We start from the raw sequence: 144,179 nt of genomic DNA, 5'->3' as shown, positions 1-144,179 counted from the left end.
CATGAACAAGAATTCACTGAGTCTGGACACCTGTTTATTTAGAGGACTGAAAGACAGAAACTTGGACTACAGTACCAAATGTACTATTAACATCCCATGACAGTTTTAATCTGTGTGCCTCCATTTCACCTAGAAGATATATTTTGGCAATATTTTTCCATGCTTATGACATGTCTTGACATAACTAAACTGTGGCATCCAAGTGTCTCTTATTATCCCTTCCATATTTCACAGATAAACAGAGTGTATACAGGCAAGCAGATTTGCTTTCCAAAAAATGTGAAGCAGCAATGAGGGGGGAAAAAAACCCAGCTTCTTATCATGTAATCTTCCAAAAATTATTATGTGTCTTGGTGTTGTAGTCACTTAATGTAGTATCACTTTCAGATGATGCTTCCATCTGTAGTCACTTGTAGTTCCTATGTCTCCCCAGAATACCCTTGGGGTTACCAATCTCTTGTATTTAGCTCAACTTTTTACTATAGTCCAAGATTTTTTAAAATAGCAGCACTGGGGACCTCTAATAAAAGAGAAGCTATTTTACATTTATTTCTTGCCATCCATTCTTACTGGCAATTTGATGACATTCTGAAAACATTTGGCATTAGGCAAGCAATGTGATTGGGCTAATTAACAATGATGTTCTTAAACACTGCACATTACTGAAAAAATCCTCTAATAACAGACAACAACTCTTCATGACAGGAAAGCCATAGAACTCTGTAGACATTAAAGCTATGTTTTCCCAAGCATTTCAGGTTCAGCTTATTGTAATAGGATATGTGTTGAAGCTGCATTCCCAGGTTTAGACTGTCTTTATAAATAGTATAATGCACTACAATAGGAAGGTATCAAATTTATCATGAATGCATATCATGGAAAGGTGTTCCCTCTTCACTAACCGCCAAAAGAAACAGAGAAATAGTTCAAAATCTGGTGGGGTAGAGTGAGTTTTGTTTTGTCCTTCCTCCCCCACCCCCACCCCTGCTTTTAGTTTGGCTGTTTTATTATATGTTCTGTCCTGTGGAAGGGCATTTTACATTCTTCTTCCCTGGTCTCCAATTTGTCCATCTCACATGAAAGATAACAAGAACAGGCCAGGTAGCAAAGGCAGGTCTTGCTATGGTTAAGACAGCAGAAGAATTAGCGGGAAGCGTGGGAGCAGAGCCATGCCTCTCCTCCATAGTGCTGCAGCCTGCACAACTTTGCTCCCCTTTTAGAGGGGCAGGTTATGTCCAGGAGGAGGGGCAGCCCCCAAGAGATACACTTTCGCACTCCAGTCAATTTGCAGACATCAAACAGCTCCATGGGGTTGTTGTACTAACACACTATCCCATTTGTTGTCATGTTAGGCTCTGGAGAAAACTTTTGAGTAACACTGAGTTTACTTAGCTGCAAGAAGTTTGGTGAACTTCAGTTCATTCCGAGGCCTGTTAACAGCAGGAAAAGTCCAGCCTACAGCTACAGAGGATTCACTGCTTGATGACATTAATAAGATCCAGATCCAAGAGGTAGAGACAGCTGTGATCTTCCATATCCTCTGCCCTGCAGGGTGAGTATGCTAAAGCTTTTCATACCCTTTACAATGCTCCCTCTCCCCACCCAAGTGCTGAGGGTGAGGGGAAAACAGGAGAAATTAGTGCCCTAATTTTGCATTAGTAAGAATTTGTAAACCTCCACTAAGCAGATAAAGCTTAGACAGACTGCTGTAAAGATACTCCAGCCCCACCAACTTTTTAAACAGATATGCTCATTAAGACTGGAGAAACAGAAGCCTTTTACAAATAGCAAAACCAGAAGAAGATAAACATACACATAAGGAGGCTGAGACAGGGGTTTCTTTGATAAAGTCAAGATTCTGGAAATACAAACCGCAGCAAAAAAAAGCTGAGGATGCATTAAGCTCTGAACACACTTCATAAAAATGACTTCTATGTCTACATTGCGTATTACACTAAAAATGTATTTTTCATGAACAAACACAGATATTACCAAAATGTTTAATGAAATGCCTTTGTATTTTTACATAATATCAGTATCACAGCTGAAAAATATAACAAAAGTATCTGAGGGAGAAAAAGCAATGTGCCTCTAACTTTTTTAGCTTTGTCTTTTCAAAAAATTCTTCCATTTCTAAAGTGAGCAATTACATTAAGGGAAACAGTTTGCTTAGTGTCAAGTATCATTTACATATGAGTTATATATGAAGTGACTGCATGCCACAAGCTATTCAGACTAAACAATTTACATTCTCTATTCAGAAAACAGAGAGGGCCCTATTCTGAAAATCATGGCTTGTGGGTAGCCAGTGATCACTGGTGGTATTTCTTTGAGCAGAGGTTAGCAGGATTAAGTCCTAATCTGTGCACCTGACATCAAACCATCAAGGAAAATCCACACAGACAACAGATGTTTATCCTAAAGTTTAACAGCGGCACACACAAACCACATCAGAGAAAACACAAGAGCCCTTTTGAACTGTATTTATTACTGTCAGGAAATATATACCTTTCATCTCATGTAATGGAATATTTTAATTTATTGAATAACTTGAACAGGTGAAACAGTAAGAAACAGTTCAGTTAAAAGCTTATCTTTTAAATTCAGATGATACTGCTATAGTTAAATGGAATATCAACAGCAGGCACAAAAGATAAAGTGGACAAAGTTGCAAGAGACTGAAAGATATATTTGTTACTGCTTTAGACCAGCAGCTTCCAGCAAAATGTTTCTTTGGTTATTGATGGATAAAAAACTATTATCACTGGCACCTTTCTAGTCATGGGTTGTTTTACTGTCCTTATAATTATGATTAATTATCTGGTTTCAAAAGAACTCACATGGAATACACAGATTTTACCGTATAAAATTTAAGTTCAGAAGCAACCATTATCTCTAAATCAGTATATTGTCTGTGTGATTTTTGTCTCCCTTCTACAGTACTTGCTTTTCCAAAATGCGCACGACCTACAAGGAATTTCAGCAGTTTTCTAATTCAAAGTTGCAATCCATGCTTGGCCTTGACTTTAATTATCTGAGTTGTGTGCCCATATCATGCCATAGAGTTGCGATCTTATTTAGGTGCTGCATTGTTAACATTGATTAAAAAAACATTACTTTCAGAATAAAAGCAAAAGAATAAATAAGAATTTGTACATGCAGAATGCTCAAATGTTGCAGATGGTTCCTATCAAAAGACTGATATCTGGATATAGCTTTATTGGAAAGCTAAATATTTATAAAATAATTTGGGCTTGTTTTTAATGGTCATATAATTAAACAAATAAGCAACATTAAATTAGTCACAAATGTTCTTAAAATATTGTTTTGTGTCATTTACAATTAGCCAGTAGAATGTTGACTCATACTTCTCACATCTGACAAAGTGTTACTTTTGATTTTTAAAGCAATAAAAGGTTTTAAGCTGTATCAGGCTACTAATATTTAAAGGGGAATTGAGAATTGGCTTTGAGTCATATTTGGCATGATGTCCTACTTTTCCTCCCAGTGGTAAAAATTATTGCTGAATTTCCTATTAACTTTCACAGCAATGTTCTTTGGACACAACTGGAAAAATTCTACCCAGATTCGCACTCTGGAATCCCAAGCAGAGCCAATAGAGATGCAAACTACAGCCCAGCAGCTATCTGCCAAAAGGTGACATGCTGTGATGTGTCTGTTTGCCATCAGGATACTGCTGTGGTAAAAACTAATATTACAGTTATCCCAAACACCTTTTCAAAGCCACTGCTCTTACTTTGAACATTTAGGCAGTGTTTACTTCAGAGAAACACTAATCTGAATGTCTGGAGAGTTAATCTGATACCTGCAATTTAGCACCTTTGTGGTACAGCATTTGTAAAGGAACAGATAACTAAGTGGTTTCAGAGGAAGGATATTAATGAGACAGGGGTACGTCTTTTTATTTTTTTTCTTAAAGGATGGCACTAGTTGTATCTAATCATTGCAGTACCCACTACTCTTCTGTTGGTGTTGACAAAGGCTATTTCAGCTTTATTTAATACCTTCTTGATTTTTGCTACAGAAAGGGCGATTACATACACTCCTGCACTGAAATGTTTGCCCATTTGCCAAATGATGTGAAATTAATTAACAAATATATACCAGCAAAAGGGTTCCCCTAACTATAAAAAGCCAACAAGCTATAAGAAGTTCTTAGCCCAATACAGCAATATTTTACAAAGCCCTAGTAGCATGGCCCTGGCAGGATTATACACACAAGTTTTAATTGCTGTAGAATTATTTTCACTTCAAAACAGTTTATGCCCAGAGTACATTCAGTTTTAGTTTGCAATGCTCAAATCTACGATCTAAACCAGGTTCTGTTTTGATCTAAACTGGCTTCAGTTTGGAGGTCATTTTGTTAGCATAAAACAGAGTCAATGAATTCTCAGTTGTACTTGATTCCTCTTTTCCATTCTGGGCATAGCTTTGCTCCTGAAAAAATTAAATTGACAAAGAAATACAACATATGTCCACATCTTTTTCTGTAGCATATGCCAAATAGTAATATATGGGTTCCAGTTCCCGCTTCAGTGATAGTCTGCAGCAAAATTCCTATGCGTACAAAACCACATTGCATCGTATCCTCTTGACACAATATGTAACAATATCCAGCAAGCTTAATAGTCTACATAATATATTTCAACATCAGAGCCACAATTATTTTTCGACATCTAATTCTCCAAGCCTTTCTGTGTTATTGTAAGGAACTTTGGCCATCACATTTGCCCTCCGCCCCACCCCCACAAAGTAAGCCAGAATTATATCTGTCAAGAGCTCAGAACTCACTACAGAGCAGACTGGGAGATTGCCATCAACCCTAAAAGTCTGCACAGTTCCTCCCACTAGTGACACACAGAAAGAGGCTGAGATTTTCAGTCTGATAAAAATTTAATAGCCTTAAAGTATTTGTAAAGGTGAATTTGAATGCCATTGTAATTCACCTATTCAATACAAATTTAAATCCATGTGAGACAGCAAAATATGCCTGCCTATTAAGGTCGTGTCCTCCTTTCAAGGATTTCAGTCCTTCTGTAATTAAATGAAATTGCAAAATTCCTGCTTATTTCACTAGGAGAAGAATCAGATCCTTTCAGATCTTTACCAGGGACTACACCCTGATATACATGTTTTTACATGAGAATATTATCCAAAAGTATTTTTGCAAAGGGAATTAACATGAAAAATGAGGCTCATAACACAGAATCCAGAGTAGACAGTCAGTACTATTTTCTCAACCCCTAGCATCTGGCCATCTTATTTAGTCCCAACAGGCTAGTTATAATCCATTTCATAGGCTTCAGGATGTAGGAAAGGTCCAACAGTCAACAACATTTAGCTGAAAAAATAACAAATGTGCAAGTGGAGCAGGGCGTCCCGCTTGCTTCATTAACAAGCCCTGACCATGCATGTGCTCAGCTGAGTGTGACGCTCAATCACAATGTAGGATATCATGGCAACCAAAGCAGTTCTCACTGCAGTTGCTTTGTGTCCTTATGAGACTGTGTTGTCCCTTCTTCCCAGTAAAAATAGTCAAACTCTCTGTTTGGGCACACCTTACAAAACACTAAAGTTTTGGTATACAACCATTTCTAACACTTCCATAATTAGCTCGAGCTCTGGCTTGGAGGGGGTTGGGGAAGGAGCAAGAGGAGAGAAAAAGCTGTGTGTTAAATATTGTAAGACTTCCGCTGTTTTATATGTAACATCAGAAAGAAAGAACTTCTGCATAAGGTCATTCTCATGGTTTTCATTATCGCATATAGTTAATCAAAAACACTTCAACCCCAGGCAACCAACACACTGCAAAGAGAATATTAAGAGGGTATAAAAGCATCCTACTCACTTGGAAACTAATTAACTTGGTTAAAAATGAAACAGTTTTTTAAAAAGTACTGTAGTGTCAGGAAGGGCTTGTTGATACCTCAGATTTACTATGTGTGCACACAAACGAAAGCCAATTTTGCTTCTGTAGAAGGTAATGGCAAAAGTCCATCTCCAGTGCAGGCAGATCAGGCCTTTAGCATTAGACTTAAATCTTGACATAAATAGGATTGCTATATAGTGGCTCAGGTTTTAAGAAAATAGGCTTTAGGTGCCTCATGCTAGTTTAAGAACAATTTACGCACTTAGTTCCAAAATAATAGCCCTGAAAATCCTTCTTCAACAACTTCCTAAAGTTTGCAGTGCCTCTATTATTGTGAATATCTACTTCCAGTTTGGTACAGACTAAACAGTTTCTTTCTTAAGTGTTATACTGTTCCCTACTTAACTTACCACTTACCCATGGCCAGATGTAGACCCACCGCTCTGGGGCCAAGACCCTTCCATCGAAGTGCAGGGGTCTACAATGTTGGTGCCCCATTCTGACATCATCAGCAAGAATCTTTCTATGGTCAAGAGAGATCAATTCACTGTAGTTAATGGAGTTTGGGACACAACTCACCTTCTCCCAAGATTTGCTCAGAAATTACGGTATAGATTCCACTCACTCTATTGTCAACAGGACAAGTACATCAGACATTGACATTTAGAGGTAGGTAAGAAGAGCTCTGCATTTGGGGTCACTCTTCCTATTTGCCTTATCAAGCACTCATTCTCTGACCACATTTACCAGCTGAAGCAGGATCTGCATAAAATGCAGTAGCAATTCCTTTTATTTATAAGATGCCTGGAAGAACTGCCTTCCCTTTTATATCAAGAGATCAGAGCACACATTCAGATCATGCAAGAATAATTTTCTCTCTGAGGACATTTGAATTCATGTCCCCAGATGTGTCAAAGCCCTGCAGGTATTGGCTAGTCTGATGACTATGTCAGATAAGGCATTGATGGTTTCAGACCCTCTTGATGAAGCTGTTCTACCAAACAAACAAATGAAAAAATAAAAAAGTATCAAGGTGGAAGAGAACATGCAAATGCATCCTTTCTCTCCTGCAGGAAACCTACCTTTCAGCACGAGCCCACATTTCCAACTCTTGTGAGATGGCCATGCTCGAGTGTCCCACCCACTTGGCACCCCACGAGGTTTCCAAATTGAGATCCCTCCCTGAAATCCTGAATAAAATACATAAAACATCCAAGAGCAGAACAAAACCCACTTTTGTTCACTGCACTTCACCCAGACTAGCTTGGGTGATTCTAATCAGCTGGTTTGGATTCCATCTTGAGGTTTTTCTGTGTATGGAATTTATATTAATTCTGGGTTATTTTCCAGGCACCAGTTTGATAAAGAAGAATCCAGCTTCCTTAAGATGTGCTCAGCCTCTTCCAATTTCAGTCCTGACCTTGCACTGAAAGCTTCCTGGCTAGACCCTATATCTTTATGGAAAGCCAATGAAATTCTCAGCAAGTGCCTTAATATGTTATGGGAGTTTCTGAAGAATGGAGGCCCTGATTTGAAATTCTCCCTTGCTGACATGAATTAAAATTAGAATAGGCAAAATGAAGAAATATTTCTATTAAAAATAATCACATGAAGTCCTACATAAGAGTATCTTTAGACATAGCATCACAATGATTTAAACAAGGATCTCAAAAACTTTGTACAGAACAGGTCACAAGTCTTTAAAATTGTTACTGATGCCTATTGCATACTGGGATATTTTAAGAGTGAGCAGAGTGGCTTTGTTTACTCCACTTTCTCTCACATGAAACTAAACCACACATACATTATTGATAAATAGTGCACACCTCTCCAGTTCACAGCATCTAAATTATGCAGAATTTGGAACAGCTGACAAACTAATACACGTAACTGTTTATCCTAGTAGGTATCATTGTATTTGTTGCCAGCATAGATGGTTAACTGCAGTTTTGAGTAAAACCTGCAGTTTTATATATAGATGGAGTTTTTCCATAGATGCTACAATATTTGGCATTCAGATTGATACCACTCTCATTACTCTTTTGTTCAGATAAAATATATTAGAATTAACCTAAATATATACAGAAGCATCCCTTGAAGGCAATAATGCAGCCTTATAAAAATAAAAAGTTTCACAGTATACTAACTTGCAAATGTTTCAGTACTGCTTTGCACTATAGTTGCTCCATCAACAATAAATAACATTCTACCAATGCTCACTCCTGCCTTGTTTTTACAAAGCAGTGCTTATTTTCATCTAGGAACTAAACACAACATTGTCAAGCAATGTCTCTCAACAGTCATGAAGTATTTAGCACAATATTCACCTGAGAGCATCACTTACCACAGATTTTCAAAGCAATAATCTTAGGTTACATTTGCATTGGGTTTCCAAGAGGAAGTATGAGTTTTCCTATGCACATACACAAGGCCAAATTCACCTCATCAGTTCACTTAATTCACGTCTGGAATGAATTTGGGCTATTCTCTATTCAACTGTGTTGAATTAGACTTTGCATCTTCAGCTTTATTTAGATGGAAGTAATTACGTGAGAAAAGCCCTACAGAATATTCTTTGTTTAATATTACAGTATTACAGAGAAATATGCAAAATTTTGCATGAAGTTCATTATATGCTGTATGTTCTGCCAGTCATGACTGGACAGCTTAGGTGAACAATTCATAGGGCCAGTGACATACATTGTGAGGTTTGGGCTTTTTTGATCACTGGGGCAATACAAGTGTGAGACGAAAGCTTAAAACCCTAAAAGCAAGCCATTCTTCAAATACTGAAATCTAAATCCCATTTTATTATGCTGTCAATGAACTGCTGAGATTCTCCTTTGCTTGTTAACATGATAGCAGACAGATGAGAAGAAATAAAAAGTACTGGCCTGTGAAAGGCAAATCAAAAGGGGAGATTGAAGGGATTTCTCGAGTTACTCAGGTGAGTCTTTACGCCCCAGCCAGTGACCCAGCTAGTGGTCAGAACGGTGCAGGTTCCGTTTGGTTGCTCCAAACGCTTAGACACGGTATCCAACTGTCTGCCCAAAAGGCTGAGAATTTGCAGTTTCTTTGTAAGCTTACTGCACAATAAACAAAAGAAGGGAATTTGATACTAACTAAACAGAGAATGAATAGTCAATAACATTGTATAAACTTTTTCAAGTCACAAATCTTTATGCAGCAGGAGCGACTTTGCATGTTACTGGAGTCTTTTACTGCTAAGATTGCTTTTTTTGTTCCCTCCCCTCATTTTTTAGGTGCAAAATGTATTTTTCTAAAATGAAGCCCCCACCTGTTGGCAGATAACAGCATCAAATCCCTAACTTCTATAAAAGAAAGGTAAACCATAGATTAAATAGAAGTTAAAGTGAGTGAAGAAAATTGAGAGCACTATGCCTACAGAGACACTTAAATATTCTGCAGAACTGCAAAATAATTATTTTATTACTTTCAACATGGGTGACATAATGTTTATTAAATAAATTATTCCAGTAAAAAAAAAAAAAGTATATTTTTTCCATTGTTGGATCTCTAATTCTTAAATTTAAAAAAGCATTTAAAGTACCATGACCAACATTTTGAATAAAAAAATTAAAATATGTAACAAGTTCCATGCTATCATAACTCAACAACTATGAAATGAGGTGGCATATGAAGAAGAAACACAGAGGACAAAATACAAATGCAAGGATATTTGTACAACAATTTTGAGTGCAGTTAACTAGAGTTTATAGACCTAAACCTGAATACTAATAGAGTGGAAACACTATTGTATGCATCATAGTGTATATTTCTCAGAATGCATTAGCTGTCCAGTTTAAGTAATACCTCACATGCCCTTTTCGTAATTTGCAGAATTAGCTTTATGAAACACAGCTGTTCAAAATAAAGCCTGGACTAGCAGTGCCATCTAGCATCTTTAAAAAAAAAAAACCAACAACAACAACATCTCTGTGCACTTACAGAATTGGTGGGTTAGCATTTATTAAGACTATCAATCTTTGTAATAGATCTATGCATCAAGTTATAACCCTCAAGTGAGCAACAAGACGTTTTGATAATCAGTGTATTACCAAATATAACATCTGTACACGTCACAAACCATCTGGACAATAAAAGTGTCAGACAAAACTCTTTAGCCTTTGAAAGAGCTGGACTGAGACTGGGAAGAAGAGGGCATTTACTCATGCAATGTTGGGTTATAATACATGCATAATGTGAAGCTGTGATAAAGATGGGAAGAAGGAACAGCAAGAGGTTTTCTTCCTTAAGCAATGTAAAATGTGTAGAATGCTTTAGATGACCAAAGAAAATACTTGCTTATGCCAGTAAAGAGAAACGTCTGTTTTACATGGCTTAATAAATGAATTCCCCATTCTGAAATTTAATAGACTTCTGCTTTGCACAGGCATATATTGACATGTAACAATGCATATGAAATATATTCATTTGCTCCTCCTCTACACAGAGTTAAAAGGCTTAAGATTTGCAAAAGTATAACAGTGAGCGAAATTTCACGCACTTTTATTGTTTGTTGAACAGAATGAATTGCTTGGCATTGCATAAGACAGAACATGAAAACAAATACTGCCTCTCGGAGCCTACAGTATAGAAGACAGGCTCTGAAATGACAGGATGTACTGGGAAGCCTTGAAACACAGTCATTAATTATCATCATTGTTAGGAGCAAGCCTTTAGAAAGAACTTGAGTGCAAACAAGGATGGGAAGACACTGTAGCATAAGGAGCTTAGAGAAAGAGAAGTGAGATGAGTTGTTATTACAAGTTCAGCCACAGCAGCCCCTAGGCACAACACAGTGTATAGATACAGATATAGGCACACACCTTTGCCCCATAGCTAATAATCATTTCTACATTGCATAAAACAGAGGAATTAATTATATCACAGACATGATAATTAGATTATGAATCTTTCAGTTGAAAGCTCCTGCAGAACCATTACATTGTGAAAAATTATTAATGCCTTGGTGACTTTCAAACAGACTTCTTGTGCCAGTGTTTTCCCTTGTTCCTGTGCATTTTTGTGTGGATGTTCCCTGAGAAAAGCTTAATTGATCTACAACTGTAAATTTAGATATAGCTCGCAATACCCTAGATTATGCTGTTCATGAAGCAAAATTCTTCCCCCACCCCAGCTTAGTTTTCTTGGGATAGAAACAAAAATAGAGTGCAAAGTTTTAAACAAATACCTCTGGAGCAAAACTAACCCCACTGAGTCTAGATGCCTAGTCACCCAGCTCAGATAACCAACGTGTCCTGTCTATGACACACCACCAGCAAACTTTGTTTCCACAGAAACATGTACAAAACAAACCAATCAAGAGATAGTTTAATATAACATTCTGCATCTGGCTTACATGTTAAAAATAAACTAAGTTGTGTCAATGTAACTCTTTGGCAACAACTTTAAAGTCATCTGTAACTATCTCAAAATCATTGCTCTGTTAGCAGCCCCAATAGAAAAGTGTTATATCTAGATATTTATTTAGGTGACTTTCTTTCAGGGAACAAGTGCTTTTTACCAGTCAAAAGCCTCGCTTTATTATTACCTACGTATTACAGCTGGTATTACATTAGGTTTTGTGAGCTTCAACTATGGCACAGCATTCAGCTGAGTTTGATACAAACACAAAACTGATTAGCTGCCTAAGGCCACTGAGAGCATAGGCACAGGATGTTTTCTTAAGGGGAGGAGGGGCTAGGTTGACCTTTTAATTTATAAAGGGAAACCACAGACCCAGGTGTTGCAGCTCTGCTCACTAGGAGCAATCAGGACGTAATCTGGGTTGTTTATTTTGTTGGGTTCAGAGGTCCATGCTGAAAGATCAAAAAAGACTTATAGTCACTCAGTAAGCTTCATGCATGTAATGTTTTTCAACTGGCTTTTTTTTTTTTGGTACTGTCTAGTTATTTGTTTGTTTGAATGCTTGGGCTACAACAAGGCAAATTGCCCCTTCGTGTTAAAGCTGGATTTTAAAAGAAAAGAAACTTGAAAGGAAACCTGTGCCTGTTGTCCTAGTTTCAGCTAGGATACAGTTAATTTTCTTCCCAGTAGCTGGTATAGTGCTGTGTTTTGGATTTAGGATGAGAATGTTGGTAACACACTGATGTTTTAGTTTTTGCTAAAGAGTATTTATACTAGTCAAGGACTTTTTGGCTTCCCATGGTCTGCCAGGTGCACAAGAAGCTGGGAGGGGCACAGCCAGGACAGTTGACCCAAACTGCCCAAAAGGGTATTCCATACCATATGACGTCATGCTCAGTATATAAACTGGGGGGAGCTGGCTGAGGGGCAGTGATCACTGCTTGGGGATGGGCTGGGTGTTAGGTGGTGAGCAATTGCATTGTGCATCACTTGTTTTGTATATTCTTTTATCATTATTATTATTACTACTTTCTCTTCCTCTGCTGTCCTATTAAACTGCCTTTATCTCAACCCATGGTTTTACTTTTTTTCTGATTCTCTCCCCCATCCCACCAGGGGTGGGGAGGGCAGAGGGGGAGTGAGTGAGCAAGTGGCTGTGTGGTGCTTAGTTGCCAACTGGGGTTAAACCATGACACCTGTACAGTGAGCAGCAGCCATTCAGTTAAAGGTGTATTCTTAAAAGTGATACAGCCAATCCTTTCTAGATGAATCCATTTTTATTGAATACTTTTTGACTTAAGGTATATTGTTATAAACAAACTTAGTGAAGAGATTGATTTAGTATATTTTAAACCAGTAACACACTTCAGAGGCTAAAACAATTCTGCTTGTTATCTATAGAAACTTATAAAAGAAAACATATAGCCATCGATTACAACAGGTGCTTTAAGGGACTCTTCTGGGCAACTGTGACACCAATGTCACAGCCAAAGTTGCACAATCACCTCTGCAACCTTCCTAGAATGAAAAAATCAAGCTTGTATGGCTTTTCTGACCCAAACTGTGCCAGCATGGCAAAGAAAGTCAGGCAGTATTTCAAAGCAGCAATAAAAAAATGTTTCTCAGGCTGTCAGCACAGAACCAATAGTGAGAGAAAAAGAATATGCTGTGGTGTTCCCAACCTCTGGCATTTTGAATCTCTACAAAGATTTATAGGTGCTGTCCTAAAAGTGCTGCCCATTAGTCAAGTCTCGTGTTTCTTTAAAACAGTCCTGCATCAAAGATGTCCACAGTAGACCCTTTGGCCATGATATTGGTTCAAGAATAAATCTGACTGTAAGAGTTTAAGTCTTTTTTTTTTTTTTTTTAATGGAAGTGGAATATAGTACTTAAATAACAATTGCTTGTGCCACCCACCCAGGAAATGTAGGTCCCCCTATGGGACAAGACCTATCATTTATTATATGGATATGCAACTTTTAGCATATTAGAATGTCTTGGACAATCTTCAAGCAAGAAAGAGATTCTTCCCCTCTACTGAAGTGCTTGGTAAATGAACTGTCATCAACTACCCACAAGAGAGGACGAGGGTAAAAATAGCCATTCTTCACAACAAATCCCTTTCCAAATCTTTCAGATTCCCTGTCAATGCCTTTTCCGTGGCTACTGTTCTTGCAGCTACAGGGGACCTTGGCCAACAGGATGGCAGGCAAGCCATACAGTGGAAACTCTCTGAAATCTTGAGACTGGCACAGAAAGATGTCAAAACTCACCAACAGAGTTACATTACTGCAGTGACTAACAACAGGCTGGGGTACCGCAATCTCATTGCTACTTTTGCAAAGACTTGTACACAACCTCAAATTAACATACTGCTAGCCTGATCCAGAAAACACTGATATTAACAGAGACCTTTTTTCAGCTGATGTGACAGACCTTTGGCTCAGGAATTATAAACACCTTTCTTTGTGTGAGTAGGGTTTCTTTCAGTGTGTGAACATAAATCATGAAGGTTTGACAGCAGCACCTACCTGGGACATGTTGGGATATGGCAGTCAAAAGCATTAGAAAGGACTTAATACAAGGTGCTTGCTTTCTTGAAATATTCTGTTTATTTCTAATGTTTGCTGACATTTAATCTTACATCAACAAGAAACTTTAAATGAAGTCAAACTGGCTGTTTGGTCCTGTCTTCACTATTTAGAAATTTCCTAAGGTTTTCATGGAATGAAAATTAAAAAAAAAAAAAAAGCCTAACATCTCAAACTTCCAGAACAACCCATAAGCCTAAACATGTCCACTTCTTTTCTTTCTTTTTTTTCCCCATGAAAATGAAGCAAGTATGTTTTTCTAAAGGAAATGGCATATGAAAAATTTGGCACTGTAAGACCTGATTCACTGCAACATCTTCTTCTTCCATTCCATTCTGACTAACACAAAGACCAGTGATGTAGAAATGTCAGCCCTCATTTTATATGACATTAATATTTTCCACAGCTTTGATACTCTAAGACAAAAATTACAACAGAATCAGTTCTGCTATCTTTAGCTTCAATGAATAAAAACTACAGCATTCTACAAGATTCACAAAATTAATTTTTCTTTCATCAGTGCTAAAAGCTAATTTGCCATGGCACAAACAGGAAAGAGAGAGCAAATCTGTTTCTGAATGCATCTGTTGGTTATGAACACAAATTAAGCTGAATTTTTGTTCTTTTAACTGATGGGAAAGTTTAAAATCTCAAGAATACAGTAAGAGCAGAAAATAAAATATAGAAGTTTCAACATTTCATCCAAAAATAAATGTTCTGAACTTAGACACCAATTGCTTCACTGTTATATAACTGGAACATGTTTTTATTGTTTCATCTTTGATTTTTGGGGGGTAAGGCTATTGTACAGATTTGTGAATTTCTAGTCCATAAGGATGTCATACTCAGAGCTTGTTCCTCCTCATAGTGTTGACTAGAATTCACTGTTGGAGGCTTCTGGAAAGTTACTTTTAACCACAAGTTATTGTACTAGCTGCAGGAATTGTGTGGAAGATAGATATGGGAAAGACGACCTTTTCTGTAGCATACATTAGAACGTAAGACAGATCTGATAACTATAATAGTTATTCCTGGTTCTAGTGTTTATGAAAAAAATAGAATCTTTATCAATAATGGATATGAATTTTATTCCATATTTTAAAGAAAGCTTACTATGTACAAAGCTACAAAGCTACAAAGCTGGTAGTAATTTAGAAAGAAAGGCAAGATGTAATTGAGAAATACAGAGGCAAATTCAATGGTTTATTTCTTAAAATTTTAAACTACATCAGATGAGCAAAATAGCAAATGAACAAATAAGCAGATGAGAAAAATCCTATTTTGTCAGCTATTTTACAATCCAAAGTAAGTGGACACTACATGAGATGAAAGAATTTGCTGCATAGATGGAGTAGCAGATGGGAATTCTGGAGATTTGGCTCTTCCCTCTGCTACTGGCCTTCCAGGTTGCCTTCAGCAAGTCAATTCCAGAGCTTGTACCTCAGTTTCATAGTATGTAATGTGGATTTCCTTTGAAATGCATTTTGAGATCTCTTGGTAATACTGTCATGGTTAAATTGTATTGTTTTCATATTTTACTGTGATCTTATCCTTTCTGAAGGCAAAATATAGTTTGGGCATGTGGGATATAATTTATCACACAGCACTACCCTTGAGCAAATAATGTTAACCCAGGGTTATTTGCAGTATCCAAAATGTGATTTAAGGCAGACTTACGCATCTACTCAACTGAACTTTTGAACATCTTTGCCCAGAGATTGTTTAAAGTTCACAGAGGCCTCAGGCTTAAACAAAGGTGCATTGGCACCTACAGGTCAACTTCTAGCATAAAAAAGCATCTAAGGTCCTAAAACTAGACAGGACCAAGCAACTCTGCACACTAGTGCATACCTTAGATCATGGCGTAAGCACATGTCCTGCTGGAATCCTGAAACTAAATCTGCTTATTTCCATGAGGGATTCAATCCAGTGGGTGTTAACAATCATACCTGTGAGAAGAGAGATTTGAATTTCAGTGCCTGCTTGAACTGCTGCTTATTTATTTTGCATTAGGCAGTCATAAAATGCATAAACATACTGTGGAGCAATGACTGGAACCTAGATCTTTAGTTTAAGAGGAAAGCTTTAACCCTAGGCCATAGTTGGTGTTTTTCTGGACACGAGTGCGTGCGAAGTGGATAAAAGACATTAGAATTGAGTAAGAAGAAGAGGAGAGATTATTTCACCTAACATGACTCAAGCACTTTGTTGGACTGGAGATGTGGACCTAAATCCTCTTCAGGCAGAGGGATTTGAACGGAAAAGTCCCATCACAATATTAAGAACCTGTGGATGAAAAGCGATAGCGCCTCATGCTTTCACCTCTGTTTCAAAGTACTGATTTCTACTTCATTGGAACACAGAAGATTTACCTGAAGTGTCTATAAATTCAAAAGAGAAGAAGGCATCTTCCTCTAGTATGGAAACAGCACCTAGGTCTCCAACAGAGTGCTAACCAGGTTAGAATGTTTTCTCTTAGGTATACAGACAATAATCTAGATGGAATAGGCTGTAGCTTCTTCTAGAAGAGCCAAGCATCTGATACTTAGGGACTGTGATGATGAACATCACAGGGCCAAAATCCTTCACTATGAACAGATTCTCGTGGTAGTTATATTGCACAGAAACAGGAGCTCACTTGGAGACATGATGATGTCTCCAGACACCCAGCAATTTTTGGCCGTTCTTACAGTGTTTCAGTTCAGATTCCAACTTTGTAACTCATATGTTTTCTCATAAAAATATGTAGGAAGAATGTTTTAGGTATCTTGCACTTACCAGTAAGAAATTACATTCTGACAGTCACTTAAATGCATAATCAGTAACTAATCTGACATGAGCCAAACAACGTCCCTGTCTAGTTCAGGTCCTTAGTACCTTAACCCGCTGTCATATTCATTACAGCTAATTTCAAGAACATTGCAAAAAGCTGTCAGTGGAAGGGGTGGGGAGTGAGGGTGTGTGTATGCACACACTCTTCTGAAGAGGTTGATTCAGTTAGGATTTGTGGCAGTATACATTACAAATTCCTCAGTTTTTATTTAACTATTTGTTTGAATGCCAACTATCTGAGGATATGATTCTTGGTATAGTTCCCTCTTTTTCACATCTTTTATCTATACAGAAAATGCCACAAAATCTGGCTCAATAAAAGACAAATACAAGACTACCTTTAACTGATGGAGTACTTACACAGTTAAATTTTTGACGCAATTAACATTGTTAAGTTTTTGACACAATTTAAAACCAGCAGGAGCTCTACAAGTAAACAGGCTGCCAAATTGGTCTAGGACCATTTACAGGACATGGATTGTTAACGTAGCCTTGAGTAAGAGTGACAAATAAACAGCATCATGAAAGAAGAAGCCCCTCCAAGTCAGATAGCTTCTCGTGACTTTTTTCCCCCTTTCCATGAAGGTTGATAACACGGTTGATAATATCACCAGCAAAAGACTCCTTCCTCTAGCTCAGCACCAGAGGAGTAAAAGGAACTCATTCTACCTATTCTCTGCTACCACCACCCCCAGCTAAATACCTTGGTGCACCAAGCACATCTACACATGGTTCCTACTTACCGCTGCCATAGCAGACCAATGTCAAAGACAGTGGAAGAAGGGTAGCTGAAGAGGTCCTCTTTTTCTCAGCTGTAAGGATGCATTCTTCAGACTAATTGGTTACAAATGTTCACTTAACAAGCAAAGTTATTCATATGTTACAGTAATGCAATAGTGAGTCTTGAAGACTTTAAATGTTGTTCACTTGTCTTTCTAAATCAAAATCACCCAGCAATTATTATGGAAAAAAAACCAAACCAGTACTTAAAGCAAATGTCCTTTTTAATCTAGGGGAAATTTGTATCCCAGAATTTAATGGTTTGTTAGCATTCTTTTCTTTTTTCTTTTTCTTTTTCTTTTTTTTTTTTTTTACCAGAAAGCAAACCCTCAATGCATAGCGTAGCTAAAAAAAACCCCAAGGATCAGGAAAAAAAAGTAGAAGCCTTTTGCTGCTATGCTATTGATTTTTTCACACAGATGTGATCAAATAGTCATACTGTCTGACAGGTATTCAGTGCACTGTGTAAAACAAATTGCTAAATCAAACTCCTAGCAGATATGCACATATGACACAAATACACTACAGTGGAAAAAATATAGGAAAAAATCAGCATACGATGAATGAGCATTAATTACTCTCTTCCTTAGTCTACACTGGGAATTTCCAGGGAATTTCTAGAATTGCCATGCCCTGATGTATTTTCTGCAGTTTGGTCAGCGCAGGAAAACCACACAGAATCTGTTGAAGTCAGCTGCCCAGAATCAACTGAAATTTGAGTCCTGTTTATTCTCTAAGTTTTGCAGAATTAGAGTTTTAGAGAGAGAGGATCCTCATAAAAAGAAATGGAAAATAAATTATTGTGAAAGGATGAGAGAGCTTGCTCTGTTCTTGCTTATGCTGTAGTTTCACAGGAGATGTCACTGAGCAATGCAAGAATTTTGTTAAGCTTTTAATTGAGATCTATTTGTTTTCTTCAAAATCATGAAAACTATGGAAAAAGAATCCAGCAATCATCTAAACTGATCCCCACACAAGATCAGGTCCACCTAGAACAACCCAACAAATTTCTTTCTAATTTACTTTTGAAACTTCACATGAAAAAGATCATACAACCTACTGGCTTCCTTGTAAAGCTCTTCAAAAGCACCGAACATTGTGTCCATAATAATGACCTTCTCCTGAGAGAATACATAACAGCTACTTTGGTACCATTCTTTCCAGTTATGGAAATGTTAGTATCTTTCAGACTTGAAAAAGTGCCATGCAAAAATAGTATTTATTCTCACATATTGGGTAGTTTTTAATCCCTTTAAAATCTTGATAATCTCACTCCTGATACCCAGATTTCTACATGAAGAATTCCATACCTTTTTATAAGCCAGCTGAAAGTCTGAGTAGGAAAAGCTGAATAAACCTGCCCTAAGAGTACTTAAACACACACATAGCTTTGAATATATGTGCTGTCATGCTGAAATTTATTGGAATATGCAGGTGCTTAAGCACAGCCATAAGAAATTGTGCAGATGGCTGGCAAAAGGCTCAAAGTTCTGTAGGGCCAAGCCCAGTTTTGCTTCAAGAATTCTAATAGAGGGCTTATTTACGGATAGTGTTTTCTATATCATCATTTGGTGAGTGGGCTTGCGTTTATTCCTCTGACATAAACCTCAGTAATTATCTCTTCATAGATATGAGTTGCACATTTGCCCCTGTTGTGGAGGACAATACTTTTTATGCATTAGCTGATGTTGATTGATTTGGTTTTGTCAGAAATCCAGGCTAGACACAGTCATTCTTGGTGCCAGGCAGCTCCCTACTCCCAGTTCTATTCAGTGATCAGCAAGGAGATCTACACATGTCAGCAATCAGTCAAAAAACTGGGGAGATGACATCCCAGCCATCACTTCTCTGCCAATGTGTCATGTCAAGAATAGGATAGGCTGTTTTCAAGGTCCACAATACTGTGCATTTCTGAACAGATCTTCAAGGACAAGTTTCTGTTTCGAAGGATGTATGGCTTCTCCCTAGCTCCCATTTGAGGATACTAAGCAATTGCAAGAGAATGGAAGGATATCTCTTCTGAATGCCACCAAGGAGCCACTGGTCCAGTGGAGCTGTGCATAGGCTCCCAGTCTTAGACGTCTGGAGGAGCACCCTTTACTGCAAACTGTAGAGAAAAAAGAGCTTTACTTCCCTCACTCCCCTCTCCTCAGAGAGCTGACTTGTGGTGGCTTATCTGATTATGTGATTTGTTGACAAATTTGAATGCATGTCCATACAGAACCAGGACCAGAAAGACTGTTTGGTAACTAATTGGTATGCTCTGAGTTAATACATTAATTGTAAATGCTTTTTAAAGTTTTTCTGACTAATCGCCATTCAGTAACTATGAATCTAACTAGCTGTCTCTCCTGCCTAGAGTTTTTTGTAGGGAGCATTTACCTGGTACTTTACTAACTAACTAGCTAACTAACTAACTAAATAATATAATAGTTAATTAATTTAACAGTTTTGCTGCCTTTTTGTGTATGCCTGACACAAGCACCAACAAGCGAAGCTGACCTGGGGCAGGCTGAAGCAAGGGTCACCACTGTTTTGTTAAATCATTTGCACAACAGACTCACACAAGTTCAGAAGACATTAAAAGCACTAGAGTTCAATGCCTCAGAAATTAAGGAAATATTTTTATCCCTGCATCATCTGTGGATATTGTAGGTCGGCCTATCTCCTCAGCCCTTCTATATGCTCTCCTCCGCTTAGACAGCATTTTCTATTAAAACAATCATAGAACCATAGAATCGTTTAGGTTGGAAAAGACCTTTAGGATCATCCAGTCCAACCATTAACATAACATTACCAAGTCCACACTAAACCAGTTAAGGGTAGATTAGACTAAACTATGCCCCAGAGTGCCACGTCTACCCGTTTTTTGAACACTTCCAGGGATGGTGACTCCACCACGTCTCTGGGCAGCCTGTTCCAATGCTTGACCACTCCTTCCGTGAAGAAATTTTTCCTAATATCCAATCTAAACCTCCCCTGACACAGCTTGAGCCCATTTCCTCTCATCCTATTGCTAACTACTTGGGAGAAGAGACCAACACCCACCTCACTACAACCTCCTTTCAGATAGCTGTAGAGAGCGATAAGGTCTCCCCTCAGCCTCCTCTTCTCCAGGCTAAACAATCCCAGTTCCCTCAGCCACTCCTCATAAGACCTGTGCTCCAGACCCTTCACCAGCTTCGTTGCCATTCTTTGGCCATGCTCCAGCACCTCAGTGTCTTTCTTGTAGTGAGGGGCCCAAAACTGGACACAGTATTCCAGGTGCAGCCTCACCAGTGCCGAGTACAAAGGGACAATCACCTCCCTGCTCCTGCTGGACACACTGTTCTTGATCCAAGCCAGGACACTATTGGCTTTCTTGGCCACCTGGGCACACTGCTGGCTCATGTTCAGCTGGCTGTCAACCAGCACCCCCAGGTCCTTTTCGGCCAGGCAGCTTTCCAGCCACTCTTTCCCAAGCCTGTAGCATTGCATGGGGTTGTTCTGACCCAAGCACAGGACCTGGCACTTGGCCTTGTTAAACCTCATACAGCTGGCCTCGGCCCATCGATCCAGCCTGTCCAGGTGCCTCTGCAGGGCCATCATACCCTCAAGCAGATCGACACTCCCACCCAGTTTGGTGTCATCTGCAAATTTACTGAGGGCGCACTCAACCCCCTCATCCAGATCATTGATAGATATTAAACAAGACTGACCCCAAAACAGAGCCCTGGGGAACACTGCTCATGACCGGCTGCCAACTGGACTTAACTCCATTTACAACTACTCTCTGGGCTCGGCCACCCAACCAGTTTTTTACCCAGTGAAGACTATGCCTGTCCAAGCCATGAGCTGCCAGCTTCCCAAGGAGAATATTGTGGGAGACGGTGTCAAAAGTTTTGCTAAAGTCCAGGTAGATGACATCCACAGCCTTTCCTTCATCCACCAGGCGGGTCACCAGGTCATAGAAGGAGATCAGGTTGGTCAAGCAGGACCTGCTTTTCATGAACCCATGCTGGCTGCGCCTGATCCCCCGGTTGATCTGCACTTGCCTGTTGAGTCCACTCAAGATGAACTGCTCCATAATCTTCCCCGGCACCGAGGTCAGGCTGACAGGCCTGTAGTTCCCCGGGTCCTCCTTCCGGCCGTTCTTGTAGATGGGCGTCACATTGGCAAGCCTCCAGTCATCAGGGACCTCCCCTGTTAACCAGGACTGCTGATAGATGATGGAAAGTGGCTTGGCGAGCTCCTCCGCCAGCTCCCTCAGTACTCTTGGGTGGATCCCATCCGGCCCCATAGACTTGTGAGCGTCCAGGTGGCGTAGCAGGTCATTAACTGCTTCCTCCTGGATTATGGGGGCTCCATTCTGCTCCCCATCCCTGTCTTCCAGCCCAGGGGTTGGAGTACCCTGGGGATGACTGGTCTGGCTGTTAAACACAGAGGCAAAGAAGGCATTAAGTATCTCAGCATTTTCCTTGTCCTCGGTGAAAATGTTCCCCCCAACATCCAGCAAAGGATGGAGATTCTCCTTGGCTCTCCTTTTATTGCTGATGTACTTATAAAAACACTTTTTATTATCTTTTACAACAGTGGCCAGATTGAGTTCTAGCTGGGCTTTTGTTTTTCTAATTTCCTCCCTGCATAACCTAACAAGTTCCCTGTACTCTTCCTGAGTTGCCCACCCCTTCTTCCAATGGCAGTAGACTCTCCTTTTTTCCCTGAGTCCCAGCAAAAGCTCCCTCTTCAGCCAGGCCGGTCGTCTTCTCCACCAGTTGGTCCTACAGCACATGAGGACAGCCTGCTCCTGTGCCCTTAAGACTTCCTTCTTGAAGAGAGCCCAGCCTTCCTGGACCCTTTTGCCCTTCAGGACTGCCTCCCAAGGGACCTTCACAACCAGCGTCCTGCACAGGCCAAAGTCTGCCCTCTGGAGGTCAATGGTAACAGTTTTGCTGCCCCTCCTCTTTACATCACCAAGAATCAAGAACTTTATCATATCATGGTCGCTAAGCCCAAGACGGCCTCCGACCACCACATCTCCCACAAGCCCTTCTCTGTTTCTAAACAGCAGGTCAAGTGAGGCACCTCCGCTGGTAGGCTCACTTACCAGCTGCATCAGGAAGTTATCCTCCACACACTCTAGGAACTTCCTAGACTGTTGCCTCTCTGCTGTGTTGTATTTCCAGCACATGTCCAGCAAGTTGAAGTCCCACATGAGAACAAGTGCTAGTGATTGCAAGACTTCTGCCAGCCGCTTGCAGAATGCTTCATCTATCTCTACATCCTGGTTGGGTGGTCTATAGCAGACTCCCAACAGGACATCCGCCTTGCTGGCCTTCCCCCTCATCCTTACCCATAAGCACTCGACCTTGTCATCACCACTGTCAAGCTCTATACAATCAAAACACTCCCTAACATACAGAACCACCCCACCACCTCTCCTTCCCTGCCTATCCCTTCTGAAGAGCTTATAGCCATCCAGTGCAGCACTCCAGTCATGAGAGTTGTCCCACCATGTTTCTGTGATGGCAACTACGTCATAGCTATCCTGCTGCACAAGGGCTTCCAGCTCCTCCTGTTTGTGCCCATGCTACATGGATTGGTGTAGATGCACTTGAGCCGGGCTATCGATTTCTCCCCCAACGTTGCCATGCTGCCCCTGGGCTCCCCACTAGCAAGCCCGTTTATATCCTCTTCCCCCTTCAAACCTAGTTTAAAGCCCTCTCGATGAGTCCTGCCAACTCATGGGCAAGGATCCTTTCCCCCTTTGGAGACAGCTGATCTCCATCAGCCGCCAGCAGGCCCAGGGCCGAGTAAACCTCCCCATGATCAAAAAAAACAAAATTCCACCAATGGCACCAGCCTCTGAGCCACCTGTTAATCAGGTGAGTTTTCCCATTCCTTTCAGCATTCTTTGCTGCCATTGACGGGATTGAGGAAAACACTACCTGCACTCCCGATCCTGCAACCTATCACCCCAGTAGCGCTTTTCCACAGACCACAGTCAACATTTGCCACAACTAAGTAACTTGTTCTTCGTTGTTTATATTTCTATCAGTCAGATACACAAAAAGGGCTCCGAGATGATATTCTTTCCCCAGTAATCATGTGCATGTGATAACTTGGTGATTCAGGGCTGGAAGGAATACCAGAGGCAAGGCAGAATCACAAGCAGAGTAGAAGAGAAAGAAATCGGCCTAGGCAGGTGTACTCTTCACTAAGTAAAAAACTGGCTGGGTGGCCAGACCCAAAGAGCTGTGATGAATGGAGTTAAATCCAGTTGGCGACTGGTCACAAGTGGTGTTCCCCAGGGTTCAGTTTCAAGGCCAGTCTTGTTTAATATCTTTATCAACATTCTGGATGAGGGGATTGAGTGTGCCCTCAGTAAGTTTGCAGATGACACCAAGCTGGGTGGGAGTGTCGATCTGCTTGAGGGTAGGATGGCCCTGCAGAGGGATCTGGACAGGCTGGACCGCTGCCAACTGTATGAGATTCAACAAGGCCAAGTGCCAGGTCCTGTGCTTGGGTCAGAACAACCCCATGCAATGCTACAGGCTTGGGGAAGAGTGGCTGGAAAGCTGCCTGGCCAAAAAGGACCTGGGGGTGTTGTTTGACAGCCAGCTGAACATGAGCCAGCAGTGTGCCCAGGTGGCCAAGAAAGCCAATAGTGTCCTGGCTTGGATCAAGAACAGCGTGTCCAGCAGGAGCAGGGAGGTGATTGTCCCTTTGTACTCGGCACTGGTGAGGCTGCACCTGGAATACTGTGTCCTGTTTTGGGCCCCTCACTACAAGAAAGACATTGAGGTGCTGGAGCGTGTCCAGAGAAGGGCAACGAAGCTGGTGAAGGGTCTGGAGCACAGGTCTTATGAGGAGCCGCTGAGGGAACTGGGGTTGTTTAGCCTGGAGAAGAGGAGGCTGAGGGGAGACCTTATCACTCTCTCCAACTCCCTGAAAGGAGGTTGGAGTGAGGTGGGTGTTGGTCTCTTCTCCCAAGTAGTTAGCAATAGGATGAGAGGAAATGGGCTCAAGTTGCATCAGGGGAGGTTTAGATCGGATATTAGGAAAAATTTCTTCACGGAAGGAGTGGTCAAGCATTGGAACAGGCTGCCCAGAGACGTGGTGGAGTCACCATCTCTGGAGGTGTTCAAAAAATGTGTAGACGTGGCATTTTGGGACATGGTTCAGTGGGCATGGTGGTGTTGGGTTGATGGTTGGACTGATGACCATAGAGATCCTTTCCAACCTTAATGATTTCTAGTTTTACTTTCATTAAAAAATAATCCAGCCACCAAGCCAGGAAACATGAAGTTAATTACTCCTCTACCCTGAACTGATTTAGTGGTGGAGTTGGTAGTGTTAGGTTAATGGTTGGAGTGGATGATCTTAAAGGTCTTTTCCAACCTAAACAATTCTATGACTCTATGATTCTATAAATAGAGGTGTCCCTCCTTCTTTGTCTTTCACCGTCTGGTCTTTCGGTGCAAGAAGCTCTTGTATTCTTTTGAAAACTGCTCAGAATGAGCTTATACCATATACACAGGCTTCTACTGCTTGTTATGATCAGTAATGTCTCTTGGTTTTGCAAATTCCAGTCTGGTTTAGGGGCTACATATCCTTGAACTGCACTGAAAAAACTGCAGCAGTTTTTTTTAGTATTTAGAAATATGCAAGGAAGGTATTTTACCAATTATTGGCATGCAAAAAAAATTTGTGTGTCATTTTCAAAGTTCTTTGCTTTTAACTGCATGTAGGATACATGAAACATCATGTCAAGTGTACTGAATCTGGCATTTAGGAGCTAATCATTATCATCAGTAACTGGCAACATGGTTAAAATCTGCAACAATTTGGATCTGTGTGGCCAGTTGTTACCCATATGCTGTAAAGAAAAATAGTCTCTTTAAGCCTCACAGAATGGATGACTGCTCTTCTGAGAGTTGCTTAAATCTCTAACATGCTGTAAACATTTTAAATAATACTGGAAAAGAGGATAGCATATTGTTATCGTTTGTCTCTGTGTTTTGACCTTAATAAAAAGCTAAACAATCTGCTAATAAATATAGAATTAATTAAGCTGTATTTCCAAAAACCATAATCAGCAGCTGGAGAGTACTCTATAACAGAAGAAAATAATCTTTAAAAAGATCACAACTCAGCAATAAGCTGATCTTGAGGGACTCGTTCTTTGATACAGAACCTAGCACAGCAGTAGAGCCTGACTGTTCTTTCTGAAATCCAGGACTAAATAATAAGAAGGGTGTATCTATCTGGACAATTATATCTGAGTCATGGTGTTCTTACTAATAACATTAAGGGTACTAGTATGCCCTAAGCTATGAAGTGCTTAGGAAAAAATCCCGTATATTTGAGCTGACTCCACTTTTGTGTTTTGTCTTCATGGTATCTTTGATGAGACACGTTCATCACATGTATTTGAGAAGGTATGGTCTTAGGAAAGGTGGTGTGCAACTGTGCACAGCACTTCTGTGGAAACACAGGTGGAATGTACCTTACAGGAGATACTGTGCTACGTATCTCCAGGACGATGCCATGCTTAGGAAGGCTGACAGGTGCCCAGCCTGGCTTGCAGCAGCTCCAGCACTGCCCGCTCAGCAGGAGACATGGGGAGCTGTCCCTGGCTTCCCAGTCTTGCCCCACACTTCTCTGCTAGCAAAGGGCTCGCTTCCATCACCCTTCCTCACGCTGAGAGGTGCTTACTCACAGAAGTAATTCCAGTGACTGCTACAAATTAACTGACAAAGAAGCAGCAATGTGCAAGCTCCCCCTGCAATGTGTGAGCTATTAACTAGCTCAGAGGGAGCCCAGCTGGCTACCCTGGTTGCCTGTGGTGAGGCAAGCATGTTCAGCTGCTGGGCTGATGTTCCTAGCTGTCAGCTCTGTTTCAAACAGTTCCACAAGCAATGCCTAGAAGTGACTTCTTTGCTCCCTTCCAGTTGCACTCAAGAAGGATGGAGCCTAGCAGAGCTGTGGAGTTTTGGTTTGGCTTTGTTGCCTTTCTAAAAGGGATCTTGGTTGGATCCAGGAAGAGTACTGATAGTTAGCACCTTTCAGGGTACACAACCCTGTTCATAAAAAAGCTTGTATAATTTTTTTGGGTTTTGTCTCAGTTACATGCCACACAAAGACCTCTTCCAGTAAATTAATAGATACATTTCAAAGATACAAAGATGACATTTAAGTACCAAATTATCTCTATTCCTGGAATGTTTCCTCCAGGGAATGGGAGCTTCAATATCACAAATAAGCCAACACCTTGTTTCAGCTGAAGGTTTGGATCCTAGGAATGATTAGTGAAAATGTTTATAGTGTATCTTCAGGAGAAGTTGTATAAACAGTTAGAATAACCAGTTGTGGGGCGGGGATCATTGCCATCAGCATTCCCTGTTACAAGGAAAACTGATGGGTGTATAGGTTTATGTGGAGGAAGGATATATCAGAATGCATGATGTATTTCCTCAGAGTCCTGGTAGGTTTCCCCATGGAAAATGTAGGCTTAGATCAGATTGGGGAAAAAAAATAAAGAATCTGCAAAGACCTGACTGACATTTGCCTCTTCCTGGCAGTTTCTGAGAGTTTTGTTCTCAATCACTCATATTCTAGGAGTATTTAAGTGGCCTGCATTCATGGTAGTTCTGTATGAAATGAGAAAGAAAAACAAATCCTCTAAGATTAAAGTAACTCCTTGAAAATACTGCCTTTTTAATTATGTTTGTGCCGCAGAGTATGCAAAACTGGCTGCCAGTAGACCATTACTAAACACGGTCAGTGTCCAACCCACGCACATAGCTATTTATGGCACTGCAGCTCAATGTCTGCGGGTCTCTAGTCTCCTCTAGCTGACCTCCATAGAATGCATTTTTTTACTTATTTCTTCTTCTTTTTTTAATAGCTGTATTTATCAAACAAAAATCATCCAGATATTTTCAAATGTCATACATCTCTTTGTAATTTCTTTGTCAGACATAGCATAACTGTAAACATATTCTAAGAGAATAGCCATAATTAGCATTTTAAGAAGAATAAACAATTTTCTTAACTGTCTGCTTGAAGCACAGCATTCAGACAGTTTCGCCAGTACATCCACGAGACAGAAACACATACTACTAGTTTAAGTAATGAGGTAAAACCCGCCTGGTCCCACAATTTATATGTCTGTTCACAAGGAGGTGACCTGTGCAGTCCTAAGAGCTGCCATATTTTGATTCTCTTTCTTAAAAGAAAAACATAAAACAGGGTATCTTCCAGCTAATCATTACTTATCACCAGTGGCAGCGCTAACCCAGCCAACTCTTCATTCTTCCACCAGATCTCACAGTGAGTACTAGAGTACTATCTTACTGCCCCTGAGGACTAGCCTCAGCCTGAGCAGGGCACTTGGCCATTCTCACCAGTGACTCTGTAGGCTGGGCGGAACCAGGTCTGGCTGAACTACATTTCAGTTATCTCAGTCTCATTTTGCATGTGTCTCTTGTTATGTCTGACCTAGAAATGCAAGTCATTTTAAAATAAAAAAGAAATGCTGAAATAAGCATTTTGTTAACCTCTGCTAAACTCTGCTTGAGTTCTCCAGTTTTGGATGCTTAGTTGGAAAGGAGTGTGCACAGAGGAGCCAAGGAGTATGCTCCCCACTACCAAATCCCACTACAGGCAGCTAAAACAGTATTCTGATTTTATGTGTCTTATTCCAGCTTCGTACACACAGATGAGTTACACCACCGTCAGTCTTGATCTTTGACAACTTAAGGGCTTATTTTATACCTTGTTCTTTACATAAAATTAGAATAATATTAGTATTTTGACATTTTTTAAATGACATGGAGGTACTTGAAATGGTGAAAAATAGAGATAAATACAACGATGGTGATTTTGCAGATTTCTCAGAAGGAAACAACTGTAATGATGATTTTTTTTCTTAAGCTTTAAGACACACTTTATTTAGAAAAATGTAATGGCCTTCAGTCCCTGTTGTTGGTGGGCATGAACTCCACAATGTAAAGATTTAAGCAAGTAGCCCTGCATCTCAAATCAAACAGCCTGTCTCATTGCTGGTTGGTGACTGTGGACACTATGTGCCACTGCCTTTTCTTTACAAGACCTCCCAAGGTCCCTTCCAACCCAAAGCATTCTATGATTCTATGATTCTACAACCAAGATTAGTGTTTAACAACACTGCCAAGTTCTGCAGTTCAGAACTGACATATAGATGGAGACATCTGAGCTGTCACTAGCAGTTGGCATTCCTCGCCTCGTTTCTGGCAGAGTTGTCTCTCTGGCAGTGACATTCCTGGCCCAGATCTCTCTCAATGAAATCACTGGCAAATTTCCCAACACCTTCAATAAGAACAGAATTGGGTCCCATGACCAGAAGATGTATGTGCATCTCTCATCATACTGTAAGCAGCAAATGGCCGATTGCCATCTAGCAATCCAAATTGAGGGGCTGGGGACATCTGAGAGTGAGTTGATTACATTAACACTCAAAGGCATAGACAGAACTTATTTACAACACCAGAAAAGATAAGAACTTGCCTAAGGGAAATCATACAAGGCAAAATCTATTCCAAGTACCTTAAAATATTCCTTCTCTGATTCAAGGCATCTAAGTAACAAGGGGCGGGGGGGGGGAACACAAACAAAAAAAACCTCAAAGCATCCTTCCTTGCTGATCAAAAGACAAAAACATGACGTAAGCTATAGCTACAAGTATCAAAAAAATATTTTTTAGACTATTTTTCATTAAAATTCACCTGTGCAATTAATTTCCCTGAACATTCTTTGGAAAGAAAACAACTCAAAAAAAAAAAAATTCTTAAAATATATTTTCCAAGTTTTGCACATTTTTTAGAAAGGGTTTTCTTTCATTCATTCTGGATGGGTAAATGTAATCCAGCATTTATAAAACTTCAGCACAGAATAATTTGCACAGAATTTTAGAGCTTTAAAAGGCAAAACAGAAACACTGCTTCAGAAGCAGCGGGTACCATTTCTAGTCTAAGACCTGTACTGAAGGTAGCTGCTTTTCAAGCCTAGCTTTGGAACAATTAATAAAGGAACCCAGTAAGGTCTGATTGTTGCTGCTAAAAAGGAAGGTTGAATTTCAGTCCTTTGAAGTAACTGAGAATGATTCAGGCCTCATTACAGAGATATAATCTACATTCATACATTTATGTTAGTGATTCAAATCTATTGGGACAGATTGAATTCCGTTAAATAGTGCATCTTTCCTGTGGAACTTTTCTCAGGCTTTCTCAGGCTAACCTAAGAGGTGACCTGACAATACAAAGTAGTGGGGTATTTATGGATTCGACTGTGCTATAAAAGAAAGGCTATACAGAAAGTAGAAAAAAGAATGAGATATAATCTAAAAAGTTATGTCAGCTTTTCATTTGACTCTGTTTTGTAAATGCCCTCCCTGTCATCACATGGGACAGAAAAGGACTCTATGCTCTGTAGCAGTTTTGAGTACTACACTGAATATTGCACCTGCCAGAAGCAGATTTAATATGAAGTTCCAGATATGTGGATTTTGTCTTAACCACAAGGTCTTACAACCAACATACAGCCAATCACAAGCTAGAAACAGGTCTAAGCAGAACTCTTCTTGAGTAAGTTCAAGACAGTATTTATTTTTTTAATGAGTAGGGGTTAATTATATCTGTTTGACCCCCAAACTACTATTTTCTCCTGCCACCAGAGATCCTAAAAGGCCAAGTCATTGTATTTTCCAGCATTTGACAGGAAAAGGGGAAAAACCGAAAGGTTTCTTCAAATGCATAATTTTAAGACATTATAGTAATTATTTATGATTTAAGCTTCTGGAATCAAAAGAACTTCCATTTTAGAAATAATGTGTTGTACCCTTCATGACCTAGACAGCAAGCAAAAAGTGACATCAGCTTTGTAGCCATACATGTAAGCTGTCAGGCATTCACTGAAAAGTAGGCTTTAGCTTTTCATTTTGGTTTTATTTCTTTTTTTTAATTAGTTGCCACAAAAGGAAAGTCTAAATCAGAGTCACAAAAAAGTATCTGAAATGCTTTGCACTCAGTGCAAATACAAGCAGAATAAATACTCTGAAGTACCATAAACAACATCATAAAACATATTGATTCTAACATTAAATGGTTTCATTTTTAAGGCTGTTTAAATGTCACCCCCAGAAGCCGAACACATAAATTTAGGAGCCAACTCTTTCCAGAATAAACACTATAATTGGAGAAAATAATTTCTAATATCTGTTGTGAAGTTAACAATATATTTAACATCCTAATCTAATGAATCAGTCTAATTTTAGAACTATTTGTTCTTTTCTGCATTTTCTGTTGTTTAAATTGAGATTTACTCCAAATGCCAAATGTAATTGCATAGGTGGTTTTCCATTGCATTCCACTGATCTCTGTTATTAAACTATGTCTATTTCAAAAAGGTTCTGGATTTACATATTGAGCTACTCACTGTGTTTCTGTACTGCTTCACTTCTCTGCTACTCCATTCTCTTAGTGAATGTTCTACCTACTTGCATTCCAAAACAGTTATTTTGCAATACTAAATACTGCACCAAAATTTAATGTCTTGCACGCTGCCTGACAGTCCTGTCAGTCCCTGATCCCTTATTCGGGTGTTAAAAGATAGTACATCATATGGAAGATGCCTGTTAATTACTGGAAAAGTTGACAGTTCAGTGATGGGCTAGAAATATGAATCTGTCATAACATTCAGCATGTGAAATGACAAATCCATTAGGAGAGATGGAATCAAAGGAAAAACCAACAACATATGCCCTTCCAGGAAAATAATAGCTTGAAAAATTGCTTTAAAATAGCCTTGAAAATGGAAAATTTGTTTCTTTCTGGCAAAGGAAACTGCATTAATTTAAAAAAAAAAGAGCAAAATATTCAGGCAGATTTTATGGGGAAACCTTTGCAATCCCAATAAAGCCCCTTTTGCTTTGAAGTCAGACGCGTGATTCAGTAAATGACTCATGTTAGCAATTAGAAAATGGTCATTTAGGGTCCTGATTTCTTTTGAGACAAGGAGGGTGAGGGTGGGGAAAGAGACACAATAAATCTTGAGAGGCTTAAAAGGAAGAGCAGGCTAAAGTGTGAACTTTTTATTTCAGCAGCGGAAGCGAGAAATCAGTGATTCATTAAACGAGGGAGAAAGACCTCCATGGAAGCTGGCAAAGAAGGAAAAGGAGCTAATTATGTCTCTTCCCTTTTTACTCTCTCTGACCAGTATATAATCTGCTTTTCCAGGGTCTGCCTGTAGTATATACTTCTTTCCAACCTCTCCACCCTACCCCTCCTCCAGCGAGGGGGAGGGGGAGAACTAGCAGGCAACAAGCTCCAGGTGGCTTTCTCAAGCACTTCACTGCCAAAAAAATAAAATTAAATCCTCCGCTAGAAAACAAGTTTCTTTTTTTTTTTTTTTTTTTTTTTTTTTTAAGCAGGGTGGGAGGAAGCCTCCCTAGAGGGACTTGGTTTAGCCTGGAAGACAGGGAAATTAGTAAAGCATAAGTCTCCAAGCCATGCTGGTGGCCGGCGCTCCGAGGAGAGGAACGCTTTAGGAGCAATTAGCAGCGAGCCGAAGGCGGCGGCTGCTGCTGCTGCTGCTGCCGCTGCCGCCCGGGAGGAAGCGGGGGCAGCTCCCGGGGCTCCCTCCGCAGCAGGCACCGCTCGCTGCGACTGCGAAAGGGTTTCAGATGTCCCACCGCTGCTTGACCCCCTGCAAATAAGGGTTGACCACCAGAGGCACATCCCACCTCTGACTTGTAATCGCTGACATTTAGGCTACAGCTTCCAACCTGTTTACAACCAAAGAGGGAGGGAAAGGAAGGAAAGGGGGGGGAGACAAGTTGGGATTTTTTCCTCTCTCTCTCTCTCTCGATTTTTTTTTTTTTTTTAATACTGTTCTGGAGAATTCAAAGCAAAACAAAGAAACTGCCTCCTCTGGGGTTGTCAGTGAGAAAGGACGAGTTGTGCAACTGGTTTGGGATTTGCAAAAAGGCGAGGGGGTGGGGATCAGAAGAAGGTGCAAAGCCACAAAGCGTGAGTGCGCGCGTGTGTGTGTGTGAAGGGGTATGTGTGAAAAATCCCTTCCAGCACCCTTTCCGCTGGTTATTATTTATTTTTGTTGTTGTTGTTGTTCACTTTGCTGTCATCTATTTTTCAGACCTTTCTGCATCTAAGATGGTGAAGAAAGGAGTGAGGAAGAGAACAAAATAACTACTGGGAAGTCTCAAACCAGGTTGGGGAGTGTGTGTGTTTGGGGGGGGGGAGGTGGGGTGGGGAAGAGAAAAAGGAAAGAGGATTAACCACAGCAACCCCCCCAAAACACCAACAGCTCTTTTTTCTGAGGGAGGACTCGAAGGATTAAAAGGCAGCAACTTCTGAGGCGATTTGTCCCCTGAGTTATGGATGTTGGTGCACTTACTTCAGGCCAGATCAGAGCTCAGAGGGATCTAACCAGAAGCAGCAACCACCGGCTCTCCACTTGCCTTTTACCAGGTTTTACCCTTCCAGTATGTTTCATTTGATAAGACATTTTCCAGCGCCCAGAGTTTCAGTACAATGTGCAAATGGATACTGACAAATGGTGCCTCAGCCTTTTCCCACCTGCCTTGCTGCTGCTTGCTGCTGCTCTTCTTGGTGTCTTCTGCGCCTGTCACCTGCCATGACCTCGGCCAGGACATGCTGTCCCCGGAGGCCACCAACTCTTCTTCTTCATCATCCTCCTCCTTCCCCTCGTCCTTCTCCTCTCCTTCCAGTGCGGGGAGACACGTGCGGAGCTACAATCACCTCCAAGGAGACGTGCGCAAGAGGAAGCTCTACTCTTACAACAAATACTTTCTCAAGATCGAGAAGAACGGCAAGGTCAGCGGCACCAAGAAGGAGAATTGCCCCTTCAGTAAGTACCGCTCGGCCGCCGCGCCGCCGGCCAGCACCCGCCGGCCCCCCCAGCGCCCGCCGGCCCCGGCCCCGGCCCCGGCCCCGGCTCCGCAGCGCCCGAGCCCCCTCGCCGGGGAGGGACGGGGAAGGTGGCGCCTCGGCGGGGAGGGGGCGCGGGGCTGGGGTGGGGTGGGGTGGGGTGGGGTGGGCTCCTCCGGGACGCCGCTCCCCGCCAGCCCGCGTCTGCCAACCTCTCCGGTTACATTTGCTTTGCAAATGGCTTCGCCGAGCACAGCTTGTTTCTTTGCCTGGCAGAGGAGCAAATTAGAAAGACTTGTAAGGATGTGGCGCGGAGCAGGGGGGGAGCATTGTCTGCCGAATCTGAAAATCATTATGCCCTGTCATTAAAGTGCCTTGACGGGAACGCTGTATTGAAACAATGCGTCCAAGTCCCCCGCGCACAGACGCGCTCTCCTCCCCGAGCCGCACGGGAGCTGTCTGCTCCGCGCTCCCGCCTCCCCGAGCACGGAGCGGGGGCTTTTTCCCAGCCTCGGGGCTGGGACTTTGCCTGGCTTTGCTCTCTGCCGCCGGGGTGCCCGGCGGGGCTGGAAGCCGGCGAGGCGATGCTGGTGCCGGCTGCGCCCCGCCGCTGCACCGCTACTCGCTCCATTGTAAACATCTGGGGCTGGGTTCGCACAGACCTCACACGCATTTCATTGTCATTTTTTTTTTTTTTAAAAAGATATTATTTCAAAGTAAAAGTCATGTGGCTGTTTCCATGGCTGAAGTTTCGAGCTTTCCTGTAGTACTAATTAGGCTTTTAATAATAGCATGCCTCTGGTAACGTATTTTCGGCTCTCAGTGCTGGAAATGTAACCTTTATTCGGTTTTCCTGCCTGTGCAATCTCAAATTGAAGTAACTGTAGTAAATCACAATGTATTGCATTGTAACTCTTAAGTGACTGCGTCCCACTATAGTAGCGTGCTGAGAAACTAAGTTCTCTTATACAAGTGTTGTGGGAAACTCTTTGACTTGCTTCTGTGGTGGAGAACCACGTTTTGGTTCTTGGGTTGTTTTACATAAATCCAAATAAATCTGGGGATAAATCTTCTGTTAAATTAAAACAACTTAAAGTGTCTTAAGTAGATCCCTCCTTAGCTAATGTGTAAAGTATGGAGTAGTTCAGCAGGTTGCCGTGCTGTATGAGAGACATTACTGTTAATTCAGTTGTATTTCTATTAAATACCCATAATATAGGCTTACAAACGGGGGGGAGAGGGCTGCTGTATCGTATGTCACTACTTCACTTGCTCCACCTTGCAACTTCATACTTTGTCATGCGCTTAATGCTTGGAAAAGCTTTAGATGTCAAAGCAGTTGAATCTTGCCACCTCCCCTTCTACATTTCATAGAAAGCCAGATTCTTGAAAAACAGAGCTATGATGAAGGCTTCACTTTGATGAATTTGTGTGGAATGAGCTCCTAGCACTGTATTTCTTAGATTACTTTTGCTTGTGGAGGAAGACAGTATCATTCCCCCAAAATGGGATTCTGAAAGCTTTGTGTGCATCTCTCAGAACACCAGCCATTCTCTGTAGAACATTGCTGTCGGAAGGGCTGCAAGGGGTCCAGTCTGACAACATCATACTCAGGGAAGTAACTACCCATCTGAACAGTCCACATAGCCAGCAGAACTGTTCAGTGAGTAAAGTTGCACACATGCATGAGCTTCTGCAAGATTATGCCAAGAAGAGGTAGAATACACTGAAATACACATAGCATCTTTCCGCTCTTTCAGTCTACATGCAAGAACAACCCCCTGCACCTATAGGGTGTGATTCTTCTTTCCTAGTTCTCCAGTCAGTTGCATCAGAAAGAGAATTGGCATTCTTGGTGATGTCATGGTTATTGTCACATCTGCAGAGTATCTACTGAAAGAGAGGAGAATGTAATTTGGTTCATATAAAAGCAAACTAATGCCTTTATTCTACAGAGTTGTATCCTGTCCCTCAAGTTTATGGGCAGTGAAGAAAGGACTTCCGTCATCTTAAAACTTGCAACTTGCTAACTGCACTTACATCACACAGTCAGACCTAGCGTACAGCGTCTTTGAAAAAAAAACAATTAGGATCTTGTTAGCAGAAGAGAAGTCAAACAGTTGTGTGTTCTTCTTTACTAGTCATTATGATTTGCAGTGTGAAATTATTTTCTGTAAAAGTACATAGTCTGAGATCATTTAAGAACATATTTACTGTGCCTGTATTTCAAGAGTGTCAGTAGCAAAATGTTGCAAGTGATTCACAAAATCTGTGCTTTTCATAACCTCATGTGTAGCTGTGCCATCATAATGCTGCCATAATCCACAGCTGGACTGATTCCATACAAATACATGGTATCTTCAAGATAGTCTAAAATATATAATTACATGTGAATAGATTTCTGCCATGCATAAAGGGTTAGCCAGTCAGCCCACTGAATTGTAGCCTGTTTAACATTAAAGGCTATTTAATCTCTAATATAAGTTGCTCTTTTGAAACCATACATTCCTAAACAAACAATAGTGACTATTCGCACACAAGACTTTGAAATAGTCTAATTTGGTGGCTAATTTTCTTTTTCTCATATGCTAATGTTTAAAATCCATTTATGCTGCAGTAAAACCTTATCTGTAGGGCTGTAAGATCGTGGTATGTTGTGTAATTAGACAACAGCTTTCATGGCTGGCTGCCAATTAAGCACTGTCAAGTAAGAAGAACAGTTGGAGAAAGTCAGAATAAACATTCAGAAAACAGAATCTAGTCTCCAGCCTTTAAATGGCTCAAGCAGCATTCATAGATTTGCTCTATAAATACTGTGTAGAGTATGCTAAATTAAAGTTTACTCTGGCAGATGTTTTCCAACTTGATTGCTTGGAACTATTCCATCAGCCTTTCTCTACCTATAGGGTAATGGGAACAGAGGTGGCTTCTGACTGCTCTGTCAGGAGGCTGTGAGAACGCACAGCATTTGGCATAGCCGGAGGGTGTCTGTCACTAGATAGAAGTAGGACACTTTTTATGTTTTGTTTTATTGTTCCTTACAACTGGAAGTTTGTCCTCAAAATACAACTACTAGTTCATCCCACAGCACACAGCTGTGAAGTCCCTTGCCCCTGTTCTTGATAAGAGCCGTTTGCACGCATGAGTAAGGAGAGCTATACTGCTTTCTGGTGACTTAAGTACTTGTTGAGGGAAAAACAAAACCAACAAGCCTCCAAAGAGCAATTACAAAAGCTTTTGCTGTAACTTGAGATCTGGGATGACCAAGGGAAGTTTAAGCCATATATTAAAATGGAGAGAGAACTGCATGTGTGCAGATTCTGACTTCCCTTGCACCCAGAAAGCTTTCCTGAAGATAGTGAAACTCTTTGGGTTTAACGGATGGCATGCATTGGGCTATATGATACATGATAAGCTGGTTCAGAAAAACTTGAACATATTCAAGTGTTATACTATTTTCAATTGACTTTTAAGTCAACTGTTAATAGTGCTATGAAGCTCACAGACTTTAAATTTACAGGACAGGTCTTAGTAGCTGAAGAACAGTAACACAGTATGTGACACCTAATTAGCAGCGGCTAACCTGCAGTCTGTGGAGGCAGTTCTGCCTGAGCAAGGATTGCAGGATCAGGGCATTAGTTAGGTACGTGTTTAGGGAGTGGAGACTGTGTCATTGAGCCTGGGTGTTAGTGGGAAGACTTGCTGGAGCGATTCCTGCGGGCTTTGGACCAAGCAGTGCTATGCAAAACCTACGGTAGATGGCGGCACAGCCACTGCCTGCTGCCACCTCTGCTCAAAGTAGGTGGACAAGAAGGGACTGGATCCTCAGCTCTATGAGCTAACTTAGCTCAAGCAAAGCTAAAAGGGCTTACACCAGCTGAGATTCTATTAATTGGCCTTCTGAGCATCCAAAGTGGATTAATCCAAACAGTGCAAAGGCACTGCAATTGCAGACCAAGAGCGTTCACTGGGGAAGCTAGCATGTAACAATTAGCTCCTTCTCACTTCTAACCTATTCCAGGCTTTTCCCTTCAGTATGCAATTATCTTTTATACATAGCTTTAGGATCTGCTGAAGTCCCTGATAGTCTTTGGTTTCGCTTTAGTTAGTGTGGGATCGTACTAGCAACATGGTGACTAATAGCAAAAAGTTTTTGAGCCTCATTTCTGTAGCCCAAAAGATTGTAAACAACCACTCTAATTACTAGAAATACTGGACATTACTACTAAAGGTTTTAAGTGTGTGTATATATACATGACATATAAATACAGATTTATACTATATATCAGGTTATATACATAGAAATAGCATTAAAAGTGTTTTGATTAAGTATATGCAATTTGATACCCAGTTTTTTATTATACCTCGGCTGTAATAAAATCATAAGGCTTGCTAGGTACCTTAACCTCAGTGGTAAAGCTTAAATCAGATTAGAATACTTGGTAAAATGTGTTCTTTTGCTACTGAACATTTCTTAAGCTAGCTTTTTTGGGCTTATTGACGCCTCATGAGCTGGCATTTGTAAATTAATGTGAGAATTTTTCCCTGTTTTTCTGAAAACTGATTAGTAGGCCTGTGTGTTTTGTTGTTTTACTCTTCATAGAGATCTGGTTTATTTTTTTACCAATCAAAAAGATTTAATATAGGAAATATTATTGGTTTAGTGAAGTAATTTGGATCTTAGGTTCTTTAATATGAAATTTGTAAGTTCTTATGGAGATGGTTTCTCACTTTAAGGTTTGGGTTTTTTTTTTCTCCCCCCCCTGCAGAACTCAGTTACGTAATTTATAACCAGCAATATACAACTTCAGGTGCTTAGGATTTATGAATGTGGAAAGAATTGTACTATTTAACATCTACATGACACTCTCCTGTTACCCTTACTGCATTCCTGCTTTGTGGACCCTCCATGCTGATACTGTAGCCCTGACATAAATCTGTTCAAAATATACAGTTGTAAGAAGTCTTTTTGTCTTCATAAATCTAACTTATAGCCACTTGCAAAAAAAGAAAAAAAAAAAAAAAAGAGTTAGGGGCAACTGGAAGTTTATTTTTCTTAAAACCTCAGAAGAAAGAAATCAAGGGGCATGCAGGTTTATAGATGCTGTGCTGCTGTTTTAATGGGAGGGTTGTCAGGTAGTGGCTCGGTCAAAGCTTCCCTTGAAGATGGCGTCAGCTGAGTGAGCACTATAGAATGTGCTTACACTTCTGAAACATCTTGGATGTATTCACTCATAGGATAAGATCCTCTGTTTTGAAATAAGGCATTTTAAGATGACTTTCAGATGTCTTTGAGCTGCAAATGTGAATAGGGGCCTTTTCACTTCAAATGGGAGTCAGATCAGATCCTGCAATAGGGGAGTTTTCATTTACGCCATAGAGCCTTTCATTTTGGAAAAGTAAAAACCCTTCTATGAGCAAATCTTGTTAACCTGCATGTCTTAAGTTAAAAATAGCAGATACCTGTATGAATATAGGGCAACATCTCCTGTCATGGTGGATTCCTGACTTTTCCTCTGAGCAAGTAATATAATCACACAAGGAAGGTTCTAAATAGGAAAAAAAAAAAAAAAAAAAAAAAAACCCAAAACAAAACAACAAAAAAACCCCACCTTTGTAAACAATATTGTATTCTTAAGCTTAATATTTGGGATGATAGAAATAGTGTTAGCAAAGCAGAGAAATTATTTGGTCAGCTTAGGATTTGTTATAATGCTCTCTTCATGGCCTGTTTTTGCTTGTTTGTTTTTCTCAGTTTTCTGAAGAGCTTTCTGAATCAAGTTCTTACAGTTTGTTCTTCTGCAAAATAACACTGAGTTGAAATTTCAGTTGAACACTTGCTACCATTGCTTGCAGTCACCAAAAGACACTGAACTATCTTATCCTAATATTCTGGGGTTTATCATCTAATGACCTCTTTGCCACTTTGAACAGCACAAAAAGTTTGAATGTTTATCAGTGTTAGCAACCACCACCAGCTTGATGAGACTGCATGGAAAAGTAACCTTTGCTTGCTTTGGGCTATGAAAACCAAATCATCAGATCAGAAATGGAGGATGCATTTAGTTAACATTGGCATGCCTATGTTTCTTGGACAGTAGGTATACTAGTAGTGCTAGTCTAACTACATATACTTATGAAACAAATTCTCCTTCTTTTGCTTTGACAACTCATTTTGATGCAATATTTTAATATCTTGCAGGCTTTCATTGCTCAGATGCTGTGAGCACAAAAAAAGTAGTCTATGGTACTTGCAACCATTAGTTCTGTTAACTAGAAAGATCTTTTCCTAGCTGTATTAATTGCTTCTGTTTCTAGTGCCAATTTGTTGTAAAACATCTCTGTTAGTTACAACATAGTAAAAAGGAGACAGGAAACACTGTTATGTTAAGTTTTGAAAAGTCAGCCTGGGAAAACTCTCTGTGTTTATGAAGAAAATTAAAATCTTCAAGGGCAGGATTGAGGAGGAAGTAGCTTAATCTTTAATCACTGAATGGATATTAAAACTGAATTAATTAGCTGAGTGGATTATTAAAACTGATTATGCTGCTTCATGAGTACAGCACAACAAATGGAAGTTGCAGGGGAAAGAAATGGTTACAAGTGAGCCAGGTCAAACATTAAATAATGGCTTTAAAGGCGCTCTTTGCTTTTAAATTAGGTCACTTGTGTTCTTTCTTTGAACATTTAGTTCTAATTGCAACAGTAAATCAAAGAATACACTCAAAGTAGATTCCCATGTAAGGTGGACAACTGGACAGTGCCTTTTTACTGCTACTAACACGTGCATCCAATTACTGGGTTGATATACTCACAGTGTCAACTGTAAAGCATTCCCCTATTTTATAGTTAGTCTAAAGAATTATTAGCCTGTCCTCTTTCACATTTACTTCTAAATAATCTGTCAGTAGTGTATATCTTCTACAGCTGAAGAGGAATTTTCACACGCATTGAAACTGACTTTCAGAAAAAGGAAATGTTGAAACTACACCAAAAAGTTTCATTCCTTTTCTTCCTCTCCCCTTCCGTAATTTCTGGTGTTGTGCAAGAGAAGAAAAGGCTACAGATACTAGAAACATGAATGGTCATGAATTTTATATAAAACCAAAGATCAGATCTTTCATAAACCTTGATTTAGTAAAGCAATATGATGCCTGCTCCTTTTGTGGTGGAAAACATATGTGAAGGACAATAAACTTAGTTGCTTTTTGCAGTTCCTGACTCCTCTTCCTACATGGGGAGTAGAGGTGAAAATGGGAGGGCTGAGGGGTCTAGTTGCTCTTCCTTCTGCTGCCACTGATATTAGAGGTTCAAACATTGCACAGAAATAAAGGAAATATAGGTTTTCTTTCAGGTTCCTGATGCACATCTGTGCAGCTGTAGTCAGTGTGTGTGGGAGTTGGGGGGGAAACGCTGAAGCATTTTTGGAAGCATTCAGGATGTTGTTTAATTGGAATTAAGGCACGGTGCTAAGTGGAGGCTGGATATAAATCAATGATATCATGCCCGCATTAGAGGAAGAGGATGGGAAGTGTGACGAGTGCCAGAGCAACACTAGAAAGGATGGATGACAAGAAAGAAATAGAGGCAGCATGTGTCATGTGTGGGAGAGAAGTAGGGAGAGGGGGAGCGTAGCTTACCCATTTTGGCATCTGTGAACTGTCAGTGATGTTGAATTGTCCTGTCCCATCTCACTCCATCATCAGCTTGCTCACAGACTGAACCTATGAAGCCACTAAGGTTCTTGTTGAATTTGTCTAAAAGTGTGTAATCGATGTTGGGATACAAACTCTTCCCACTCCCAATTTCATTGTGTCTTCTCTGATCCTGTTCTAGAGATACTAGATACTATTTGGTACATGCTCTGGGATTCTCTTCTTCATATTATCCTCTTCAAGAGGATTAATAACCTGCTTTATTCCTAATATCAAAGACAGTACAGACTACTTGCAAGCAGAAAGGTGGGAAAACTTGCCCTTGGAAGTAATAAGCTATTTAAAGCAGCCACAAGCAAATCTGTGTTAAAGAAAAAAGCTGAGGTTTTGTTTGGTTGGTTTTTCTTCAATTTGTCACTGTGCTAGTATTATCCACTATGTTTGTTATGAGAAACATACACCTGAAGGACATCAAGATATCCTAAACTTCTAAGTGTTTTAATCTTTTGAGGGTGGAATAGGGTATTTTTATGACTGATACATTTAGTGTTATCAAATATGTCATGTTTTGTAAGCTTATCTTTAAGATTTGAAGTAGTTACAAGTTCATATACTCAGTAACTGTTAACTGCAGTGAGCAAGGGAATGTATGCTCACTGGGATATGGGATGGACTGTATTTAATATCAAGTGCGTTTAAGACTGCAGTTTTAGTGCTACCTTCTCATACAGTTTTATGACATTTTGGGAGATGCTAAAGTTCCTGATGTTCACTGAAACAGTCTTTTGACTTCAACAGAACAAAGTTTGTTCTCTGTGTATGTCCCAGATACTTATTTTTTTCCCTATAGTTTTCCTGGAGGTAAATATTAAAAATGTAAAGCATGTTGATCTGGAAGTACCTCTTTCATCCACATGAAGTATCTTAGTACCTGTGGCACCTGTCCCTTGGAGGCAAGGAAGCTAATGAAAACCTTCCTCTGAACTATAACCTCAGCTGACTTCACTGTGTCCTTCTCCCCTGTCTCAGGGGAAGCAGAATGGGGCATGTGGCCCATGTTCTCATGACAGGACACCTTTCCTTTGTCAAAACAATAGTGCTAATAACTGCAATACAGAAATTGTATGCTCACTGAACATCTGTAACTGCAAAACTAATGGTAACATGAAAAGAAGCAGCAGAAAGAGTCTAGAGCTAACCTTGTGAGCTGAGCTGCGGTCACTTTTTGTTAGTCTGCTTCAGGGTCTAGGCCTGGTTTCTCAACTGGTTCTTCAGATGCTGAAAAGATAACCTACTCCCATAAAAGGTACGTGTGTGGTTTTGGTGTTACCCTTACTGGGTAGCTGGGTCAGCAGTAGGTAATTTGGCCAAAGGCCTGGGCTAAGACACCTCTGTGTGCAAACTGGAGCAGAAAATTAGTGCAAGCTGAGTTTCACCAGGTGTTCTGAGGTACAACCAGACATCCAAACAATTGCAAGCTCTTTGAATTATCACTTTACCTGGTCCTGACAGAAGTAGCTTGGAAAGTGAGTAGCATGTAAGAAATAGAAGGAAATTATGATTGTTTCAGCTTCTTACAGGTGAAAATGCTGGGTGAAGGCACATGTTGTGCAAGTACGCCGATTATTATGAACAGTAACATTTACTCTTATGTCTGTTAGCTTTTATTCACAGACTAGCATCACCTCTGCTTCCAAACACCCATGAGCACACGCAAGCAATGACTCACTTTGTATGGCAATGCATAGTTTAAACCACTTAAGCAGCTAAACCAAAATTACTAAGGTTAGCACTGGGAGGTGCAAATTATGCCCTTTCTGAGTCTCAGAAGTGGATTCAGTTCAAACAGTTTTGCTGCTTCCCTTGGGTTTTGCTTTGTGGGCAGCCCTACTCCTTGGCCAAAGAGGATGGAGGTGGGTGCTGAGGTTATGTAGACTGGCAAGTCTATCCATCCTGACAATGATGATGTTTCCTATTGCCAACATATGGTAGCAGATAATGCAGGACAGGGGGAGGGGGATGATACTAACAAAAATCTCTGTTCAAAGTCTACGTAGTGAAGTGGACCATTTCTCTCTCAGTTTCACATGCCTGAATAACCTGAGGAGTGGTATTTGGAACCCAGTCTGTACATCCCATGGCATTTAGACTATGTAACAGGTCTATATTACGTAGTTATTCCTTGGTACTTCCTTTTCTCATATGGCATAAACTGGTCAAGGACAGCGACTGCCAATTGCTTCAAAACTGATGATAATTGTGTACTAAGGAGCTACAAGACTGAACCCACTGACGTTGCTAAAAACATTTGAAGAGCACTGTATGGAAGACATAGAAGATTATTATTAGTAAATGCAGTGTTTAAAATACCTTGCTATAGGGCTTTGGATGAGAAAATGCTTATCAGCTGAATGGTATACCTCACAGAACAGACATTCCGTCAAGGTCACAACTAAACTGGATGGGAAAGAAAAGGTCCAACACCAGCTTTCTTTGTAGAAGAGTTTGTGGGGTTTTTTGAACTTTAGAAAGATTCTTAATGACCACGATATTTTTTTTTTTTTTTTTACCAAAACAAGACTGAAACTCATAAAGGCTGGAATAATGATGTGGGATTGTGGGAAAACTAAAGGCTTATGTTTTTCACCATGTGCTGTGAAGATACCCTGGGCATAAAGGGAGCCGGGGGACTCTTCTGAGTTCCCTGAGCTCCTCCTCCTGATGGTCAAGCAACATAGAGGAGGAATCTGCTTAAAGGGAGAGGGAAGAAAAGCAAACAATTTGGGACGAGGATAGTCTGCAGGAACTAAACTTTGGGTATAGAGAGTTCCATAAAGTGTTAGGTATTATGAAATATCAGGTCATATATATGTTTGTTACCCACTGTACCCCAAAACTGATAAATGTATTTGACTCTAATCTCTCCTTGGTTCTTTGCTGCCTATAAAATGAGGATAGTAATACTTTATACATGAGCAAGGGTGTCACAAAAACAAATTATTTATGAAACACACAGTAACACTGTGCTGAGTGCCAGGGGGGAAAAAAAAAACCCACACAAACACCTAGACGGTAATCATTCTCTTTTTACAGAAAGGTTTGGATATAAGGAATAGCAAGGGCAGTTTTGTTCTCTTATAGAACAGGAAAGAGTAGGCTACTTCTTAACTCTAGCAGACTTAGGTGTTTGTATTTTGACCAGAAAAAAATTAAGATTCCCCAGAAAAAGAAAATACGTATTCTGTAGCCTCTCTTGCAAGCGCTCTGTCAAGATTACTCAACAAATTTGTTGCATAGCATAATACAAAAGTTAATGGCAAAATAGCTCCTAACCAAACAGCATGGGCGTAGGCGCAAATTGGATCTGTCTTTCTGTCAAGCTGAGCTCTAAATCTGGTTGTGCTGCATGAACATTAAAGTCACAAGCAATGTCAAAATTATTTCGCTTTAAAGGTATGAACATTAGGATGTTTCATCTCAAGGATCTATGTAAATTCCATGATTAAACATTTAAAATATATTTGTGATTTTACGCTCTTTACTGTCAGGCCTGTCAGTCAAAGAAATTTGAGCATGATCTCCACCTAGTATTTATTATATTTGGCCCTATTATATATTTTTGGGACTGCCTTATTTCCCTGAAATACTGTATGTGTGTTGGAGTTAAGCTACTGGGATTATTTGGTTGGTTTTTATTTCTTTTTCCTACCATTTTTTTATTATTGATACTTCCACTTTAGTGTCACAGACATTATTCTTTCAGTTTAATTTATTACAGTTACTTCTACATGTCACAACTTCTTTTTGAAATGACAGCCATCCAAGTTAAACTCTTTTCAACTTTAGTGAAAACACATATAATGAGGCTGACACTTGGCTCATGTGGTATTAATCTGGTCTCTTGGTCATTTCTTCTGTGTCTCCTGCTGCAGTCTGCTCTCAAGAAGACATATCTGCAGCTGGGGAGTACATAAGATTAACTTCCGCCTCTCTGTGGCTTCTTGCCTCAGACCACACACCAAATAATTCCTCAAAGCATTATCCAGATTTGCTCAAAAATCACCAGGCTTGCTTTATTCCTTCAGTTCTGCCACACATGCATTTGTGGACTCTGCTTGCAGCTGATTCTGCTTATGAAACAGGAAACATTTTGCAAAGATGAAGATTTGGGGACAAACACTATTGTAAAATATCTGTAATAATTTTTCTGTGGAACTCTTCCCTTTTCAGTTTTGCTGATTTTATAAATGTACATGGTAGACCATAAAGGTCAGCAAGATGTAACCTTTTTGTTTTCAACTGTACCCAGGGCATAACTAAGACTGATGTAGCTTTTCAGTACAGACTGAATTATAGTAACTCCTGTGTCCAAAATGAAATAATAAAAAAAGCAAACCACAGTGCTCATATTCAGGAAGATCTTTAGTGCTGTCTGAACTATTAAATTCAATACTGCTACAAAAAAAATTGCCAGTGTGTGGATGGAGGAAGTGTTAGTCACCTCTCTTATACAGGGACCTCCAAACCTTAATCACAGTTTGAAATCCTTAAAAAGGGAGCTACAGATGTGAGGAGTACAAGTACCTGTGCTCACACACTAATGCAGATTCAGGACGTATGAGTAATGATGAGCAGGAAAACCACTAAAAAACAGCTAACCACTTTGTTACCTTGTGCTTAATATACAAAGTTATAGCTGAGGTTACCAGACACTTCTCGTTAAGTCCATAATGGGGATGGGAACATAATTTTGGTGTACCAGTAAACTTCATTCTGGCATTTTCTAGTATTTGTATTGTTGGGGTTTTGACTGAATATTTTTTTCATGGTAGTTTCAGAATCTTTCTGCTTTTCACAGTAGCTAGTCATAAATATATATATAAAAGCTCTTCATTTATAGATGTGTTTGTGTGCCAAGCTATGAAAGTTCTATGTGCAACACTGTTACACGCTCACAGACATACTGATAATGCAAGAGTAGATTGCATGATGATACAACTAATGTACCACATAAGTTTCCAAAGAATCTCTAAGGGCCCTAAGTGAAAAGCACACTTACATTTTCAGGTGTAATCCTTGTGCAGCTATTGCTGTGAGCACCTCTGAGAGCTCCCTCTATCGAGTTTATGATGTAAAAGCTCTCATGATGTGAAACATCTTGAGACGAAGTAGAAATCTGTGTTGTCATTGCAGTATTTGGACACATTAGATTAATGTCTTCAGGAGGACCATAGTGTATGCCTTACCTAGCAAAGGATGACAAATATTAGAGTCTTCTAGTTATCTAATAATAATTTCAGAGTTTAGTCAGTTAAAGAACTTATTCTCCTGTTCCAATAAATACCTTGCTAATGAATCCTAGTTAACATGATCCTGTAGCAGACTTTTTTGCTGTTGGTATTTTTTCCCCCTTGAATTCCTTATCCAAATGGTAGATTTGTTTTCTGATTTTGAAGGAGAGCTGATACTCACAAGTCATATGTCACAAGCCACTAAAAGTGTCAAAATCTTACAGCAGGCCCTTGGTGGCTTATTAATCTCCCCTTTCTTTCCCCCTCCTTTTTTTAAAGGAAACAGACTAATTCACTTAAATATAATGAGAGCCATGCTTGCTATAGCCTACTTTTTAAACAGTGTCAGCCCAAGTAAGATCTGTCTTATTTCTTCACCTCCTTTTCTTGGCTCCAACAATTAAACACAAAGCTGAAAAATACACGTTTTTATGGAAGAGTTATTTCATATGTCAAATGAGAAATAGAGGCTGCCTTTTCATAGCAGAAAAATATACAAGTGTTAGGTCAGGGAAGTTTTCCTTTCCTTTGTGCTCCTCCTTCTAAATTATCATCAACAACATGCAAAAGATAAACCTCCATGTTAAATAGGGAGACCAGTTGTATGTTTAACCTCTTGCCCTCATTTTTCTAATCGGCTTCCATTAGGAACAAAAAGTTAAAATATCTCTAAACAAAAATAACTGATATGGTAAGGTGAACTTTTCAACTGGATAAGAGCTCTTTAGAAAAAGACAGTATTACAGAGTGCTGTGTTAGGTCAACAGACTGTTTTACTGTAGTGATACATCTATACTCAGAACAATAACTCCATGTTTACTTTTGATAAGCAGTGGCAGAAATTTTGTTGAGTTGCAGCAAAAATGAAAGTAACAAGTAGTTAAAATTCTCATGTGTTAAAGAAAATCTAGAAATATCATGCTACGGGTCTTAGGTTTGCTATTCAGTGTTCATTTCATATAGCAGAGTATGTCTCCAACATAGATGGACATGTATGACAGAGTAAATGACAACTTCAACACTAGTTAAAGATACAGAAAGTAGAAGAAAAGTCTACAGAAGTGATTGAAAAGAGACAATAGGAAATTCTTTCTAAAGACAGAGTTATTGGAAAGTGTATTCTCTCGGTAAAAATGCCTGTCAGCCAGTGGAGTCGAGAAAATTGGCAATGTTTGAAAATGAGTTTAATGAACAAAGCTAGGAGCTGCTGGTAACCCATAAGCTATCGTTTAGAAGAGTTTGGGAACTGAGTTTGGTTTATCATGAAAGATAAATGTTCTAAGTGGTGTTAATATATTCACTACAGATACCAGCTGGAGGGATTCTGTCCTTTTGGAAGTACACAGTCTGAAAACCAGCAGATTTTGCATATGGATTTTCAGTTCATAATTTTAGTTGCTGCTTTCTCATATTGTTAAGCTTTTATGGATAAGTTAGTGTTTAGGAGAGATTTGACTGAAGAAAAGGTATTCACGCAGGAACAAAAGAGAATTTCCTACAGAAAGGCAGGAGAAATAGGTCTGATATTGAAAAAATGAAGAGAGTGTCGCAATCAGGGAGTCACTACCAGAAGTGAGTGAGGAGAGGACAACCTCTCCAGCAACCTGTTCAAACTCTGCCGGAGGTTGCTAAACCTCACCAACTCCTGGTAGCATTCCATAATTTCCCCCATGCAAAACCACACATCTTAGTTTTACTGGCTTAAATACAGGATTTCAGCCATCCTGGCTGATATTAGCTAAAGCAAGTGTACACTGGAGTGTGAAAACAGCTAAGCACCATCTGGGGAAATCACATAAAGACTGGCTGGTATAGATTTTTTTTTTTTCCTTTAGTCATCATAACCGGGATGGGGGATGTTTCAGAAGGAAAAAAAGTAAAGGGAGTGTGAAAAGGAGTGACATGTGATATAAAATCACCAAAACCATTTAGACTTTGAACAGAGTGGATGAAGTTTTGACCCTGTATCTAAGTGTAGCAGTCCAGGATCTCAGTTACGCATTCTCTGTATTTCTCTGAAATTGGCAATGTAAAGTAGCCAATTTATTCACAGTGTTATTTCAATTTCTATCAAGAGTATCATTTCAGCACCTTATAAAAGTAATAATACCACCTTAGAACCTAGTCCAGGAGAAAATATCAGTTGATTTTATAGGTTGTGCCAATCCTGGAAAAAGTTGCAGACGTCAGCCTTAGAGAAGGCTGAAATAGCCAAAGGAAAAGGTCAGCTGTGGGATAAAGAGGAAAAGGAAATTTTAAAAGAATTCTTTGTTCTGCAAGCTGCAGTGGGGAAGCAGGAGCACTCTGAATTCACACAATAAGGTCCTCATCTCTTGTGCCCTGCAACTACCTTAGAAACTCTGGCTTCTCCTTATCTGCATAAATTTCAAAGGTAAAATGCTAATATTGGAACCATTCCTACTGGACAGCTTCAGCAGACAGTTTCTGTGGAACAGCGGTCTATGCATGGTATCAATGGCATCTTTATTACTTTTCCAGAACACTCCCTCATCCACAAGACAGGCACTTCCACATGGCCTCTCCCACCTACAGACACCTCTGTGGCAGTTTGAGAGCTGTAGGTAGGTGGGGAGTGGTTTGTGGCCTCTTGACCTAGAACAGGGAAGTTCTGCAAAGCCATGTAATATCAAACCAGTGAACTTATGGTACCAAAAAAAAAAACCCTCTACATATTTTTCTCTGACTGCTTCTTTTAGCATCAACTTTTGGTGGATCACTTCAAAGTGGTCAGGCAAGCCTTGTGTCCCAGGATCAGGAAGCAGCCAGCATTGCTGTGTGGCTTATGACAACTTGGGAGCTCTCCAGTGTGTGCAGCCTCGTCATGGACATTTGTTACACTTGTGTGTCTGTTAATTAAAAATGTGTCAAGTCACAGGAAAGCAGGACCAAAAAAACCACCCCAAACTCCTGAGAACCCTAATATAGCCCCTGTTATCACCAGTGCTTGTCATATAAATTTGTTCAGAACTTTATCAAGTTCAATTAACACCAAGTAGGTTTGCTCACCATAGTCCTTAGCTGAAGACCGTTCCACAATCTCAATCCTCTAAAGGCTACAAATGATTCTTATTTTCAGTCAAAATACCTACATAATCAGTGCTACTCTTCTCACTCCTCTGCCCCAGTAGCATCCCTCACTGCCCCACAGCTTTTCTTCTTTTGAGTTCACCACCATAATGTACACGTAGGAGGCAGTTCTATTCTTTTTTTTTTTTCCCCTCTTCTAAACTTAATATGCCAAATTCATTACTAAACAGAGAACAGTGTGCCGAGACATAGCCCACCATCTTCCTGATGGTTCTGGACATGAAGCAACATAACTACATCCACATAGGCGAATAAGCTATGCGTCTTGGTGGAGCATATTAATTCCTGTGTGGCACTGTGGAAACGTAGCTGTCTTGGTTTCCAAATCCAAGTTTAATAGCTTTTCTGGGGCATTTTAATTTGAAGTATTTCTTGTGGTTCTTGTGGTTAGTTCTAAGTATACATGTCCTTTTCTTGTAAGATAATGGTTTCATTCTCCTACCTTTCTAGAACTGCTTCTAGGTGTCTGGTCTTAAACCAGAACTGTGCACCATGTCGCAGACCTAAAAGAATTTCAAGATTGCCAAAACTGACAAATACGCCAAACAAACCTCACGTGCCACTTGGCAAAGGCTGCTCTCTGCCCAATTAGTAAAAGAAACGTGGACTATAGAAATGGGCCTGGTTTACAAGTGTGTTTGACAGGGCAAAGTGTTGGAAAGGTTGAAGTACTCTGTTAAGAGTGATGGTCAGAATACAGCTGATGTAGACAAAGTTGAATTGAAACAATTTATCACATAGGGTTTTACTCTCGTTGATTTGCATATAAAACTTCTCTTGAAATCTGAAAGGAGAATATTCGTTTACGGGTGTTTGGGGGAAGGAACTTATTTTCCCCACTTTCTTAAAGATGTTGAAATGTCAAAGCATTTACCAATTAGAGTGAATATGAAATATTGAAACAGACTTTCCTACAAAATTGAAGTCCAAAATAATGTCAGTTTAGATGAAGCATGACATTTCGTGGAAATTAGTTAGAAATATGTCATGAAAACTGTCCAAATTGATTTTTTTTTTTTTTTTACTATAGTAAGCTTAACACGATGTTTCTCTATTTCTCTTAAAAGTATAAAAAATTAATTGTATCATAATTTTTAGAAAGTTGAATTGAAAATTTGCTTGGAGCCCATTATTTCTATGAGAAAATTAAATTAATTTAGTGATATTTTCAAACGAAGTAATGTTTGGTCAGAAAAGTTCCATATATAGCTTAGTAATTTCAAAATAGGAAAAGAATTGGAACGTGAGCAAGTAAATGCTCAGAAGAGAGTTGTAGTATGCTTTGCCAAAATAATCAGGCTCTTCACTGACATGATGCTAAACACAGAGAATGACTATGTTGTATTTCGCACCAGCCTCTGTCCAAGTTCTTGGTAGAGGCAAGCAGTTTGACCGTCTGTAAAATGTTTAAATTAATACTTGAGGCTCAAGGCACTGGTGTCTGTATGACTGAAGGAATAGACAGTTCCAGCTAGTCCTTAGGTAGCTTTAGTCCCTAAGAGTTATTTAATTATTTAATTAGAAATACTAGACAATTGGGGCGCATACCTGTAATGGCTTAACAATGTGCACAGAACTGCTTTCCATGCAGAAACCTGCCCATGGGTCATTATCTCTCTGTCCCACATGTAGATGGGAATAGACAGAGCTCTACTTTAACTTCTTGGCTTCATTCGCCAGTGTCATCAATGGGTTTAGGGTAAACATTAGGAAATATGCTTGTTTTCTGCTCCCCAACCAAAGCATTGCTTCCCCTGACTTTTTTCAGGAGTAGCAAGACAACTGCTATTTTTTCTGGATACAGTGCAAGCTAAGCAACCAGGACTTTTTTTCATGAAGTTGTATCTTTTTTATGCTAAACACACATTTATATTTAGAAAAGCACTTTAGGAAACTGTTTTATGTGGCTGTGTATTTGCATTTGATATAATCCACACAGGTCTCTTACTTGTGTGTTGAGAAGGGGTGAAAAGAGTGTGTTGACAATTTTTTTTTTTCGTATTGTGACAGATCTTTTCAATATAGTATTTCCTGAAGCCTTTAGGTATCATTTCACTTGTTCCTGCCATTCTAAGATAGATATATCAACCAAAGCTATTCTTAGTGCTCCCCTGATGCATCAAGATGTCATGGAAGAAGTGTGGACCATTGTAGCTGATATATGGAGATAATGGGCACCACATGACATTTTTTTTTTTTCTGTTTTCCTTTTTTTTTTACTGTCTGTATGTCTGGCTTTAATCAGTGACTTCTCTGTGAAATGTTGCAGTTGGGTCTGAACAAACTCTTTGCTCCTCTCTGATATGGACCTGTGGATTATAGGTGAAACTGCATTAAAAGGCTACAGAGGTTAATTATGCCTGAAAGTTTCCAGTACTATCCACATCAGTTGACACTCTCAGCACACTACATAAACAATCTGGGAGAAGCTATCATTAGCAAAGTAGGAGAGCTGCGCTTGCCCAGTCCATGCACTATCTGTTTGCATTTCAAAACCTTCACACATGGTTGTGCATTTTGCGTGAGTCATTTATGCATTCAAATAAGTTTGTTGGTCTGCTGTATATCCTCTGTGTGGTATTTCTTTCATATATACAAGGAAAAATATTCCTACTTATCCTCCCAAAATTTAACACCTAAATAACACCTAAAAGCTTTCTTTTTGTTTAGAGTACTTAATCTTTCTTTTTTTATAATAGCTTGAAATAATTTTGGTAGAACACCTGCACTTATTGTACTTGTCAAGAACTTTTGAGGTTCTGTGATCACATTTTTCTAGTTTAAACAGCATTTTTTCTCTGTTGTCCCATGAAAATTCCACATTGAGCCAGAAGCTAATTTTCATTGGGAAAACAGTAAAACAGATTAAACAGAAGCATTGTCAAGAGTGCAGCATAAGCATACTGATAAATCATTGCTCTCTATTTTTTAATAGAATCCTTGTAGCTGCTAGGTTAAAAACCAGAAAGTATAAGGTTTTCAAACAAAAAGCAGTCGTCAGGACAATCATGTCTCATTTGAGACTATTTTATTTCAAACCAAACTCCAGTGAAATTGGAGTTTGCAAAACAAAGAAATGAAAGTACAAGTACCTGCTTCCATCTATCTCTTGTTACGATGTTTTCTTACATTCCAACACCATTTTCTTTACTCTTTTTGAAGAGAAGAGGCAGCTTTATGCTTTGGCATGTGCAGGAACAAGTTGAGGAAGGGTTGGAAGGTCAGCCAGTGAGCTTAAAGTGTGGCAGTTCACTTCTGTCTCACCTCATTCCTGCTTCTTCAGAGCAGCAGCACAATAATCTTTTAAATCTGTTTGATATGGCTCATATGCTTGAAGCAACTTGGACACTGCTTGCATAGGAGCTGTCTTGAATTTGCCTATATGAGATCACAGCAAAAAAAAATCATAGGACACTCAAGGAATTCTCCAGGTTGCTAGATTTAATTACCAGAATTTCTAAGGAATTCTTTTGTACCAAAAATAATTGGATCATCATTTTTTTAAGTGGATTAGATACAAAAATATAATGTAAAACAGCCATTACATTGAGATATGATGTGGGACATTTTTAGCTGTCAAAATGTACTTAGAAATGTATAACAAATGCCAGCATGATACTGTGAATTGTGAAAAGGAAAAGGCACAAGTTCTGCTGTTTGCTGTTGCCAGTAAATGTCTACTTTTGTTTAGACATTATTACTACAAAGCCAAGATAAGATTGTGATTTGCCAAATTTGCATTGTGCTGTCCAACTCTGGTTTTGAATTAAAACACACATATGCCAAAAATTATGTTTATATCATTTAGTATGTTGTGTAATAAAAGAGTGTTAGGTAGTCCAGTTAATGAAATTATTACATTTTGGCACAGCGGTGTTAAATTGAGTTTATATTTAATATTGGTTTTGGGGAGAATGGGTGGAAGGAGAGTTGAACTCTACTTCACATTAATTGAAACAGACTAAGCTGTTATTATAATAATGCTTGTAAAAAGCAATTAACTGCTATGTGATGGTAGGTTTTTTCTAAGCAGACAACTTGGAAAGAGTTTGCTTTAGAACAGAATAGTCTAAAGTGCAGTTTTTATTCCTGTAAGCAAGAGTTTGTGTAGCCAACTTCCCTTTTGGACAGGTGAGATGTGCTGGTCCCAGGAGAAAGAACCATGTACTGGGGAAAAGGTCTTTCAACTCATAGTGCAAGTCAAAAAATGAGAGCTAAATATTCAGTGGCAGAAGCTGGCCCATGGGAATTAGCACACCTTATTATCTTCTGTCAAATGAGATCTTGGTTCTCAAAATGAGCACAGCCTTTTCCATTTTTTGTAAATTAAGAGTACATGTACAATTTAAAGGATCTCATTCTTTATGTCAAAACCCTATTGTAGTCACTTGGATAATTTTCTTGAGGTTAAATATCACTTGGATGGAGGAGTTTGCAGGATCAGCTTTCATCCGCTTACAAGTTGCCCAGGCACTTTCAGTTGGACAAAATCTGCACACCCCAGCTTTTGTGAGTTATGTTTGTTGTTTATTTTTCCATTATCAAGATGACCAGTTATATGTTTCATAAGTAGTTTTTTGAGTAAGAGTGTGGCAAACAAGCTCCATTCGTCCCTTGTTTGGTTTGACACCCTTCCTGGACACTAACACTTAATTAGTCATTGTCTGATCTGAGGAATTTGAGTAGCTTGTTGTTTTTGTTTGTTTATTCCATCCCATCAGTAAGTAGCATAGTGTAAGACCTATCTTGAAACAGAACATGATGTGAAATGTCGATGTTGAGAAATTGCTCATTATGGGTAACAGAAGTTAAACCATTGCACCATTTTAAATTCATGTTGATTGTGCAATGAGAGATGACATTCTTCTAAATTACGTATCAGAAAAAGAGAGGGATGGATTGAAATTGTAGCTAGGAATATCTCTGAAGTTTGAAGGTGAAATTGAACACTTTTCTAGGAAAATGAAGTCAGTCAAAATTTGAAAATACAATGTATTTAAGCCAGTTTGAAATAAAGGTATCTGAAGATCAACAATGGCAGTTGTAAAGGGCTTGTGCTGTCAGTCTAGATGTGTACTATTCTTTCTTCAGAGCATTAGCTTTCTAGTATGGGTTTCACTGAATAAAAATGTTAAAAGAAAATTCAAGTTCCGGAAAGATTTCCATGTAGACAAAAATACCAACCTTGTTTCTTTTTTAATTATTTGTATAAACACTTGCAACAATTCAATCCCAAAATGTTCATTAAAGTCAATGTCTACTAAGCTTCACAACTTCTGGCTTTACTGTGAATATTTCCAGTTGTTGCAAACTAGGTAATAGGGGTTTTTTTCCCTTTTACTTAGCATATTTTGCTATAGCAATAAGCAAAGAGGCAGGTAAAGATGTTTTAAAGTATTATTTTGTCTGGATCAACTCCAGCCAAACTTTGACAGCTTGTATTTGTATTAAATCTTTCCCTTCGTATTTATTTTAAATTAAAAGAACTTTCAAATCTTTGATGCTGGAAGATAAGCCTTTGGGTATCCACTGACAGTGTCCAAATGTGCATACTTTTTTGCACATTCAAGCATTTATAGCTGCTGTCCAGAAAAATATGCCAAATAATTTCACTCTGCTCACATATATTGGAACAAATTAGTTAACAGTAGGTAAGAAAGGCAAGACAAGGCCCAGAACAGTAAGTTAAAAGATGAGAGGGCTGGTTATTTAAAATTAAAACAAAAATGTCATCATTGACACACATCTCTTGAGCATTTTCTTAGCAGAAATATTTATATAAGATGACCAGGTCTGACTATCCAGCTGTAGGAAAGTATTAGGTGTCTTGTAGTGTCATGGGTGTAGAGAAACTATAAGAATTGAAAAGGGGGGATGGGGGTGGGGGGATATGTACAAAGAATAGATTAAATAACAGATGTTATCTTACTCAAGGTGGTTTACTGCAAAATAGCTTTTTTGTTGGGGTGTTTTTTTTTTAAATTAATTATTTGGCTTGTTACCTAGTTATCTGGTTTTGTTCTCATGGCTGCAGTTGTTTTGCCTAGATACACACATGCATGAACATGTATTGCAGGGGATTTGGAGGAAGGATTTACAGTAATTTACAGAAGTTAGCCCCTTGAAATAAAAGCAAGGGTATTCCTGTTAGAAACCTGGCTTTAGCTAGTGTCTGTCTAACCACTGTTGAGTCTAATGAATAGCAATGGAGCCTGGTATTACAAAGTGCAGGGAATCATCAAAGGTAATAAAATTGAGATCAGACCAAAGCAGCATCTGGGAGAGAAGTTTTAAGTAGCAAACAGGAATGTGTACTAATTATTGCATTGTTAATATGTTGCATGTGTTGGTTGAGTAGAGTTGGTGTGACTAAGGGCAGGCAGTAGCACTGGCAGTAGCCCTGGATTTTATCCATCACAGATTCTGTATTAAATCTCCAGCTGCTTTATAACTTTCCTAATACAACATATTCCCATGCAAAACCTGTGTGTCCAACTCAGCACACCACTTCTTTCAGATGTCACCAAATTTATGTAACAGCCTAGGACCATTTGGCTTCCTGCTAAACTGGATTGAAAGCTTAGAAGAGACAGCTGGACAATGTTTCACTGCTACTAAAATATTTGCATTGTATACATCAGACAACTCAAGTTCATCATCGTGCTTTGATGGCTTCTTTCCTGTATGTACAGGAGGGACATTTAGTTGAAATGATGTTGCAGCATTGCCTTCAATCACAGCACTCCAAGGTGTCTTTTATTCTTAGAGAAGACTGTTCTTCAGTCTGTTCTTCCTTTTTATGGATCAGGAGGCTTTGGAGAAAGTATTGTTTTCTTTTCTGTACAAGGTGTGCCAAAGAAATACAAAGCAAGCACACTTCACCATCCAAAAAAAACCCTCTTCACCCTGAATTTTGCATGTTTATTATGTGTTATTTGAAGTATCAAAGCTGTGAAATTAAATGTAATACTAATCAACCTGTTGAACAGAATAATATTTAGCATTTGTACTTCAAATTTTCAAAGCTATAGCAACATAAGCTAATTAATATTCTGGAAGCACAGGAAGCAATAAAAGTCCTGTAGTGCTTTGAATGTGATGTAGCAGGGTAACATAATCAGCTCACATGTCTGCATGAGGAATAGTCTTGAATATTAGCTGGAGTAATAGTGTGGTAAGTGAAGCCATCATTTTTGTCTATGAAGGCTTTCAAATTTCAGGCTTTTGCTATCAGTATATGTTTAAAATGCAGAAAATTCACCTGTTATCATCACTGCTGTTTGCATCATTGTCAGTTTATGTCCTGTTCCGCTCCCAGACTTCCTTGGGCTATCTGATATCAATGAAAAATCGTAGGATTATTATGACAGGTATCAAGAGAATTTGCCTCTCACACCTGGTAGCGTTGTGAAGCTCTTACAGAAAACTTTTATTTCTCATATCAGTCTGAATGTTGTCTTCATGTTAGGGAAATATTTTAATTTTTTATAAATAATACAAAATGGACTTTGTCTATCAAGGGCATTTGTAGAATGTGGTATCAAATACTTCATAGGCAGTCTGCTGATGTCTATCCATGATAAAAACTTTTGGTTAGAGTTAGTGAAAAGTAGAGAGGCACTGAAGGACCTCACATCACCATCCCTTTGATCTGGGAATGGAATTGCATTTATGATTTGATCAAGAGCATACGTCAGGAACGGTGACATTTTGTTGTGGCCCTTGTCATAGGGCCATCAAGAAAGAAGGCAGCAGGGTACAGGCCACCAGCTTGATTATGGTGCTCTGGATCTGCCCTACGATATTCAGGATTTTCTCACTCCGGTCTTAAACTAGCCAGTGACCCGATGCTATCACACTAAAGAATTTGCATTTGACAAGAGAAAGAGGGAGTGTGCTGTAGCTCTTCTGGGCTTTGTTCATTCTCCTGTACATTATTTTTGCCAGGCTACCAGGACTCCGATCAGGTTTTTCTGATTCTAATTTTGCTTTCAGACTCTGGTTGTCAAAAAGTCTGATTTTTTTTTTTTCCAACTGTGTAGATTTTGAAACCTATCTTGTCAGTGTCTGTTTTGCTTTGCAACATATTTTACTTTGGGCACAAATACCCACCTATCTGATTCCACTGGTAGCAGTGGCTTGGTCAGCCTCCTTAGTGCAGAATGGGAACAGTTTTGAAATCTTGAAATGTTTCCTGGGCTAGAGAGATGGTTTGCCACCCAGCTCTTGCTAGCAGTCACATATTTATCCATGGAATCCCCATATGGCTTTGTGGGTGGTAATGTGTAGAGGGCAGCTTTCCCACCACAGCAGTTTTCCTCAATACAGATTTATTTCTCTTTTACTCTGCAGAGTTTTCAATCTTAATCACTGCTTAACTTAGGCCTGGTGTTTGTAGGCCAATATTAACTGTATGAGGAAATAGCCTATATTGAACCTTACAGCTCCTTGGATACCCATTTGTTACTTTTTGTCTTTAAAATTGGATAATTATTTTGAAAGTTTCCTCATCCTGACTAGAGGCAGAATAGAATGTACAAAATCCTGGCACCAAGACTTTCATTACAAACTCCAGCCTGGAGGCAAATTGGTGACTCTCTGAGGGTTGAAAACCTCAGCCATGCAGAAAGCAGAGAAGAACCAACAAAAGCAGAGTCCTCTGGCTGACTCCTGTAGATGAGAGTGCTGCAGTGGTCTGTGTACATAGCAGGGGGCAGACAGCAGTCAACTTCTGGCATCTTTGTTGGCTCTGAAGTCAGCACTCCTCAGAAATTCATGGCACAAAAGTATGAGAGCAACAGGGTCACCCTGAAATTGATAAATAGCAGTTTGAAAATGTCTTCCATTATATAAAGATTGGCTGGGACCAGACTGAGTGTCACATATCTAGCCCTCTTAACTTGTGAGCTGAATCCAAGAATTTGAGATGTGTACCTGTCTTCTGTTATTAATATGCTCCAAGGGGCTGAGAAGTCTTTTGGTTCCAGTCCAGTAGATACAGATCTTAGCTCAGAAGATGCCTTTCTGGCAAAAATCACTTATTCTCTTACTTTGAGGAAATACTATTCTGGGGGAAAAGGGAAAGAATAAGGCATGGTTCATATATCGTGTCCTCACTTGAGACCAAGGATGCAAGAGGCATTTAATGCACACTGTGGGCTTCCATTGCAGCCTGGTCCAAAGGGAAACATGATGAGAGACAGCAGGCAACTGCCTCTCATTCTTTTCTAAGGTGCATGGAGTACCACTATCCCACTGCCATCATATTCATGGGGCCGAAGTAGACTGTAGACATCACTGTGTTAAGAGTTTTTCTTCATTTAATGGAGCTCATTGGAGGTTTCATTCCCACAGGCCAAAACTCTTTTTAAAATAGTAGTTTTTAACAATCTTATATGATGATCTCATATAAAATGTAAAAGCTGTTAGAGGTGTGGGTGTCTGTGTAGAAACCTCACAATGGGCACGCCAGTGTATATCATCTGGCTCAAGTCTGAATTTTTGTTTTTAATTTTAAGATTGCTTTCAACATATTCTTCTCCTTTAACTGCTTCAAATTACATGATCATCATCATCTCACCATGTCTGTTATTTCCTAAGTGCTACTGCCTAGCATAATAAAAGTACAAACAAAATAGAAGGAAAGATTGGTTGAGTCTAAACTCTGTATGGAAGTGCTAAACACTGCCATTCAGATGTTGCCATTCAGCTGTCTTTAATGGATACTGTTTAAGCAAAAAAAAAAAGGTAGTAAACAGGACCAGTTAATAAAGTACACAAAAGCAAATCAGTCAGTTGCAATTCATAATTCATTTCATTTTGGTTCATGTCAGTAAGTTCTCCCTGTATTTCCAAGCATTAGAAAACTGAAGTTGTGAATTAAAACTAAGTGCAGTGTATATGTAAGTAAGCACCTAGTGAATGCAACTTCCTTCTTCCTAATAAAACAGCCAGTAAAGAACTTGATTTTCTGCTGCTGCAATTGAAAGAGAGATTGCCCTAAATTGTATATGTTGTTCACAAGCTAAAGACATGAAACAGGTTCTCCTCTATAGTTGTGTTATCCTGATTTAGTCTTATCATAAAAAGAATTACTGAATATTTTTGAAAGTACACTTAAAAGATGTCAGGTTGTTCTTTCATTGTTTCTAGTTGTTTGGTGGTGTGTAGGGAATTTTCTTTATATGAAGAAGCTGGATTTTGGCACCACAAGGGCTGCTTTGTGAGGTGCTGTGCGAGCACTTAAGAAAGCATAGTCTTAGCACAAGTGAAGACTTTCACTTGTGTCTTTGCAAGTGACAAGGAGAAGAGGAGCAGGAAGAGGACATGTCAGGAACTGTCGTCAGACTGGGGATTTCAGGATTTGTTTTAATAATTGTAGGACCTTAACCTTACAAAATGAGGCATTTGCTCCTGGTTTAAGAACAAAAGTTTTCCTTCTGTAGTTATAAGCTTAGTGTAAGAGAAGATTGAGTAGAACAAGTGCAACATGCTCTGGAGTAAGCTGTGCCCCAGGCACATTTGCCGAATTGGGTGAAAGGGATAAAGAAGAGACTGGTTCGTGGTGCAAACTCAGAGAATTATACTGAACTGAGGGAACTGAGCGCTGAAAGGCACTAGAAAGGGCCCTTGCCCCTCTGTTTGCTTCAGTAACTTAGTGGCAGTATATTACAAACCACAACTTTGACTACAAGGGAAACAAAGTTCAGCAGTTAATGCATGTTACTGTCTCTTCTTTAGAAGGAAAACTCTCCAAATAAACCAAATAATTTATTTTTTTTTTACTTCTAGCAGTTTGCATAGTTCTGATTTACCCTCTTGTTTCTTTGGTGGAAAGCACTAAAGAACTCTTGCTTAAATCCAAGGCAAATGTTTTCTTTATAATGCAAATCAAAGTTATCTTCCCATGTCACTGTGGTGCAATCTCTTATCAGTGATAGATATAGAGTAACAAAACATTCTGCTTTCATTTTCTTTTCTAAGTTGGCAAAAGTTAGTTTTCTGACAGAGACAAAGTCAGTATCACGTCCTCAGTGATTTTTATGCATTGTTTGTTGTATTACACTGTGGTAAGAAAGTAGCAGCTGGAATTGGAGGACCTGATGTTGTTCTCCTTCAAACCAGTAGTAATTTTGCCATTGACTTCATTGAGAGTAGGGCCAGTTTACGTTTCACTAGAGTGTAAACTACTGATTTCTGAAGAGTGGCACTTCTAAAGCAACCCTTGAACTACCTTTCACAATCTTCAAGTTTTAAGAGTGTCATGTAGATTTTATCTCATATGAAATAATCCATTGAAAAAATACTGCCCTAGGTAGAATTCACTGACAGGCATTCACAAGGGTGGTCTTGGAGCATAGCAGATCTTAGCAGAGAAACTACTTCATTAACAGCAAGAAAAACCTTCATTTTTTTGTTTTACAGTGGCATTTTATTTTATGCAGTTATAGCAATAGCATAGCAGTGTGCAAACTGACAATTTGAGACAGATTCTTGGGTGCCTTAGCTCCAGGCTTATTTATTTCTGTTGAAATTACTGAGGTCTTTTTTGTGTTTTAAGTAGCCTCTTAATTTAGTGTCACAGATAGAAATAAAGAAGAAAAACATTTTCTGGGCATTAGTTCTTTGTGGACTACTAGCAATATTCAGCAGGTGACAAAAGCTCTGGGCTTCCCAATTTGAAAGTCACTAAGTCACTGAAATTCCAGAAACCAAAAACTCCATTAGACAGTTATGTACCACCAGTGCCTTTACATGTCATCCTACTCACAATGTCCAACCAACCTCATCTCCAAGAAACTAATTAAAAGTTTCTTTATACTACCCAAATAATATTAATAAACAGAGTAGCACCTCATTGTGGTGTAAAAGAGGATACTGTATTGATTCCGGGTTTTGGATATCCAGCTTTGATATCAATTAGATGAGGGTTTGATCCTTTTATTTTACTGAGTTACACAAGTTTTTGTTTGTCTTTGTGAGTGGGAAAGGCTTGATAGTATTTTTGCTATTTTGTTTTTGGTATTCAAATATTTCTCTTTAAGAGGTCAGATAGGAAATGCCCCTTTGCATATGTTTGCTGAGAGTTGTTGATAGAGTGATTATAATTACTGTTTTTTGAAGAAAAATATGTTCTTCATTGTAGATTGATAAAAAACAACTGTTGACTGTATCTGGCACAGACACAGCTGATCATCAACATACATTAATACATAATTTTGGTATGTTTTATGTTACAGACATTTTCTGTGTTGTGTGTATATTTTCAGATTGTGATAAAGTAATATTTATTCTGATTGAGAGTTGAGTTTGAGTTGCAAGGAAATGGACTTCACTGAGATATGTGCCATTAAAGGGTCCAGACTGAAGTTCATGGAAGTGTTGCCACCAACTCCAGTGAACTTTAAATCTGGTCCCTAATTAATGTCAAATTAAAGATGCCTTATTTTCTTAGATTACTTGAACATACTGTCCTGCACTTTCAGTTCACAACTGGAGAATAACAACAATTAGTTTCAACACAAGAATTTCAGTTCTCCCATGTAAATCATTATTTTATATGAGAGAGGTTGGTCCCTACATTGTTAAAATGTGGTGTTAAAAAGCAGGTATTTCTTTGTGAGATGAGGAGAAGAAAAATCTTTCAAACACACCGTTGACTTTTCTTTTCTTTTTTTTTTTTTTTTCATTTTTAAGCCTCTTGTCTTCAAGAACTACTCTTTACCTTAACTTTTAAATGGGAGTTTTTAAATTGGGTTTAAATGCAGTTCCAGATAAATCAACTTCTAACATGGCTGTCTTAGCAGAATATTTGTTTTAAGTAGAGCGAAGAATTAAAATGTGGTTTAGCTTAGATAAAAAGGTTGAAAAGCCCAGAGACTGTTATATCACTGTTTTACAGAGCACCCCAGAAGATTCCCATTCTATGTTTCCAGGCTTTAATGATCCATAAAAATTATTGTATGCTTGGGATGGATGACAAAGTATCAAATATCTTGCTTTGCCTTAGAGACAAGCATGCATCCTCCTGAAAAATGATCCTGGATAGCAATTTCAACATGACTTTGAACTCATCCTTGACAGCATCTTGTTCTGAACACGGTTCTGTCTCAAAGGACCCTACTGGACACATGGCTGCCCTCAAAGATTCAGGTCTCTGACATCTGGAGATGATCTCACTGTGATCTCTGTCTCTCATCTCCCACCAATCTTCCCTCAAACAATTTCCAACTCATTTTTCTCACGCAGGCATAATTATGCCCAGAATTCATCTTTGGAGTATTTTTATCTGCACAAAGAAATGGTAACAGTACAAAGCTATGACTCATTGAACAAAGTCTGTCAGTGTGAAATCTGAAAACTGTTACCTTCAGAAAGCTTTGTTTGGCTTCTGCTAGCCATGTTAGTCTTTATTGACCATTTACTCCAGCTTTTGCAAATGCCATTGCTATTTCTCGTCTGTTCCTTCTCACCTTTCTCACACTTTCAAAAAGTTTGTAAAAACCATTATATCATCTTTTCCAGTCTCTGCTTCCAATTCATACATCACAACACATCGAGAAAACTGTTGTTAATTGACCTCGCCACATTGTCACAATGTTAACTTGTGCTCACTTATCCTATTTGTTGCATCTTGTCAATATTTTTTTAGGGTGGAAACTCTTGAGACCAGGGTCATTTCAAGAATGAACGTGAATACAGAAGCCTGCAAAATAGGGCAGTAGATGAGCTCTCCAAGCACCATTGCAGTTAAATAGAAATACTTGTTATGCATAGCCCAAACTTCACATGTTAGGAAAACTCTTTCTTGTCATTGTAAAGAAACAAGTACATGCTTTAGAGGGTTTGTGCAGGACCATGTAGAGATACAGTTATGGGTAAAGATCTGGTGTACTTCAGTCCTATGCACAAAGCCTTGTATAAGTATGTATATTAAGTTCAGCTTAAGCATATTTACAAGATAAGAGGAATCATTTTGTCTTATTTTTCTGTTAGTATATTCATCCCCTATTTGCATGTGTATTCACCCTTTCAGTTGCATGAAGACAGCAAGGTTGTAATTTCACTTCCATCTGTGATTCTTTACAGTGCACTCCTGTTTATGTAGGACCTAAAGATTTTTTTTTTCCCCCACAAGATGGATTCAAACATTTTTCAGAAGAACACTGCTTGGTGAGCTGTTTTTCGAAGGAAATAGGGACTTAAAGGCAAGTTTTAGCAAAAAAGTGTTATCTTGAGACTTTGTCCTGTGGTAACTGATCACACCAGTCCATTACATATTCTTTACTGAGTGGCATCAAAAAAAGAAATGGGATAGAATCATAGAATCGTTTAGGTTGGAAAAGACCTTTAAGATCATCCAGTCCAACCATTAACCTACACTACCAAGTCTACTCTAAGCCAATCAAGGGTAGACTAGACTAAACCATGTCCCGAAAGTGCCACATCTACCCGTTTTTTGAACACTTGCAGGGATGGTGACTCCACCACCTCTCTGGGCAGCCTGTTCCAATTCTTGACCACCCTTTCTGTAAAGAAATTTTTCCTAATTTCCAACCTAAACCTCCCCTGGCGCAGCTTAAGCCCATTTCCTCTCGTCCTATCACTAACTACTTGGGAGAAGAGACCAACACCCACCTCACTACAACCTCCTTTCACGCAGTTGTAGAGAGCGATAAGGTCTCCCCTCAGCCTCCTCTTCTCCAGACTAAACAACCCCAGTTCCCTCAGCTGCTCCTCATAAGACCTGTGCTCCAGACCCTTCACCAGCTTCGTTGCCCTTCTCTGGATACGCTCCAGCACCTCAGTGTCTTTCTTGTACTGAGGGGCCCAAAATGGTTTGCCACTGGCTGTTACCAGGGAAAAAAAAATGAGCAGTGTCAGGATCTGTTGCTGACTCAGGGGAAGGAAAGCTGCTCATAGTGATTCTGACTGCTCTTAGAGTCTTCTGCTCATTCCATTCAATTTTTTCCTTTTTCACTCTTCCACACAACTAAAAATCAGATACTCTAAAAAACATAGGATATAATTATTCTTTTCTTCAACATTCACTTTAAATGCATGGAAATAAATAGAAAATGGGATAAAATTTAACATGGATTTTCCAAAAGGGCATTATGTCAGGGTAATCTGATATCTTTCTTTGATGATTGTTTTTTCTGGACAAGAAAAATAAATGAGATCTCATCTGTCTGGCTGGACTTCAGGAGAGCTGATACATTTTCAATGTTTTCAGTAGTAACTTGGACAACAAAGCAAATTAGATTTGGTGGTGTGAGATTAGGAAATCTCGAAAATATAAAGCAGTAGTAGTATATAGGAAGTATTTGATGAGATTGGTGAGTGGAAAGGTGGGAGGAAATTTGAGTTTAAAGAGCAGGACATACCATTATGGGGTAGTAACAAGAATATATATTATAGGCAACTACTGGTTAATCGGAAAGCAGGATTTCAGCATACAGCTTCATCACAGAATGAATAAAAATTTCTAATGTGATGCAGCCATGAAAAATATAAACACAAGCCTCTAGTATTCTGCATTAGAGAGTTCCTGTAGAGGTGGAGTAATTGTGGTTCCATTCTGGCACTGTTAAGAGCTCATCTGAAATAAAATGCATGAGTCCAGCCAAGAAAAAAATGGAAATGGGAGTTGAGGCAGACACAAATGTGTGGATAGCTCTGCAATGGAGAGGCACAGTTTTACCAGGGAGTCTGAAAAAACTTTACTTGTTTAATCAAGCAAAAGAAAGGCTGAAAGAGGATGTAAAATTTCTCTGCTAATATATCTAAGCAGGAAGATAAAAAGGAGTAACCATACAGATATGGAAAGAGACAAGATGACTGCTTACACTAAAAGCGACTAGTGATACAGAAGAAAATGGGTAAAAACTGACCCTTTCAAATTTTGGTGGAATTTATATTTTTTAACTGTACAATACAGGAGATTTTTGAAATTCACTTTCAAAAAAAACCTAAGCAGGAATTAAGGTTTATCAGTTTATGAAATTACTATATTGTTGTTTCATGTAACAAGTAACTTCACTAAGCTTCACTAGCCCACTTTATAGTACCATGATTTAAAGCATCCAACAGGAATATTTAATTTAAAAATAATGATTTTGCATTTGTTGGTTTTACTCTTTCTGTTGGTTCTCGCTGGGTGGTACAGCTTAACACTCCTCTTTGCTAACGACAAACTATCTGCAGATTTCTATATGCATAGTTATATGGCTTAATGAACAGTTATTCAGATTTGTAATTTTTCCTTTTTGGTTTTGCTAGAAAATGGTGGACAATAAGTTAGTTATTTACAAGATAATCATTTACATATGGCTTTTGTCAAGCCACATTTGGAAAGGAATCAGTATGTAACTGAAAAAATTGAAAAAACCAACAATTTAACATTGTTTTGTTAGTTAAATTACATCAAATGGCATTATGTTGAAAACATAAAGAGTAATTTGTCAAAACATGCTTTGCATTTAGTATGAACTAATTTATTAAGCAAAAGAAGTGTATGCAGTTAGTGTACTAATCTGGCTGTTTCTGGTTACTGTTTCCTTTGGGTTTTTAAAAGTAGTAGAACTGATCTTCTGACATCTTATTTTTAATCAATGATTTCTTTCCTGTTGCAAACTTCACTCTCTCAAAATCCCAATCACTTCTTAACTTTGAACGGATGACTTAGTGACACGAATAAGTTGGATAAATCATAATGAAGAAGTTATTTTCTCTGCTAAAACTCTAATGCAAAGTGTTTCATCCATGTCCTTTATTACTCAAGTGTTTGACACCTAACCTCGTTAGCAAGTGTACTGCTTCATTTAATATCATTACTTTAGTGTCAATCTTAATATGTTGTCATACAGCTGAACTTTCTCATTAAATAATGTTTATTAAATGAAAAATAAACTGGATAAGTAAATATCATGTTGAAAGTAAATAGCATGTTAACATTGATTCTTTTTTAATTAAAACAAATCTAGTGCTACAGATTCATATTTTTCCAATTATACAAAAGACAGACATGGTGGACAGTTTAATAATGGGAAGTGCTGTAACATTGCCTATAATAATTATTTAAGCAACTTCTATGGTTCAAAACTGTCATGGTTTAACCCCAGTAGGCTCCACACAGCTGGTTGACTTACTCCCCCACCCAGTGGTATGGGGGAGAGAATCAGAAGGCTAAAAGTTACAAAACTCATAGTTTGAGATAAAGACAGTTTAATAATTTTTAAAAAAAGAAAAGAAAAAAAAGAAAACAATAAAGAGGAAAAGAAACAAAACCAAGAAAAACAAGCGCTGAGAAAAAAAAACAAAAACCAATTGCTCACCACCAACAAACTGATGCCCAGCCAGTCCCTGACCAATGGCAGCCTCAGCCAAACACCTTCCCCAAACCAGTTTTATTGCTGATCATGACACCATATGGCATGGAATGTCCCTTTGGTCAGTTGGGATCAGCTGTCCCGGCTGTGTCCCTTCCCAACTTCTTGTGCACCCCCAGCCTGCTGGCTGGTGGGGTGGGGTGAGGAGCAGAAAAGGCCTTGACTCTGTGAAAGCACTGCTCAGCAGTAACCAAAACATCCCTGTGTTATCAATGCTGTTTTCATCACATATCCAAAACACAGCACCATGCAAGCTACTGTGAAGAAATTTAACTCTATGCCAGCCAAAACCAGTACAAAACCCAATATTGTATTTGACTTTTGTACACCCCACTACAATCAAAGTGATATCTGTTTATGTATCTAAGAGCCAAATGCTCAATCAGTAGATACTGAGGAGGAATAATATTATAAAGGGAAAGGGGGATGCAGGGTTGAAAGAAATTCAACATTGATTTTAGTGGAAGCAGATTTAGCACGAGAATGAACTTTTTAGTTTTAGGCCAATCTTAAATGTCACTGTGTGTTTATCTTATTTACCCACTCTACTGTCACAAATAAAATATTACTGCAATAAACAACACAAAATAACGTTGCCTTGGAAGTTGTATGATGAACTGTAAATGTTCGTGTGTACTATAGTACCTACTAATTCTGCAATACTCACTAAACTCTGATTTTTATTTTTCATGATGTTTTCAGGGACCTGAGCCTTTTTTCAAGCAGTAGATTTTTTCCAGTGTTGGCAGGGTTTCCAGGCTGTAAAGTGAGAGTATTTTATGAGGAGAAGTCAGAGAGCAAACTTCAGATTTAACTATAGCTGACATATCTCTACTAAAACTGCTGTCACCACTGTATTTGCCAGCCTGGCTCATGGCTCACAGGAAGAAAAACTATAAACTCCAGCCATTTTGTGCACCCATTTTCAGACTTTGCATTTCATAATTACATTTCACAATTCCTTTTCAGCAAAGCCAGCCAAATGTTTCACTGCGATCTCTTCTTTATTAATGAAGTGTCCCTGTATAGACAAATTTTTTTATGATGCATTTGTGATGTATTTGCAGTTAGCCTGTGATCACGCTGTGTGAATACACTTCAGCCCTGTGCTGAAGTGCACAATGCAATGTAGTCCATCAATTTCAGTTTTGGTTATTTATTCTCTTTTATGTCACTTGACAATGTTTCTGCTTACTTATAATGTACTGAAAAATCATGCGTTGAGATATCTGGCAGATCATTTCTGTGGTGTGGAGAGAGATGCAAACACCTGTATTAATGAGCTTAATATTCATCAACTAGATTATTATTAGTAGATACTATTATCTTTAGGGATATATTGGTGTGAACATATGTGTTATCTGACGTCACCAAAAACAAATTGTGTTTTTCATAGATGTTTTCTAAAAGTTGGCTAAACACAGCTGAGCTGAAAACATACCCAGAATTAGTGAAAAGTTTGGAATACTTTCTGAAAGACATCCTTCTCTGGTTCTAGCTGTTATTTCTTTTGTTTGGCCTGCCTCCAGATGGGAAATAGCTCAGACGAGAATTATCCATTAGACAACATTGACATCTGTCTTGTGGGTAGAAATATGAGAAGGGAAGATGAATGGTGTCTCATGCCTGTGCTGAAATATATCAAATTTTAAGAGAAGTAAATTCACCCTGTGCCCTTGGATTACATGAAGTATTTACAAGAGGACACTATCATTTTACCTGCATGTAGAATCCTGTAACTTCTCTTTTTCTACATCGTTTTCAGTATCAGAAATATTCATTACTAGCTAGTGTGCTTTATACATGTTCAGTATAATTTGAGAGTATGAACAATTTGATAGCTATGCAGCAATTTGGCTTCTGATGGGAAATATACCAGGGATTACACATCCAGTTAGATGTACTTCAGAGTTTATGAGTACATTTCTAAATTATATGTGAAATGCTTAATATATAAAAGAAGTTTTCATAAACAATATTTCAGTAGCTAACATTCATATGGTTGGATCTATATTTTTACATCAGAGACATAGTAAGGTACATATATATACAACAATATATATGTTTAGTACAAATGTAAAAATATACATGTGAAAAAAGCCTTTTCCTACATGCAGTTTAATGTTATGACCAAGATGAATGTAGATACTTGCAGGTGCATAGATAAAGGTATGACCTCTATCAGTTCAGTTTTGTTGCTGAACTTAGAAGTAATTTGTTTTTCTGATGTCGTTTAAGTAAAGGGACACGTAAAACTGTTCACAGCAACTCAGCCTTTACAACCAGATGCCAGTTTACAAATACTATCTGAAGACATGGTAAGATAGGAACAAAAGTGGGAACATTACTGGTCAACTGGACCAATGGCCCACAAAAAGATAGCATCTAATGCAGGAGAATGGCTAGGCCCAGAGACTCAGGATGAGTCAAACAGAAAGAGTGAGGCTTATTCTGGAGAAGAGAAAATGTATTTCTTCACCATACTATTACAGAGCTGTTCAAACTAGCTTTAAACTAGCTAGCCTGAGTATAAGCAGCAGTCAAGCTGCACTCTGCAGAGCTAACACATACTGCATGCTGAGTTCTCTCTATACCCCTCCACTTCCTTTTGTGGGGTGATATTCAACAGTGGCTTCAGATTTTTGCATCTATTTTTACCATTCCTAGAGCGTTACCTACATTTCATAGATCCTTCATAGATGAGCTATGTGTATGCCTTTTGTGAGGAGCAATGATATTCAAATCTGGTTGTAGGTAAAATAATTACTTTTGTCTTGAACCAAATTTTTGCGTGCTTAGGGTTTTCTGCTTTCTTCTGGTTAAACTTGCTTGTTATGTTTGATTTACAGAACTGAATTTTTCACAATACATCCTATAGCCAGTATACAGCCCATATACTCCTGATGTCCCCAGGCATCTATAGTTAATTTCCACCACCTTCATTTATTTTTCCTGTGGTAGATAAATGCTCACCAACTAACAAAAAATACTAGCTCAGATATTACAACATTTCTTATAATTGCTAAAACTCTATGTGGCAGTTCAAAGCTGTTAGGAAGCTTTTGTTACAATTCAACTTTTTTATAATATATTTTCTTTGAACTTGCACTGCTATGGGGAAGATGATATTTGAAACACATCAAAGGCTTAAGAAACTAAACATGCAAGACAGATGCTTTTGTTAACATGTGCTGTATCTCATTTCACCATCTTTAGCAGCATATACAGCTTCATGATTTGACAGAATTACTGTTTTGCTGCTTATTAATGTGAAAATTTGATACAGTAGGAAGCACTTGTTTCTGGAGGGAAATCTCATTTTTTTACAACAATTCTAACCTAAAAATACAACTTAGAAGGAAAAGAAAAAATAAATAAATAGATAATAAATTGCTAATATACAGCAATTCTTAGAGTTCTTAATTGTCTGGAAAGATCCGTAGCATCTAGTCTGACTGCTTATATATCCCGGCCTATTGCATTCCCTACAGTTAACACTGCAAAGAGAATGGTAACTTCCACTTTGAGCATAAAAAATATTTGACTAATCATAGATCCAGGAGAGGCATTAGTCTTGGGTTAGACACATCAATATGCAAGAGAATCTTCATTTTTGCTTGACAGCTGATACCAAAGACTGATCAAAATTTTTCATTAAAATGTTGTGCTTTCATTCTTAATGAATTTTCCTGGCTTCAGCTTCTATGATTTGATCTCTGCTGAGTCTCTGAGTATTTTACGTTAGGCAGTCATTGTTTGCTTTCTCTTTAAATGAGCAGAAACCTCCACATAGAAATAATCCTAGAAGTGAGGAAGGTTTGCCAGTATGATAGTAACAGCAAATCCTTCCTAACATAGGCCCAACTTTAGACTTGAGTTCTGAAGGTTGAGTTGGAAACAGCAGGGGAAAGGGAGTTTGGATCTTCGCATTCCCACATGTGGATAGATCCAGCTGCTCTTGCCCTTGAACTCCTATATTACCAGTTTCTGATTTCTGATATTTTTTCTTGAAGTAAAACAATAATGATGGTGATGATAATCTAATAAATTGGCTAATGAATATGTAATAAATTGGCTAATGAATGCTGCCGCGTACTGCATTGACTCTAGGGTATGCATAGGTCTAGCCTGTTTACAATTAAAGACAATTCTTCCTAAGTTCAAGTGGTAGAGGCCTGTTACAGAAGAAAGAGCTGAGTCCTATCCCCACTCCTGCTTTGTAACCACAAATTTGTTACAGTACTTTACACACACTGCTTTTCATTTGTAGACCTCATTGAAAATACTCATCTCTAAATATTCCCAGCTTTCCCCCCTATTCAGAATATGATATACCACTGGGATTTCCTTATCTTGTTTAAACTGAAAATGGGCATGGACTAAGACTGTCAGCTTTGGTTTATTCCATTATACTTAAAGTAGCAGCCTTTAATCATTACCAGCAATATTAGTGCCACAACAGTGTTTGCATCTGAAATATGCTTTTAATTTTCCCCGTCAAAGGCAAATTGTTGGTGATATCTTAATGTTTTCTTAGGTAGCTAATGCCAAAATGCAAGGTTATGATCTTGATCTGAATATTTCCCAGATGTGTGGTAAGGTGAAAGGTGGAACAGCTAACAGAACTTGACTTCCTATCTGTGTTAGTCTAAGTTAAGTGAATTCTAAGTCAGGCATAATTAGAGAATGAGACCCCCAGAAGCCTTCACCTTCACAACTGTTTGAGATGAAAGCTTAGTGCTTGGGTGGATGTAACATAATCCACATGTTGGAAGAGAAATCAGAATCAGCTGTCACTGTCTTCTTGCATATGTTCTATAGTGCCCCATTAGCCACCTTCTTGTCAAAAGTCAGTGATCTTCTCTGAGCCTAATGCTTCTAATTCATTTACAGTGGAATCAGGACCAGATTCTAAATATGGTGCCAGTTCTACCCCAGTGACTTCCACTGAGGTTTCAGTTTGCATACGGCAGAACCAGTTTTGGAGGAGATCATTGATAGAGATAGATTCTAAAGATCCTCAGTCACGGAAGTCACCTAACTCTTTACCAGAACTGCCACATCAGAGATAATATAGATACCATAAAGAAGAAATAGAACAACTTAACAAAGCTTTGAATTTGGCCCCTGGGGTTTGGACCAGATGACCTCCAAAGGCCTTTTCCAACCTAAATTATTGTATGAATTGAAAAGGCATCTAGGAATCTTTTCTATATGCCACAACGCTGGAATTGCTAAGCTGGGAATCAGAGACTGATATTCAAATCATTTAAGATAATTAGGAAAGTTTGTTGTTATTAAATATTGTAGACTCACTGGATAAAACACTGAAATAGAACGCAGATAGCAGAGTCCTATTTCAAGCTTTGCTATTATTCTTTGAGGTCACTGCTGCAAAGCTATTGGTCTCCTGAATCAACAGTGTTTACTGGCTTCTCAAACTGATCTTCCTGGTTCTGATACCCAATGATCCTGGAATGAGGGTCACAGTCTTTCCCAGTATTGTAATATGTGTACTAATATGTACTTAAAGGGGAAATGGCATTCGGGGGCATGTCTGTTAACAGTAAACAGGTTTTCAATGTACATGATAAATATTTTGTGGGGGCAGAGTGGTAAGACATTATAGAGTGGTCCTGTAACAAATCCATCAGTGAGTTGCCTTAGCCCACTTGTTACTAAGAGGTAAGCCAGGTTTCTTGAAGAAGTAAGGTTTAAGTATTCATGCTAGTTGTCTTCTCCTAGTAACTTTTGCATCTACTGGAAATTTTCATTCATTAATGAATGAAATAGCTTGGAGTTTTCATGTAAACAAAGATATAGCTTTTATGAGATAGCAAGCAAGAAATAAGAGAAGCGACAAATTATTAGTACTATGCTAAGAAAAATGGTAGATTTAATTAACCACTGGCCACAGATCTGCAAGAACATTTTTTGTTAATTTTCAGAGCTACGTATATTTTGTCAGAAGCAGCACAGAAATAAGGAATTGCTGAAGTATCAGCTGATGATTACAGTATATTTCGGGACAGTACTGATCACTGGCTCTACATGTTATACATTAACTGACAAGAAGAGATAAGGCTTCATAAATTAGAGCATACTGCTCATTAAAATCTTTCTATTTCTGAGCACTGGGCTCAAGATGTTTTTGAGCAAATAATGGTGAACCAGCTGACAGCTGTGCCAGACTGGTCACTTATCAATTCATCTGACATCTGTTGAAATGGGATTTAAGGAAGAGGGATAGATCTGGCATAAACTTAGGTCAGCCTTTGGAAACTTCCAGTCTTCCTGACTGTGGGTAGTCTGCCTCAGTTTGGGAATGTGGCCACTGATCTCCCTTTTATGTGCCCCACAGCACTGGAATTGTTACATTGGAAATCAGAGATCGATATTTAAAGGATTAAGATCAATTAGAAGGGATTGCTGAGGTCAGTGGGCACTGGGTCTTGTCAGCTGACATCTGCAGCAGTGGCACTGACAGCTTTGAGATCCTTCAGGCAACATGCTACAACTCCTTGCACCAGAACTGTTCCACTGTGATACTAGAGAATTGAGAAGGTATTTTGCCAACTGGGATTCTGTCATCTCTGTCTTATTAAAGATTTTACAGAGCACTAGCTGTTGCTCAGTATGTATATGAAACATACGGGACATGGAAATTAAAAATCACCTGCAAATAGTGTTGGTAATATATTGATGTTACTCTATTGTCATAACAAAAGAAATACTTGCAGTATAATTTCTATCCTGATAGAAAAATTTCTTCCATCTTTCCTACCAGAGACTGGTTTATTATCTTTTGCTTTCTCTGAGGGCTTTCATTTTTTCGTAGGCAGCTGACAATGCAACCGGTGGGACTGAGTGGGGTCAGGCAGTCCAATTGCTTTGTAGTTGCATGGAAGTGAATTATGATTGTGCAGATGCATGACAGTAGATTTAGCAGTGTCTTGTAAATGATGATTATTGTGTTAGTTTATACACAGCAAGGAGCTCCCAGAGCATGGTCTTGGCGCACACAGATTTCAAAACAGCAAAATAAAATAAAGTAAATAAATAGATTGACAGTTTAAAGGCAGCCAATGTGATTGTTAGTCGTATGTTTCAACTTACTCTTTTTCTATCAAGTTCTTTTGTTAGTGTCTACAACAAGGAGAGAGGAGGAGATTACAGTGTGGGTTTGGGGGGAAAAAGAGGCACCAGGAAAATGCTGAAGAGAAAGAAAATAATTCACTAGAGGTGTGCAGAGGAACATGGACATTAAGAATCAAATTTCCACAAGTAGTTCTGTTATCTTCATACTTTGCTTCGTAGAATACTTGCTGTCTATGAAAGGAGTGGCTGTGAAAGGAGTCCCACAAATTTGCAAGTCTTGTAGGAACTACAGTTGGGCGTCCAGCTTTCAGATACTGAATCCCCAGTTCTGCAGTACGTACCAGCATGCAAGCTCATTGTTTGTTTGGGTGTTTTTTTAAGTTGAAGTCCCTTCCAATTTCAGTATAACAGGCCTAGTACTGTTGTCATAATTATGCTTTTCATTACAGAAGTAAATACGTTATCATTTCTAAATACCACTGACTACAGTGTTTGAATGGTTTCAAATAAAAAGGAATTATGGTTAGTGTTGCATTTGATCAGATATCAGTTAGGATCAATAAGCACAAACTTGCAAATGAAGAACATGAGGATGAGGGACACAAAGTTCACAATTTAGAAGCAAGATCTCCAAAGTTAATACATAATCTGCAAAGACGATGCACTGTGAAACATTTTATGGTCCTGGAGTTTTTGTGAGCAAAATCTAAATGATCACACTCCTACTGCTGCCAAGAGCTACCACATATCTGAACTGACCTCTTCTGCTGCTTGGGCCTTTTAATGATTCTTTGCATTTCTTCTGGAATTCCAATGCATTGATCAGAAATATCATACAGTAGTTCTGACTCGTTTCTGTGTAACCGAAAATCCTAAATATTTCAGGACATCAGCTGCACGCCACGCATGCTCTAAGTCCTTACATTTCCAGAAGTGTTTGACTTCCTATGCAAATACTGTACAGAATACTGCTCTGTAGAGTGCAGTAAGGCCATAGTAAGGCCAACATTTTCAGCAACGTTTGATTGAATTTTTGTGTTTGGAAGCACAGCTTTATAGGCTTGGAAGAAATCTTAAGAGATCACGTGGTGCATCCCCTTGTCCCATAATGAACATATGGATGATATACCTATTATCAACTCTGCTGGACACTTTTATCATCTGCTTTTAAAGACTGCACACACTCCCAAGCATCTTTAATGAATACAGAGTTTTACCACCCTTACTAAAATTTTATTATTCTTAATATCCTCTCTTACTCATCTGTGCTGTTGAGCCCATTATTTCTATTGTCTCTTGCATGAAATATTCCCCTCCTCTTTCCAGATGTTTTTTAACTATTCAGAAGTTACTGATAAGCTTTCTCTTTCCAAATCTCCTCTTCTTAAGATAAACAGGATGAATTTATTTAATTTTCCATTACAAATCGTATTTTCTAGACCTGTGGCCATGCTGGTTGCCCTCTTTAGACATATCTTGAAACGAGCATAGAGCCCAGATGAAGCCTTCTGAGTGCTGGATGATGTGGAAAGATTTTCTTTTGCATATCACACACTATATTTGTGTTTAGACACATTAGGAGGATGTTTGCTTTTCATGTTGTTCACTCAAGCCCAGGTTGTGGACCACTAGCCACCCAAATACTTTTCTGCAAAATGGATATCTCATTCCTCTTCATCTTGTATTTGCATTTCCTCATTACTTCATTCCATTTTGGCAGTGAATCATTGAGAATGATTCTCTAAATACAGTTTTCTAGCCTGTTTTTCATCCTACTCAAAATACTGTTTTGTATGAAACTAGTGTATTTATGGCAGTGTAACATGATAGTGTCAAAAGCCTAACTACGTAGCTCTTTTCATTATATGACCTGTTACATTGTCATAAAATGAAATTAGATTTAACAGAACTTGATCTTGACAAATCTTTGTTAGCTGTTTCTCTGCTTTCTTCCATTTCTCTGTATGAGGGGATGTATATGTAAGAATTAAAGGGCAACTCCACTGCTTCAGACTAAAGGTCAGTCTGGTCTCCTGTCTCTGACAGTAGCAGTAGCAGAAGCCTGAAGAGAAGAACAAGCATATAGCAGTAACTGCCTATTATACTTTCCTAGGGTCCATCAGTGTGTAATTCAGAGACTAATGATGGTGTCTATTTACTTATCTTAGGAACACATTTTTGGAATTAATTGTTCTGATTGTTTTCCAGTTCATGTAAACTGACAGCTCACCAATGACTGCTGTAATCTAGCAAGTGTGAAAAAATACCTTCTTTTGTTTTAAATATCTGGCCAATAATTGAATTTGAGATTCAGGGCATAGTTGTTGCTGCTTCTCTTTCTCAATGTTGCCTATAATTTTATAGATTCCCCCTCCTCAAGCCATTTCTGTTCCACCCTGTGAAGCCCTAGGTTTTAGTTATTCTTCAAACAATAGTTGATCTTTATTTCTGATCATGCATGTTGCCCTTTCCTGTAGCTTTTCCAGTTCTGCTCCATCTTTTAGGAGATGAGAGACTAGGGTAGCATGCACGTTCAAAATGCAAGCACAGGTGGAATTAAACTTCATTGTACTTTCCATTTCCTAAACATTCCCTACTCTTGTCCTGCACATTCTTAATATTTTGTTTGCTGTCTATTATAAGACTAAGAAGTGATAGCTGGGCCATAAGCCGTTCTGTAACACATTCCATGTAACGTTACTTTCCCTGTATGCACCACTTTCTACAACATTCACCTACACTGGATTTTATCTGGTATTTTATTGCCTTGTCAGTTTGGATCCTGAGATTCTTCTGCAGTTACTCCCAGTCCTTCAGATTTACTACCCTGAGTTTACTATAATCAACAGGGTTTGTCATGACATTACTATGGATCACTAATGAATATGTTGAGCACAGACAGCAGCTGGACTTTGCTGATTACTTTCCTGAGAAAACTGATTACTTTTGTTCCCTATTTTTAACGCATTACTTATTGTTATCTATACATCAGTTACACAACATAGGTATAGAAAAGTTGATGCTTCCTGGAATATAACTGTGGAGTTGGTTCATGCACAAGCAATAAGACATTGTACATAGACAGTTTTATATTTATTGTCTGTGCCCAGGCTGTACAAGCAGCACATGCACCATTGCTCTGACATTGCTCAGAAGTGTCTGTCTCCACATGCAAAATCCCAGGCAGAAATCAGCAGCTGTTCTTCAGCTGCTGATCTCCGTAGCTGTCTAAGGCTAGGTCTATGCTGTCAAATAACTTAACTCCTCGGGTAGCTTTTGGATCCAACACTCTTGACTCTTCACATTGCACATGTTAGTTCACACTTAGCCTTTTTTGGCATGAACTATTTCCTCCTGAGATGAACCTCTCAAAATTCTCAGTTCACTGCAGGGACCACTCCTAAGAGGGGATATGGGCAACACCCAGCCAGGTTTGGTTCCTTTGGTTTTATAACTGTCATGCCAGGCCCTGCAAGAGCATGTCTACATGACCTTGGCGTCAGACTATACAAACAGCAAACTGATGGGCTGCCACACAGTCTTCACAATATGGCAGACACTCAGAACAAAAAAAAAAAAAAAAAAAAAAAACCACAGACATGTCTGAGGGCTATGGGTAAAGTCTCTAGAGGTAATAGTCTGAGGAAAATTGAACCAAGCACTCCCAGAGATGCACCAGACCACCCTAGAAGGTGCAAATATGATTGTCAGCCAGTTTTCACCAAATGACCTAGGGGCCAGGTGCTCTTTGCAATGTTAGACAGTAGTGTAAGCAAAGGTATCTCTGAGCCTGACATAAAAGTACATAGAGAAGATGGGAGGTTCTTTGCCTGCCCTCTACACATCCCCTGACAAGGGTTCTGCTGCGATCACAGCAAAAATCACACTCACTGGAAGCTGAGTGGTTGATTGGGGTTGGTTGGCTGAGTGGAGTTTTGTGCTGTTAGGCTCCAGTGAGCAGAAACCCCAATTTAAATACAGAAGGTTGAGTAGAAAAGCTGGAAAGAAGGTATCAAATCTTCTGAATCATATTGTCCATTAACAAAAACATAGTTTTGTGAGCATTTGTGCAAAGTCTTACATAGTTCAAGGAAAGGGAAAACCAAAAAGATTTCAGAAACCCAGGCTAGGGAATTGGAGTTTATATAAAAGGACAAGACATGAGGCACAAGCATATGCAGTTAGATCACAGAATCCTGTGTGCAAAACATGCTTGTTAGCTGCTATCTGAGGATCTCAGCAGGGAAGATGGGAAACAATATAGAAGGAGACTTGAAGATAATGAAAGCAGAAAGGTGTGAAGTGATTGTGCTCTGCAGATCAGCCTTTTAAGTTTCTGTGCAAGATTGACGATTTTGTCATCCTGCTTTTTGATGAGGTGTTGAATGAATGTTTAAGAAGACAGCACTTATCACTGCTCATCAAAGTTTTAAAAAAAATGTTTGTACTAGAAGACTGAAGATACCAGGTCCAGCCAGGTTAGGAGACAGTCAAGTACTAAAGATGAAAACACTGTGAAAGATATATATCAGGTGCTTGCACTATAGTGGGCAATAGTTTACATCTGTGTGCAAGAGCACAGACCTTGTTATTTGCTTTAGTGTTTCAGCATACCTTTGATGATGAAAGAAGTGCACAGAATATGTAAGACAAAGTACAAATCTAGCATTAAAAAATGAGAAGCTGATCACATACCATTATAACAAGAATAATACAGTTATTGAATGGTATCTTTTTGACTGGTTGTAATTTGGGATGAATTAAGTACACAGAATTACTTATGTCAGAGAAAACAAAAAATGAATGGACAAAGCAATGAACTGGTGATCAGAGGTCACTGAGTCCTTTCCAGCTGCTAAACTGTTGGCCTTAACATCTTCTCATATAGTAACAACATGCAATTAATTTTTCTTTATTTACTGCAAGACTGTCCAATAACAATTGTTATAATTGTTCTTTGAATAAATATTTTGTCTGAAAAAGTTTAGACAGTAGTTTATTTGCACAGTACCCACCAGGTTATGAGCTACTTACAATCTATGACTGGTCATCTTAAATCATATACAACATTGACCCAAACTATGTAAATATGAGTATTAGGGTCAGAGACGTGCCTTTTATTTGATCACATCCAGGTCAGTTAAGAAAAGAATTTGTGGAGGAAAAAAAGCTACAAGGGACAAACAACAGTTTGGAATTTTAAGATATACTGAAATATTGTTTGTAGTTGTTTTCTTAATACTGATCACCCATAACATACAGCTGCCCTAATCTACACTTCTCAGATGTTCATTCTGTTCCCACAGTCATTATGAAGTTTCTGTTAAAAAAGTGATTATTATGACCAAGCAATATTAGGAATATTTGTGGCATTGTAGAAGAGAACTGCTGAAAGTGTTGATGATTAACTGCCACCAAAGATAATTATGTGAAAAAGCATGATTATCATAGCTGTCCAGGGGTAGTCTGGTGTTATAAACATGTGGATCCCATATTTTAAAATACCATGGATTCCTTTTTCCTGTGTGAGGCACAGACAGACATAAACCATTAGAACCAACAACTAATTGTTGTGGTGGATTAGTGTGTTTGGCAACTTTCTGATTTGCAGGGAAAACACTAAAATATCCTTTTTGTTTTCTTGAGAGAAACATAGCAGTAGCAGGACACTGCTACGAACTGTACCTAGTCATGGTCCCTTAAAGAGGAGCCTGTAGAACTTTGTGATTTTTCTATTTTACCCCATCAACAGGTCATTGTGCCCATACAGATTTGAGAGAGCATTCTACCTGCCACAGGCAGTGCAATGCTCATTGCCAAGCTTTGTGGTACAGTTATGCAGTGAGTTTCCTTCTGTCTCCTACCTTCCGCAAGAAGGTAAGTATTTCAGGCCAGCAAATGAGAAACCATATTTTCCCAGTCCTGTTGTCTTGCACAATGGGGAGTCAAGTTGAGATCCATCATAAGAACAAACGAGGCCCCAAATTAAACGTAACTGTAGAAAGAAACTGTTGTCTCATTTTGATGTGCAACTGAGCAGCCTTAGAACAACAGCTACAACATGTGTCAGACAGTCTCAGTAGGAGGCAACAAACCTGTCATTTGGATAAAGATTGTTGACAGAGAAGTAGCAGAGGCCCACTGCAGCACACTGAGTTTCTTAAGTCTCACAACTTCCATACAACTTCTCATAGGGATACCTTGTTTCATCTGTTTGTACATACTCTGATCACTTCAGCACCCAGGCTCACTTCCATCTGCTCATACCTGCCAGTGCCTAAGTAGTGATTGACTCCATTTAATTATAATTTGTGAATATATGTACTGTATCTGCTAGAAGCTCCTGACTGAGCAGCAGCTGACTGCCTGAGCAGTGACGACCAGCCTTTCCTTAGATTGCAGGTGATGGACAGCTACTTCTCCTGGCAGTCACCATGCATTTTGACTGTTTCTTCTGCAGTGCCACTGCCTATGTATTATCCCTTCCTTGTGTGTTAGGATAGGCAATAAATGGAACAGCCTCAACTCCATCCAGTTTCTTCCAATTTGCAGTTATTCACATTGAAACTTACACAAATGGTAAAATGCAGGAAGTGAACATAATGATCATGAATATGAAAGATAACTCGGGATTCCAGCCAGGTTGAAATAGACAGCTCCACACACCCCTGAAAAAATGCACTGAGCTATACTAGTCTCTTATAAGCTTTCCATTCTCCTGTGTATTTCTGTAGAGACCTAGAAATTTAAGATTTGGCAGAAATCCTGAGAGCCTGGTCCTGTCTACTAGATGGAAACATATATGGACAGCCAAGTTTCAATTAGGATTTAGGTTGGGATCCAAGTTTCCTTATAAACACATGAAGTAATCTTTCTGTTCAATTCAGTACCCATCAGGCCTTAGTTAGAACATCAGTCCAGTCTTGGGCACCTCACTTCAAAAAAATTAGCCAACTGGAAAGAGACCAGAAAGAGAGCAATAAGAGGTCTAGAAAACATATACTACTAGAAATGACTGCAAAAACTTGGATTGTGTAGTCCTTAGAGTTTTAGGTTGATTTGTTTTCTATTGAGAGTTATTTCCAAGCCAGATCATTCCAGTGATTTTGTTTATAGTGCTGCTCCACAAACAGTTATATTTGAAGGGTTGGTGAACTTCAGCACAGAGGCAGGAAAAAGCATCTGGGGGAAGGGAGGGCTGAAACTCCTTAAGCCATCTTTGTCAAGAGATCTAACAAATCAGATAACTACAACCCTGCATATACTAGGTGGGGGTGGTTTGTTTTCCTTTTTTTCTCTTGGCATATGAATTGCTACCATTCCTTGGTCAGTATTAGTCATCAGTTATAACTCCTCCATCCCAGAAACAGATCAGATAATGAATTCTGACACTGTCTGTGTCTCATCTACAAGTCACCAAGTCTTGCAAGGGTGGGGTCAAGCACGCTGAGATGTTCAGACCCTTATATTTTCCATCAGCATTCATGTAGCTGGCTACACACCTTCCTGTCTTGGATCAAAGCATGGAGCTCAAGAAATCTGAGCTATGATGAACAAAGCTAGGTACAGTTGGCTCTACCTGTAGCCATCCCATCTCCACAGCCTGAATTAAATCCATGTGAGGGAAGCAAACGTGTTTATCTTCCCTCCTGCAAGATAGTTACAGCACTTCGGCTAAATCTGATGACATGCTTGCATGTTAGTGATGAAAGTGATGGACAAGGTGTCCTTGAGGGCATATCTGAATGCATCTTGACTGGCAGCATAGATGTGTCATCAAAGTCACTTCCTGCACTTCCTTTGCTTAACTTTAACCCATCTAACTTTGGACATTTAACAGAAGGAGTTTTGGTGGCGTTTAGAACTGCCCTTTGGAGTTGCCTCCCTTCACTGTCAGGAGGGAAAAATGTAGGCTAACTGTGCTCCTGAATTCCTTGTTTCTGTTACATGTCAGAATGTATACTAGCTAAACTGATTCCTGCCATTCTTGTAGCTAAACTTAAACTCCTCTTTTGCTAACCAACAGCTCTCACTATTTCATTACTGATGAGGTTCTCTCTTCCCATGTACCCTACTGCTGCCACCCTTCCATTTACTTGGTCTGAAGAGGACTGTTGGTTGAGTAGCTCTTGCTCTGCTCTGAAATTAAAGCCATAAAAGCAATAGATAAGGAAAGGAGAAGCAGTTTATTTTCATTTAATCCCCTTGTGGGTCTGAGAAAGGGCTCTAATAATTAGTCTTTCACATGGTCTTTATGCACCATGGAGATTTCACACCATATGCTGATACTGTGCTAGTACAGGAAGGCTCAGAGGTCCTGTTCCCACAGCCTTCCAGAAGCTTGGATACATATCTCAGCCTTATCCAAATGCATCAGATGTGGGAATTGGACTGGAAAACTCATGGGACATTCACATTTTGGCTATAGTTGATCTATATCTGACACATTAGCAGCTCGCTAATGTGGTCTTTCAGTACTTTCACTTCTGATTTAGACCAGGAAGGGTGGAAGTCTCAGAAAATGTTAAATAATAATAAAAAGCACTGAAGTGATTTTAACTTCAAACAAAGTTTTAGTTTTAAGTCAAAGCTCAGGTTATGGTTCAGGTTGGTTATTATTTGAGATTTCTGCCCATAACTCTGGCATTGTGGGTTGTGATATTTGTAGCTGCCTTCAAAAGACAACCACAAAGTCTGTAAAAGTCACATTTTAGTGGAAATACTTTGCTTCATTAAAAAAGCTTCCAAAGGCAAGTCTTGCTTAGCCCATCTTCAGTTTCCTAGATTTGCTTTATCTCCTGCTGCACTATCTTCCTCTTTCTGTTGTGAGTAATTCTTATGCAAAATAAAATAAAAGGTAGGAATAGCAGTATAACTTCTCATTTGGGGATGTTTTCAATTTGCCTTGAACAGGTGTAAATGGTGAAATGGAATGGAAACAGAGTCAGTGGCCTTATACTCCTTCACTCTTTTATGATCGCATTCAACCAGTCTTCCCATTTCTTCAAACCACCCTTTTTCAAGCCACCTACTAAGAGCAGCTTTTTCAACTATCAAATCTTTAATGTTATGACTTATGACCAACTTTGTCTGACCCAAGCCAATGCCAGTCAAAGGTACCCTTTCAGAGAAGGTCCCTTGAGGGTGCACAAACCAAAGTTCTCAAAAGTCAGTTTAGAGGAATGTTATGAAGTTCTGCCCTCTCCAGTTACCCACCAAGAGCAGCAGCTGCCTTCACAGGCCCAGCAGCTTCTTGTCACCATTGGGGAAACTGGAAAGTTTCAGAAGTTCTCAGTCATCATCACATTCCATCCAGCTGAACTCACTCTTCATCTGCAATATTTCTGCAGACAGAAGAAAAGGCAATGGAGGGAAGGACTGCCTGTGGATTGCCGCATATATGGGATAATCTCTGAAAGGGACAAGAAGATGCAAGGTGGTCCTGTTCCTCTATATTACGAGGACTGCAACTAAGGTTGCAGATATTTAGAGTGTGCTTTAAGAAGTTATGCCACAAATGATACAGCCATAGGAAAATGGTCACTGCCTCACACTGCAAAGAAGTTAAATTTCATCCCAGCATCAAGTGATTCTCATTGCAGGGTTTGTTTGGACCCAATGCAGTTCTGCCTTGATAATACATCTGATATTCTGCCAAGTTGTCTTTCTTAACAAATTGCTTGACGTAATTTCACTCAAGTTCTCGGATATTTTGTAATTTTTTTGCTTCATATTACCAGCATTTTTATAAAAACATAGGACATTTGGAATTAGTGTACAGAATTATGTAAGTGCAATTTTTCACTTGTATTTTTTACAGTCCCTCTGTGCAGACTTAGACAGCCAGTCAGCTTTCTGTTGCCTTGTCATTTATATAATGATCATTTTTATAAACTGTAAAAATACAGTTTATTTAAGTTAAATATATTTGGTTTCTATTGGGAATACATTTCTAGCCTTTGGGACCTGTAAAGAGAGCACATGCATAGCTACAGGGCACATCTCAAGTTGATATTTAAAATGTTTCCAATTATAATGAGTTGGAAATGGTTTGGGTATTGAAAACTATGCTTTTACAGTGGATGTGGTCAAAGGGGATTAGTTGTAATTGCTGAAGTTTACAGAGTTATGGCTGTAAAATAATAGTGTGCTATCTGTTTTAAAACCATAATGGAGGCCACAGCATTTTTTTTAATTGTTTTATTTTCCTTGCCAAGTTCCTAAAAACCATGGAACCAGAAATGAGTAACTAAATGAGAATCTTCTTCCAAGAATATTAATTTTTTGTAGTGCTTATTATCAAGCCTAATTACAAGTCACATTATATAATGGAAATTATTTACTTTACACATTTTCTTGGAGTGAAAAGTCCTAAGGCATGGAAATACCTGAGCCCGAGCAATGGTATGAAATCAGATGCAGGAAACATACAAGGAAGTATGTTGAAATGCCTTTTTTGTTTCAGTCTTCACATAAAGGAACATGAGCTCCAAAGAGAAGCTAACATTGGTTGGAACAGAAAAAGAAAAAATGAAAATGAGTTGGATGATTTATCTGTTTTTCACTTGATAAAATGTACTTGCTCTACTAAGTAGGCTGGCCAAGCTGCTAGAGATTCATTCTGAAAACTTGAGGAGAAAAATGACTCCCCAGATAACTGAGGAAGTAGTAAATATAATACCTCTCTTTAAAAAGGGAGAAAACAAAAAGCTTAGACAAGTCAGCATATCCTGAGAAAAAATATGGGAAAAGTAATTTTTAAATATATGTTTGTAAACACTGAAGAAATTGTCAACCAAAAAGAATTAATCAAAGAATTAATCAAAGAGAAGTAATACCAAACCAACCTCATTTTCAACTGTGATGAGATAAAAATCTTCATGTATAGGAGAGAAGCAGTAGATACCATAAATTTGGGAAAGATTTTTGAAACTATTGTCTCTAATGATATTTTCTTAACCAAGATCAGCAAGCAAAATCCAAGTGAGTCTTGCAGTATGGAAAGCCATACTAAGGAATTAGCAGTTTTTCACTGCCAATCTGAACAGACACATCAACTTCCACAACAGTGTCTTCAAGGTATCTCCTAATCAAAAACTCATATAACTTGAATGAAGGAATTGAAAATATGGTTATAAAAGTTGCAAGCAATATGAAGCTTGGAATAGTTGCAAGTATTTTGGAGGACTCAATAAGAACTCAAACCAACATTGACAAATTAGAGAAATTAGAAAATAAACAAGAGGCTACTTAACTGGGACAGGTGTTAAGTACAACATTTAATTAGGAGTAATCAAATTCTCAACTATACATTGAAGAATGATTGCTTACATGCTTTCCATGTATTCAAGGGTGGTGGATCACAAAGTCAACATGAATCAGTATTATCATATTACTGTAAAAAAAAAAAAAAAAAAAAGGATGCATGAATGTATGAGTATGCATATATCCTTTACAGGAAATATGAAATGTTCCTTCATGTATCAACACTGGTAAGATTTCAGTAAGAGTATTATGGTCATGCTGTGGGCGTAAGCAACAGGAGTGTTCAAAGGTCTAGAACACCTGAAAGCTTTAAGGAAAGCATTGAAAAACTGAGCCTGTTTAGAGAGCAAAAGTTGGTAGGTAGATAGGTAGGTGTGATAGTAATTCTTGAATATGTAACAGGTTTCTGCAAAGGAAAAAAATAATCTCTTTTTTGTGTTAGTTTACAGTTTAAACAAGAAGTATTGGGCTCAAATTACATCAAGGCCATTTGAATTGGATACTAGAAAAACTTTCTCATGTAGATAGTAGAATAGGGGAGGTCATAGAATTTCATTTTTTTAAGGTGTCTGAGAACAATGATCTGTAAAGAATAGCTTTCCTAACTAAAGCCAGTGGAGTACCGACAGTGGTCTGGCATCCTTTCAGCCGTATTACCTATGACTACACATAGGCTTCTACCTCCAAGCCTGCAGCACTTGAAGAATATGGAATTTTACACAGTTAATGTTGAGAGCCCATGGAAATTATATTTTTTATTGCAGTAGTATAGAAGTCCAATCACAGTCTGTGACTCTACGACATAAACCTTGAGGAAAATACAAAATTTTTTGTGCCCTCAAAGACATCAGTTTCATCAGACAGTGAAAACACTACTGTTTTAAGATTCATGTTGTATGTCTCAATTTCTATTTTTTACACATTCCTGATGAATTTAATAATGACCCAAGAATAATCAAATACATATTTTCACCCTTACATCAAAGGCATTTGGTTTAAATCCAGTCTATTTCAAAGTTCTGAAAAGTCCTTATGACTTTTGCTTGCAGATCCAGGTCAGATGAGTTGGTGCTCTCATGCTGACCTTTGAAATTTGTGTCTACATCACTGACACCTATGAAAAGATTCCTTCAGTAGATTTCTATCAAACTCATGAGAGAATCTCTGAGTAAATGAAAATCCCTGAGAAAATGTGTAAATGATACTGAATAATTTGCAATCTAGACAAAAGCTAGTTCTGTGCTTGTAGCTAGCATGTAACTCCAGTGAAGTCTCCAGGGTGTACGGGAAGTAAGCACAAAATTAAGTCCCCTTCTCCCACCAAATGCTGCAGACGTTAGAATATGCAAACTTGTTACTGAATATTATACATTTTTTCAACTTCCAAATACACAAAACACACTCAGTGAGAATAAATACAGGATCATTAGTGATGAGATCAAACTGGTAACAGTTCTGAAGAATTCAGCTACATTTGGCTCCAGTTAAATAGCGTAACTAGGTATAATCAAGCTAGTTACTGTGCACTTATTGTAAATGTAGTAACATTTCTCCTCATGACGTCATTTCAGCTGCCCCACTAGGAACATAACAGAGCGTGAGATTGCAAACAAACTTTACCAGATAAAATTACTATATTTTCATGAATTATATGAATACTTCTGTTACTTTAACTTAGGTATTGTACTGAAGAGCAGTGTATCTCCATCATTCAAGTGCAAAAGACTTCAAATGGGTTAATTCAGTGCGAATTTCTTATTTAAGCACTGTTCTCCTTCAGCTGCAAATGTAACAATCAATCAAAATGGTCTAATATTGTGTTATTGTTACAAGGATAATATCACAAAATATAGCTCAGTTTAATCCTTTTCAACATAAAAATTAATAATGACATGTTATGCCAGTATCTTTTTTTCTTTTTTCTTTTTTTTTTTTTTTTTTTGTTACTGCTGCTGTTTTTAGAAATGGGCCCAGCCTAGTTTTTGGCATCACTTTTTGGCATGGAAAATACAAAAACCCATGTCACTCATGTAAAAAGAAGTGGGCGTTGTAGCAGTGTTTGCACCACAATCTGACCCTCTAATAGTTTGTCATCCACATAACTTAAGGCAGTCAACTGTTTGATTTTGAGCACAGATACTTTAGGAGATGTCCCATGGGAGAAAAAGATTAAAGACTACTGCTCTGTATTAATGCTCTCGCAGAAAATCAAGAAAGCAAATTTGGCTTTTCTTTGCTGTGAATATGAGCAACATTTTAATAGTATGGACTCACTGATCTGCTTCTATCAATGGCATGACACTGGTATATATGAGCTGACTATCAGGATCTAATTAAGGAGCCCTCACAACTTTTCTTGAGATTAAAGAGAATAATTGTCTTCATCTTACATATGGAAAATGATAGATGGCTCCTTTGCAACAGTAGACAAGTTAGCCTTAAAAGTAGGTCATGGATCTTAACTGACACTTCCCTCACATTTTCTGGGTCTTCCTGAATTACACAGTTCCCCTAAGTTATAGATCCTCTTATTTCCACCTAAGCACCTTGTGCTAATTCTCAAGCTAACATTACATGTAAGTAACTAATGGAAGTTGTGTTTAGAGTTTTAATTTAAATAACTGGCCCTATCTTTTCTGCGTGGCAGTAGTTAGGCAGCTCCAGATATCAGAGGGGCCTTTGCTGCTACTGAGTTGGATACTGCTGATGACAGAGTGAGCTGATTTGGGGAACTGTTGTTTCTACCCCCACACAGGTGGCAGACTTGCAGTCTCGTATGCAACTGTGCCTTCACTCTTTATTTGTTCAAGTCTGGGTTTCAAGCCTGAGAGGCAATTACTGCAGTATTGTTCTCACACAGCTGTAAGGAGCTCAGTGGATATTCAGATCTTTCACAGCATAGGTGAAGCTTTCTTAGTTTATATGTGCAACTCTATCCTTAGCACTGCTGATTTTTCATGCTGCAATTAAGACTCTTACCATAAAAATCTTACAGAAGAAGGCTTTATCAGGTTTTTTTAATAATACGTGATAGTTTCTATCTATCAACATTTGTATTTGCATTTTGATATCAATATTTAAACAAAATAATCCTACACTTTGAGCTCTTTACAGGTTTAGACAAGAAACTTTTTTTTAGTATGTTTATTTCTGATTTAATATGGTCCATTTTCTGAAGGGCTTTACTGGATCCTAGACCTATTGTTGTTTATGTTGTGGCTCTCACTGAAGTCTTCCTCGTATGCAGGGACTATTGACCTTGTAGCTGTGGCCAACCTAATGCTTCTTGCTAAGTAAACACAAAACCTCTGGTAATCGCACTGGAATTTATATATCTTCATATCAAAATTTATGTAGTTTATATAAGTATAGAATGTCATATATATTTAAAAATGCATCCAGAAAAGGCCACCTCTTCTTTCTTGGCAATAAAAGGAGGTCTTTCCTGTTAAATTGCCTAGTTTGATATTCTCTCTCTTCTTCACATGCATAAACTATGTAATCAGTTTACTTCCCAACAAAAATCATCTATTACTTTTTCATGCTTGATTCACAGCCACTACCCAGCTAACATCAAAGCCTCTACTCCTACAAGTAACATCCTCAGTCCTGAGTTGCACAGACCAGTTCAATGGCCATACAGAATGGCTTTTGCATTGTATATAAAGTAGCCATTTTCAAAAATGTACGGTGAAAGAACTTCCTCTGCACCTCTTCTGCACACTAAAGTCCACATGGTTCCACAATCTGCACAGAATGCATTCAGCATTCAGGGGCAGAAAGTCAGCACTTCCAGAAAAAGCACTGAATACCAAGTTACACTGTAGGCTTCAGTTGATATGTGGTTACCATAAGGAATTTTTAAGTAAATGAAAAAACATAAGGATTTTCCAGTACTACCCTGCTCAGACAAAAACATAGAACATATTTAGGAGGAAATTATTGCAGATTCTTTTCTTCTAAGCAGGTAGCAACTCATCAATGTTTTTCCAGCTGATTTATTTGTCACATTATTTGTTGGCTTGGTCTAGGATGTTCTTTACAATTTCTCAACATTTTTGCCCCTCCTGTAATTTCCCCACTGGTAGACCCTTAGTGACCACAGAGTTATTGTTCCAACCATTTTAAGACCTACTTTAATATCAGGAGAAATGTTGGAGCCAGGTATACCACCTGGATAACCCATTTAGAAGTTATTTGGCTGGAGCCATATTTATCCTGGATTAAGACAAAACACCCAAACAACATAGCCATCCAGTTACTCTAGTAATAGGTGAAAAGGAATCTCTAAAGTCACTATGTTAGTTGTAGTAACTTCTACTACTCCCATATCAGTATGCTCTTGGGCAGAAAACATAGAGATGAAAAGCTCTGTCTCCCATTATTGGCCCCTTGAGCTATCCAGTATTGCAGAAAGAGTTTGTTTTAAAGAAAATAAAATTAATCATATTTATTACAAACAGAGCAAAATGTTTCTGCTATCTGAAAGAAAAAGATAATGTGGCCATTAAGGTTAGTCTTACTATATCCCAAAATGTCAACACACTTGCCAAAAGTGAATTTGTCAGCTCAGTACAGCCAAGAGATTTAGTTTATCTAAATGTCCTACAAGGAATAAATAGTTTACCAGTGGTTTTGAACATTGGGGTAAATCTAACATTCTATTGACATATGCTTTAGATTTAATTTAATGCTGTGGTTCAGATGTCTCTTCTGATAAATTTTAGCAAAACCTATGCTGAGAAGAATGGACTTGTTTCAGTATTACGGGCTTAAAATGCAGGGTTAACAAAGGAAACATGTTGATTGAAACAATGTTTGTGTATGTTCTTGCAATGGTTTAGAGAAGAACTCTGCTGAAGTTTGTTGATCTGCTGGTTCCGAATATTAGTTTAGTATTTTTCAGGTTTATTGTCTTTTCTATAGTGAGAAAATCCTCTAATGAAGTGATTAAATAGCTCAATTCTTATTTTTTTAGGCATACTGGAGATAACATCTGTAGAAATTGGAGTTGTGGCAGTTAAGTCCATTAAGAGCAACTATTACTTAGCCATGAACAAGAAAGGAAAAGTCTACGGCTCTGTAAGTATTTTTTTTTTTGCCTTCCAAATGGATTGCAGTAGTCAGCACAGTTCCCTCTCTTACCTGCTGAAAACCCCATTTGTCTATTACTACCAATTAGAGCTGAAATCAAAATTTCATCCTCTGGTACACCAGCAGCCCCTGGCTCCACAAGCTCCCTGTTGTTTGTTAAGCTCATATCATACCAAAGCAGCTGCTGGGATTTATCATGCTTACTGCTTCGGTCAGGTTTCTTACTAAGTAGTGGCCAATGGAGAGGGTCCTACAAAATGTAATCTTCAAGGGTGTTTTTCCCTGTTTTTTCTGCTCTACAGTCACATTTAGCAGTAATTCTGGGGGGGGATAAAGCGTACCTGAAATCTTGGAAACTTCAACTGATGGAGCAGACACACCAAATTATCAAACTATGAACTTCCAAGAAGAAGATTTCTAGAGTAGCCAGATTTAAATTGACTGTATTAATTAATACACAAGATTATGGGCAGTACGGAGAGGTATAGACTTACATATCAGCAGATAAGCTTTGACTGAGCAGAATTTGGGTATCATTTGCAAATTGTTCATATATAGACTCTATTTGTATTTGTGTAAGTTTGGGGGTACTGATACTTTTTGGGGAAAAAAAAAAAAAAAACAAAACAAAACAAATCCAACTCAACAAAACCCAGTAACTGTCCAAATATTTGTAATAGGAAGCAATATGATCTATAACCTGACTACTGAACTCAAGTGTACCCTCACACATCCACATGATTACACAAACACCAGATTGTTCTGGTATTACATCTGGTTTGGTTTGCAATTTTGCAACTTTTTGCCAGTTCCTGTGAGTTTGAGCCCACATAAATGTAAACTTATTCAAGTAATCTGCAAAGGTTATGAGCCAATCTTCAGATTGCTCAGTATTCAGAATATCCATAGGCTTTAAAGAGAGCAGGTCACAGATAGGTACTGGTACCTTGGGCAATGTAGCTAAGCCTCCTACCTCTGCTGAAAATAATGAAGTAATGCCAGTCTCAACTGAGACTCAAGGGGCTTGAAATCATTTGGCCCTCTTTTTTAAGGAAGCATTTCTATGGAGTGGGTTTAGTTCATACAAGCTATATAAACGGTCCTCCCTCATCTGCACTGTGGCTAGTCACTCCTGGTTCAAAAGGTTACTCTGACTTTCTGAAATCCTGTGCAGTGTCAAAGAATCACATTAAGGAACAACCAGAACAGAGAAATGTTTCTTAGACTCCTGTAAATGTGGATTTTAATTTCTAGAATTACACTGGTCAGAAATACAGGGTAAACAGTGCTTGGCCCTGCACCATTCAGAGGTATAAGGGTATACTGAGTTGCTGACAAAGCTACCATTTGTCAGTTAAGCTATACTCATGGGTATGATTCTGTATGTATGTGAAGGTGTTAGCATAAATCGCCATCTTCAATTCACATATCTCAGTTTATAGCATTTAATTTAGGCATTTTTGATGGTCCGTCCCAAAGCCTGAGATAAGTTTTCCTACCCAAGTTGTTAGTCGTGGCTGGTGTGGTAAGAGTCCATCCCAGCCCTATATACACACAAAAGAAGCCAAAGCAGCTTTCATGTACTATAGGTGGAAACTGCTGCCATAAGATTCAGTAATTCATAGTGTATTAGAAATAGTGTTGACAGGAGGATACGAATGTAGAAAGCCTTTTTTTTAATTCCAGCTGAGATAATTTTTCAATATTCACATCATAAAATCACAACATAATGACTTATCAAAACCTATTCCATAATACTTCAGAGATTTCAAGAATGCTTCTGTTATTATTTTTCCCATCCTCCCAAGACTTGCAGTTAGACTAATATTACTGCAGTGTGGCAGCTTGCAGATGGATATGAAAAACAGAACCAATAAAAATTGTAAAAACACTCTTAAGCATGTGCACAATAGACATTGGTGCAGGGTTATACTGAAATTTGTTTGAAATGAGCAAAGCAGTCCTGGGCTAACACTCAGACCCCTGCCAATAAGACTTCTTAACCACATCACAACATCATCTGTTCTCTCTATGTTATCTAAGAATAGAGATAAAAGTTTGGATTCAAGCACAATTCTTCATCTGTGAAAACAAGTCAAGTAAGACTGTTTGTATGCTTATCAAGTATGTTTCCATTTGACTGACTTTGGTTAGAATGAGGGAGCAAAAGAAGACTCACTACTTGGTTTCTTTAACAAAATAAGCTGCTGGCAGATAGCTAAGTTACTGTGGTTTAGAACTGTGATTGATGGTCACCTGCCTTCCTAATGCCTTGACACCAGAGGTGGCTTATTACAGCAAATAAATATAAAATTATCTATATGTAGTTTTGTGAATACAGGCAGTATTAAGAGTCATTTTGTAGAGAGTCTTCTCTTGGTAGGGTCTTCCCCAACAGTCATTGTTCAACTAACTACTAATCCCAAAGACAAAGAGCATTTTGGAAGCCAAATTGAGTTTGAATATGCAGAATTCTGTTAGAAAAACATAAGCATGTGTTCTGTGGTCTCAGCAGCAGCTAAGTAAAACATTAATTATAGACCCAATAATTCTTACTGTATCAAAGTACTGAAAAATAACTAGTTTAAAAATTCTACTTTAAAGTAGTAGGAATGGAAAATACATTTTTTAAATATTATTATGTCCTTTTCTGTTAATGTGGATACTTTCTATATCTTTACTAGCTGAATATCTAAGGATTCTGATCATAATAAAAGAGAAAACATCCCTGAAATTCTTATCTGTACTATGAAAATTGTTTTATTATTCAGACATATTTCTTGTCTTGTTTGCAGACACATTAAAAATACCACATGTAGTTAGTATATCATACTCTGAGATTTTGACATGCTTCTGCCTGAGCTGTGAAACAACATTTTCTGAAATGTGGAAACAACAAAATGCTAATTTTTGGTTGTAATTTAAGTATGTTGTAAGTGTCCCACTTTCAAAAGCCTTCTAAATGGAATATAAGTATCTTGATAAAACTGGGGGGTTTTATATGTGGGAATTACTTGTTTGTGAAAACAAAGCATTCTTGTCTTCATTATAGAGAAGGAGATCTGCATAGAAGTGCATTTAACTTTATAGAAAAAATACTCTCCTCCTACATGCTTCCACATGCTTGTATTTTTTATTCTTTCCAACAAACTGACAACAGGTTCCCCTTGGAAAATAGAAGACCTTAATCCCTGGTATCATACACAAAATTGCTTTCAAGTTTATTTAGTCAATCAGATACAGGATCATATATGATTCTTTTTTAGGCCAGGCCCCTCTTCATATCAGCAAACAGGCATCACATCCGTTGCAACAGCAGCGTAACAGTGATTTACACCCACCTAAAAAAGCCCTTTGTCATGACCAGTGTAAAGGATCTTACTTTAAATAAGATGTAGGCCTATGCCATGCATGTTTGTTTAACATATGGTATCAATAACCTGGTTCAAGATTTTCAAGGGTTGTATTTGTTAGAACTGAAATATGACGAATGAGTGCCGTAAGACCAACCAGCGGGGAAAACGACCGGCCTGGCTGAATAGGGAGCTCTTGCGGGGACTCAGGGAAAAAAGGAGAGTCTACCGCCATTGGAAGAAGGGGTGGGCAACTCAGGAGGAGTACAGGGATCTTGTTAGGTCCTCCAGGGAGGAAATTAGAAAGGCAAAAGCCCAGCTAGAACTCCATCTGGCCAATGCTGTAAAAGATAATAAAAAATGCTTTTACAAGTACATTAGCAATAAAAGGAGAGCCAAGGAGGATCTCCATCCTTTGCTGGATGCGGGGTGGGGGTGGGTGGGGGGGAACATTTTCACCGAGGACAAGGAAAAGGCTGAGGTACTTAACGCCTTCTTTGCCTCTGTGTTTAACAGCCCGACCAGTCATCCCCAGGGTACTCAGCCCCCTGAGTTAGAGGGTAGGGATGGGGAGCAGAATGGAGTCCTCATAGTCCAGGAGGAAGCAGTTAATGACCTGCTATGCCACCTGGACACTCACAAGTCTATGGGGCCGGATGGGATCCACCCGAGAGTACTGAGGGAGCTGGCAGAGGTGCTATCCAAGCCACTTTCCCTCATCTATCAGCAGTCCCGGTTAACAGGGGAGGTCCCTGATGACTGGAGGCTTGCCAATGTGACGCCCATCTACAAGAACAGCCGGAAGGAGGACCCGGGGAACTACAGGCCTGTCAGCCTGACCTCAGTGCCGGGGAAGATTATGGAGAGGTTCATCTTGAGTGAGCTCAACAGGCAAGTGCAGGTCAACCAGGGGATCAGGCCCAGCCTGCATGGGTTCATGAAAGGCAGGTCCTGCTTGACCAACCTGATCTCCTTCTATGACCTGGTGACCCACCTGGTAGATGATGGAAAGGCTGTGGATGTCATCTACCTGGACTTTAGCAAAACTTTTGACACCGTCTCCCACAATATTCTCCTTGGGAAGCTGGCAGCTCATGGCTTGGACGGGCATAGTCTTCGCTGGGTAAAAAACTGGTTGGGTGGCCAAGCCCAGAGAGTAGTTGTAAATGGAGTTAAGTCCAGTTGGCAGCCGGTCACGAGTGGTGTTCCCCAGGGCTCTGTTTTGGGGCCAGCCTTTTTGAAAATGTTTATCAACGATCTGGATGAGGGGATTGAGTGCACCCTCAGTAAGTTTGCAGACGACACCAAACTGGGTGGGAGTGTCGATCTGCTGGAGGGTAGGATGGCCCTGCAGAGGGACCTGGACAGGCTGGACCGATGGCCCAAGGCCAACTGTATGAGGTTTAACAAGGCCAAGTGCCGGGTCCTGCACTTCGGACACAACAACCCCATGCAGCGCTACAGGCTTGGGGAACAGTGGCTGGAAAGCTGCCTGTCCGAAAAGGACCTGGGGGTGTTGATCAACAGCCAGCTGAACATGAGCCAGCAGTGTGCCCAGGTGGCCAAGAAAGCCAACAGCATCCTGGCTTGTATCAGAAATAGTGTAGCCAGCAGGAGCAGGGAGGTGATTGTCCCTTTGTACTCGGTGCTGGTGAGGCCGCACCTTGAATACTGTGTCCAGTTTTGGGCCCCTCACTACAAGAAAGACATTGAGGTGCTGGAGCATGTCCAGAAAAGGGCAACAAAGCTGGTGAAGGGTCTGGAGCACAGGTCTTATGAGGAGCGGCTGAGGGAACTGGGACTGTTTAGCCTGGAGAAGAGGAGGCTGAGGGGAGACCTTATTGCTCTCTACAACTCCCTGAAAGGAGGTTGTAGTGAGGTGGGTGTTGGGCTCTTCTCCCAAGTAGTTAGTGATAGGACGAGAGGAAATGGGCTTAAGCTGCGCCAGGGGAGGTTTAGGTTGGAAATTAGGAAAAATTTCTTTACGGAAAGGGTGGTCAAGAATTGGAACAGGCTGCCCAGACAGGTGGTGGAGTCACCATCCCTGCAAGTGTTCAAAAAAACGGGTAGATGTGGCACTTTCGGGACATGGTTTAGTCTAGTCTACCCTTGATTGGCTTAGAGTAGACTTGGTAGTGTAGGTTAATGGTTGGACTGGATGATCCTAAAGGTCTTTTCCAACCTAAACGATTCTATGATTCTAAGATTGCTACCTCATACTTTGAGTTCATGACTGAGAATTTGATTTAATATTGCTGCTATATTCCAACACAGAGAAGTTTAATTTCAGCTGTGAGCAAATTATATCGTTTCAATGCTATAATTATGCACTGAATAATTTGTTATGTCTTTTGTTGGTTTCACTTTTTGCAGTCTAACTAATGTTGTTTTAAATGCTGTGGACACAGTGAAACTTTTATTTAAATACACTGTAGAATCCTAAAAAGATGTCACATACAGAACACTGAAATCTTCCAAAACATTTTTAGAAACTATTTACCTTCAGTATACTGCAACTCTGAAAGCTTATGTTTATTCTGAATTTGTGTATTTGTTTTCTTCTTTTAACAGAAGGAGTTTAACAGTGATTGCAAATTGAAGGAAAGAATAGAAGAAAATGGATATAACACATACGCATCCTTAAATTGGAAGCACAATGGAAGGCAAATGTTTGTGGCACTGAATGGCAGGGGAGCCACAAAGAGAGGACAGAAAACAAGAAGAAAAAACACTTCAGCTCACTTTCTTCCAATGGTAGTGATGTCATAGATGAAGGAAATATTTTATTGATGCAGTTGAACCAAAGGCTGTTATGTCAAGAATATTTGGTAATCTTGAAGACTAAATGCAAAGAAATAGTGCAGACATCTGCTTGTTTGAAAAGAGAGCAGGGGAAGCCTCTGAAGGTTTTGTACTCATTGCTGGCACATGAAATACTTTCATTTAGTTTGGTGTCATATCTTATAATCAAGACACAAGCTGGATCAAAGGGGATTGAAGTTATTGCCAGTGTGAACAATTTTTTTTTTATCTCTGCAACGTGAGACAATCTGTTGAATGATCTTCATGGGGAAAGCTATTTATGGAATACTAACTCATATCAAAGACCTTAATTGCTCATTCAAGCCTAATGATCCAATGAACAGTTAGACACACAAGCATTTACTGGAAGCACTTGGGTCATATGCACAAATAATGACATTTCTGGAGAAGCCTTGTGGAAGAATGGATAGGATTAAGGAATATAAGCAAAGTAGTGTAAAACTGTTCTAACAAAACGAATAGTATGGTTTGCTTGTATGTTCTAACTTCATTCATTTTTATTTCTCTCTAACTTATTTATTTAATAGGATGTTAAATATCTTTTTGATTTGAAATGTTTTCCTCATTTGCTTCTTTGTTATTTTCCCCTTTTCTCAGTACTTCACATAGAGGTTTATAGGTTAAAATGTCAAAACCTCAGAAGGACTCTGAGAATAGGTATTAGACAAGGCTTTAAAGGCAGAATTTAATGTGTATAATCCATTTTTTTCCTGAACTGTCTTGCACTTAAGCAAAAAGACCAAACAAGCAGTGCTTGGATTTGTGGTATTGGGTGTCTTTATGTTGGAGAAATTTTTTTACTTAGCACTCAAGAACAAACTTCAAGAAATACTTTGTTCAAAGGGTCTTTCTGCTATTTTGAAATTGAGAGAAGGGGCCACATCTGTACTTGGGTGTCAAGGCATCTGTGTGTATATTGTTCTGACTTTGATTTCAATTTGGAACTGAGATCTAATGCATTGCAATCAGTGTGATATTCTGCAGCAGGCATTGGGCTGGAACCTAGATGTGGACAGCCCTGTTAAAGTCACTAAGATTGCAAATGTTAAAATTAAACAGTGTGTCATTCCCAAGTGTAAAATTTGGCCTCTGAAAGGTAAGTAAGAAGGCAATACAGTCCTGCACTCCTTATTCAGTTAATATGCCCATTCAGCACATTTGTCCATGTTACCAGCTTGTAGAATCACGGGCATATAGTGGTAGCAATACCTAGGTAAGGACTGAGGGACAGGAGATCCAAAACCGTGCTCGTGCGTTTATCAGAGATTATTACTCACATGTGTATTATATATGAGAGCCAACCAAAAAGCTGTGCTGGTATCCAGCTTTAGCATGCCTTTCATAACCATCATAGTAACTGAAGGCTCAAAATACATAATATCCAGCACATTTTTATGAAGTGTTACTAGTCCCATGGCTTAACTTGAGCAACTGCAGTATAACAAAGTTAAGCGTAATATGAAGTCTGTTCAATTAAAGGTACATAAGGATTGTTTTATGTTTTGCTTTACTCTGTAATTTTAGAGAGCTCTGGATAGCTCACCAATGTAACCATATTGAGATTCATTTTGTTAGAGCAGATAAATAGAAAACAGTAAGTCAAACAATTTGTACCACTGTCTTCACATTGTATTCCACTAATTAAATAAATAAGCCTTTGCAGTGTCTTTAGTAAGAAACAAAAGTAGTATAATATTATTTTTTTCTAAATACTTTAAGTGATAACTATGAGATTATATTGATGCTGCAGTTTTATCTTCAATATTTCTTGTTGTGAAGATGTTGGGTTTATTTTTATTGTTTGGAAACTGTATTTTGGTACAAAGGAGAGCCTTGCTTAATGTGTCTTTTTGAGAAAGTTTAACCTCTGTAAAGGCTGGTGTTGTTGGAATCTTCTGTAACTTATTTAAGTCAATGTTTAACCAGCACTTCAATCTTAATCTGTTATTTAAATATTAGCTTTTTTTAAAAAAGGCAAAAAATAATAGCTTTCCCATAAGATACAAAATGGTCAGATTATATTTCCTGTCCTTAACTAAATCCAACTGTTTTAAAACCAGGAATTCATTGAGAGACAACATTTTAACTGGTAGCTGACATTGTATTTCATGGTGCTTTAGCTCCAGATTGCTTCTTCACAAATGAGGTTTTTCTAGAAAGGGAAATAAGAATTTCAGATTTTAAAGGTAATTGCAGGTCACAGCAAAACTTAACTACAATGATAAAAGCAAGTTTATGCTGTTTAAAATTTGTAATCAATAATTAAAACTGACAAGACATAATGGATCACCCGCAGTGAACATTCAATGTGAGCATGGGTGAATGCAGTATTGGATGACCACTTAAAGAACATTTAGGGTACAAATTAAATTCTCTTTTGACAGAATTACCTAGAAGACTTGGTCGGGGAGGGATTATGCATAAATACTACAATAGTACTCAAAATACAATGCTGCTCCGAGGCCAGAATTGGGAAATATCACTTTTCCAAAGTGAGTGAGGAGCCACTTGTGACATGAATAGTGGTTTCTGAAAATTAACCAAAATAAAAAAACCTCGAAGGAATCAATGATTCCTGTGTGTTTGGTATACTGTAATACCCACTGTAGTGGGAGCAAACTGCAGACACTCTATCTAGAGTATCACAGATCGTCAATCATAAGCTCTGTTTTCTGTCACCCTCAGCATAACAGACTCCTGAGCAAAAGGAAAATGGGGATAGATTTAAAAAAGAAAAGGGAAACAAAAATCACTGAATAACAATGTATAGTATGTTATATTTAAATAAAAATAATAAAATGTGGAGAATAGAGAATAAGAGTATTGTCCTTGTTTGTTTTATTAACCTGAAATGATACTGCACAATAAAAATGAAAAGGGAAAAGATCCATTGTACTACAGGATGTGGTTTGGTGCTGTACAGCCCCAAAACAAAACAAAAATCACTTGAACATTTGTAAGTTTCTTTAATTTTTTGCATGTGTGAGTCAGCTATCTCCACACTAATAACAACCAAATGCTTTAGATTCTTCCTGTAAGTATTCAAATCCACCTAGTTTATACAGTGGAAAAAGCAATGAATTTAAAGCAAGCACATTTGATGAAAGAATGAAGGGGTTTAGGAAGAAGAACATGTACTTACATTTTTAAAGTGAATTTTAGATATGGAAAAATAGTTACATTTTATAAAAGACTTCATTCAAGACATTTCAGGTTATAAAGTTCACTGAAGATTAGTAAGCTTTAGTAATACAAGAATACCAGTGTATGAGCACAACTTTGTAATTCATGTCCCTGCTGAAACTGATTGTCTTTATTCACACAATCAGTTATAACTGCTTCAAGGAGTGATCTTGAGACTAATGCATTAAGACAGCCCCTCTTTTGAAGTATCAAGTATCATTATTTACTCTATTGAGTTAGATTGTGGGGCAGAATTCATCCTCCTAATTTCCTATTAAATTGGAGAAAGAAAAGTACAACACATAACAAACATTTTCTGCTGCAGGTAGTCAATGTGTGATTACTGATGGTATTTTTCAGAAAAAGCTCATTGACTGAAACAATTTCAGTGCAACTGCAAATAACAAACATGCAAAAATACCACATTTTAAGCAAGAAATAGAATATGAAAAATTAATTGGTTTTGGAACTATCAGATTATGATTTATAGTTATGCTTACCTGTTCAAAATATTTGAACCTTATGTTTAACTCTATGGGAGCTTTCTCAGAATAAGTTTTGGGATTTTCTAATGAAGCATGGTGAATCTCAGATACCTGACTGATGTTTTCTCACACACTAATCCCAGAAAAAAAACCTGTAGTATGTCCTTTGCCCACCCCAACAATGTAAAGAAAATATGCTCCTGTGAAAGACAAAATAAAGGAACCATGACTAAGCCTCAAGTTACTGATATGGGAGCACTGATCTCTAAGTTACTGCAGTATATAAATGAAAAGAACTTGAACTCCTGAAATTCCTCATGAGGACCTTTAGTGGTGCCACTGCATACTATTTCATTAATGCAAAATACTAACTCATGCAATTGGATAAATGGATATGCTGGTGGTGACATCAGAAATACATGTCCTGTTAGACCATTGTCCAAATATGAGGCTATGAGAATCGCAGTATCTGAAAAAACCATGGAAAGTACCCCACTGTATAGTTCCGTGCAAAATGTTTAGGGCACTGATAATTTATAGATAATGTACCACATTATCTATTATTAGAGTCTGTATTTACACTATTATTAGAGTCTGTATTTACGTCAAAGCTCAGACACTATATTTATCTTGCAATAACATAGTAAATGAAAAATCAAGATATTACAGGTTCTTTATTACTACTGAAATGCAAAGTGTGTGTACCTTTGGTGTAGCCATTCATCCAAGCTCCAGATGTACTAATTCACCATCCAAATTATTCTGTGGCTTGGTTTAAATTATGTTGTATGATTTTTTTGATTATGAAACTGTTTTACTAATTGCTTAATGAACTTTTAAACCTTTCATTTGCTAAGTCTTCACAGAACTCTGGGAAAAGGCCAAACATTGGTCTACACCTGAATCTGCACTTTTTTCCTAGCTATAAATAGATGAAAAAACAGATTACATTCAATGTTGTACATGCAGGAACTTGCCTTATTCAGTGAGGTGTGTCTGAGTGGGATGAAAAATTAATCTCTCCAATCCATTATTTTCATGATGCCCAGCTAATTTGTATACTCTCTTGCATTAGAAATACTCCTGAAGTCTCACTTCCCCATGTTTCCAATATGCATATCACAAAATTATATGAGTCCTTTAGCTTTCTTTTTTATCTCTTTTTTTTTTTTTAAACAAGTTGAGACAGCACTCAGAAAAGGAACAGCCTTATCAGGACTCTCTACATACAATTTCCAAAATAATCCATTCAGGACAATCAAAATATTTTGAGCGTGGTCTTCTGGTATCTATATCAGTAGGCTTCAGATACAATTAGCTACTTGAAAAAACTATTTTATTTATACTCAATTGTAGAAGGACTAGTCCAGGAACAACAGAATCTTGGAAAAAAACTCAGTAAACACCTTGTAGATGTTAGGGTCAATAGGCTCAAGAGGCTGGGACCTTGCAGGCAGTATTTCTAACAAATCACAATAAAAATGAGGGTATTGGGTGCCAATAAAAATCACAGCATAAGTATTCACATGAGGTATTTTAAAATTTACACTAAAAATTTGAGCTAAAAAACCCACATTCTTCATTTAATCTTTTTGAAAAACATAGTTTTGCATTTATTCTTATACTGCTATCTATGTGCAGTATATTTCTTGTCCAGTTATGGTAATTTCCTATGATCTCTGTCTTCTTTTACATGTAGTGATGCCCTCAAACAACAAGATTCATAAATGGTTCACTGAGGGAGTTTGCACGACTGATGTCTGCAGTATGCTGTCATTAATGCCACAAACATAAGACTCTCATTTCTGGTTCCATGCAGAACATGACACGGAGATCCAGTGATACTGCAATGTTTTGATAATCCTTGGTTCCCCTGAAACTACCCATATACTTATGTAGTAAGTAAACATGAAAATTAGGTTCAAAAGTTCAATACGCATTGTGAGGTTAGCTTGGCTATTATAACAACCACCATGCACAAGATACATTACAAATGAAAATATATTTTTCTCTTTCCTTTTCCATGGTTCACTCAAGGAAAGGGAAAGGGAAGGGATATGATACTATTATTGTTATTTACAGTCTTCATTGCTTTTCCTAATTGATAGCCAATACATGACCTATGCTGGTCTTTGACTGGATCTTATTTCAGTGATGAAATAGAATAGAGATATTGGCAATCTTGTAAAAGGAGGGTTGCCTCTTTCTCTTCCTTATGGTCAGCCATTTTAACTTACTGAGTGCTACTGATAGAGCATTCACTTTATGCTGATATAAACACAGATTAAGCTAAAAGATTCCAGCTTTGGAAAAAGAGATATGGCTCTGCTTATCCTATTAAATGAGTACTGTATCTTTTGCCTGACAGAGATGGATAAGATTTAATTCATTGATTTAACTGATTGCTTCTTAAATGCTCTAAGGTGAACAATGTAGTGTGAGAGAAAAGTCTTGTTGATAGCCATAATTATTACATTTCTATGGTAATTGGGAGGTGCAGTGTCAGGACCGTTAAAGTACTTCAATACAAAATCCTGCAGCAAGGTTCAGCCTATGTTCATACTAAAAGCCACCATCAAATTGTAAATGAATGCCTGGCCTCCAGATTGAGGAAGTCAGTTACCCAGAAGCAACAGTAGACCCTTTGCTCCCCTAACTGCTCTAGTGTCTTAACCATTCTCCACATTAAAGTCAGAACAAACTTGACTCTGATTACGTGTACAGATGTAGAATGTGAGGCAAATTCTATCCAGAGTCAGAAAGCAACGGCAACAAAGTTTAAGTCACCTGCAGCAATCATGTGTTTCTTCCCCTTCACTCTTGTAACATTTTGTCTGGACTTCTTGTCTGAGTCCTGACACAAATACAGTTTGTCCTCATTGCACTTTAAATGCAATACAGCATGAGGTTTCTAACACCATGCCCTATGTATACCAACTACTAAGGATGAAAATTCACTTGTGAAAAAAAATCAAGTGAAAACTGTCAGGTGGCACCTTGCAAACACCATTGCTGAAAACTGCCTGTGACACAGGACCATCCATGTAAGAGCAGACTACTCCTCAGCACTTATGTGACAGGTTTCTGCTTGGGTTTGAGCCTTACATACATTAGATTTTCCTCAAACTTGTCATTTATTTTGCCATAAAGGACTTCAGTGAGCTTCAGACAGTTGTCTCAGCTTGGCCACAGAGGACTATCAATAAAAAACACCAGGTTTTGGCCCAGGAAGTACTAAGGAAATACTATAAAACTGCTCCATTCTTCTGCTCATCCCTCTTGCCACACTTTTATGCTCACTGTTGGAGGCAGAACATTTTAGAGCATAATTTTTAGTCTGGAACAATATGGCTGCTCTCATATGTTATCTGGCATATAATTCCCTTTTGGCTTCTAGACTTCCAAAAATGCCCACCTAGCCACTGCTGTTACACAGGTCAACACATAAGCAGTAAAACAGTAGCTGGGCTTGCCCAGCTCCATTCAGACTCACTACATGTACCTAAGTCATTTGTGAAACATAGGCACGGGACATACAACATATCCCAGAAAGCCAGACCCTCAGCTTCTACTCTACACATAGTATCTGTATCCAAGAAAATTAAGATGCTATGGCACTACGTAGGAAATACTTAAACATTTCTGCCCAAAATGTTTATAGTAGATTACTAAATCAAACTGCAATGAAAGAGGTATCCAGTAAAAAATTCTGCAGAATAATCCTGAATTGATAATCCTAGAGATTGAAGTCTTCTCAAAAGCTGCAATGCTTGTAACCATCATATGACAGCATTTCCATATCAGCCGTACATCTAGGCTCATCTGACTTTGATGTAGAATCACTACTACTGAGGAAGCTGTTCTAATTACTGAACCATTCGATTAGATTAGTTCTTCAAATATGTTGAGACCAGCCAAAACTGGTTTTGATTTTTGGTACATGTCCAGTTGGGCTATTCTGTTATGTTGATAAATAAAATATCCCTATTTTCACCACAGATAGTTTAAGAACAAAATTACCAAACAGAAGTAAAGGAAATTTAAGTTTAAATATTTGGAAAACCCTTCTTAACACTAAGGGCTCTCAGGTGGACTAGCTCTCTTCCAAGGTCCCTTATAGCAGTATTTTCTATGATTCTCTGAACCATCAACTAAATCTATAGAATCATAGAATGGTTTGGGTTGGAAGGGACCTTTAAAGATCATCTAGTTCCAACCCCACTGCCATGGGCAGGGACATCTTCCACTAGACCAGGTTGCTCAAAGCCCCATCCAACCTGGCCTTGAACACTTCCAGGGATGGGGCATCTACAACTTCTCTGGGCAACCTGTTCCAGTGCCTCACCACCCTCATCATAAAAAAATTTCTTCCTTATGTCCTACCTTATGTTTTGTTTGAGTAAAAAAAAAATATAAAAATGTGAGTCATAATAGAAACTCCAAATGAGCGTAAGCCAGTAATAACTTGTGGATCCCTGGACCACGCTTCGCTGTTCAGCACTGCCTCAGCTAACAATTCCATTCATGGCCCCCTTCCCTCAGAGCCCCAATGCCCTCTGCTCCACACAACAGAAGCCGAGCCCAGCCCGCTGCCTCCCCCAGCACTGGGGCCATCATTTCGCTGCCTCCTTTCCTGCCTAGAGCTCTCCAATTTGGGAAACAGCCTCCGTGGCCTGGACAGAAGGGTCAGTAACAGCCATGTGGGCAGAGGCCGCCCGGCAGCAGGCCCCGGCAGGCCCCAACCCCCAGCCCCCACCACCCCCAGAGTCAACTGCAGTCATAACTTTCAATTATCACCAACAGGCTCAAACTCAAGCTAGTAACATGTAAAGATCCTATAAAATAATACCCAGAGCCATCCAGATCTGCCTTCCCCAATTGCTTTACACAAGCGTGTTGCAGTGCTGAACAGGAAAGAAATATAAGTAGCTAAAATCTTTCTAACTAAAAGAATCAGAGTGACTAAAAGCAGCCCAAGCGTAACTTTCTTCAGCAGAGCACAAACTCTTCCAGGAAATGTCAGCAAGATGGTATTTGGTCCCTTTTTACTAACCATTATAGAGAGATGCAGTCTGGGTCTGACTAAAGCTTCCATTGCACACTGATTGCAGGAAACGAAACTGACCTGGGCAGTTACAATATGCAAAGGTCAGTATCCACCTCCTTTTGACATTTAGTAACTTGCACAAAAACCAGCAGATAATTTTCATAGCTAATTGCTACATTTTTCAGTGGTCCTTGCAAGACTAATGCCACAGTGAATAAGCCTCTCCATTAACCCACTCCTCAAAACATGCTATGTCCTAATATCAGTTGACTCATGGATACTATCCAAGAACCTGTGCTTATTTCAGCTATCACTAACAGCACTATAAATTAACCGGTAAAACAATTTGTTCTATATAATGCAAGTTTTTGGTCTGATGGCAGCTTAATAATTTGTAGTGCTCATTTTATGTTTATTTTCTTCTGTTCATTTCTAAAGTAAGTGTGGTAGTTGATCAAATGACAGACTGACCCTGCATTATATAGGACCCTCTATTTATACTGGTGACAGCTTAACCACTCACAGTTTCTTCTCACACTCTGTATCACCATTTTATACAAGCCATGAAAAGAAGGACTGTTCTAGGCAAGAGGGAAAAGGTTGTTCAAGAGGGAACTTTGTTGTTCATGGTTATTCTGTTACTACTTAGACTCTGCAAGCATGGCAAAGATTCAACATAACTAAAATACAGGGAGAAGAAGGTAAAATTATTATTCCAGTTAATTTTAGCACTAACAAGATATGGATATATCATGAAATATGTAGTATGCTACACATCCTAAACTCCATTTTCTTAAATTAATTCTATGTTAATTTATATAACATGTAACAATATTTATACTCAGTAGTCATAAATACCACATACATGCAAACAGACTTATACCACTGGCAGTTTCCTGCCAAACTCATTATGTTGTTTTCATTTTTTTCACCCCATAGAAGCACTAAAGTTATCCCCTGCTGTTGCTTCTATAACTTAGGTAGGAAGTTAGCTTAATCAGCATCCTTCAAAGATAATGCCCATCGCTAAAGCTCACAGCTCTTACAAATCTGTATAACAAAGCCTTGTACTTCAAAGTCATTAAGGCAGGTGTTCTCATTTCTCTCTATATTTAGCAGCTATCAGTTTACTATTCATAGCAAAAGTACAATTGTCAGCTACAGCTGTTATCAAAACTCTATCAGTTTAGGTGCCAAGCAATAAAAGGTAAGAGAAGACACATTACTGCTCCAGTATGATAACAACTCTCTTGTCTGATATGGTGGAATACGACACAGAACAATAGATGAGAGTGTTATCATTGAAGTATCATTATGCGTACCTCAAATTCATATCAAGGAGGATGGGGTTATGGTCCTTACTGAAGAGGTGTAATTCAAGGAGTGATCTATGATAAAATAAAGTAAAAACTATATAGATCTTCATTTGGATGATTTTTTTTTTTCCTCAGTCCAGTGGAAGGACCATGAACAAAACCCCTGCAGACATACTGAAGGCAGAGGCAACAATCACAGCTAGTAGCATGAGACCAGTAAATCATATAAGCCATATCATGGAGAGTCTCAATAGAGCCCTCTTCTTTAAGTGTGGTCAAAGATAGAAACACAATGAAAGAGTGCCAACCCCTGTGATAGAAGAATGATTTTAGCAGCTGTGTCCTTAATTCTCATAATGAGAGGACTCAGCACAGCTGGCATCTGAGCCAAACAGCAATAGGACATAATCCTTAAAGTGTGTGATCATGCTGGTCTTCTCAGAACAGGGCACATCTTTCTTACTTAATAGGTTCAGGAAGGAATTAGAAGTAAATTGTTACCTGTTTGAAATGTAGTCTCTAAAGAGGACTTCATTATTTTAATTTAGAAAACAAAGTTACTGAGAAAAACATAGTAATCATGCAAATGCAGCTGTGCTTTGGAAGAAAAGACTACATGTATTTCAGAGGAGCACAAGATGAACCTTGCCAATGCACTGTAATAACCAACATAAATGCTCGGTGTTGTTCAGAAGTGGCAGGATCAACTGTGCCAAACAAGAGCTGCAGGAAGGGGAGAGTGGATAGATCTAGAACCACATATGAAACTTTTATTGAAAATGTTTTACCTCTAGTTACTTCTTCTTTAAACAAATAGTTAACTCACAACTACATTACATGAGAATAAAAGATCATATCAGCATTGTAGAGCAAAATTAGAGCCCTAATCTTTACTTAAAATGCCTGCAGTGCAGCAAGGTGATATTAGGAGTTTTATGCATAGGGGATCACTGCAAGAAACTGCTGGGCAAGGACAGGCATCTTATCACAAAAGCAACTAAATAATTTGAATGTGGCTAGACCAGGAAGCACAGCAGTGGAAATAAGGAGTATTGGGAAGAATGAGTTAAATTAACTTTGCAGAACCTCACAGAAAAGGTTCAATTTAAGTTTTGGGCAGTGCCTGAGCCTTAGGGAGAAGTTCAAATTTTCTTCAAATCCAGTCCTAGAAGCAAGTTGCTATTTGGTTCTAATTATTAAATTAAATGTGATTTTTGTTTGTTTCAGTCCCTCCCAGACTGTCCATGTTGTAAACATTTTACTGGTAACATTATTGCGTTTTATGTAAATATGGAGAGTTTTCTTAACTTGAGCCAGATCACATTTAAAACACCACCATGTAACAAGGACAGCCCTAATTAAACAGAGGACAGCTGGCAGTACTATTGCAATACATAGGAATCTTGTGCTGTTTCCTGTCTTTTTTTATTGAGCGTGAAATCCACAACAGACTCCTTGCCACCTAGGTAGAATTGAACAAACACACTCTCGTTCGTATTCTTCCCTGCAAATGCATATAGCTGGTACTGTGCAGAGACATAGCATTAACTGTTGGAATATGCAGCAGTCTGTCTTTACCTAGGCACATGATATGGAGCCCATGACAACCCAAGTGCTTCTACAGGGGACACTAAGACAGTTTAGCGTGCATGGTAAACCAGATCTCTATCACTGAACATGCTTTAAAAAATCCTTTAGGGAAGAAGTTCTTCACTTTGGCAGCTGCTCTCAGTTGCCATACAACATTAGACCACTCTTTGGAAGAATGGCAATGTAAAGCAAGAATGGAAGTAGTTTACACAGTGGAAAAAGGGCAGATAGAGCCGATGTAGTCAGTGTTTTACATGACATGTTCAGGTAAGGACTCCACTCTGCTCTAAATATTGCTTCCTACAAAGACCAATATAAGCAAAAGGAGAGAAAAGATCAGAAAAAATCAATGAAGTCATGACACAAGAGGAAAAAGGCTGAAGCAGACAATGTAGGAAGCTGGCTGCACAGTGGGCTGGCAGACCTGGGTTGGTGCAATTATCTGTACTTTAATATACTGTCTGCAGTGACCAAGAGAACTCCATCAGTTCAAGAAACAATCTAATCATTCACTACAAACACTTGACGCTGTTTAATGAACCGCTGCTTCCACACTCCCATGACTGTTGTGCCTTCAATCATTAGTTGACCAATAGTTTTCTACACATATTCAGATACAGAATTTTTCAGTAATTGTTCTTGCAAACAAGAAAATTATCTTGTTCATCTTTCTCTCACGTACCCAAAAAGTATGAAACTAGAAAGGACTATCACTTCGTCTTCATGTATTTCTCTATCGTAGCTATATTAAGCTCAATCAGTTTGTAACTGACTAAAGCCTAATTTGTGTTTGACTGAAGCGTATCCTCTTGAAATGATCTTAACTTGAAAAGAGTATCTGAAGAGAGAGTGAGTCCAGTTTTGTCCCAGTTATGTGCTTTATTTACAATTTGTGTTTGTCTGTCTTTGATGCAAATCTTAGTTTCAATTCTACCTTTTTCCACTGGAGCTAAAAGGCAGTAATAGCCACTGTTTTACTCTCTGTGAAGGACCAGAATCAAGTCACTCTCAGTGTTTCTGAATAGACAGAATTCTTTCAGTTCCTCATCATAAGGTGCATCACTCCACCTCTGATAATGTTTAAGATTTTTTTGTGTAGCAGCGTCTGTAGTGTCTACAGTATCCTATCATGAAGAAACAAAACAAAACTTTCTAGTTTTATTACTAGAAACTTGTAAGTTGTATATACTACTTATAAGTCTGAGGATGAGACTAGTTCACCTTTTGCCACAGAATGGTTTTTTATGAACTTAGTTTGTACAGATAGTTTGTACAGTAAGAAGTTTATGTTTACGTCCAGGTCATTGATTAAAATCCTGTATAGCATCAGGTCTAATATGCTCACTTCTGGAAATCCTGTCTAAACCATCTATTCAGTTGTTTTCTCTGATTGCTACTTTTTGCCAATTGGTATATAATTTAACATGTGTTTTACTGCTATTTCATAATGTTGATTTTTGTGCTATTTCATAATGTTGATTTTTGTAACTGCAATATGATATGATGCTAAATGGAAAGTTTATAAAACATAGTGTATCTACACAACTACTTTCATCCATCAAACTTGTTATCTTATTAAAGAAAATCTAATTTACTTCATAACGTCTAAATTTCCTTTGAGACCTATTAGCTACTACTATGTTTTCATCCTCTGGTTCACAAATCCTGTAGTAGGAATTATATAATGCTGTCTGGCTTATATACCCCTGAGTTATCCTACGTGCCTTTCTCATGGTAATTACCATTTTCTATGTTATGTATAAGGAATCCGATTTCATTCAATAACTTTGAATGTACTCTGTGTAGATAGTTCCAAATGAATCCAAAGGATTAAGAAAAACAAACCTATCACCAATATTCCCAATTTGCTGAACATAGCTTCACATCTCCATTTCCACTGAATCTGCAAATGGGCTGAAAATTATTCATCTGTATCATTAAGACAATGGCTTGCTGTAGGAACATAACAAATAAGAAAATCCATGCTAGTTTTGTTCCTTATGAATCATTAATAATGGGTCACATATGAAATTTGGCAACTTATCCACTAAAACAACCAAGCAATCAATAACTGAATCTCTCTGAAGATGTATGGTTAATTTTCTATTTGCCTAGTACTTATTACTTTTATCCATGATATGAAGATATAAAACTGATAATTTTCTATTCCAGACCTTTTGTCTAAGGTATAATCCATTACCCAGACCATCCCTGACAGAAATTCATCCAACAGTTTCAATATATCTATTTATGGAAATTCTGCTGTTTCTTCAAGTAGCCTGCCTCAGTGTTGAACTGGTCTTTTGATGTGAAAGTTTTCATTAATATGTAATATAAATGGTCCTTGATACAAATTAATCTATTTCATGTTCTATCTTTTTCAGGGATGAAAACACTTGATCACCATCTTCTTTGCAATAACCTTTTATGCATCTGAAGTCTGTTATCACATCCCTTCTACATTCTTCTCTTTTTCAGACTAAACAAATGAAATTCTTTCATACTTGCTTTGGAGGTCATGTTTTCTAAATTGCTTATCATCTGTATTACTTATGATAAGTTATCTCGAGTTTCTGTGTCTTTCAGAAAAAGTGTCCCCTCCCCTAAAAGTGCTTACCAATACCAGGTGGCATGAAATAAACACATCCTAAATCTAACAAGTGACATGCTTTTAACAACTTTATGGAAGACATTTGCCTCCTTTAGAAATGAATATTCACTTGCATCTGTGTCCCCAACTTATTTCCTGCATTTGCCAAGCCAGTCCTGGCTCATTTCCTATTCATGTAGTCAGTGAATGACAGGTAAGAAGGTTTTTGACTATCTGTCACCTCACTTTATATTAGCTTCACTGAGACCATATGCCCCTTGCTTGTTTGATCATGGAACAGAGAACCACGTGGAAAGCATCCAGCCAGTGCAGGTAAATGTTAACCCAGACTCTGATAATTCTCATCCAGAGCCAAAATTCATATAAATGAAGAATATCCTCTCTCTTCCCTCCAACTTTACCCTCTACAGACTCCTATCTACCTCCTATCTACTCCTGCTCTAACAATTTAGTTAACAGGTTTGCTTCGTAAGATCCAGAAAGTAAGAGTCAAGCTAAATTGGCTGGGTTTTCATATAAACCTCATATAGGTAAATGTTTACTTTAGTGTACTCTAACATGTAACATGTGTAATACATTTACTTTACACTAAAACTGGCCAAGCCTGAGTGTCTAACAGACAGCTAACTGTATCTATAATAATCGAAAGCAATCCTACACATTCCAGGTATTGTGTTTTAAATATCTGGAAATAACTAGTTACCCTGTCTGCAGTAACAGGCCATCTTCTGAACATTAACCCCAATATTATATAATGCAGAAAAAACAGGAACATCTGTCATGGTTATGAGCAGCTAATTAATTGGGGTCCACACTAGAAAGCTTTTTAGGCTTTTGTTTCTCTGCCTTAGGACAGGAGTGATCAGGATGCACTACATCCATGAAATGCATCCTATACAGTTCATGAGTGTGCCCATGGTTGTTCCTATGGTTAATACGAAATCACAAATCACAGAACTCGAAACTCCAGCAATAATTCCATATTGATCTCATGAAAGAAACAGAAATTTCAAGATGAAATAAAATAACACAAGAGCAAAGAAATAGTTGTGCATGGTCAGACCAAAAAAGTCTTTCTTTTTGGAAACACAGGGGCATCATACCACACAACTACTGTGCATCAATTAAATCACATTATTCACAGGTTTTTCATAAAGGCACAACTTTCCCTCTATGGTTTCCATGTTGGTTTCCTACACTCTTACTGTATTTTCTTTGTATCTACTAGTCCTACTTGCCAGTATAGTTGTATCAATTTGCTTTGCATGGTTCTTCTTTCACACCTCACATACAGGACAACCTGGTGATGAGGCCCAGCCAGCATGGGTTTATGAAAGGCAGGTCCTGATTGACTAACCTGGTCTCCTTCTATGACAAGGTGACCCACTTAGTGGATGAGGGAAAGGCTGTGGATGTTGTTTAACTGGACTTTAGTAAAGCCTTTGACACCATTCCCCACAGCATTCTCCTGGAGAAACTGGCTCTGCTCATGGCCTGGATGTGTGTACTCTTTGCTGGGTGAAAAACTGGCTAGATGGCCAGACCCAAAGAGCTGTAATGAATGGAGTTAAATCCAATTGGAGGCCAGTCACAAGTGGTGTTCCCCAGGGCTCAGTATTGGGGCCAGTTCTGTTTAATGTCTTCATCAATGATCTGGATGAGGGGATCAAGTGCACCCTCCGTAAGTTTGCAGATGACACCAAGCTGGGTGGGAGTGTCAATCTGCTTGAGGGTAGGAAGGCGCTGCAGAGGGCTCCGGACAGGCTGGATCGATGGGCGGAGGCCAGTTGTAAGAGGTTCAACAAGGCCAAGTGCCAGGTCCTGCACTTCGGTCACAACAACCCCATGCAATGCCACATGCTTGGGGAAGCTGAGGGAACTGGGGTTGTTTAGCCTGGAAAAGAGGAGGCTGAGGGGAGACCTTATCGCTCTCTACAACTACCTGAAAGGAGGTTGTAGTGAGGTGGGTGTTGGTCTCTTCTCCCAAGTAGCTAGCGATAGGACAAGAGGAAATGGGCTTAAGCTGCGCCAGGGGAGGTTTAGACTGGAAATTAGGAAAAATTTCTTTACGGAAAGGGTGGTCAGGCACTGGAACAGGCTGCCCAGAGAGGTGGTGGAGTCACCATCCCTGGAGGCGTTTAAAAAACGGGTAGATGTGGCACTTCAGGATATGGTTTAGTCTGGTCTACCCTTGATTAGTCTAGAGTGGGCTTGGTAGTGTAGGTTAATGGTTGGACTGGATGATCTTAAAGGTCTTTTCCAACCTAGATGATTCTATGATTCTATGATTCTAAGAGTGGTTGGAAAGCTGCCTGGCCGAAAAGGACGCTGGGGTGTTGATCAACAGCCAGCTGAACATGAGCCAGCAGTGTGCCCAGGTGGCCAAGAAGGCAAATGGCATCCTGGCTTGTATCAGAAACAGTGTAGTCAGCAGAGGCAGGGAAGTGATTGTCCTCCTGTACTCGGGACTGGTGAGGCCGCACCTTGAATACTGTGTCCAGTTTTGGGCCCCTCAATACAAGAAAGACACTGAGGTGCCAGAGCGTGTTCAGAGAAGGGCAACGAAGCTGGTGAAAGGTCTGGAGCACAAGTATCATGAGGAGCAGCTGAGGGAACTGGGGTTGTTTAGCCTGGAGAAAAGGAGGTTGAGGGAAGACCTATCACTCTCTCAAACTATTTGAAAGGAGGTTGTAGGAGGTGGGTGTCAGCCCTTCTCCCAGGTCAGAAGCGACAGGACAGGAGGAAACAGCCTCAAGTTGCACCAGGGTTTAGACTGGATATTAGGAAAAATTTCTTCACTGAAATGGTTGTCAAGCATTGGAACAGGCTGCCCAGAGAGGTGGTGGAGTCACCATCCCTGTAGGTATTTGAAAGATGTGTAGATGTAGTGCTTAGGAAGATGGCTTAGTGGTGGACTTGGCAGTGTCAGGTTTACGGTTTGCCTCAATGATGTTAAAGGTCCTTTCCAACCTAAATGATTCTATGATTCTGCAAGATTTTTATAGAAAATTAGTGTCACATTTCAGGATACTTATCTAGAACTCAACAGAGGAGACTGTTGTGGTTTAGCCCCAGCCAGCAACTAAGCACCATGCAGCCGCTCGCTCACTCCCCCTACCCCGACGGGATGGGGGAGAGAATTGGAGGAATAAGAGCAAGAAACACTCCTGGGTTGAGATAAGAACAGTTTAATAATTGAAATAAAGTAAAATAGTAATGATAATAATAACGATATAATAACAATATAATAACGATAATAACAACAATAATATACAAAGCAAGTGATGCACAATGCAATTGCTCACCACCCACCGACTGATACCCAGACAGTTCCCGAGCAGCAATCGCTGCTCTCCGGCCAGCCCCCACCAGTTTATATACTAAGCATGACGTCACATGGTATGGAATAGCTCTTTGGCCAGTTTGAATCAACTATTCTTGCCCCCTCCCAGTTTCTTGTGTACCTGGCAGAGCATGGGAAGCTGAAAATTCCTTGACTAACATAAGCAGTACTCGGCAACAACTAAAAACATCAATGTGTTATCAACATTCTTCTCCTACTAAATCCAAAACACAGCACTATGCCTGCTACTAGGAAGAAAATTAACTCTATCCCAGTCGAAACCAGGACAGAGACAAAAGCAAAGAGTTTTCATCATTGCATGCCACCCAAAAAATTCTTTTTCTGCTAGTTTGTTTAACCAAATGCAAACTACCTTTCATTAGACTTAGTAAACAAGAACCCAAATGGCAGAAGTGAAAAAGATCATAGTTCAAACATCCTCATTAAAAATATGCTGTCTTTAAAAGGCATTACAGCCGCTTACTTTGAGCAACTCAAGTACTGCTATGCGTTGAAGAAGGGATTTGAAGGTTGGCAAGAAGTTTGAATTTCATTCTGTCATTCTCCCTGTGATGACATGTCCAACTTAACCCATTTATAGTGGCTACTATGCATACATCAAGCTGCTTTTTAGTGTAAAGGATGTTCTGGAATCAAGGAGCAGAAACTAGGACTCTTTCTGTCCCTGAACATATCCTCATCCTTGAAATGGACACAGGTTTCCAGTTGCTTCCTTCCTCTATAGCCACACTAATTTGGTCCCTTGGCTCTACAGTAGCAAAGTTCATGGTGAGAAGTGGGACAATGGCCACCTCCTGCACACCTCTAAACTGATGGTTACGACACTTTCGTAGCAGCCAGAGGATGGTAAATGCTGTCAGATTATTATATGAAACGTGACTGGTGGGGCTATTTTCTTCCCTAGGTGTGTTTTAAAAGAAAAAACACAAAGTCAATGGCATCTGAGGTGTAAACCTTTAGCCAAACTCTTACTCTATCTGTAAGGGACATGTTCTGCACTGTGAACCCTACTAACACATGCATTGAAAGCAGAGGAGATCTATGTATGGCCAGGAGACCAATGGGATCCAGGTCACCTCCTCCTTGAGTCAGCTGGGGTCCCACCACACTGATGTGCAGGCCATCAAGAATCCCAGTGCACCACAAATTCTTCCCCTTAATTTTTAGGGAACTCATATCCTTCATTCAGGTTTTGAACACTACTTGCAAGGCTAAATAGCAAGAAAGTGCCTTGTTTACCCATTCTCCAGAACTGGTCACAATGTAGTCACTAGGTAAGTTTTATAAGTAATGTACTACTCAGCTTTCTTTTCTTTAAGCTCAGACCCCATACACTTCTACACCTGCACCCTGCAGTGTCAATCCACCATATGCAGAGTCAGAGCATCATTATCTGTTCACATTGTTCACAGAAACAAACAAAAGAAATACTATTTCTGACAAAAAATGGGGTTTTTTTCTTAATTTTCTGTTGTTTAGTGATAGACTACTCTTTTTTACTCTAAAAAGATACTTGGGAGATTCAGTTAACCTATTGAGTAAATGCAGTAAGTCATCAGCTGCAAGGTCTTTAACCTTTTGTAAAATTTATAGATAAAAAGAAGGCAGCATCCAATTTTGCAAGACACGTTTTAGAAAACATTGTAAATATATCTGCTAACATTTCCACTACACACTGCCTGGGATGGTTTTTATGCCATTGTTCCAGTAAAACAGAAGGTTAAGATACTCATGACATGGGGGTCAGGAGGGACTGGAAGTGAGACAGATCTTTAAAACATACTGGATTGTGTTTGGGTGATAAACAAGCAGCATGAATCTTTGAGACTAGAAATCTACAGAGGCTCTGATATTATGGGGCATGCTAAGAGCAGGCTGCTGAATACAAACAGTGCCTTACTGAAACCTGCTTGATGCTGAAACTAAGACGCTGAGGCTGGTGCCCTGATATGATTTAAATGTGTGTCTTTGATTACAAAATGACTAACTAGTTTTGCAATTATTTAATGCTAAACTTAAGGCCTCAAACAAGCATGTTTTTCAACTGTTTTTCAGTGTGTTCTTAGAGTCATATGAGCACTGAAGCATTAAGGAACCTCAGATGAGGAAAGCAGGTTAAATAATATGAAACTTCTATTTTATTTGGCTTTGACAGAATGAAATTCTCTCTCCTGCCTAAGCTGGGAAGAACAGGAGAAAGCCCAAATTAAATGTATTATTACACCCTCATGCTCCACTTCTGAAGGACAACTGTTGAGTGCTAGATCCTCAAGTCACCTCAAACCAAAAGCTATCCCTCTTTGAAATGTTTACTGTAGAAGACAGGAAATCTGTTTGCAATCTTAACCACAGACCAATCTTTTCAAAAGATGTCTCTAGTGTCTGAGCATAAAGATAATCTTGTGGGTAAGGCACTGGACTGGAATTCTGACCTCAAATCTCAGCTGCCAGAGTGGCTATATATGACCTTGGCAAGCCATACAGAGCCAGATATAAATAAAAATGCCTAAAATAAAGATTCAAAAGTACATCTGTGGCAGATGATAGGTGCCTGCATAAAAATTTGTAATCGGACAACTTTTGTTTGGTTGCTGCTTAAGTTCCATAGGCACTTTTCTCTTTTTGGTCAAGGTTCCCTACACTGTATGTGTTGTACCTCTTATTGTGATCCACCATCACAGTTTCAATCTCCCTCCTAGGCATGTTTTTCTTGTGTGTGAGGTACTTATGGGAGCTGAGGATTCAGACAGCTGATCTTACATCAGCAAAACCAAATCAACAAAAAACTGTGGCTGCTGTCTTCCACAACACAGTGACTGGCAGAACTGTTTTCTTTATCTACCCCTCAGAACAGTGTTCTCAGAATTTTAGTAAGTATGACCTTTTCAGGGATTCATCCACCCTTGTGGGACAAACACCTTCTCTGTGTCCATCACATTGCAGTTGCAATTACTAAGGAAACAACTAAATACTTTTCATTTAACTGGGTAAATTAAAAGAGTAACAACTGTTGTTTCGTAGCAGTTAGCTGCCCCTGGCTAGTATAAAATTTCTATAATGCCCTTGACCCACCTATGGCCCATTTGGTGATTAACTTGCTGCTTAGACTAAACTACAGGTTAGATCATCTGCCAAGGAAGTAGAAAACCTATGTTCAAGTCTGTTCTGTTTTATTGTCCTGCACATCAAAAAATTTGACATTTCTTATAGAATCAAATGCTGAAGAACAAATGCTGTGAAGATTTCTCTTGAAACTGCAGACTTGGGCACAGCTCTGTCTAAGAAGTTTAAGTCTTTCCTATTAACTCATTCTTCTTATATTGCAGCCTTTTCTTCCTGCCACAGACAGAATCATGTGCAGCAGAGATGTTTTCAGGGCTCCCAAGAATAAAATTGCAGAAGGCTACCTCTATACAGGTTAACACTAAACTCTGCAGAAAATTCTCTGAGCCCGTGTGTCCTGAGAAGTCAGCTGTCTGCCCACTAGCTACAAGAGAAGCCTAGGGATTCAGCTTGGACTAGATACTAACTTTCATATGCGTAAAGGCAGATTGGACCATCTTAAGACTTTTATCTCTTCAGGAAAAGTACTGTCTTTATTATGTGCCACTTCCTTTAACAAAATATCCATAATCTTGATAGGAGCTTCTGTGGCAACAAATAGTAATTAAGGTGTTGTTATTAAAAATTATGACTTCTGTAAGTTTATCCATTATTTTAAGCAATGCATTTTAATAGCAAAAAGCACTAATGGACATTTTCTACTCTTTTCCCACTACAGAAAGAAAATAGCTGCTCATTTCTTATTTCTTTGGTCCAACTGGACCCATTGGTATGAATTAAGTCCTCAGATAAAGATGAGATTAGTTTAACTAAATACAGTTAAACATAATGCATGAATCTCATACCGAAGCTCTAAAGTGCAGCTCCTCCATTCTGACCCCAAGGAGGTCTGTATGGGGTTTATAAGCTCTTGTGTTTTACAAGCCCTTCTTCAAATGCTGTATTTGATACAGTTGTTCAATGCTTAGGAACAGTACATTGTTACTGGATGTTTGTCCCAATTCAAAATACCACGACATTAAACATTTTCAGCCGAACATAACGTCTAGAGAATGTTCCATATGTTTGGCCCACAGAGAAGAGGTTATAACACTATTGCAATTACATCCTCTACAGATGGCACATGCTGTATGGATTACAGTGTTGCTTGTACTGTTGCTGTGGACTTGGTTTGAATTGTCTGTGAAACATTGGAACCATAAATCAATTCTTCTCCCTCTCAAAGAAAAAAAATATTTCAAAGGGAATTTTGTGCAAAATGGCAAGGCTCAGGGAGCCTTCCACTTTGTATCAAGGAGAAGAAGACTTCTGAGCAAAACAAAGAAGAGGAAGCCACCTGAATAAAACAACTTTTTTCTCCTGACCTCATACATCAGAAAGAAAATCTCCAATGGAACAAACTATAATGGAAGGCAGACTATATTCAACCATATCTTGTATAGATCTCCAGTGCTGGCAATTGTCCTCAAGGACAGCTTTACCAGCATCAGTGGAAGGCTGAGCCAAACTCTGTATCTAACACACACTCTTTAAAGCCAAACTGTTCATGGCTAAGACTGTAAAATATTTTAACAAAATGGTTTTCAAGCTGAGTGTTGAACCAGATGACAAGGTAATGTCATGGCTTGATCGAGCCTTATATAACTGTTTTGGTGTGTGGCAACATTAAATGTCAGCTACTCTTACTAACATTTATCTTTAGACATGAACTGATCGTTAGAATTACTGTATTTAGAGAAACCCTTTTGAAAAAAGTGCCAAATGACTTTTGCAAAATTCTATCTTTTAATCTTGATCTTGTGTTGCAATTATTCCCAGACCTTATTGTGGTTTCCTGCACGAAATTATATCCTTAAGCATACCAGACCAGCATTTAATTCAGACACAGGACAATAAAAAGTCAGCAGCAGGAGACAATATGTTTTATATGTGCAGTTAACTTTACACAGTGCTGGAAAATATTGGCAAGTGGCACTTAATTATGTTACCCCTGGATTCTTAAAACATATCACAAAGAACACAAAGACACAAAGCACTTATTTATTATAGTTACTTTTAGGAATGAGTTTTCAGGGTACAGGCTTTGCATCACAGAATACAATTTCAAGATGTTCTAATTTTGCTAATACAATTATTCTTTCTTGTTTGCATTCTTTGCTTATTTTTAAATAATTTCCAATTAATAATTGTATGAAAAGTGGTTTCATTTGAGACACCTGAGAAATAAATCCAGACAGATCTATTTCTAATTACTTTACCATGTTGGCTCTGGGCCTGTAAGTTTCAAACACCACCAAAGTTAGAGGATTTTCTGCTCCAATGCACCATACCTGGATCTGGAAATAGGATCAGTGATGGAAAGAACCCTATAAAATGAAAGGCAGGGTACAGAGAAACCAACAGTAGGACATTCAAGTTTGTGGCCCGTTGAGACTACATCCTAACATGAAACTGCTGGAAATGCTAGGCTGAAAGTTCTTCAGAAAAGGAAATGAAGATATGATCTGATGGTCAAACCTTCCTATTTTCTACTTAGCAGTACACTCAGATTCCAATGATTTATCCCCATCTACCTAATACTGACCAAACTTGTATGCAGAAACCATATCCCATTTCTTTCACGTCCTGATAAAATGTTCTAACAAGAAATGAAACTAGCTTAGCACAGTCATATCTCTAACTAAATGCAATGAGAGCAAAACTTACCAGCTGACAGTAATCTGCTGCTTTAGTAGCTTGTGCAAGAATCATTTTATGTATCAACATAAAGAAAAATATCTGGGACAGTAAACACCTTCTAAAAATTGTAACTACTGCCTACGCTGTAGCATGCCAGTGTACAGTGTACTCCCTCACTGTCTGAAAAGACTAGTCCAGGGTCTGATTCAAAGGTCCCTGGAGGTAGTAAAGGAAATTCTGGAAAACATTTGATCAGAAATTTTCAGCTAAAGGTGAAAATAGTAAAAAGGGATAACTGTGAAGTACCTTATTCTCATTTATTAAAAACATTCGCCACCTACAAAAAATCACCTAGAGGAATTGACTTACTTTTTTGTAAATTGTAGGCTGACAATTTTCTTAGTTTTATGATTGAGTTTTATTAGGACAGTAAATTCATAATATGATAATCCCACATGGATTCCACGAAACTTGATAATGCTGTACTTTCAATAGTATGAATGTATCTTAACAAATACTGCCTTTACTTTCACTGAGTGCTACAGACAGCATTACAGTTCATACCCTGTGTTTAGTAAACAACCATTTTTGTTGCTGGTTTGGGAGAAGTGTGCTATTGATTTATTATTAGCCTCAATACTGTTAACTTTTCAGTCACACGTGGAAGAAGAGAGCAACATTTTTTCTTACCAACCCCATAGTTCCACTTTATTGACAACATTTTAGTTTTGCCAGCTTGATTTAAAAACACTGACATTTGTCTCATTGCAAAAACTTCAGAAAAACAGCCATTCCTGCTATTCTCTTTTTAATTTTCTTATTGCTACCAGGACTCCATGTAGCCACAAAGCTGCTGTTGGTGATTCAGAAGCACATCTTCTCCTGCCATCTGGAGAAGTGGAGTGTGCATGACACAAGGCCATGTTCATGGGTCTACAGTTCTGTTAGCCCTTCCTGCTGAATCCATCGTGACTAGCAGAATAAAAAGTGTTGGGAATTGTTTTGTGTTTGGATATTTTTTTTAGTAAATTTACATTTGGTTTCAGTTCTAAAAGAAACAACAGAAGAAACTTTGACCAGACCTTTCTCTGGCATGAGATACTGTTCCACTCACTTTAGTGGCATCTATGCTGATTTATACCTGCTTAGAATCTGTTTCAGTGTGTCTGTTAACTCCAAGGCAGAATCTAAATCTGTGTTGAGCTCCTCTGCACAATGAAAGCTGCAGAGTGTAACAAAAAAGACATTGCCATGTGAGAAACTGGTATGTGTTTTGTCTTCTAGCCTCACTCAAAGAAAAATCGCTGTTGCCTTTGCACATGAGGTGCTTTCAAAGGTCAAAATGCAACTCACAGAAAATGAAGACAGCACAGATTTAAAGTTATATAAACCAAACACCTTTTAAAAGATTTAGATTCTTCATCCAGAAAAAGTTACAAAAAGTTGTTTGTGATAAGCTTGCACTAAAAACTTGGAGGAAAAGAAAGGAATTCTGCCCTGTATCAGCCTGCTAGGAACTTCCCGGTGTGTACTTGTATTCACAGAAGAATATGGCTCAAGGCAAACTCACCCTCTTACATTCTCAGTCTCCTTTATATTAAAAGAAAAAAAAAAAAATTTATGCCACTGGGCATTCCCTGCCCTCATAAAGTAAATAGTACATGCTGAGCCAGGTATTTTACAAAGAATTTGCGGTTAGACTGGCAGCCCAGAAGATGAATCCTTGTTTTCCAGGCATTAGTTTAGTAGATTATGGCACATTAAAATGAATTCTCTATTTTGTTTATACTCTGCTAAAAATTAATTACCATTTTTTACAATTTTACAATTACCGTATTTGAGAATACATATATATTTTTCTTCAGACATTTAGGAGAACCATTGCAATATAACAAGTTAGAATAATTTCACACTACTGGAAGAGCAGGATGCAAATATTGATCCTTAACATATGAACTGATATTAGCCAGTCTAGCATTTGCTTATGACATCTGGAAGAATGGTATCCTCCTTTGTAGGAATGATACTGGAACGCTGTGGTTTTATCTTACTTTAATTACAATGGACAGTCTGTCAAACAGAAAAGATGTAAATAGTTAAACTTTACTTTGATCCTTTAACATGGTTCTATCTCATTAAGCAAATACATTTGCCGTTTCCACTTCCTCTTCAGAGATGACATATCTTTGGTTTTCCTACATTTTAATTAAATAAAAAGTGTGCTAGATAGGAAACTCTTTCCTGAATTACATTTTTAAACATGCTAGTTCAGATTATATAAATAGATGTATACATAGACGTTCATCTGATTTGTCTTTAGCCATCTAAATGGCAACTGGGACTCCTTTTCATTCAGTGTACAAAATTACATTTTAGGATCATATGAGTCACTCTCCAGAGGTGACAACCTCCTTCCATTGACCATCAGAGGGAGTCACTCAGACTAAGAGTCTGAGTGAGAAAAATCTCACCCTTAGTTTTCCAACAAAATGGAATGTGTACTTTCAGGTATACTGACGGGCATTCTTTGGACACAAGCCACTTCTGAGGCCATGAACAAAAAAAACATTAAAATCAAGTGATGCATAATTTCATCACTCTACAGTTTCTGTGGGAAGCATTTTGCAGAAACAATATACACAACATCTCCACAAAATTTACAGTTCTTTAACTGAGCATAAATAGAATGAGTAAGGGAGATTACAAAACAACTCTGATATGGCTACACTTTAGACAATCCTGTGGAAGTCATTTCTAAGCATACACCTATTCTGAAAACTAAAATCCTGCTCCTACTTCTTCTTACGTACAGTCTCAAGAAACAGAGAGCCAAGAGGACTTCTGTTCTGCCCATGAAGAGGCACATAGCATTTGAATAGACTGTGCATTTTTAATAAGCTTAAATATACCTGAAGCATTTGCAGAGCCACAAGTGTAAGGCAGTTTTAAATCTCTATCATGTGGGAATTACACTGAAATATAACAGTGAGCCGATAATAAGAGCATTAATAGGCAGTTAAATTTACACAAGCAAAGGCCAAAGCAGGTCTCTTCAATATTCCAAATTGGCTGCTGATTTTTTTTTTTTTTAATAATAGCTGTTGCATTTTAAACTACTACTGAGAGGACAGGCCAGCTTCATGGAGCAAAAAGAATTCATCAGAAAGAGACTGAGTAAGCCAAGAAGGCTGAGGAGAAAAATTCTTAAAAATGAGAGAGTATGTTGAAAATCACAACTATTTTTTCTCTTATTCCTCTACTGGTCTTTATTGTTCGTAGTGAAAAGATACAGTATATGAAACTCTAAAGAGTTGAATGAAACATGTTAGCAGCAAGCTGCATTTAAGACCAATTAATCATGTCAAGATGTACAGCAGTGTGCTATTAACCCACTTCTGAAGATACTGAAGTCTCTCAGCCTTTGGTCTCCAGGCTCACATCACATCCAAGAAGTATACCAGCAATCTGCTAATGCGCACTCTTGTTGTGGCTTATTATATGTCTCAGTGCCACTTCCACATGTTCCAGTTTTAAAACTGTCTGACATTTTTTGGTTGAGTGTGTTGTGGCTAAACATGTGCAGGAGCAGTTTTGCCAAAATGATGCATTGAGTTATTTTAAAATGTTTATTTCCCTGAGTAGCCAAAAGTACCAGTCCACAACCACTACAGGGTGGACTGGGAGGGCGTGCAAAATTACATTTCAAAAAAACAAAGCAATGTTTGAATTAGAGAAGTGTGGAAGAACATCTGAAAGCAGTAACTTCCTTTTTTTCTTTTTTTAGTTTTATTTGTGTTTTTTCATTTGCTCTACTGTAATTTGAAAAAGAACCAAATGTGTTTCTCAAATACTATGAAAACAAATGTGCTGCTGGATTGAATACCTAAGTGTCAGACTGGGAAAACATTTTTACAACCACATTATAATTCCCTGAAAGATATCAAATGTCTTATTACTAAATGGGGAATAACTCAGGTTTTAAAGCAGTTCTATTCTGCTTTGCATTGTTGCATCCATGCCTAGAGCTTCAGCATTGTTTCAATGTGCAAAAGAGCAAATGTATTAGGATCCAATCATAGCTTGTGGAACCCTTGTGATCTGAATGGAAAAGAGCCTTTAACTTTTGGGTAGTTTTCTTTTGTACTCCTATCATGTTTTAAGGCAATTTTGTTCAGCACTTTGAGAATGGAACATTCAATTTGTTTGTTTGTCTTCATATTTTCCTTCTTCTTTTCTTACCTTTTCCAGCTTTTTTTCACCCATTTAGGGCATTCCTATTCAAAGGCTCTCTTTGTATTAGAAATCAAGCAGAACTGATTGACAGCCAGTAATAATCCCTATAAAATGTCTCTGCATCTATTTTTCACTTCTATCCTTATTCTTCTTCTCCCTTACTGCCACTTCACTTCAGGCTGTTTAAATACACCCAATTCTTATTCTCAGTTTTCAACATTTCTTTATTTACATGCAAAGACTCCCATTTTCTCCCTTTTGATCTTTCTTTTAGTCCTTACGGCAACCAAATGAAATTTGGACTGCTTACTTCCTCACCCACTCCACTTTACGGAATTGCTTGCAAAGCATTAGTTATGCTGGCAGATGCAAATGCCTCATGGCTATCCCAGTGAAGCTGCAGTATTATCAGTTGAGGAGAACATTGCTGAACAGTTGTGGATCAAGACCACACCAGATCATAACAACTGTTTACCACTAAAAAAACGCATTTTCCCTTCTACTTACCTATGTATGGTCTTCATACAATCTCCCTGTAGAACTCACAGCTGACCCACAAGAGACATAGATGAAAGAAGATTGGAATTCATATATTTATGGACATACCTCAGTCCATAAAAACTGAAAAGAACACCACTCAGTTCATTGTATGTTGGATGATTCACAGGTTTTGGCCAGTCCACATAGGAATGGAAAAAGAAATTCCACACAACATACTGTGCCATAAAAAAACAGTGCAACATTAAATTTCTAAAGAAATTATTTAAAGTTGCACTTAATTTGCCTGAAAATATAAACAAAGTATAGGAATAGAAAAGGCTCTTCTAGAATGAATAGGTCTTGGTCATAGCTAAATGTTTTAAACAAAGCACTATAATACTTTCATTTTATTTTGATCTATTAGAACTATAAAATTGGCCTGTTGTCTTAAAAAATGGGTCAGTGCTAAAAGGCAGGCACCATTCTGTGACATTGTTCAAGCAAGCAACAATGTAACCCAAAATCAGATTTCCATATATACTGCAGAACATCCCAATTAATTTCCTGAAACCAGGCAGCTTCAAAACCAGAAATATTCAGAGAATGGACAGGTGTGAACAGTGTTTACATCTGTACATGCAAATATATTTACATATAGTATTTATGATTCAAGATACGCACCTTGAGTCAAAATTGTCACCATTGTTAGAGAAACCTACAGGTACAGCCTGAAAGGCCTGGTGAGGAATTCTGGTCTATTCTCCTGCCTAAATCAGAATCAGCTCTTCCCTTTATTATTCCTGAATGACGTCTTTTGGACCCAATTTTTAAAGCATTCAGTAATGGAGATCCCAGAATTATCTCAAAAGAAATCTGCTTTAAGATTTATCTGTCTTTAGAAACTGCAGGCTTTCTTTTTCCTGTTCTCCTTAAATTTCCCATGCTGTTGCACAAACATATCAACTTAAGAGTTTATTTCCTTACTTTTAATAACCTTTCACATTTTTAAAGAACATAATAATGTATTTATGCCTTCCTTTATAGGCAAGTCTAATTAATCACAACTACTCAGTCTTTCATTGTGGAGCATCCCCAGGCTTGGGTGAGCAGAAATACTTTGATCCATTACCTAATGCTCACCAGCCATACCACAGGAACAACTGAATGATGTTAAATAGAATTCCATTTCATACTGAGCTCTGCAGTTCTATGGAAGTTTACAACACTCCTGAGGTACTCTACACAGGAAAAATTAAATACTGAAGTATATTATTTTGAATAAAAGTATAAAATCAGTATACCTTTTGTTTTACAAAATACAGGAGACTGTGAAAACATGTTTAACAGAAAGATATATAGATATGGACTGTACCCCATTACATTAAAATTGATTACTTATTTCCATCTTGACCTATTCCTTTGTCTCTTAAAATCGCTTTGGCAAATTCAGTTGCCTGTTATCATTGTTAAACAGTAAAATATGTTGGCCAAACTTATACTTTCCAGCTAGAGTACAACAGACACACACCATACAGGTCCCCCAAAATGATATGATGAAAATTTCAAAACATATTGATAAAAATTATTTCCTTTATTGCAAAACTATTGTAAAAAGGGGAGGATTATATACCAAATTGCAAGGAGAAAAAAATTGCAGGTTGGTATGATGCAGGTCCACCAAAACTGCACAGCAGATGGTCTGCAAAATGTCTGCCTGAGACTGAAGCTATTGAAGCAAAGGATGGTATTACTGCTTTTGGAATGACAAGGCAGATTTTTGCCTAAGTTTAATTGCTGGCTGACTCACTGCTGGGCTTACATCACGTGTAATAATTTAATCACTCAGGTTTGGCTAAATTAAAAGCTACACATCATGAAGTGGTTTTAATGGGTCTTCCCCTTGCATAGAAATTTAACATTAAATCAGAAGATTATTTCAGTTTCCTAAGAATCAACACACATTATCAGCTAAGGTTTTAGCTGATAAAAACTACTAGCTTAATAATACATGGACGTATGAACCCATTATTTCCACGAGTCTCTTTTTTTGCACTGAAAACATCATTAGCTTTAATCTGTAATTAATTACTTGCTTCTATCACTCTATATCCTACTTCCCACTGTAGAAGGACTGAGAATAGAAACAAACCAACTTGCGGAAGATTTAAACCCCAAAATAACAGAGCCTGGATGGGAATGGAAGAGGTTAAGACACAAACAGTTCAAGCTGGTAACCATTATTGCATCCGCAGACAAGCAGCGTTCAGTACTCGCTGGCAAGTCTTGATGTTACAGACAGCATAACCAAGATCAGTGAGTCCAGTACTTTGTGTTTTGTGAAAGGATGGAAGGACTCTTTATTTAATTGTGAGCCCACTCAAACATTGTGGTTATCATGTTTATTTTCTTTCTAGGAGAATGAGAGAGGGAGACAATCCCGACATAAAAGTGAATTAGAAATTACTCACAGAAAACAAGCAGAACAAGAAAACAAGCATAAAAAGACACTGAGCATAGAAAGAACAAAGACAATTCAAATGGAAAACAAACAGGTAGAAGAAAAACAACTAGGAGGAAACGTCTGCTTTTGCTATCCCTGGGATGTCCCTCACACCTTATAACAAGCCTAAGATTATTTTTAATTTAGCTAAAAAAAATCCCATATTTTTAGCAATAGGTTTATTATGCACTTTCTAAAGTGCCTAAGTTTTCAGTGCTTACCCTCTCAACTGCTCTAAGATACAAGCAATACAAGTGTAGCTTGCTCTTTCATTTGCCAAAGCTTTATACATTTGAACAGTGGGTCCATACAACTGAAGTCACTTTGCAGCTTGCAGTCTTTTTTTGGTTTTGGCAAGTGATCAAGAATCTGAAGCTACAGAGACTGATGTAAGGCTCTGCCTAAGCCACCTGCTTCCCACTGTTTGGAGTTTCATAAAAACAGAAAGTGCGATTTCAGAGTCACAGTGCAGAACTACACCAAGTTCCAAAATACATTGTAAATTATGGTTCAAGACTGCTTGTGCTAGTACAGTTTATATGATATGATAATACACAAAATTGCCAAAGCAAATTGCTCAATTTTAAATGAGCTGTCTGACTGTCATGGTCTTAAAGGAATAAGAGTTGCCAAAAACCTACACTGCATATCTCTGAGGTAGAAAACAGGCATAACCTAAGCTAAAATACACCTGATAAATAGCAGAAGCTGGTCTGCTATATGTATCTATCAGTGCTGTCTGTGAGCACCTTTTGGCCACGTTTTAAGAAACGTGATTGACTGTCTCGTGGCTGTTCTCCTGTCTTCTCCTAGCTGAGCTGTAGACACAGTGGATTGTTTGGGTTTGGAATTGTTTGTGTATTATCCTATGTTGCATATACATATGCATCTTGGTCAGCACTAGAAAAGTCAATGAAATTTAGAAGTCAGTGAGCTTTGTGATTGTTGTTAGATCACACCACAGTTTTGGTGTGTTACAGACACATTTGCTGCACAAAATAGAAGTGGCACAAAGGAATTTCTTATAATTACACTCAAATATGACAATCAGGACCTTCATCCTGGAGCTTTCGGAGGTCATCAACTACCCTAGCCCAGACAAGCATAATCTGACAGCTAGAGAAGCAGAGAGACCGCTTCCCAAAGGCACCTTGCAGGTCGCTGACCTATTTTTAGGGTTAAGACAGTTTACTAGTACAGACAGGTTCGGAACAGTCTCAGTGCCTGGAAACATACCACTAAATAGCAGGGGCTGGAGGGGAGGGGAGAGGTACAGGGACATGGCAATCATAAAATGGTATCACAAACATTTGGCTGTCATGCCAGTCTGAAAAATACCATTGCTATAAGTTCATCAGTCACTGGAAAAATGGTACTTGATGGAATTTAGTATATCAAGTTCAAGAAATACAGCACTCACCGGTGCACTCATCATCTGAGAAGAAAATACCATTTTTTTCTCTTAAAAGCATTTTTTGCAAATGTAAATGAAGCAAAGGAAGTTCCACTACTGAAAAATAGAGATGTGATTACCTTGCCATGTGCAGCAGCTGGCTTTGGCAATACTAAAGGGTCGAATGCCACATTTGAGCTCCACCTTTTTGCCATACCGCCACCAAAACTGGATCAATTTCTACAGTTATTTTTCACTGTGCCCGATTCCACACATTAGAAAATCATTACTGATTTTTACAGACTTTCTCACATCTTATACATCAAGTTGGGTATAAGCACATCATCAGGATTAGATATGAATTAATGACGACAGTTCACTTTTATGGCCATAAGGCAAACTAAAGCAAAAGTCATCAAATATGAAAAATAGAGAGCAGAGATAAAATAGAAAGAAAAGGAATATAAACTCATTGCTGTAGGTGATATGTGACTTGGGACTTCCATCAAAAAACCAAACAGAGGGTATTTTTTTGTCCTGCTTACACATCTAAAAAACTTTGTTCTTTTCCAATTCTTGTTGCATAGCTCTGCAAAATATTAAAGAAACAGAAAAAGTATAAATATATATACAGAGAGAGATGCACTCACTCCTCTGTAAAGCAGCAGTAACGACAGATTGCTACCTAAAATATGAACTTTTTCAAACCTTAAGAGGTTCAGATGACAGTCTTGCTAATCTGGTATTTTATTGTTTTATATTTCTAAAATTCATTTCCTTCTTAGGTCTCATTCTAAAAATCCCATGAAGACAGGCATTCTCCAAAGGTTTTGCATGTCTTTGATTCTGGACAGACAGACAAAAATAACTTCTTTCCTTGTCATCTATTAGCACATCTGATTTTAATGTTTTTCCAGTTTGGTTTTAGCTTAAATCAGAAAATACAAAGATTTCAGAATGCACAAGCCCTTTTTTTATTTTAACTATTCATTCTCTGCTAATCACTATGGTATCCCAGGTGCTTTTAACACTAAATATATCCCTCGGGTATTCTTTTAACACTAAAAATATGTCTCAGGTATTCTAAACAGAAGATTCTCTGTCTTTTGCCCTTCACCAGGAAAAAAGCAGACAGAAGTCGATACACTTCATTAAAAGTAAGGTAAAATACCAGTGAATATAGTGCTTTTGTTCTCTGTCAAGAGAGTCCTGCAACAACTACCTGCAATATTCTAGATTTTGGTCTCACTCTGTCATAAGTGTTGCCAATACTCTGAGATGTCCTGACTCCCAACCCAGTGCTATAATGCTTGGAATAGGTTACTCTCAGAGAGTATGTACATATATCTGTATATGTGATGTCTTTCCATATGCACCGTACACATCCATCTCAAAAGCCATTGATATGACACTTGTAGCTCACTTATCAGGTACTAAAAAGGTAACGGTTCAGAAAAAAAGTTACGGGATTTACATTTTAATGACCATAGTCCTCAACTAGGATAAATCAGCATATGGTTGGACTTGATGATCTTAAAGGCCTTTTCCAGTCTAAACGATTCTGCGATCTCTAAGTCAGAATTACACTGATTTACACCGGCCAAAGTCTACTCTAAATGCCTGTAAAAGGCACTCTATATGCAAACCAGTCTGGTTTATATCAGTGCTATGTTCCATCAATGAACTGTACAATAATTTCTATTCTCCTAAGCACAATTACAGTCATCAATAAAGCCACCATGACTTATGTGGTTTCTTAATAAATACAGCAAAGTCCTACATTTAGATGCTTTGCTCTATTTGCAAACTACTCGTTATATTGTCTAAGAGATTCATGACTCATGTAACTTACGTAGGAGGTCAGATTCTAGCTTTAATTTCTTCTTTCTTGTGTTCTCTGTATTGATGGATACTTTTCTTACTTAGCTGGGAAGTTGAAAAGGGAGTTTGCCTGTGAGGCCCAAGTAGGAACCAGTATTAATCCACTTAAGAAAAGCCAACATAACAGAAAGAAAAGATGAAAGGAATTGTAACAATTGTGGACAACAACTATGTCAATGTTTGACATTTTGTTAAGGAAATTATACTATATTCAAGTTTGTATGGAAAGGTCCTTTCTGCTGAGACAGTTAAAAACACTTTCGCCTGGGTATCCTCTGCTGGGCATGTAGCAAGGTAAGAGAAACGCACATAACTTTATATGTAAAAGCTTTTTAAAAATGACAATTTTAAACTACACAATGAAGTAGCAAAAAGAAATATTTGTCAAACGCATTTCCAGGGTTTGTCCATCCACTTCAGTACTTCTACTTTTTAGAAGCAAGATATGGCACTAAAGAGAAAAGGCATTAAAAAGGGAGGAATTAAACTTAAGTGTACATGGTCTAGATTCTAGTTCTAAAAAGTATGGACTGTCATTAGCTCACCAATCAACTGACAACAATGAACTTTGCAGACAGGGGCAGCTCTGATACACAAACAGTTTTTAGGGAAAAGATAGAAATGTTATGAGCAATGTGTAAGTTTACCAAAAGAAAAACCCGTAACTTTCATCAATGTATAACAGGACCAGCAAATGCTGCTGTGATGATTTGTGCTGTAAAATGCTAAGATAATATTCATTTCTAAAAGTACCAATAACTTGGCATAAAATTCACCGGCACTTTTTAGTCCATATTATTAACTATGAAATAAAGAACAAACAAGGACTTGAGCATTGCTACCTGTTCTGTGTCCTTGACAAAGGATAACACAATAGGAAGGATGATTTCCTTGCATTCTGGCACTTGGGTGATCTGAACACAATTTCTAATTTAGACTTCCCATGTAATGAAAGGCAATTATCTCACAATACTCTTTGCTTCAATTTTCACAAAAAATATGAGGCAATACCTCCAAATTTCACAGAAGCTTTCTGAGGATAAAATTTATTCACAGGAAACATTCTGACACTACAAAACTGAGGGCTATGTACCTTGTTTGCCATTACAGTGAAAGGATGCAAAGGTCATTTTTTTGCAAGGGGCTGAAACAGTGGCTATGTATCAATAACACACTGGCATGTCATGATGAGAGGCCTTTTTTTTATTAGTCTTCTAAAACAAGACAGAAGTGACTAAAATAGGAGTCTCTAAAGTGATTCCTATGCCTTCTGCCATTAAAAAAAATTCTTAACCAGTATGATAGATGTGCTTGTTAGAGCACAGCACAAGTCTCTTAGAGTCAGAATCCTCTCTGAGCCTGCAAATTAGGTCCCTTCGCAGTACTCCAGTAAGAAAGAGCTGGTATTGTTGGAAAGCTCAGAGAAGGATCATAATAATTTCTTTTAATGCTTTGCATCAACTTGTCTGGAATATCTTGACTTAATGACTTAGTATGAATAAAGCCTTGTCTTTCTGACCTGCTACGAAAATGCCAAAATGTACAACCTAATGAAACAGGTAAAAGCAACATGGTTTTAGACCTATCTACTATTCACTAGTTTAGGTCACTTCCTCTCCCTTGCTCCTACCCTGTGTCTTCTTACAATCTAAAGATAAAACAAGCTATGCAAACTTCGCGGCTGATCCATGTGTCAGAGAGTGTTCAGAAACAGTAGAAATCTGCCCTGTATCTGTGTCAGCAGGCATGGGATTGGAAAGACAAATGTTGTCATAACCTCCACCCACTGGAATCTGGTTGTTGGTTTAGTTAACACATCCTCTGGCTATTTGAACTGGTCACTCAAGAAGTCAACAGTAAGTCAAGTTGTCATGCATTCCTTATTAGTCATTTCCTCCCACAGCTGGATCTTCTGCATTCATGTTTACAAATCAGCTGAAATCTTGTTTGTACTTCAGGGATGAACTGAAGACATTAGAGGAGTATCTACTGTTCAGCCCTGCAAACTAAGTAGATTTAGATTCCCTCATGCAAGCAAACTCCACCAATTTGCTGTTTGCTAGCAGTCTTTCTGCTGCTGAGTTACATGGGTTTTTCAGTATCTGATCCTTTCTTTTTTTCTTTTTTTTTTTTTTGTGGGGGTGGGGCAGGCGGGACACAGATGACACATCCTCTGAACCCTTCTACGTAAAGTATCTAGGCAGGAAGCTCAGTTATTTTCAGTGAAGGAAATGCTTGAGTTATTTCATGTACTTTTTGCTTGACGTGGTAGCACTGAGCAGTTGTGTTTGTTCATAGAAAGAAAGATGTTCATATAATGACTTTTTCTGTCTGAATGCAACAGCTATTTCTGGGCAATATTTCCAGCTATCTGGGCAACTGTTGAGGCTGTGATTCAACAAAACTGCTTGCTTTTGCTTACTTTCACAGAAGAGACTAAAAATTCTAACTTTAGGAATTTCTGCAGTTTATTGAATGCAGAACAGGCAGCATATGAAATCAGGCAAAATGGACATGATACAAAGGAGGAATCTGGAAAAGTTCTAGCCAAATCCAGTTCATTGTCAATGTTATTTCTCTTGATGTACTGTATTTCTTGGCAAAATTACTCTTTCTCTTTCCTCTAAAGAGTTACCTAAAGCATGCCCCCATCCTGCCATGTCTGACTAGTATGTCAGTCTTTTCCACAAAAATCTTTGCTCATTAAACATAGAAGACTTCATCTATGAATTTCCACCCCCACCCCACCCCACCCCCTGCCTCGAATATTCTCACTGGACCTGGCTTTTTTTTGTACATTCAAAAAAATTTTGATTCTGTTAAAAATTGCCTGGCAAGAATGTAGAATTTCCTGGAGAAAAGCAGAATACTCTTGCATTAAAACAAAAGCAGAATCAAATAAAAATGTCCCACAGGTAGATTTTGTTAATCTATTCTGAAAGGCACACTGCTTATGCATTAGTCAGAACATTTTTATAACTATATCCTTTAAATATTTAAGTCATTCTTTAGAAATAACTACTACCTAATCATCATCTTTTTGGAGAAATATTTGTATTCTACTTTTATTTTTTATGACATCCCATTCCCAAGAGATTAATAAATAGAATATACCAGCTGTGAAGTCAAACATGTCTACTGAGTTGTAACAACTGAATCTAAGACTGACACCTGTTTTTTTAGAATAGTTAGCCATATATTGCTCTTTGACTTCAGCTGCAGATTGAAATGCCAAGACTAATTCATGCTAAGTTGGGTACCCAGAGACTGAGGAATCCAAGCATATCATCCATGAGTGGAAAATCTGGCTAACGCTCAGATTTTACAGCACTTGCTTATACAAAAACAAATTCTGTGGTAGAAACCTGGACAGTTCTCTAGGGCAACACCCCAGTGCTTAAGCTGTACAACAATCCTTTTTCCCTACAGTCCCCCCAGTCCCATCATGCACTGATAATAGACTTACTATTAACAGGTTCTATAAGCAAGCTAAGAGATGCACACTAACTCACATCACTGGTGAAAGATGAGGTATCTCCAAGGTCAGGACCAACCCACCAACAAAGTGAATATAAGGCTCCTCTGACTATCATGGGGAAATTTCATTGATTGCCTCTGCTTTAACATGAAAAGTAATATTTCATATTATTCGTTTATGCTAAACCTCCTCAAAAGGCATCTTCCACAAGAATCTAAAGCACTGTCAGTTTTACAGGAGAGCCAACCAACAGTTATGGGCTGCAGAGACGAAAAATCTTTCATGGAAGTTTTCTAAAATGGTGAAGAGTCTTATATCATTTTCGATGTATTTACTACCAGGCCTCTTTAGTCTTTTCTAATGGATAAGAGGTTTGATGCAAAATAATTCCATTGCTTGTAATGACAGAGTTGCAGCAAAATAGATGCCAGTTCCATTTGTCTATATTATGAGGAGGTAAGTACATTTTGCAAAAGCATCTGTTTGCACTGTCAGAACTACAGCTTTTTTCTCAGAGTTCATCTCCCAGCAACCACTTTCTTAGTTCCAGATGAGACTTGTCTTGAACCAATCAAATATACATTATACAACCATTCCTCCACCTATATGAAGACAGATTCACCGCTTGACAATGAATGCTTTCTTGTGTGCTTGCTGCCAGTATCTAAATGTCACAGCAGAAAAATACGTCTATTGGCACTAAGTTTTTTACCTTGACAATAGAGGGTTACACTCCTACACAGGAGACCCATTCTGTTCAAATTCACATTTGTGCTAATGATTTCACAAACGCTGCTGCTACTGCTGCGCTTAAGCAGTTACCTTTCTTGCTGTCCACTGTACTCTTAGGCTTATTTCCAGTAACTAAAACAAACTGAGTCATGGGATGTACTTGGCCAGTAGAATGAAACAAGCAGAAGGAGGAAAGAGATATGGCTTCCAATGCTTTGTTTATGAGAACATCCTTCCTGTCATCAATATCCGCATTCCATTAACGTATGGTTTCAATTCTGCCTTTGCAATGTAGTTCAAACACTATAGTCAAAGCATGTATGCTCCAGTCAAGCACATTTCACTTTATATTTAATCAAGTAAGAAGGGATACTATAGCAGTTTCTGTGAAAGCTCTAGCTGCTTACTAACTTGCTGCTCCAAATCATTCTCAATGGTAGTGCAAAGCTTTTCCATTATGTTAGATCAACCTCTGATAAAATATTATAGACAATATACGTGAAAAATACTATGTACTCAAAAATGGTTGTGGGTTTAGCTATTGATCTAGTTGTTTAAAAATTACATAATTTAAACTAGCATTCTGTCAAAAAATTGTTTGAAAGAGCAAGAAATGAGAAAGCAAGCTTGAAAGATAACTACTAATCATTAATAAATCAAAACCTCTATATGTGTTCCTTCATTTCCATAGCATATACACTGTGTCCAGTTTTATGGCCTGAGAAGTGCCTTAGGAAAATATTTGGAACATAAACTGAAATTACAAAGGAACTGAGGAATATATTGAGAAGGTATTTTAAGAGTATGAGCTATTCTTTGTCTTGAATTGCTGAGGGTCAGCTAGGGTATACTGTAGGTTAGCTAGAGCTCCCCTGGCTGTGATACAAGTGTAAGTACACAATTTACATGCAGACACCTATATGTGACCACCTAAATGTAGGTGTCTCAATCTGCAAGATAAATTCCACATTAAAGGTCTGAAGACCCAACTTTAATTCACCTGAGATGCATCAAGTAGATGTCTTCTATTTAAGTCAGCAACCTGATGCCTGTATAATCCTAGTTACGTTTACATAGCTTGTCAGGAAAACTGGTAAAGTTTACTGCTTATTTTAATTCCCAACATTAAGACGACACTCTGTGATCAAGCAGTCTTAGATATTTCTGCAGAGCACTGCATTGTCACATGCATGTGTAACTCTGACTACAAATAAAAGCTGAATCAGAACCAGGAACTGGATCTGCTAGATTTTTTTTTTTTTTGTGGCTTGAGTTTATGACATTGGCACAGCCTGTGGCCAAGGAAATAAAATCACCTTGATCTGCAGCTCTAGCCTCTTTTCTAACAGTTAGACATTCTTGACTAATGTGCAAAATTTCCAGTAGACAATTAATCATAATAGGTATTTTAACTAAATGAGTGATTTCTGAACATTGCACTAAACCTGTAACTATGTGTGAATCCATTAGGCTGCCAAAAACTAGCCTCTGGCAACAGATAACATAGATTTCTCTGTGGAAAAAGGCTTGGTATGGTCCAAATAACATACAATTTCTCTTATGATGATGGGAATTACTGAAGACACAGGACAACTTTTATGTTGGGAAGGGATAGTAGCATGCTACCTGTACCAGGGGTCCATCTCTAATTCCCGTTATCTTTTCTGAGGTTTCCTGTGACTTCTCCTGGATAATTTGTTTCTTGATAGAGGGATATAAAACAGGATCAGACTATTGGTATTGCAGAACCAGTAGTTACAATACAGAAACTGCACCTGGATTCTGCATTGCCATTTTTCTTGTTTACAGCGGGTGCTGTGTGTAACTTAAATCTGCTTGTGAGAATGCCTTACACATTTGTTAAAATGCCTTCTCTAGTCAACATTTAAGACTGATCTATTTCTGCTTCTCTAGAAGTGAATAAAATCAAGGTAAAGTGAATAGAATCAAGGTAAAATCACTGGTTCCAGTGGAATTACTCCTGATTCACAAAGCTCAACTGCTCTTCAACGCAACTCATGAAAACCAGCCTAATGACTGCTGGAAAAGGGTCTGAAATACTGCAACTTCCATATTCTTATGAGAAAAATCTCAAAGTAATTTAGAATAGAATAGAATAGAATAGAATAGAATAGAATAGAATAGAATAGGACTTTTTCAGTTGGAAGGGACCTACAATGACCAACTAGTCCAACTGCCTGAGCAATTCAGGGCTGACCAAAGGTTAAAGCATGTTATTAAGGGCATTGTCCAAATGCCTCTTAAACACTGACAGGCCTGGGGCACCGACTGCCTCTCTAGGAAGCCTGTTCCAGTGTTTGACCACCCTCTCAGTAAAGAAATGCTTCCTAATGTCCAGTCTAATCCTCCCCCACTGCAGCTTTGAATCACTCCCTCGCATCCTGTCCCTGGATACTAGGGACAAGGGACCTCCCCAGATGCCCAAGACCTTTGACATGATACAGACGAGTCTTGCCATAACATCTGCTAGCTCCTTCTGCTAGCTCCTTCAGAACTCTGGGATAAATCCCATCAGGCTCCATGGACTTGTGAACATTTAAGTGACAGAACAGGTCCCTTACAATTGCAGTGCCCACAAATGGAAAGTCACTGTTCCCACACTTGTGGTCCTCTGACTCAGGGGACCAAGCAGCCCAAGGTCTGCCAGTATTATTAAAGACTGAGGCAAAAAATGCATTGAATGCCTCTGCTTTTTATTCATCTCTATTAGTCAGATGACCATCTTCAACAAGTATCAGTCCAATGTTTTCTTTAGATCTCCTCTTACTATTAACATACTTTAAAAAGCCCTTCTTGTTATCTGACACACCACTGGCCAGTTTCAGCTCTAACTGAGTTTGGCCTTTCATGTCTTCTCCCTGCATATACAAACCACAGCTCTGCAATCTTCCTGTGAAGCCTGATCTTGCTTCCAGAGATCATACAATTTCTTTTTCCTCTTAAGCTCCAAGAGGAGTTCCCTGTTCAGCCAAGATGGTCTTCTGCCCCACTTGCTTGACTTATGACACAGTGGAATTGCCTGTTCCTGTGCTTCTAAAAGGTGGCTTTTAAAGACTGACCAGCACCCGTGGACTCCTAAGCCCTCAAAAGCATATTCCCAGTGTACTCTGCTAAATAGCTCCCTGAATAGCATAAAGTTTGCTCTCATGAAGTCCAGAGTAGCACCTCTGCTGTCCTTTTTTCTCATTACACAAAAATTTTAAACTCAGCCATTTCATGATCACTGTGGCCAAGGCAACCACCTACCACCACATCCCCCACGAGTCCTTCTCTATTCACAAATAGCAAGTCTAGGAGGGCATCTTTCCTAGTTGACTCAGTGAGTACCTGTGACAAGAAGTTACCTCCTACAAACTTCAAGAATTTGAATAAACAGACATAAAAAGAGGGAGAAAAATTACGTTCCCATTTATGAAGTTCAGTTGTCGAAGAGAATTAAGCATTCTGGAATATAGACAAAACTGTTTTAAATAAGCATGTCATCTGAAAGTTTCTTGTGGGCAAAATAGCTATCATTTCCTGGAGTGGAGCCTAACTTCACTCTAATAAAAATCACTCCAATACTATGAGAAAGAACTGGAGGCTGGAAATTAAAAAACCAAACATTTGACCACATTTCAATCTGGTGGTGCAGGAAGTGATGGGGAGACACAAAATTACGTGAAATCCTGCCAAAGCTTGCAGAGGATCTGTCAGTTCCTAAAGAACAGGGTGTGCCTCAAATCTGTTGCATGGTTCTTGTAGCCACCAAACAATGGACTTCATTAATAAGAACAAGGTATTCAGGGGCAGGGGGTGCTATTTCCACAGTTCAGCTTCTTGGGATTACAGCAACTGACTCCTAAAAAATTGTTCCAGGAACATGTGTCACAACTAAGAATTTGTAATTGATACAGTTTATGAGGATGTAACATTTTCTATTCATTCTTAGGCTTCTCTCTACATGCAGCTGAAAACACATACCTATTCCGCTGCAGGAATGCAGACGTCGTGACTCAAATAGCAAAGAAAACAAAAAGGAGCTGCATTCCCAAGTTGTTTCTTGTTACTTTGAATATTGATTGTGTTCCTAGTGGTAGCAGCAGTTACAATGCCTCAAAATAGATCTTCCTTTATATTCAAAGGTAAAAGAAAAAAATAGTTTCAACAAACTCATAATACTTTTACTGGAACAAATCTTGCTTCTGACACTGTGAACACTTGAAGTGATATAAGTTCATTTCGTGGGAGCAGGGGGTTATGGGGACCAGGATACACGTCAGGACACAGAAATTAGGACTGCATGGATGAGAATTTGTGGTGGCCTGGACAGTGAGTCACAGGGTTGTGTATAATACTTATCACTAAAACCAGGGCAGGAAAATAGCTGTTGGAACTACTGCAGCTTCAGGGTTTCTTTTCACACAGCCAATTAGTTGGAAAGAACTAATTAGAGATAATAGAGTACAACTGGCCTCTGAGGGATTTTGTAGGTTTGTAGATGATTGCTGTTTCATACCCATAACTAAATTCCTTATTGCTTGTAGTCCAGCAGGCTAGCTGAGAAAATCATACAGTAAGCAAGGCAAATTAAAGTGGACATGACCTTTACTCCAGTTTTTGCACTAAAAGAGAACTGAGGCATGACAGGCTGAACCTGAACAAATGCTAATTCCTATAGAAGTTTCTTCTATTGCTCCAGAAATGTAAGTCACAAAAAATTTCATTGCTAATATTGAGCAATGAACCGAACAGGAACACTGGCAGTTTCCACTCAAAACTTCATTCATTTGCAGAGAACATGGATATTACTCATAAACAGCCAGGTCACTGGTCAACGATCACTGACTTTAATAGACGACTTTGTTAGCGGTAACTTATTCTACTCTGCCATGTGCTATCTTGGTGATGATTCTTACTCTTTTCACCCTTTTCTGCCCTTCCTCAGACAATATATTAATGGACAGAGTATCTTTCAGACAGAGCCAGAGTAGTTCTCTGGAAGCTGGTTACAGACTAATCCATCCTCCATCAGGGGTCCGTACTGGGACCGGTGCTATTTAACATCTTCATCAATGACATAGACAGTGGGATCGAGTGCACCCTCAGCAAGTTTGCAGATGACACCAAGCTGAGTGGTGCGGTTGACACGACAGAAAGACAAGAAGACATCCAAAGGGACCTGGACAAGCTGGAGAGGTGGGTCTGTGTGAACCTCATGAGGTTCAACAAGGCCAAGTGCAAGGTCCTGCACCTGGGACGGGCCAACTCCCAATGTCAATACAGGCTGGGAGATGAAGAGATTGAGAGCAGTCCTGCGGAGAAGGACTTGCGGGTACTGGTGGATGAACAGCTGGACATGAGCCAACAATGTGCACTTGCAGACCAGAAAGCCAACTGTATCCTGGACTGCATCAAAAGAAGAGTGGCCAGCAGGTTGAGGAAGGTCATTCTGCCCCTCTGCTCCGCTCTGGTGAGACCTCACCTGGAGCACTGCGTCCAGCTCTGGAGCCCTCAGCACAAGAAGGACATGGACCTGCTGGAGTGGGTCCAGAGGAGGGCCACAAAAATGACCTGAGGGCTGAAGCACCTCTCCTACGAGGACAGGCTGAGAGAGTTGGGGTTGTCCAGCCTGGAGAAGAGAAGGCTGCGGGGAGACCTTATTGTGGCCTTTCAGTACTTAAAGGGGATCTATAGGAAGGATGGGGACAATCTTTTCAGCAAGGCCTGTTGTGACAGGACAAGGAATAATGGATTTAAACTAAAGAAGAATAGATTTAGACTAGACATTAGAAAGAAGTTTTTTACAATGAGGGTGGTGAAGCACTGGAACAGGTTGCCCAGAGCGGTGGCAGAGGCCCCATCCCTGGCAACATTCCAGGCCAGGTTGGATGGGGCTCTGAGCACCCTGATCTGGTTAAAGCTGTCCCTGCTCACTGCAGGGGGGTTGGGCTAGATGACCTCTAAAGGTCCCTTCCAACCCAAAGCATTCTATGATTCTATGATTCTATGATTTATGAAAAATCCAACATTAGTAACCAGGACAAATGGCTTGGTCAGGAAGGTACTGAACTAAGAACCCAAAATTCTGGACAGAATTCACAAATCAGTATGGGAATTCTGAAGAGATTAATTAATTGTATGCTGTGGTTTCTATCCTAAATAGGTGTTTGTTTTTCCAGGAGGCAACCATAAAGTTCTGGTTTGGAGCTTTTGTTATGTCAGTGTGAGACAGATGCATTGTGGAGTCCTCATCAGGTACCCTCTTTCAATTTTGCTTAATTTTTCTGAAAACATTATTCAACTGGTCTATATTTATAAGAGCAACCCTCAAATCATATAATTGTCTTTGGACAGTCAATATTGTCTACATCCTCAGAGGCTTTGAGGAACTACCATTCAATCAATTTCCATGAGAAATTTAGATACCTGCAGATAAATCTCTTAACAAAGCAGAAACCACTATTCAAAGGTGCAGCTGAACTACTCAGATGAAGTAGCATGCTCATAATTTTTGCCTTCTCAGATGCACCCAAGAGGGTAATTTGCAGTAATGTTACGATTATGGTTACTCATTATACAAATCATAAATAGAAATAGTCTCTGTAAAACATACATTGATTCTAATTTCTCGGGAAAGGAACTAAAGGCTATCACTTTATCTGAAACCAGTAGCTGCAAGTGAAAGCCAGGTGAAATCAATAAAAGTTTAGAAAAGGAAAATCCAGCTCTGTAAAAAATTTTATAGTCTTACAAAGAAGAATACTCATTGGAAGTTACTCATCTATTTTCTAGGGTCTCTAGGCACATAATATGTAGAGAAGTACATCTCCAGGCTCTTACCAGGGGTCAGATTCATCTCACCTCTATTTAGGTGTCTCATTACTGGCTTCAAAAGTCATAGAGGATCAACATTTAGGCTCTTTCCTCCGTCAGTAAAGAGTAATAAAGTATCCATAATGATGTGCATTAACAGAGTTGTGAGCTTGAGTTGCACTCAATTACTTGAGTGCAATTCATTTCCCCCTGAGAGATGGTGACCAAAAATCATTTTCCCTGGAAAAAGCCATGGTACTTCACTGACTCTGAAGGAAGCCTTGAGATGTCTATCTGTTAGATATCCAAATTAGACAAATTAATCCATCACTCAGTTGCCTAAATCTGACCAATACTTAAAAGTTTGTTAGATATTTATATGTTTTATGCTCAATTTTATTTAAACTGTGTTTCATGCTACTTGCTTACTTCATTTAAGTGCAAGATTCTCCCTACTGTGCAGTCTTCTGCAATCTTAGACTGAATCAGTAATGCTCAGAGGGAAAACTGGGCTCCTATGAGAAAAGGAGATTAACCTCATTTATTTAATTTTGGACTTTTTTTTTTCTTTAACATATGGTGACCTTCTCTAACTGCCAGGAATCCTCAAGCACATGTTGACCTGTAACTAGACATTTATTCCAGGGAAAGTGTGCAACAGTTTGACTCTCCACTTTATACTGGCTGACCTACGAGTTTTTTCCTAACATTTCTACTCACAGCAAACCGGACTTTTCACCATATGACAGTGACCTCAGAAGCCAACAGCATAATCTGCTACATAAACAATATGTTTTCAAGATAAACATAATGGTGGATCAAAGCATGATGAGTGTTTCCAAAAAGGGGCATGTTAGCTTCATGTTCGTTATGCAGTCATCCTGAGCTTGTTGCCTCGCTGATTTTCTTTCCCTTGCATATTAGTTTTCATCTCTATTTTATATATCCATTAAAAAACACCACATATTTACTCCAGCAGAGGTTAAATGTCTCAGAGATGGATTTAAGTGTACAATCTCTCCTATTTCTATTTAATTACATTGCCTTCCATGTTGTGGTACTGGTCTCAGAATAACTCCTCAGTTCCCTGCAGTCAAAACTCCTGAGCTAGTTCGAGCTCCAGAAATTCAGCCTACAAAGAGCTCAAACTAAACAGACTCTGCCCCAATGGAAATCAAGCACTTTCCCAAAAGGTGATAATGGATAGGCACCAGATGGCCAACCGAGGTCAAAACAAATGCTCCCAGTGTGTGCCAAAAAAAAAGAAAAGGGGGGGGTGGGGGTGGGAGAAGAAAAAAAGAGAAGAGAAAAAGATTGGCATCAAAGAAAAATAGTAAAACTAGCAGTAGCTAGTCTGTCTGCAATCTGAATTATCACAACACAGTAGACAGTAGTTTCACACACTGAATTCAATTAAAACTTTTGTGCCAAGCTTATTAATAGACGTCCGTGAAGCATATGAAGCACAAGTTATGCTTTAGCACCGGCACAAATTGATGGGCACCACAGAGGCATAAGTAGGTGAATTTGAAAGGCTTGCAAAGTGCAGGAAGGCAGGCTGATGGGCCATTCCTTCCCAGCCTGAAACCCTGGAGTTTGCAAGCCCCAACCTACCCCTCAGGTTCAGCTCTAATAAGCAGTTTCCCAGAGAACCTCACCCAGATCAGCCATCTGTTTCATCTGCTTGAGGAAGATATTTCAGCCCCATAATACAGAGTTAATGATCAAAATTTCATGCAATGTCATCACAACTCAATAAAATAAACTTTCATTACATATGCAAACTCCAAGGATCTTCCACTCTTTCATTGGCAAGGTACCTTGAACATCAAAATGAGCAGTTCCAAGAATGATAGAGGCACTGAGGCTCTGTTTCCAGGCTGCACAGACTCCCAGAAAGGCAGAAAGTCTCTTTTCCCTCCGGGGGCATGCAGCATTAACCTTGCTTCATCAGCTACTCTGGGAATGGGAGTCCTACACCAGGTTACGATAGGGTGGGCAGTCCTCACAGCAGCACGACACAGCTTCTGTGCGTCCTCCATGTTGTGCCAGGGAGCTGGCTTCCCTTCCGGAAGAAGCCACAGACCCCAGAGGGAATCAGAGTATGCGGGAGGTCAGAGGAGCAGCGAGGGTGAAGGGAGAGACCAAAATCCTATCGATGGCCCTTTCTCAGAGCTCCTTGAAACCAGCCTTCCCAAGGAACTGGGAACAGCGGGACTGCTGCTGCAAACCTGAGTTCAGCATCCTCGCGGCAGCAAAACGTAGCACTGTCTGTACAGGCAGCCTCTGCCTCAGCCACTGTCTCTGTGAGGCTCTCCCTAGTCTGGATTCTCCAAATGGTGCAAGGATGGATACAGGCTTAGCCAAAGACAGAAGGGCCAGACAGTCATGATTTCCACAGGAATGCAGTGAAATGCACGGCAAAGGTGCTGCCTGGCAGATGGAACAAGCCAGAAATGGAGGCAAAGGACAGCAGGATGCAGGACCTCTGGAGCCAGGCTGCGGGGACAGGGTCAGGTTTCGGCAGCAGTGTGTAGCCCAGTGCACAGCTGAGAAGCAGAAAACGCCCTGGTGGCCATGCCCTGGTGGCCCTGCTCTGGCAGCAGTGGCTCCAGGAGCCTTGGAAGCTTCCAGAAGGAGGAGCCATGACAGAGCCACTGGGCGGCCCAGCCAGGCAACACCCGTGGGGCACTCGAGGAACGCAGGGAGGGCCGTGCTGTTGGGAGGCCGAGGAGGAGCCAGGAGCCGGCGCAAAGCCAACCTTTAGCAGAGAAGGGCCTTTCCCAGGGCATCAGGGAGGCTGGGTGGCAGTTGCTGTCACCTGGGAAACCACTGCAGATG

At 38.8% G+C, this 144,179-nt stretch overlaps 1 protein-coding gene across 1 annotated transcript; it reads left to right on the top strand.

Moving 5' to 3' along the window:
• The first annotated feature begins 33,053 nt into the window (after positions 1-33,053).
• FGF10 (fibroblast growth factor 10) lies at positions 33,054-96,433 on the top strand. Its single transcript, XM_075726891.1, has 3 exons — positions 33,054-33,390; positions 90,196-90,299; positions 96,236-96,433. Exons 1-3 carry the CDS (start codon positions 33,054-33,056, stop codon positions 96,431-96,433), a joined length of 639 nt encoding a protein of 212 aa, XP_075583006.1.
• Positions 96,434-144,179: the final 47,746 nt, after the last annotated feature.

This window comes from Pelecanus crispus, chromosome Z (assembly GCF_030463565.1).
Source record: "Pelecanus crispus isolate bPelCri1 chromosome Z, bPelCri1.pri, whole genome shotgun sequence".
NCBI lineage: Eukaryota > Metazoa > Chordata > Aves > Pelecaniformes > Pelecanidae > Pelecanus > Pelecanus crispus.
Note: the sequence above shows the minus strand (reverse complement) of the source record. Positions and strands in the feature narration are given on the sequence as shown.

Bases quoted from the DNA above. Each gene is read 5' to 3' on its own strand.
- FGF10 (XM_075726891.1), top strand. From the start codon at position 33,054: ATGTGCAAATGGATACTGACAAATGGTGCCTCAGCCTTTTCCCACCTG. The intron at 33,391-90,195 runs GTAAGTACCGCT...TTATTTTTTTAG, and splicing joins GAAGGAGAATTGCCCCTTCA to GCATACTGGAGATAACATCT. The intron at 90,300-96,235 runs GTAAGTATTTTT...TTCTTTTAACAG, and splicing joins AAGGAAAAGTCTACGGCTCT to AAGGAGTTTAACAGTGATTG.